Genomic DNA, 121,896 nt, shown 5'->3' with positions numbered 1-121,896 from the left:
TCCAGCAGTTCCGGAAAATTTGGACCAAAAAGATGCAACAGGAACAAATGGAAGGTCTCTCAAGGTTTTCTTACAGTTCTCCGGCAGCCGTGCTTGGCTGCCAGAAGCGTGGCTGTAAGACTACCCAGCTCACGGGTCACATGGCCACATGCATTGTTACAATGATCATTTCCAGCACACAGTTAAAATATACCTAAAATATATATTTTTAATAAAGTTAAAATAAATACACTTTTAAAAAATAAACTTAATTTTCACTTCAAGTAGCCTATATTTTTCTAAAATATATTTTAAAAAAATATACTAAAGTACAATTATTTTAAAGTGTGTTAAATGTTGTATTGTGAAAACAGGTAAAAGCATGATGCTAATTTGCTTTTAATATATTTAAAGATAGTAACATTTTTGTAAGTATTTTTGCAATGTACTATTGAAAAAAGGAATATATTTCAAATACAATAAAGCATACTTTTTTCTCTAGGGTAACATTAAAAATAATAAGAAATGTTTCTTTTCCAGAAAATTAGAATGATTTCTGAAAAAATCATGACTGCTGAAAATTCAGCTAACTTTGATTATAAAACCTTGTGCTATGTGCCAAAAACCAGGGTGCAAGATGGCTTTGAGACATACAAATGCAATGGCGATTTTTCAGTATGCACGTGCACGTAAGAGATTAAAGATTTGTTTTAATGTGTCATATGCTTTTATCCAAAGAGGTTTAAATTTTATTCAAGGTATCTAGACTACTTTTTTTTTTTTTTTTTAAATCAGTTTGTATTCCCTGGAATCGAACCATTGGTGCTGCTAGCGCCATGTTTGCTTGTTATTTGAGAAAATAATATGTGTATGTTCTGTCTAGGTCAGTCAGCATTGCATTTGTCTGTTGTGTTTGGCGCGTGCGCTCTCAAAGCCCAGCAGCTCTCAAACAGCCATGTTGAGTCTCTGAGACAGAAATTACTCAATATCCCAATGAAATAAGGATATTTATCCCCACGACGGGCTGGACATAAGCGCATCAGCACTGCGATCATCGAACAGGTAAATGCGTTTGTGTAATGCTATAGTGAAGAAGACTAGTAGTGCTGGGATGAGGGAGCCGGCAGTTACTCATGTAGGATTGTGCAGGGAAAACTCATCACACATTTATTACACTGTGCTTCAGATATGTGTTTGTTTCATTGCTATAACACATGATATGATCATTGAGTTTTTGATGCGTAATATCTCTTAACCACTGAATCATATGCCATTTCTCTTATTTAGAAATAGCTTAATAATATTATGGCAAGCCAGTTTAACATCTAATCATTTGCAGAATGTGAATTCAAGTAAATATATAAAAATAATAATAATAATAAAAAAAAATTCTCTAGTTAAAATGCTGCGTAATGTTTGCTCTAGTTAAAACTTAAATTGTAAGGCAACAAGCGCTAAACATAATTTTTAGCAAAACATACTATTCGTATTGAACAAAGTAGATCAAAACACAATTGTTCCTATTCAAACTTTGAAACACCACCACTCTTCAGCACCATGGCTCACCATAAATTTCAAAAACTTTACAGAAACTCTTCTAAATCTACAACATAACTGAACATTAATCACTAACGTGTCTTTCCCTTTACTGAAAAACACATAAAATAACAATTAATTCCCTTGTAAAGCATGATGGGAACTACAGATCCACTGCCCCCTTAGTTATTTTATGTCAACAACAAAAAAACTCATGTAGTTCCAACACAAATGGATTAAGTAAACTTCAGTTTTAAATAAATTAGGTGGATTGAACACGATAAAATTAAGTTGTGACAAGATGTTCCAAAATCATGTTACTTCAGCTCATTTTAATGTATTAAACTGAACAAGTCTGTTGTAGCTGATGAGGTCAGCTGGGTCTCCTTTTCTTTATTTAAAAAAAAAACGTTTCTTTGGCTTCCTTGCAAGTGCTGGTATTTCCTTCAGGAAATGTAAATCTAATTGCAAACTGATTGATTATGAAAAGGGGGATTTACATAGTTTTCTGACAAAGGATTTTTGATGATGCAAACCACATAAAGTTCTTTAGATCGTAGACTCTTCCATGAAAACAAGATGTTCAGCACTAAAGCAAATACTAGTTAAAGGAATAGTTCACCCAGAAATGAACATTTTGACCTTATTTAATCACCCTCATGTCAGTCAAACCTGTTTGACTTTCTTTCTTCTGCAGAACACAAAAAAAACCAGAAATTTTAAAGAATGTTGGTACCTAAACACTTTTAATGATTTTAATTTATGTTCCACAAAAAGAGAGTCATACAAGAGAACTGTTGCTTTGAGGGTTTTTTGTTGTTTTCAAGTTCTCAAACTAGTTCCAAAGTTCCAAATATCTCAAACTCTTCATGGTGATCATGATTTGTTATCATTTATACTGTATATTTACTGAATTAGCTTAAATAGTATCATCCTAGCAAAGTCACAGATTTCCCATTTTATTTACTTTTCTCCCACAGCCATCCAGAGGTGCTTCCATCTTCTGTGGCCTTCAGCAAGACTGCTTGTGTTTTCCCATCTGATTTGGCAGTGTCAAACTGTGTGTCATGTCAGGACCTGTGCCGAGTCGCGCCAGAGTCTACACTGAGGTGAACACACACCGGCCCAGAGAATACTGGGACTATGAATCTCATATTATTGAGTGGGGGTATGTATTACTTAAATAATATAGTTACTTATTATTAAATAATGGCCGGTGACTTAAGAAAATTTACCGGCCATGAACATTTTTAAACTGTTTTTGCAAAAACAGGCAGTTATGATACTAACATTTTAGATACCAGTAAAAATCGCAATTTTTAGGTACAGAAATTTAATAAAGCAATCAAATATAAAATAACACTGCACAGTCTTCACTGTGTAAATTAAACATGGATTAATCCTTATTAAAGTTGCAAAAGTTATTCAGTCAAGAGCGGTGAGTGATTTTTCTTTGTCTTTTGTTGTTTGATTAACATAAATGACAGACTGCAGCAGGTTTATATTAGGTTGCTGTCACTTTAAGACCTAATGCATGGATCCTGATACACAAGCACTTTCTTTCTCAATTGTTTATGTTCACTTAAGACATAACTGAGTATGTTTGAGAGGATACTCGCCAATACGGGCATTTTCAAGCGCAAGAAGACGTGAAAGAGTCCAATTCGGTTTTCGCATGCTTTTCTGAGATGCGGATTTCTGGGTGTGTGCTTCGGATGTTTGCGCACAGAAAACTTCCCACACAGTGAGAAACAAACAAATTCCATTTCGCATTTTCTTGCGCTTGAATATTTCAATTGGCAAGGCTTTAACTTTATTGACTGGCCAGAGCTTCGTTCACGTTTTTTCATGTTCATGTTCTCACAACATTGCATTGCTAGAATTCATAAAAATATTATAGGCCAAATGGCTATTGACACCATCTCATACACTCAACAATGCAGATTTTTACTCTCATTTGGTGCACACACTTGTATATATTTCATTTTTATATAATACCTTTTTTATACCTTAATTCCATTTAGACACACGCACAACATAATGTTCCTCCTTGTCCATATTGCATATAAACGTTTGCCTTTTTTAAATCGTTTTTTTATTATTTGTTTGAGGTACATAAATGCAAGATTGCAGTGATATCTTTAAAGTGGCAAACACAATCAGTTTGCATGGCTTCTTAAGGTCATGTTGTGTTTGAGTTGTTAAATTGTCCCCTAGATTCACCAGATTCACCGGAAACAGGGCCGTTATCAGGGGCTCTGCACACGTTTTGTTTTTCCTCTTCAGTTCATTGATTAAATGCTTCTGCCGCTCTCACTGTGGTTCAGACCTGCTCTACTGTTACCATTTCGCTCTTTTGGCTTTAGTTTTGAATCTCAGAAACTCTTTATTTTCATATATTAGTTATGTTAAAATGAATTTAATATTTCCCATGCAGCAATCAAGATGATTTTCAACTGGTCCGCAAGTTAGGCCGAGGAAAGTACAGTGAAGTGTTTGAGGCAATCAACATCACCAACAATGAGAAAGTAGTGGTGAAGATACTAAAGGTAAGAACAATTCCTCCTGATTCTGTGGTTAACGAAAATGGATGATGCAAGTATAAACATGAAGGCTTTTGAAGCCACGCGTTTCTCAGATATTAATGTGGCATATTGGTGTATGCACCTGTCCAGTTATTTGAGCATTGCTAATATAACATATTGTTGCTCCTCAATATAAAAAGCACACAGACTAAGGTGTCAAAAGGATACACGTATAAACCGACTTTTCTCTCTTTTTTAATGCTTTGATGTGATGACGACTCATACTTGATGTCAATTTTTATTTATTATTTTATCTCTTTTTTTTAGCCTGTGAAGAAGAAGAAGATAAAGCGTGAAATAACGATTCTTGAGAACCTTCGAGGAGGTCCAAATATCATCTCTCTCCTCGACATCGTCAAAGACCCTGTGGTCAGTGTTCAGAACGCTTGCTTGTGTGTGATATTCGTAATACAAAACCAACAATCAAATTATACTTTACCGACTTTTGCGTATTAATTTTGTTGTGATGTTACTTAAGCAAATAAAACCCGTTTACACATTGCAGTCCAGAACACCTGCCTTAGTTTTTGAACACGTGAACAACACAGACTTTAAGGTAAATCTCAATCTCAATATTTTATTACTAATCTACAACAGCACAACCCATATGTAATTAGTTCCTTTTTTGCTTGTTTTTATCAGCAACTGTATCAGACACTGACAGACTATGACATTCGCTTCTACATGTTTGAGATTCTAAAGGTGAGAGATACCACCACAAGTGTTTGCATCAACTACTATTTTGTTGTTGTATTGTCCGTCCTGTGTATAATTTTGATTCCTTAAATAGATTTGGAGGTTTTAATATGATGTCATGTTTTTATGTGTGTCTAGGCGTTGGATTTCTGTCACAGTATGGGTATTATGCACAGAGATGTCAAACCACACAACATCATGATTGATCATGAGCACAGAAAGGTAACCGACGTTGACTTTTAAAATAAACCATGTCAACACAGCATTGGTTTATAATATGCCTACTCAAATAAGATGCAACAACACCATTGATTTTCTGAGTTACATTAGAAACAATTAAAGTACGATATAACGCAATATAATACTAGAAAAGAAAGGTTGAATATACAGTGCTGGTCAGAATTATTTGCCCCCTTGGTAAATATGATCAAAGATGGCTGTAAAAAATAAATCTGCATTGTTAATCCTTTTGATATTTTATTTTAAAAAATTAGCAAAAATCGAACCTTTCATTGAAATAAAATAATTGAAAGTGGGGGAAAATCACATTATGAAATAAATGTTTTTCTCCAAAACACGTTGGGAACAATTATTTGCCCCCTTTTATTAAATACTTTTTGCAACCTCTTTTTTCTTAGATACTGTAACAGTTCATTCTGACATTTCTCGCAATTGCAAGATATTCTGTCTTTTTTCTTAGAATTGTGAGAAATAAACAATGTTTTATTTATTTTTTATTCCACCGCGGAAACAAGCTTCCATAGAAATCCATCTTTAGTCATATATACATCATCAGTAGATAGATAGACAGATAGATAGACAGACAGATAGATAGACAGACAGACAGATAGATAGATAGACAGACAGACAGACAGACAGACAGACAGATAGATAGATAGATAGATAGATAGATAGATAGATAGATAGATAGATAGATAGATAGATAGATAGATAGATAGATAGACAGATAGACAGTGTGTGTGTGCCACAGCCTGAGAGACAGCAGGTGAATGTGTGTGTAATGTGTGTGTCTTACCTCAGTGTGTTTCCCTACTGTCCACCAGAGTGACCTTCAGTGACGTATGTGTGTGTATATGTTAAAACACTGTGGTGTAAAATGTTCACAGATATTATAATTTGTTACACTGTTAATTTGTACAATTAATTTAAGTTGTGCATTTAGATTTAAGTTATATTATAATATTTTATTATTTTGTACTTTATAATTTTATACTTTATAATTATTCTATGTGTTCCAAGCTTTGGCAATATTGTAACATGTACAGTCATGCCAATAAAGCAATTTTGAATTGAATTGAATTGAATAGACAGACAGACAGACAGACAGACAGACAGATAGATAGATAGATAGATAGATAGATAGATAGATAGATAGATAGATAGATAGACAGACAGACAGACAGACAGACAGACAGACAGACAGACAGACAGATAGATAGATAGATAGATAGATAGTTAGAAGATAGATAGATAGATAGATAGACAGACAGACACAGACAGACAGACAGACAGATAGATAGATAGATAGATAGATAGATAGTTAGAAGATAGATAGATAGATAGATAGATAGATAGATAGATAGAAGATAGATAGATAGATAGACAGACAGACAGATAGATAGATAGTTAGAAGATAGATAGATAGATAGATAGATAGATAGATAGATAGTTAGAAGATAGATAGATAGATAGATAGATAGTTAGAAGATAGATAGATAGATAGATAGATAGATAGATAGATAGATAGATAGATAGATAGATAGTTAGAAGATAGATAGAAGATAGATTTCAAATGACCATTGAATGCTGTGGTGTTTCAGTTGCGTCTTATTGACTGGGGACTGGCTGAATTCTATCACCCAGGACAGGAGTACAACATCAGAGTCGCCTCTCGCTACTTCAAAGGCCCAGAACTACTGATAGATTACCAGGTCAGACTTATTACCATATGTGCGGATAACATTGTCCAACTGAGGAAAACGTGTTGTATTTTGTTGTTAGTTTCACCATTCTGTAATAATAATAATATATCTGGTACAGTTTGGAATTGTTTGTACTAAGGGCATCTATTGATTAGAAAGGTCTAGTGTTAATTAGTCACCGCCCTGCGAAGACTTTCAACCCTTTAAAACAGTTTATCTTCTGAGGATGGTTACCCAACCACTCTCCTTAGACTTTGATTGCTGAGCTTGGCCAAAAAAAGTTAAATAAAACTCTATAAAAATTGCACTTCTCTTCTGTCATTCCAGATGTATGACTACAGTCTTGATATGTGGAGTCTTGGCTGTATGCTGGCCAGTATGATCTTTAGAAAGGAGCCATTTTTCCATGGACATGATAACTATGACCAGGTGAATATCATCAGGGACTTGGTAGATGGGTAGTTCAAGTGACAGCTGAATTAAGGTCAATCACAGCACTGGTGGCGTGATGTTGATTTCCACAAAAAAATATGTTGACCCACAGAATATGTTGACCCAGGAATGCGTCTATCTCGCCAAAATCGGGACAGGCTATTAACCCTGGTTAAATTATGAGCATTGTGAACCATGAAGCAAGATAACCCAGGATTACTTGTTTACCTGGGGTTTAAAATGATCCATGTTCAAGTGTGAAAAGCCCTTTAGCGTATCATGCCCAGTTTTTATCTGTAACCATTTGCAAAGTCGGCAAGTGTATGATCCCTGGTGTTTGAAAATCTGTTCCGATTTCCACAAGTTGTGTTGTGAATTCCAGTTTTGAGTAATATTATACTCAGAAGAATAATCTCATACTGATACAGTGTCTTTGTTGTTATGCACATATTGTAACTGTTATTAATTAATATAACCAGAGCAATAACAATATGTAAGTGCAAGAACCTCTAAATACTCATGTAACATGAGCACTGTAACATAGACGAATACAGTGGTTGGTCTTTACTTTTGGAGTTCTTTTTGTAATTGACTGAATTAATTACAGTGTTCCTGTATGTTCCCATTTCTTCAAAGCTGGTGAGAATTGCCAAAGTTCTTGGAACAGAAGATCTTTATGATTGCATTGATAAATACAACATTGAGCTGGATCCTCGATTTAATGACATTCTGGGAAGGTGAGCTGTAGTTACGCCTCTTTCATTCATAACCTGCCATTGTTAGCATGGCCTTCTTTAAATAAACTGAATCTGATTTACATCTGCTTCACGTTAGACATTCCCGTAAGCGATGGGAGAGGTTCGTTCACAGTGAAAACCAACACTTGATCAGTCCTGAAGCTCTTGACTTTCTGGACAAGTTGTTGCGTTACGACCATCAGACCAGACTGACTGCGAGAGAGGCCATGGATCACGCTTACTTCTGTGAGAGCGTCTGAATTATTACAGTAGTGCATAAATTGAGCTATTGAATTACTATCAAGAGAACATTTAAATAGATTTTTTTAATTAATTCTAACATCTTGCCCCTTGCCTTAGTCCCTGTTGTGAAAGACCAGTGTCGCATGGCAGGATCCACGAATGTGCCGACGGCGAACACTGCAGTGAGCACTGCCACGATGATAACAGGTGAATTAACTCTACACATGATTTAAAATCATATTCCCTTCACATTTCAGAGGTCGTCACAGTTAGGGCAACTTCTATAGCGGTGAATGAGAGGATACATTAAATATATTTTTTGTGTTCCCATTTGCTCAAATAGCAAAAGAAAAACTCCACAATAGTGTTTTCACAATTTTCAAAAAGAGGTCTATAGACTGAAGACGTAATACACATGTGCATGACTTCACCGTTTTCACAAATTCACGTTTTTGTAGTTTACATGAAGACCATAACGCTATTGTTTTCAAAAACTTCCACTGTGAACGTTGCGTTTTCAGGGCCACAAAATGCTGTTGTCGTGTAAATGGATGGCCGCTTACAAAATATTCAGATTTTAGTTGAAAACAGTGTCACAGAAAAGCCCCCTAAAACTTTGTGCCAGCAAGTGGATCTGCCCGCAAATCTTCAGGTAGTTTGGGGTCAGTAAATTTATTTGTATTATATGTATGTGTCAGGGGCGTTTCCTCTGAGGAGGCAAGAGAGGCAGTGCCCCCTCAAAAAAATTGGATGAGAAATTTCGCATCAGATAGTTCTAGGAACTCAGTTTTGGGAACTAGCCAACAGGGTGATTCCCAGAGAACTAAATGTTCCCCTAGGAACATTTTCCTGGTTGCATTCGCACCGCCAGGAGGAACTCAGAAGTGACGTAAGCTGCGCTCTTTGTTGTTACTTTTATTTTGACAGCGCTGAGTTAGTTTTCGTATCTTTTTTTGATGTTTTTACTTAACCAGAAATATGTGACAACATTAAGTATAACTGGGGCATGAATTTACATATATACAGTATATATATATATATATATATTTCATTTATATATTTCATTATTAAACATTTAAAATAATATATATATATTTAAAAAATTTAAAAATACTTTTACTCAGGGAGGAGGCATCAAAATTGGTCAAAAGTTGCAGTAAAGACTCATATCACTATTAGTAAGGATAGTATGATCTTTGTATAATATCAGTCTTTAAATGTAAGATATTTAAAGTGTACCTAAAGTTTACTTGCAATAGTTCCACTTTAGCGCAGTCAAATATACTTCAGTATATATTTAGTTGGACCTCAGCACTATTTTTTGCTAACTAGTGCATTAAGTACAAAATTAGTTGTTCCAATTTAGCAGACTTTAAGTATATGAATTTAGCATACTAAAAGTACAATTGCAGGATATTTATATTAAGTACATAAATATAAATGTATATTATAGTATATTTAGTATAAAAGAAATGTATTTCAAATATATTTTAGTATATTTATTTTTCACTAGGTATGCCTAAAATTCCTCTTTTCTTCTCTGTTTGATCAGGAATCGCTGCTCTTCCGGCCTCCACAGCTCTCGGGCCCCTGACCGGCTCTCCCATCCTCATGGCCCCCAGCAGCCTCAACACTTCAGTGCCTGCAGCCACAGGAGCCGCTCAGTGACACACACACACACACACACACACACACCCTGACTGATTCTGGGACTGTTAGATAGAGCTCTTCATCACCCCCCACTCACAGCAGCATGAGTTCACCTGAAACTGAATGCACTTCATCATGAGACGTTCACCTTAAAGGGTTAGTTCACCCAAAAATGAAAATTACCCCATGATTTACTCACCCTCAAGTCATCCTAGGTGTATATGACATTCTTCTTTCAGGCGAATACAATCGGAGTTATATTAAAAAGTGTCCTGGCTCTTCCAAGCTTTATAATTGCAGTGAATGACCGTGAATTCTATTTTGAAGTCCATAAAAGTGCATCTATCCATCATAAAAGTGCATCCATCCATCATAAAAGTGCATCTATCCATCATAAAAGTGCATCTATCCATCATAAAAGTGCATCTATCCATCATAAAAGTGCATCCATCCATCATAAAAGTGCATCTATCCATCATAAAAGTGCATCTATCCATCATAAAAGTGCATCCATCCATCATAAAAGTGCATCCATCCATCATAAAAGTGCATCTATCCATCATAAAAGTGCATCTATCCATCATAAAAGTGCATCCATCCATCATAAAAGTGCATCCATCCATCATAAAAGTGCATCTATCCATCATAAAAGTGCATCCATCCATCATAAAAGTGCATCTATCCATCATAAAAGTGCATCTATCCATCATAAAAGTGCATCCATCCATCATAAAAGTGCATCCATCCATCATAAAAGTGCATCTATCCATCATAAAAGTACTCCATAGGCTCTGTGGGGGTTAATAAAGGCCTTCTGAAGCGAAGCGTCTGTGTAAGAAAAATATTCATATTTAAAACTTTATAAAGTAAAATATTAATATTTTTCTTACACAAACGCATCGCTCGCTTCAGAAGGCCTTTATTAACCCCCGCAGACCCTGTGGAGCACTTTTATGATGGATAGATGTCCTTTACAGAATTGCACTTACACCTAGAATGACTTGAGGGTGAGTAAATCATGGGCTAATTTTCATTTTTGGGTGAACTATCCCTTTAATGCATTTAGCTCAGGCAGAGGTGCGCAGGCTGTTTGAGAGCTTATCCTCAAAAAGAAAAACATCCCATGTGATATTACATACACTGAACAAAATTATAAACGCAACACTTCTGTTTTTGCCCCCATTTTTCATGAGCTGAACTCAAAGATCTAAGACTTTTTCTATGTACATAAAAGGTCTATTTTTCTCAAGTGTTGTTCACAAATCTGTCTAAATCTGTGTTAGTGAGTACTTCTCCTTTGCCGATATAATCCATCCACCTCACAGGTGTGGCATATCAAGATGCTGATTAGACTGCATTATTATTGCACAGGTGTGCCTTAGGCTGGCCACAATAAAAAAGGCCACTCTAAAATGGGGGGGGGGGGGGGGGTCTGGGGGGGGGTCTGGGGGGGGCGAAAACCAGTCAGAATCTGGTGTGACCACCATTTGCCTCACGCAGTGAAACACATCTCCTTCGCATAGAGTTGATCAGGTTGTTGATTGTGGCCTGTGGAATGTTGGTTCACTCCTCTTCAATGGCTGTGCGAAGTTGCTGGATATTGACAGGACCTGGAAGACGCTGTCGTACACGCCGATCCAGAGCATCCCAAACATGCTCAATGCGTGACATGTCCGGTGAGTATGCTGGCCGTGCAAGAACTGGGTATTTTCAGCTTCCAGGAATTGTGTACAGATCCTTGCAACATGGGGCCGTGCATTATCATGCTTCTACATGAGGTGATGGTCGTGGATGAATGGCACAACAATGGGCCTCAGGATCTCGTCACGGTATCTCTGTGCATTTAAAATCCCATCAATAAAATGCACCTGTGTTCATTATCCATAACATACGCCTGCGCATACCATAACCCCACTGCCACCATGGGCCACTCGATCCACAACGTTGACATCAGCAAACCGCTCACCTACACAACGCCATACATGCTGTCTGCCATCTGCCCTGTACAGTGAAAACCGGGATTCATCCGTGAAGAGAACACCTCTCCAAAGTGCCAGACGCCCACTCAAGTCGATCACGACGACGAACTGCAGCCAGGTCGAGACCCAGATGAGGATGACGAGCAATTTAGATGAGCTTCCCTGAGACGGTTTCTGACCATTTCTGCAGAAATTCGGTTATGCAAACCGATTGTTGCAGCAGCTGTCCGGGTGGCTGGTCTCAGACGATCTTGGAGGTGAAGATGCTGGATGTGGAGGTCCTGGGCTGGTGTGGTTACACGTGGTCTGCGTTTGTGAGGCCGGTTGGATGTACTGGCAAATTCTCTGAAACGCCTTTGGAGACGGCTTATGGTAGAGAAATGAACATTCAATTCACGGGCACCATCTCTGGTGGAGATTCCTGCTGTGAGCATGCCAATTGCACGCTGCCTCAAAACTTGTGACATCTGTGGCATTGTGCTGTGTGATAAAACTGCACATTTTAGAGTGGCCTTTTATTGTGGCCAGCCTAAGGCACACCTGTGCAATAATCATGCGGTCTAATCAGCATCTTGATATGCCACACCTGTGAGGTGGATGGATTATCTCGGCAAAGGAGAAGTGCTCACTAACACAGATTTAGACAGATTTGTGAACGATATTTGAGAGAAATAGGCCTTTTGTGTACATAGAAAAAGTCTTAGATCTTTGAATTCAGCTCATGAAAAATGGGGGCAAAAACAAAAGTGTTGCATTTATAATTTTGTTCAGTGTACATTGTCGTGACTCGTGCCATTAAAAAGCTTAGCTTTTACTTAAAAAATGGAGCATCCAGTGAAGCGCGCTGTAGCGCAGTATTTCTCTCAGCATTTATGAGCAGATCCTCAGATCTTCTCGAGTGTGAAATGATACTGGCGTTGTACAGCTGTGGTCGTAGTTTGGTGCTGTTTACTGTAGCTCACATCAGGTCACATCAGTCGCGTTTACTCAACACAACGTAGTGTCTTCAGCTCCTCTCACTGTGGAAAATGGCAATGCCATGGCATATTTTATTTTTGTATAAATACAGCAATGCATAACTTCCCTATGCCACAATCCAGTAATAAAGAATCACTGTTCACCCAGTCTTTGTACTCACTTCATTTGACTAAGCCAGAATTAATAATGTGGCAAGGACATACCAAACAATTCTGATGGATTTTTTTTCCCTCCATACTATGGAAGTCAATGGTGCCCCACAACATTCTTCAAAATATCTTCTTTTGTGTTCAGCAGAGCAAGAATGTCATAAGTGTTTGGAACAACTTTAGTGTGAGTAAATGACGAAAGAATTTTCATTTTTGGGTTAACTAACCATTTAAGTGCTTTCATACTACTAAAATGTTGTGTTGACATAAAAATGTTATATTTAATTAGAGAGGAAAGATTTATTTTTTGATAACTTTTTTACACTAAAAATTTCTGCTAGGACATTATCTGTTAAGTTTATGGGCATTTCCTTTAATCCTAAAACAATGCAATGCCTAATTCAAAATACAGGTAAAACACTTAAAATCAATATTTAAAATTCAATAGGGGAAATTCCATCATATTAACTCAGTACATTAGGCCCTATTGTACTGACTCTTCAAAGTGTGTATCACATTTGATTTTTATTTGAACTGCATATATAAAGTGAGTATCAATTTCAAAAAGTAGATTTATTGGCAAAACAAAAATATATAAAATATTTAAGTAGATGTCCCTCTGTAAAAGTTTTCTTTATCCTGTGTGCAGTTCATCATATCATTCCACATAATCAATGTTTAAATCTTAAATATTTCATTTTAATGTGTTCTTTAAACTTTCAGTCCTATCCTCTACAGCATAAATATTGACACAAACTATGAATGCATTAAAATAAGAGTCATGTAGGGGTAATCTATATTTATTTCATAAAGATTTAACACTAATTGCTAACATATAAACCAGAGTACAATAGTTACTACAAATGGTAAAGCTATTAATTATTATTAAAACGTGGCGCAATACATGTAATATCATCCAGTGAACAGAATTATCCATATTGACGTAATCAGAGGAATTTTATAACTTTCCATCCCAAGTCATGTTGATGTACTCGTCAAGTGAACTCTCTGATAACCTGGAGAGAAATGCCTTCTTTGGAAAATATTGCAGATTTCTTCTCTGTGAAAAAATCTAAAAGAAATAACATATTTTGAGTATTGCATTGATTGGATTTTATGAGATAATGCTGAATCGCATCACACACAAGACCAGAGTCCATCACTATTCCAGTTTTTCAAGACTATAATACTTTTTCGTATACCGTTTACTTTTTTTTGATACAGTTCTATCTAATAACATATAAGACAGAACTATTAAACAGAGAGGATAAGCACTATGTGCTCAGGCACTGGCGCTCTCAGCGCCGTCAAAATAAAAGTCCGGCGAGTCGTCAAAATAAAAGTCTCACTTCCGACACCTTGGCCAAACAGAAAAAACTTTAAAAATGCCAAATATTCGACCACTACACACAACAAGCACATATTCCAAACATTTTTCTTACCGTGTCTGAGAGAGCTCTCTATCAATTTTATGAAGAGATTTTCCTTTGGTCTCTGGTAGTACAAGGTACATGAATACAACTGCTGCCATTCCAATCACTCCATAAACATAGAATATTCCAGACAGACCTATCACATCTGAGGAAAACATGAAAATCATGGGAAAATTATTAAAATAATTTACATATGCATTTCATATTTCATATGTTTGGTCTTTGCTGTTGTGCGTACCTATTATACTCAAGAAAGAAAAGGTAACTATGAGGTTGGCCCCCACATTGAAGCAGTTGATGAATGAATAGGCTCTTCCTCTGACTTCCTTAGGAAATATTTCACTGAGCACAAGCCATGTCACTGTGAACCACATATGAAGTTTCATGCAATTAAAGCATTACTGAAAATGAAAATTACGATTTGCATCACAGAATTAAATTGTATTTTAAAGTATATTAAAATAGAAAACCATTATTTTAAATTGTAATAATATTTCACAATATTTTTTCTGTATTTTTGATCAAATAAATGCAGGCTTGATGAGCACATAATAATAATTTCCAAACTTTTGACCGGTACTAGTTTCTACATTATTTATTGTTCAGATATTCCTCTTTAAAAGAAAAAAGTATCAGCTGTATGCAAAGTGACCCACATTTGGTATACCTCTACAAAATAGTGAATTGCTCAGTAAATGTACATCTATGACTTTTAATATTTTGGCTTTCATCAATATTTATGTTTGTCTTTCTTCAGAAAAAAATATTAACAAAATCAAATATTTGAGCCGGGGAAGTTTCCAAAATTTGGTTGATCTGACATGGAATGACCCAACTACAGTAAATGTAAACTCAAAGGCAACTTACTTGGTCCAAAGCTCACTGAGAAAGCGCTCACAACTGCCATCATGCAGATGAAAATGATCCACTTATACATATCCTCTGAGTGCGATAAAATATTTGAATGTCCATAAGCATCGTGCGTTTCATTTCCAGTAGATGGAGTGCTTTGATCCACAGAGTTTTTGCCCACGTTTTCACGATTTTCCGCTAGTGAGGTCAGATTTTCATGTGGCTCCAATGAAGTGCATTGTTTTGTTGTGTTAATCACTGACTGTCCACACAAGAAACCAGTGAGTATCAATCCTACAGCCAGCACTGTGCATCCGCCAATCAGAAGTGATCTTCGGCCAACCTTGTCTGAACAAACCATTGCCAGTAGAGTAGCAATGACTTTAACCAAACCCAGACCCACCGACGCAAGAACTGCAGATGCATTGCTCTGAAACCCCACTGAGAAGAGGATGGTGGAAGCGTAGAAGAGCACGTTTGGCTGGCCTGTGAATTGTTGACCGAGCACCAGCCCGAGGCCGATGGCAGTCCTTCTGCGCATGTTGTCTTTGGTTTTGAAAAGGTCAAAGACACTATAGTTCACATGTTCTGCTTGGTGGCGATTTGGTGTTTCCCAATCATCTTCTGCTATGAGGTCTACAGTGGTTTGCTGAGGTAGAAACCTAATGGACACCAACTGCATAAGAGATGGTGCAATAGCAAATCCAAACATGTACCTCCATCCTGCATGGACACCAGATAAGATGTAGTTGATTGCATAAGCCAACAAGATCCCAACAGTAATTCCAACTTCATACAGGCTCACCATCAACCCTCTACGATTGGGAGCGACCATCTCAGAGACAAAGATGCAGCAGCTCATGGAAGAAATGCTCATTGCAAACCCAATGATGGCCCTTCCAACCACCAATGCTGAAAACGACATGCTTGCAGTTAGGATAATGGTGCCTCCCAGAATGAGGAGATTACTGAGTAAAATGGACGTTCTCCTGCCATGACGGTCAATCAGCCATCCACCAATCACAGACGCTAACAGTGATCCGATCAGAAGAGCGCTAACCACAGCTTCCAGCTGGACACATCCCAGAGAGAAGTGAGCTTGGAGCTGCGGAAGAGCGCCGGATATTATTCCCAGCTCATAGCCGAACACTAGGCCGCCAAGAGTGGATGCAATGATAGTGAGCGCCAAGACAGAACAACCTAGAGAAGAAAAAAATGCTACATAAGACAGAAATGATTAACATTGCAGCTGGGATGAACCAGTCAAAGAGGGAAATCCAGGACTTTTCTTGGTGATCTGAGAATCTGACCTACCTGCTCAAAATAAGTTGTGTTTAAAATAAAGAATTATCATTATTTAAATGGTAAAAGACTGTAAGAATACTACAGTAAAAATTGGTTAGTGCAAGTTCTTTTATATACACGGTAAAACACCGTCATAGATCATCTAATGCAAGATTTCATGTAATTTTACAGTAAAATACTGTTACATTTACAGTTTTTTGAAGTGAAAAAAAGTCATCTTTTAATTTACAATGAAACCCGTAAATTGACATTCCCAGAATTCCCCACATGACACTTCACATATGATGTTTTTTTCCCATTAAAATATTTTCTTTTTAGTTTTTTTCTTATCAGTTATGTGAATTAGTATGGAAGCTCGTTTCCACCACAGAATAAAAAATAAAAAGGTAACTGCAACTTTTTATCTCACAATTCTGACTTTTTTTCCCAGCATTTAATGTAATTTTACAGTAAAATACTGTTACATTTACAGTTTTTGGAAGTCATTAACTTGCAAGATATAAACTCGCAATTGCGAGATAAAAAGTCGCAATTACCTTTTAAATTGTTTTATTCCATTTTGCGCTGTTAAATTAATCTTTATTGCATTACTTTAGAGTCGTGTGTTATGATGATGGTGTTTTGTATTTGTGTGCATGACTATATATATTTCAGCATATGGAAAAGCTACTTGCGATGAGCTTTGATTCTACACGTGGTTTTCTTATTACTGTTTTTATGGTGGCTATTATTGTATTAAAAGTACAAAACAGATTTTAGTACTTCAGTACTAAGTTAATAAAATCTGTTTTTTCACTGTAAATTTAAGTTCAAGGCATAAAACTGGAAATGTTGCTACCGTATTTTTTTGCAGTAAAATTCTGGCAACCACAGCTGCCATTTTTTACTGTAAATTCACAAAAACCCACAATAAATGTGTTAAATGTACAGTAGGTAGCAATACCAGTCCAGATGCAGTCTAACTCCAAATATAGTGTGGGTAGATCATCCTGAGAGATCATCCCGTCAACTTAAAACCACACTTTATTTACAAATGGTTTAAAAGGGGAAAAAAAAGCCAGAAAGTCTCCTTTCATCTTAAATTAAAAGAAATAGAAAACATAAGGTCTTAAACAATGATTTGTCAAAATATATATATATATATTATAATATGTTTTGTGGAGTTAATGCATGTCACTCTTCATAACTATTTCCAGCAGGCTTCAAACACTTCAAAAGCACATAACTCATAATAGAAATCTGTCATATTTGTTTGCTATAGAGATACCCATAATCAATTATGCTACATTTTTATTTTACTTTTAAAATGACGTACTAAAACTAAGAACAAACATTGAACAGGTCTGACACTTACCCATTTCTCTCCGAATTTAAAGATGCTGGTTCATCAAAAACGCAACGAGTCTGTCTCGTTCGGGAACAGAACCTATTTCCAAAACAAAAACACAGACATATTAAATGAGAACTGTGAGAATCTCGGATCTGTTCTAATCAGGCTTTATTCAGAAAGCTGTCACCATGACAACTCTCATGATGGCGCTATTGATTTAATTAGATGAGAGATCTCTTAATGAGCTATAAATAGCCCAGCTGATGTTTCTGACAGGAATACTGTCCTCAAAGAACTTCGAAACTCATAGCCTGTAGAGTCCACGTATGGCTGTAAAGTTTTATGAAGCAAGCCGCTGTCAAATGGAGTTAGAAATGACATCTGCAAGACACTTTTTTTAATAACACAAGCATAAAAATAAAGATAAAGCTTCGACGTTTCCAACAGTTGTTAGACAAAACAAAAGCACTCCCGCTATTCCTCCTCTCACCTCTTCCCGGTAACATCCCTCAGGCGAGATGTTTTTCCCGTGATTTTACACGGTTCACATTGTCATTGTTGAACATGGAAACGCTACTGTGCATCTGCATCAGTTTTTCATCTGCTTTCTGCTCTTGGAAAGTTCCTTGAAAGCGTCTTTCTTTCCCTGAAGTCTGTGCATCCAAGGAAGTCGAGGCTACGTGGCAGGAGGAACTCTCCCTCAAACACTCAACGAGCCTCGCGACACAAACACGCTCTCATACCAACACACTCATCAATGTTGGCCAACACCTCATTATATATAATATAATATAATATAATAATTTATATAAGATACTGTAATTTAATATAGTATATAATATAATATAATATAATATAATATAATATAATATAATATAATATAATATAATATAATATATGATGTAATACAATGATTTATATAATATACTGTAATATAATATAGTATAATATAATAAATAATATAATAAATAATATAGTCTATAATGTCAAATGTAATGTAATATAATATAATAATTTATACAATATACTGCAATACATAATATAATATATAATTTAATAATATATAATGTAATATATAATATAATAAATAATATAGCCTATAATGTCAAATGTAATGTAATATAATATAATAATTTATACAATATACTGTAATATATAATATAATATATAATTTAATAATATATAATGTAATATATAATATAAAAAATAATATAGCCTATAATGTCAAATGTAATGTAATATAATATAGTATAATATATAATATAATATATAATGTAATATAATATAATAATTTATATAATATACTGTAGTATAATATAGTATGATATAATTAATAATATAATATACTGTAATATAATATAGTATAATATAATAAATAATATAGCCTATAATGTAAAATGTAGTGTAATGCAATATAATAATTTATACAATACACTGTAATATATAATATAATATATAATTGAATAATATATAATGTAATATATAATATAATAAATAATATAGCCTATAATGTAAAATGTAATATAATATAATTTAATATATAATGTATACTATAATATAATATAATTAATATAATATAATATAATATAATATAATATAATAAATAATATAATATAATATAATAAATAATATAGCCTATAATGCAAAATGTAATGTAATATAATATAGTCAATTATATTATATAATATATAATGTAATAAAATAATTTATTTAATATACTGTAATATAATATAATATAATATAATAAATAATATAGCCTATAATGTCAAATGTAATATAATATAGTATAATATTTAATATAATATGTAATGTAATATAATATAATAATTTATATAATATAGTGTGATATAGTATAGTATAGTATATTATAATAAATAATATAGTCAAATGTAATGTAATATAATATAGTATAATATAATTAATAATATAATATAATATACTGTAATATAATATAGTATAATATAATTAATAATATAGCCTATAATGTAAAATGTAATATAGTTATGTAAATATAGTTTAATATATAATGTATAATATAATATAGGCCTATCATATGATGCAACATAATATAATCAAATATATCCAAAGTGACGTTCCCAAAATGTTTGCAAAATATCACAACGGTAGGTGGCGCTGTGCGCATGTGTGCCCTGTAAAAGAAGAAGAAGAAGCAGAAGCAGCGTGTATTTCCGGAAGCAGAGAGCGAGAGCGCGCATGGGTTATTTTTAAACATGGATCAGTCAAACTCACTAAAAGCGAGTGTTCCGGCGTATTTAAAAGAGGCGCAGCTGATTAAACAAGGCGCAGAAGCCCGTGTCTATCGAGCTACGTTTTTGGGGCGGCCCGTGGTTATTAAAGAGAGATTCACAAAATTATATCGCCATCCTGAAGTCGATGAGAAACTGACGCGCCGCAGAACCACGCAGGAGGTGCGATCCATACTGCGCTGCAGGAGAGCAGGTTAGTGAACACTAGATAGGGCACCAGATCAGATCCTCGCAGGAGAGCAGGTCAGTGCACTAGATAGGGCACCAGATCAGATCCTCGCAGGAGAGCAGGTCAGTGCACTAGATAGGGCACCAGATCCAGGAGAGCAGGTCAGTGCACTAGATAGGGCACCAGATCCAGGAGAGCAGGTCAGTGCACTAGATAGGGCACCAGATCCAGGAGAGCAGGGCAGTTCACACTAACTAGCATTGTTAACTCTTATTGTGTGCTTAAATAACTATACATGCCAAATGAAAATGATGTGCACTAAGTGTACTTGTGCAACGTATTCAAAGGCAGTGAAGAAGTTCTGTATTTGACAGGCATAAAACAAATGACTCCATCTTTTTTATATAGTGTTTACAATTATTTTTTTCCAGCAACTATATAACTTGTAAAGCAGAATATTTGTGGAGTAAATGTGAATTTTGCATTTTTATATTATATATTTTTTTCATTTATAGATTATAGAAAATGGAAATAAATTAAAAGGTTATTTTCTAACATTTGAAGTATTTTTGCATTCTTTTTTTTTTTAATCGATGTATAAAATAAAATAAAGTCTTGGCTAAAGCATTATAAGCCATGAACCAAACCAAACCAGCTTCAAGCTGAATCTCAACAGTAACTTACTTTGATTTGAAGGCATTTAAAAATCAGACAGAAGTACAGCAGCACTGTGTACTTGAACGCTTTAATGAGGAAAGTAACTGTTATGAATATTACTTGATGCTATTAATAATGTGATTTGATTTTATTTTGAAAACACTCCAAAATAAAGTCATACAAATGTCTCAATTCATTAAAGGTGCAGTAAGCAATATCTGAGAAACACCAGCAATGTTTCAATCCACCTTTTTTTTTTTTCATCATTCGCATAAAAAACGCTGGAATAAAGTGCCAAAATGCAAATAAATTCTACAAATGTGTATAAAAAATGCACATTTAACCGGTTAAACACAATTAGATGCGATTGGACGAATTAAATCTACTCTGATCAGCTTGTTGGGTTGTTCTGTCCCAGGTATCAACGCGCCTGTCGTGTACTTTGTTGACTACACCACTCACTGCATTTTCCTGGAGGATATTGTCCACTCCGTGTCAGTAAGAGACCACATTGCTTCAGGACAAACCCCACAGCACCTCCAGGCTCTAGTGGACAAGATCGGTGAAGTCCTGGCTCAGATGCATGATGAAGACGTCATCCACGGGGATCTCACGACCTCCAACATGCTTCTGATCCCCGGAGCTGAACACCAACATATTCACCTGGTTATGATCGACTTCGGCTTGAGTTACATTTCTGCTCTGCCGGAAGATAAAGGAGTTGACCTGTATGTGTTGGAGAAAGCTTTTCTCAGCACTCACCCCAACACAGAGACTTTGTTTGAGAGACTTCTGAAAAGTTATTCGGCTTCATCCAAAAAGTCTTCTGCGGTCATCAAGAAGCTGGACGAGGTTCGGTTGAGAGGACGGAAGAGGTCTATGGTCGGATAAAATATATTTTGGTGCCACACAAGCTTTTTTTTTTTTTACAAGCTTAATAAGTAGTTTGCTGTAGGAAATGTAAAGTTCATATAAATATAAAGATGAATGTTCTTGATTCATAATAGACTGATTCATAAATAGACCCTTAAATGAAGAGACCTGTATTTACACATGGAAAGCCTTTTTTTTGGAAAATGTGTTTATAAGGAATGTTGGTCAAAGATTGGTCATGTTTTTCTTACAGTAGTGTTAAATATAATGCAAAAATTGCCAAAAAAAAAAATACATGTGATGCTAAACATGTAAATCAGCTTCTCAACAGGTTCAGCTTTCCTCAAAACGTGTGTAACTGTAACCAATAAAGAATTACATTTTTGAACTGTGTTGAAATCAATAATATGCATTTTCCGGTATAAAAACGTGACAAAAATGTTCATAATCTCCAAATATTTGTTGATAATGAGAAGCACACATTGTACATGATCACTAATTTTCAATTTAATTAATCTCTAAATCTAAAAATATATATTTAAAATAGATCATTGGAAATACACTGTTAAATATACTAATGTTAGTACATTAATACATTGTAGTAATAATACAAGAATTCTCCTGGCTGTACAAAAAAGCTTATTCATATACAAAACATATTTGCATCCTCAGAGAAAATTTAGCAGTTTCTGTACAAAACATGCAGTAAAAGATACAAAAATAAAAAGAGCAGTCCATTTAGCCTGACCAATAGAAATAAAAGATACTTAATGGTAAATAAAAAATACAAATTCGCTATAATAAAAAAAACTTTTTTTGAAAACGAAAGCAGTAAGCGGAGATGAAAAAATAAATGGGTAATTGCGACTTTTTATCTCAATTCTGATTTTTTCGCACGATTGCGAATTAACATCGCAGGCAGAAATACCATTTTATATCTCACAAACTCAGATTATTTTCTCCGAATTGTAAGATTTAAACTTGCAATTGCGAATTATAAAGTCAGAACTGCAAGATATAAAAAACACAATTCTGGCTTTTTTCCTTCGCAATTGCAATTTGAAATATTAACAAGTTATAAAGTCTGTATTGCGAGGTATAAACTCGAGGGGAAAAAAGTGATCTCACAACTCTGCCATTTTCTTAAAATTGTGAGTTTATATCTCACAATTCTGACTTTATCATTTGCAATTGTGAGAGAAAAGATGTCATCGCCAATTACCTATTTTATTTTTTATAGCGTACAGAAACAACCTTCCATAGCACAGAGAACATCCTAACCACACGATAAGGTTAAGAGGCAAAATGGTCCAAAAACAAATAAAACTAATAAATTAAAACATCCATAAATTAAACATATAAAAACAAATAAAAAAAGTTCTGTCATGATGAAACTCTAGATGGCGCAGGCTGATGGGTCTTTAACCCAATCTTCTTGCAATCACGTCATTCTCTATAGGGCACAGCTGATTGGTTCCTGCTGTATCAGCAGCCAATGAGATCGCTGCTCAACATTCAAATACTTGGTCAACATTTGCTGTAGAAGTTGCAGTGCGCTTTCAGAAACCCTCCACCTTCCCCAGCTCCACCTGTGTAGATCTGCTACGGGTCATTCATGTACACTATATCGTACAGCAGCAGCAGCGTGTCTTACTCGCTCACAGCAGTGCGTCGTGTGTAGTACAAGTCCCGAACTTGCTCTACAACAACAGCAGCAGATCTACTCCGCCAAGACCAAACATGTTAACATTGTGAGATGCATTACCATGCTAAACACTCAGAGAGTTGTCATGACAGAAATATTTTCATAATAGCATTAAGGTTGCAGGACATTGCTCTATGTGAAGTCTCTGTTGGTGAGAATCATAGGAGCAACCAGAGTCCAGGTGTATAACGTGAGACAGACCCAACTGGAGGAGATCTTCACCCACACTGCTGGCCACTTGCTCGTCATGGCACTGTATTCTGCATCAGGGCTGGGGTGACAATAAAATCAATTATCACTCGGTTAATAATGGTTTTACAAAATAGAACTATATGAAACGCCTGCTATGTGTGTGTTTAAGTAATGACTGGGAGATGTTGTTGCACTGCCGTCACACACACCTGTACCAGTTGGTGAGGGTCATCATGATGTAAAGAGACGCCAGGAACAGCATGAAGTGAAAGAAAGCGTAGCTGTACTGAACAGTGTCTCGTTCATTGTCCTCCACATGTAATGGTGTTGAAGCCTTTTCTATCTCAGGACTTCCTGAGCCGCTGTCATCCACGACGCTGGTGTCTTTAGCTGCTAACGTCAGTTTATTAACTTGACTGGTATTGGAAGAGCGTATACTGCCAAGAAAAAAACAAAACAATTTAGGCTCTTTATGACATCAGCATTACAACTCTAATATGGCCCATCTGGATGCTTATGTTGTGATATTAGAGAGTATTAAAGGATTAGTTCACTTCAGAATTAAAATTTCCTGATTATTTACTCACCCCAATGTCATCCAATATGTTCGTGTCTTTCTTTCTTCAGTCGAAAAGAAATTAGGAGAATTATGGAGAAAAATCCTGGAATGTTTTCCTCAAAAAACTTAATTTCTTTTCGACTGAAGAAAGACAGACACGAACATATTGGATGACGTGGGGGTGAGTAAATTATCAGGAAATAATTATTCTGAAGTGAACTAATCCTTTAAGGTATTCAAGCATGTTTATTAATCTGTTTATATAAACTACCAGTCAAAAGCTTGGACAAACGGCTTCTTGAACAAGAACAAATGTAGGGTGGGGCTTGATTTTGTTTGTGAGGAATTGATTGGATGGTTGTGGTTTGCTATTGGTGGATCTCATGTGAGTGACAGGTTGCTCCGCCCTCGTCATCAGAGAAGAGAAGAGATGCTGCAAAAGGGAGGGGAAGTTATTCTGATTCAAGATAACAAAGTAAAAAAAATAATGATGTGCACAGATGAATATGCTATAGGTTGTTTGCATATGACGTCACGTTACTGCGTTGCCATGGCGCGAAATGCAGATGGAGGGCAGTAAGTGATTTGCTACATTTAGGAAGCACTATAACAAACTCAAAATGCCTATGTTTTGCGTTGTTTATGGTTGCTCAAATTGATCAAACCGAGAAACCAAGAGGAGTTTTTATCGTGTACCAAAAGTTGTTGTTCATAAGGGGGTAAATGCAAGAAATTGACCGAAAAACGCCAGAAAAAATGGCTTGCAAACCTACGTCTGCGGTCGGGAGGAGCCAAATCGGAAAATGCCCGTGTGTGTGTAGTGAATGATCACTTCATCAAAGGTAAGTTAATACAACTTATGTGGCTATGTTTGTGTAACGTACCAGTTTCCGAACTTTGTAAAGTCAAAGTAATTGTTTCTTCTTTTCTCTGAGTTTGTAAGTTACCCCTGTAACTGAAGACAAACGCGTAACGTTAGCAAAGCTGCCTACAAAGTGTTTTGAGGGTGCAGCCTTCAGTGGTTTAGTGGTGTTTTGGCGGCCCTTTGAGAGTGGTTAACCTAATAACGTAAAGTAAACAGCCGTGAAAGTAACGTCGAGAAGCGCCGCAGCCTTGAATGGTTGTTAGGGTTAACGTTACGGATTAACGTTAATCCACAGGACAAAAAAGAATGACAGGCAAATCTTTCAATTCAGTTGAAAAATCACTCCTCTTCATAATGCAAGGATCACATTCAACATATGTTTAGATTTTTTGTCTATATCTTTCTCTTGTAATAGCGCCTAAAGTAGTACAGTACAGACTTTCCTCCATCTCGTCCATTCCGCTCTTCACTTCCTGCCCTCCATTTGAATTTCGCGCGTCATCACAATCACGTGACTGCAAACCACCTATAGTCCATAAAAAATAAGAATTGTGATTTCATGGTGACTTCTCTGCTGATGTGTTTAGTGGCGTGAGGGTGGGGCAATCTGTCACTCACATGAGATCCACCAATAGCAAACCACAACCATCCAATCAATTCCTCACAGACAAAATCAAGCCCCGCCCTACATTTGTTCTTATTCCAGAAGCCGTTTTACTTGGATATATGACACAACAGAGAAAAAAAGAAAAATCGCAATTTCTGTTTCAAGTTGCCTTTAACAGTGAAATAAATAAAAGGGGAGGAGATCAAATACTTTTTTTTTTTTTTTTCACTTAATTTTTTAGGGAAAATTGCTAATTATTAGGGAAAAAGTCCAAGGGTGGCAATATTTTTGTCAATGACTGTATAAATCCAACAAAAAAAAACAAAAAACAATGTACCTTGAATACAAAATGCAGAGAATAAAAATGGCCAGTCCGACGATGCTTTGAGCGTCCCACCAGCGCAGGTATGGGGCCGACGGCACGGTTTCCTCTGTGTCGATGATGATGACGGCAGTATGGTTCTCAATCTCCAGCGGGGCGACTGTGGACGACGTGATCTGCTGGAAGATGCTGAACAGATTCGGGTTGCATGTGCGGTCTGGAGGTAAGGGATGGACACAAATAAAAACTGTCAAGACCTTGACAATACCTAGCATTGAAAATCAACTGAAATACGTTTTTTCAAGCTTATCCGCTTGTTGGTCGTGACATCATGAATACTGTTTCCTGGTCCAATCCTCTACAAACTTAATAATCTTTTATGGACACTATTTATATATATATCACAGACATTTTAGATGCAAAACTCAAGGCGTGCACTATGGTCTCTAGGCTCATGGCGTCCTGGACACCAAATATTTTAACGATTCCTAAAAAATGTAATGTATAAAAACTCTTGTGAAGCTGCTAACCTGGTTCATTGGTCATGGCTGACCAGGTAAGGTACATGGTATACAAAGTCATAATGGATGACTGGAGAAGACCAGATCTGGGCTGGTAATCCTAGAATCACACACACACACACACACACAATTAAAATGCATAAATCATCAGGAAGAACTTGAAATATAGATGTAATTACAAGGGAAAACTGTATGGCATGAATACATTTATATTAGGGGTGGAACGGTACATGTATTCGTATTGAACCGAAACGGTATGGGCGTCACGGTTCGGTGCATAGATTTACACGGAGAATACACGGTATAAAAATAAATAAAACTCGAGTGCAAATTAATTAATGTAATGCGGAATTACTGTTAGATAAGCGGGTTCTTTAGGGGCACCTAATCTATAGCCCCGCCTTAGCTCTGAAGCAGGCTGCGATATAAAGATTGTAATGCTGGAATATGTGTGTGTGTGTGTGTGAGAGAGAGAGTGGCGCGGGCGCAATCGAAAAGTCGCAAAATTGTACTTATATTTGTGTGCGTCGTGTGTGTGAGGCGCGGGCGCGATCGAACAGTGGAAACATAAAAACATACTCTGCCATTTTGTTTATACAAGACATCATTCAAACTGCAAAGTGTTTAAGTTACTGTTAATTAAAATTTTAAGGAAAACAAATATATTAATCTGAAATGTAGCAAATTAATTTTCAATTTACAATTGAAGTTACAATTACCAAACATATCTCAAGGTCTTTTTGTCTTTTTATTAATTTAATTAATAAACGAATTATATAAAACTATTGTCAGTGCACTACAAATAAACTGGTTCTATGCCTTTATTAATAAAACTTATGTAAAAAATACAAGGCTTAAGACATTTATTTTCCTTTGGTGGTACAGCCTGAGACATGCACAAGCCTTCTGCATTTTTGATTTGCTTTTCCCTCCATTGTACCGAACTCGTACCGAACCGTGATGTCTGAACCGAGGTATGAACCGAACCGTGACTTCTGTGTACCGTTCCACCCCTAATTTATATAGCTGGTTCAGACTAGCAAAAAACATGGTTTTGTAAAAATGCAATTTTAACAGCAACTACCTGAATTCTGGGCAGTACAGACAGGGCTGAAGCTGTGACACATATCGACATGTTGAAGGTGATGAAGAACTTGTTAAGCACGCATCCCTCGGGCCGAGTGTAGATGTTATAGCAGAGAACGGCAGCCGTGAAGGACAGAATATAGTTCAGTCCTGTTACCGACAGCAAGGCTAGAAGCAAGGGTCATAAAATTACTCAAACTTACATTATATGACAATATATTCAGCCATGTAGAATAAAAATCTTTACATATGTAACAAATTTACCCACCTATATACCACCTCTTTGTGTTTTCTTTTTCCATTTTATCAACCCAGGACTCATTCCACGAGTGGGCAAAGTCAATAAGCAAAACCAGCTGAATCAGAATAAAGCAAAACGCTCCGCAGGTTCCCACAATAAACCACACTAACAAAAGAGACACCCAAAATGAGATGGGCATAAATATGAGTTATGAAGGCCTTCAGGTAAAAAGCATGTTCAGCATTTGGCCATTCAACTGAACTAAACAAAAAGAAAATCAGTACGTAAAAAGATACGATGCATTACATTGTTTTTACCACAGGGATGCTGTTAAGAATGACATTAAAATGTACGCAACAGCAATGTTAGGAAATATGCCAATACTCAATAATTAGTTACATTTATTAATAATAATAAACAGAAAAAAATCATCCACCAAATAATATTATTCATAGTTTTAATGGTTTGTCTTTTGACATAAGAGTGAGTAACTGATGACAGCATGTTCATTTTTGGCTGAATAGCAAATGATTTCCACAAACACTTATCCTTATTATTAACATGTAATCTCATCACTGGCAAAGCTTCAACTGAAATTATTATTGGCTTTGTTTGTTTTTTAAATAATATTATGCTTTATTTACAGAGTCTAGGACTCTCAGAAACATGGATGACTTCTACCTCAACCTATTGCAGTGATATCTGATATTATTTAATGTCAGATATCAACACAGACATTGCATTCAAGATATTCATTATATTTAATATAGCTGTGTATAAATTAGCCATTTTACAAATGGACTATTTTACAACCAATTCGATCCGATTTATAAAACGAGTTGCATTCTTACATCGGGTAAAAGGCTCGTCTGGAATATAAAAGGCACCAACAGTGACGGCAATCATGACTGCAATCTTGAAAAACCAGAACCTGATGAAATATAGAGAAGTGTTAAATTATATCTCAATAGCTTCAAAGCATGGCAAAATACTAGTAGTATTGAAGCTGCAAACTGGATTACATGTATTGGAAATTCTAGTTTATAATCAGGAAAATTACAGCAGTAATTTGGGTCCATATTTCAATGGACTAACCCATTGTGGATTGCAGCTCTGGGACCTCGGCTGTTCTTCACATTGATCATGAGCAGAGAGAAGGTGAGAAAGAAGAAACTCATGCCACAGCAAACCCGGTACACAGCCTTATAACCAACAAAAATCTCACATTGGACATTGGCCTCAGTTCCTGGTATACTGGTGCCTGTTCCTCCATAACAAAAACCAGGGATCTAAGAATGAAGACATGAAATGATGAAGTTAGTATTTTTGTCTTAAAGAGGCCATATTATGCCCCCTTTCAAAGTCCTGACTTATGTTTTTGGACTCTTCTAAAATAGGTTTTCATGCTTGATTTTTCATTATTTCACCATATTCTCCATTGTTGCAGCTCCTCTCTTCCCAGTCTGTCAGTAATGCTCTGGGGTGTGTTTCCCAAAAGCATCTTTAGCCAATGTTCCCAAGTTCTGTCATTATCAGCATAAGGGGCTTTCGCACCGGATAGCTCTAGGAACTCAGTTATAGGAACTAGCCACCAGGGTGGTTCCCCGAGAACTAATGGTTCCCCTAAGAAATGTTTTTGAGCAAATAGCGCTCGCATTCTCCGTGTTCATTAGTTTTCGATCTGTCTAAAGCTGCTTTCCGACCAAGTTGTTAAAGGGACTTAGTTATAGGAACTGTCCACTTCTAAACAGTTCTATGAACTACTCTCCCCCAAACTCGGTTTTGCTGTTTGCGTTCGCACTGGCCAAGTGGCCATAGGAACTGGTAGGAGGGGTAAGGGAGTGACGCAAGCACGACGACTTTTTTGACGGAGCGACGGACCTTTATTTTGGCGGCGCTGAGAACGCCAGAGCAAACAATGCTCGCATTCTCTGTGTTCATTAGTTAGCGATCTGTCTAACAGTACTGTTTAACATGTTATTAGATAGAATTGTTATAGAAAGTACACAGTATATGAAAAAAAAGTTATCAGCGTTTGCCGTGTGGTTGATGTCAAGTGTTGCTACTGAGCAGAAATACATAATCATGATTGTCTTGGTCCCCTCAAAGTTGCGTTGGATTTTCTCCTCAGCGTATAGGTTGAGAGATCCATCTATCACTGTTTTCCATGTTCGTAGAGTTAGTTTCTGGAGTAAATATATAAGCTATAATCTATGTGTTTACACAGCTTTTTTAAAAATGGCGGGTGCTGCTGGTGTTTCGCGTGGATTCAGCCTATCAGCAAACACTAACGTCACGGATAGTTCTTATAGTGCTGGTTTAGACCCGACTCTGAAGCAGGAGATAAATTAGTTCCTCCAAAAAGAGTTCCTAGAACTAAAATCATTCCTAGTTCCTGCGGTGCGAACACACCAAAGTCCGGGAACTTCCACCTATAGTTCTAGGAACTATGAAAAGGTTCCTCCGGTGCGAAAGCCCCTATAGTTCAAAGACTCTGTGTCTCCCGAAAACATATTTCTAACAAACAATCGCAAACAACATCGCAAAGAACGACAGCTCTCGACCTGCGGTTAGAAGCAGAGTTTCTTGTTTGCATGACATGTGGACTCAAAATAAGCAAGCTGACATTCAGGACAATTTATTTCTTTTATTTAGAATACATACAAATGTCATTTACGTCTTTTAGTTTGTCAAGAGATTTAAAGTGTCGTTTTTGAAGAGTGCGCATGTGCGAAAGTGCTCTAGTATGTAAAAACGAGCCTATGATTGAATCTACAAATAAAGCAAAATGAGAAATAGTCCTCAGATGCCATGTCCGAAATTTAAAGCAAAACATCTAGCGTTAATTCAATCTCAAACAGATTTATTAAAAGAAGTTATTACTCCACCACCTGCGTGACATCATTAACCAACGTGGTTTTTTTTTTTTTTTGGCGACAGTACGGTTTCGGAAAACAGCTAGTTGATTTCTTCAACTATGCAGCGTACTATGGTAGTAAAGTAGCGAGTTACGTAGTTGTTTGGGAAACGCACCCATGTTTAGTTCCTGTCTCTATGAAGCCCCTCCTTCTGAAAAGCACACTGTGCTCTGATTGGTCGGCTGGATCGGTGTGTTGTGATTGGTCGAGCACTTCGAGCGTGTTTGCGAAATGTCAATCTTTCATTGTCAAATCATCTACAAACATTATTTGTTTGTTTATCCTCTTTTATCGCAGCATATAAGAGACAGAAGTCATGTTGAGTGGTTAACAAATTCACTAATGTAATGAGCCCATGTCAGTTTCTTGGTGTACATTACTTGAGTTATTTGATTATTTCTAACCCTACTAATGCTTCATTCTTACTCTTTTAAGTTGTTGTTCAACACCAGGCGACAACATCACACAGGCAATGATGGTGCCGAGCAGAAGGATGAAGGCATACATGATTCGGGTCACAATAGAGTTCTTGATCTGTGGGCAACATCGACACCTTAGACATGCTGCACAGTTGCAAAGGCAAGAAACCTGCAAAAAAAGAAGAAAAAGCCATAGATAATTCAAGTCAGCCATACTGTGCATAAAGGCAACGTTAACCGTTAATGTATATGTTTAATTATTGTTTATGTCGACAGTCCAAAGAGACCATAAATGTGTGCTAGAAAGAACATATAAAAATTAATTTGAATACATATGAAAGTGCAATTCAACTGGCCGGCTGCCTGAGACAACAAACAACGGCAGACTATACTTAAATAATTATTTAATAAGCTAATAAATCCAATACTAATAGGATGACTTAGTGTTTGTAATCTATATTCCTATTTTCAGTGAGTGTCAGCGATCACCATCAAAACTTTATGAGAAGATTCTGATATGTCACAGAAAATTAGTCAGTTTCAAACAAATTTGTAGCCTGGGAAAACCCAGACAAACTTCCGTCAAATTTAGATTTGCTCTGCAAGTAGTCTGGCAAAGAGCTCATTCAAGCCCATTTCTAATCCGTCGAAATCGCGGCACCAATCAGAAACGTTGGGGCGGGCTTTACACGATGACGATCGCTCTGATTGGTTTTAGGTCTATCCAAGAGGCATTTGAGCGACGTCTGTTCAACTTTTAAATGCATTATTATATTCAAATTGCAAACACATGAGGACAGTCTCCATGAAAGACCCACTGGCAGATGAACGTGCTACTACATTTCTCTCCGAAACAGTAGGAAATTAATTAGATTTAATAGAGGATTTTAACTGTGACAAGATGATTGACAGGCCAGTTTACGTGACAGGATGCACGTGACAGATCTGTCCGAGATTTCTCGAACCGAATTAATCAGAACCGAATCAGAACACCCCCCCCCCCCCCCCATAAAGAGTACATACTTTTATGGCGTAGTGTAACTTAGGGACGCAGCATATGGCTTTACATGATGCCGATCGCTCTGATTGGTTTTAGGACTATCCAATTGCGCCCAGAGGCATTTGAGCGACGTCCGTTGGTGACGCCCCTTTGGAAATTAGTTATTAATGAAGCTTTGCCAGACCATAACTCAGTTACTACTGAGAATGGTCTGGTTTTAACCAGGCTAACAAATTTGCACTGGAACGATCAGACAAGTATTGATATACAGTATGAACAAATACGTACACAACACGTTTGTTCATACTGTATCAATACCTGTCATTAACTGATTACAAAGCAGCCTACTATGTAGATATAAAAAGAGATACTTGAACTTGATTTGCCTTGACAACACTTGCACAAAGGATACGGAATTGATGGACATTAATATTTATAATTTAATGTTAGCCTATTAAGACTTGAGCAGGAGGTTTAACACTGTTTATTAATTAGACACTACGATTTGAAACAGTCAGCTGATGAGATCTGATCTGATCTGAGCTCAGTCTGTTGTAAACAACTTAATACTACCGTCACCTTGAGAAGTCGTGTGCACAGCAGCTGCTACTGAGCAGCGCTATCTGTGTGTAAAACATAATGTGTGGTAAACATCTTTAATGATATTCTCAAGAATTGAGGTCTGTTTAATAATATTATGTATAATTCATCATGTCTTTAATATTATTCCAAAGAATTCACCAGTCTGTAATAATATTATTTAACTGCAATTCAGTAATAGTCTATAATAACGTGTGTAATGTCCAATGAGAATTATAACGTATCAGTAACAGAGCAATCTGAACGACCATCACAAAACAACCATCAACAGTTCATGTGCCAAGCGAACAGGGAACGTTCTCAGACATTTCAAACGTTCTGGCAATGTTCACAAAGTTATGAACAACGTTCTTCCAGTAACGTTAGCTACTACAGTGTTCGTTTAAAGCAATAATGTCCTCAAAACGTTAGCACAAAAAAATAAAATTATACATTAATTGTTCATTGAACATTTTTCTTGTAACAGTTTGGCTGGACGTTCGTTTAACGTTTTTTAAATGTTTCAGAATGTTATGAAAACAAGTTACATTGCCATATGTTTCGCAAAATTATACAATTGGATGTTCCTTTAACATTCGTATAACCAAGAAAAAAACGTTTTTAAAACATTTAATAAACTGGATATTTTGAATGTTCAGAGAAATAACGTTTTCATAACTTAATGTGAATGTAACGGCCGTGACGTAACCGAACTGACCCAGTGTCGCGCGCTGCAGTCAGAGGAAACAATAATATGACTAATCCAGTTAAGAGCGAGCGTAAGAAACGGATTTTCTTGACCTGTCCTGCTTTCATTACACATGAATGAAATTCCTTTGATTCGTGAACATTCATTATATTACCAACCGGGAAAAAAAGTGAATATGTCTATACATAAAAAGCAAATCAACTTACCCAACTCAGGGTCCCCAGCACAGCACCCATAGCTAAACAACAAAATCAAGAGTCTTCAAGAGACGCAATGCCACGGATCTCCTGTTAAAGTAATGTGCGAGTCATTTCAGAATAATAACTAAGCCAATAAAAACAGAATTTAACATTTCATGCTGGCAGAAATTCATGTAGACATCAGATGCTCCTGTGTTTGAGTTCTGGAATGACAGGTGGGAGATCCATCACGTGACCAAACATCATTAATATTAATTAGGCTTTGTGACGTCTACCTAATAGGGCCTTACTGATTTGCTGAAAGGGAGACGCACTCCAAAAAGCTAACCAATAGCTAATTTTTTTTAGCTAACCATTAGCTCATGAATATTAATTATTCTATGTGTCTGATAACGTTAATATTCATAAGCAAAGCCTTCGTCATTGTCGGATTCGCTACCTTGACTGTTTATTTACTTATTTATTGCTATGAATGAGACAGTGTTTCACAAGAGAATGTTTCTGTTTTACGTTACTAAAATTATTTCCTCCGCGGCTATATGAAATAAAGGAAAGCTAAATGATAAGAAACATTAACGGAGTCGTTTTAGCATATTAGGCATAGGTTTAAGAGTGAATGTGTGCATATTGTGAACTGATTTATAACTGGGTCACCAGGCTTTACTGAAATTTATCTTTCAGTAAATTTACATATACTAAAAAATGTAGCCTATAAATGATGCTGTTAAGATGAAGTTGTTGCACTTTATTAAAGATTGTTTATTTCAGAAAAACAAGCCAAGTTTTATTTTTAAAAAATTCTAAAAAAAAATATACAATAAAAAAATAAAGGCTAATGAACAACTTAATGCCCAAGAGGAATTGTATGGATTTTTGATCACTTACTGAGAATATGATATTGCACTTGTGAAAACCCGGATTTCCCCTTAATAAAATGTAAATATTGCATGTTTAAAAATTAATTATGTAACAGAACCTAATGAATTTGAAGACTAAATACCAAAAGCGACTGGGTGAAAAAATAGAGTTGGACAGAACAAGACAGAATTTCAATGATGTTCTCATGTTGAGATTTCCGTGCAGCTTTACTGATATCCAGAGGTGAAATTGTAGCCTGACTACGTCAGACTTCGTACTTCCGCTCAATTTCATTTCGCTTCTGTACTCAGTCTGAGACAGCTTCAGAGCTTTCTGTTTGCCACCGGTCTGGAAACAGCCGGGCCAATCAACGAACAGAGGGCGGGCTGAGAGCCGTGACGTACACGCTGATTGTACCGTGGATGCGTAGATTTAGATTTAGGGGGGGGTGAATTGCTGTTTCATGCATACTGAGTTTTTTACACTGTTAAAGAGTTGGATTCCCATGCTAAACATGGACAAAGTTTCAAAAGTTAAGTTGTACGTTTGAAGGAGTATTTTTGTTCCAAAAATACTCCTTCCGGTTTGTCACAAGTTTCGGAAAGTTTTTTTCGAGTATGGCTCTGTCTTACGTAAGATAGAGCGGAATTTCCTTATATGGGTCCTAAGGGCACTTCTCCGCGGCCGCGCGCGCACTCGCAGACCAGAGAGAGAAGAGAGCGAAAGCAGTACGTTACCTCAAAGCGCTTTGCTCGGCTTTTAGGGAAGTCAATGTCACCAAAGAAGTGGGTTTTTGGTTGGCAGGGCAAGACAACCCTGCACAGATTCCCAAAGAATCCAGCGTTAAGGGACCCGTGGATGGAGTTTGTTTTTTCGAAGCATCAACGGAGGTTGTGCACGACTCTTTGTTCCCTGCATTTCGACGATGATTGTTTTATAAACAAAGCCCAGATCGACTTATTTGCAGATCGTCTAATGCTTAAGGATCGAGCAGTCACGGTGAGTAAACTACTTCAAATGTCTCTCTGTGTAGTTGTTAGATCAGTTAGCACAGCTATAGCACACCGCCCACACGGCCCGCCCCCAGCCGCTCGGTTTTTTTCCGGAAAGACTCGGTACAGCCAATCTTTAACTTATAAATATAATAAAACTAAAGACGTTTTGGAGATATGAAGGATGCAATACTACTCTATAGGTACTCAAGATTAACAGGAGATTGAGTGAAAATGAGCATTTCACCCCCCCTTTAACTTAACCTGCAAAAGTCGTTCACAGCCATGTTCACTCCGGTATTTCGCTCGATGGTTTTGTTTTCGCATCATACATGTGTTTACAGTGGAAGTTAAATGCGGCCGAGCATGCGCATAACACACGCCATAACCAAACGTTATGTGATTGGCTTACGGGTAACCAATGATTTTAAACTTCAGACAAGCGCCCCCTAGCAAGAGAGAAAACACTTCTCTGTTATGCCATTCCAGACTCTGTCTACGAAGCAAAGTGAAGTAGCAGAGTCTGGTATTACCAGGCTAGTGAAATTGTGCAACTGACTCAAAACTGAATGGCTACATTACAACACGACTGTCTAAAATCAAAAAAGTACTGTGGCAGTGCCATGGTCAGGGTTGTCGTCCACTTTTTTATGCCCTTCCCTTGCTAACTTCCCTCCGTCTCGTTCACTCGGTGTACATCATTGCTTAAAAAAATGATATGAACATGAAAAAATATATAGTGAACAAGACACCAAAAATACAAGTTATTTAATTCCATCCGAAAGATGTGTTTCCAACGATTTTTACTTTAATGTAGACATGTATTTTAGATCACATATCCCATAGAGAGATCACGATTTTGTAAATGTTCACACATACTGTAATTAACACACCTAAAGACATGACATCAGAGTTTCAAGATCAAACATTTTAGAAAAGAACAATACATGAAGGCTGTTAGAACCAGTGTTTCCCAACCATGTTCCTGGAGCCCAAAAAAAAAGCATGATGGGAAATGCTTGCATAATACAGCCTTGTTGTAAAGCATTACCAATCACAAAATCATAATCCCATTTTGCTAGTATTATTTCTGTATTAGACATTCTTAGTATTCTTAACTAACAGAAAATACATAATTTATGTGCCAACCAAATTAGCACTAAAGCTGAACACAAGCCTAGTGTAATGAAGGCAAGAAAATCAATTATTCTTATAGAAATATTATAGCATAATGCTCTAAAATATATTTTCCTTCACATCTTTATCTTCAGTGATATGATCTTCAAGCTTCCGTTTTACTTGAGGAAACATCCCAGTGTTTTAGCAGGAGCCATCAACATATTAGCCTGATTTTTGTGTGTGATGTGAATCTACAGACAGACAGAAAATACTGATGTTATTTAGGAAGAATAGAAAACTAAATATAATACTATAAATATTGTTATGCAATTAAATGGCAGCAACATCCATACCATTAAACAACCGATGCATAATGAAACATTTCAATGAATGAGAAATGGCTGTAAACACACTAACATCTGTTGACTCTATAATAACCTTAATGCATGAACATGTGTTTTTATAGGTCTTCCGAAGAGCACACTTACCGTACATGCAGGCTGCATCCACGGCTCTCCATCAATCTGCATGGGCAGAGTTTTATACGTTCTACAGAAAAGATATTTTGTAAATAATATTTAAATAGCAAGCTTATTCAAATGGGTGGTCAAATGTACAGTATATGGTAAAACACATCTGATGAAATATGATGTGGTTTCCTCACCTGATCGTGACGTGAGCAGCCTGAACCAGACGATGCGCTTTACTCTTCAAGCCTGTGTAAATCTGACCCATTTCCACCACACTCTCCAGCCCAACAACCTCTAGGAGTTTATCATTCATGTCTACAAGCATAAACAGCATTTAGTATGGAAGACTATGTCAAAACTGATGATTTTGCCAAGAAGGGCATCATCGACAAACACAACCATGAATTATATTAGAAATCAAAATTGACTTTATTAATACACATTCTTAATCTTTATATGAACTCATTGGTTTATTTCTATGTCCAAGAAAATGTTATTCTTTCTTGAAAATGTATTAACTTGCTCTGTAACGCCTTTCCTTTTCAGCTGAAGTCACATTGGTCCAATTCCTTATGATTTTTCATTTGGGAATGTTATATATTGAAATGTTGAAATATGTTGTTTAAGTTCTGTGTCTTGTTTGACAGTTTTATAAAATATACTGAAAAATTAAGAAAAAAATTGTTAAGAAATAATATTCAGACCTGCAGTACTGTCAACATAAATAACCTAGATATTTTAACGAGTCGTCAGTATTTCCAGTCTCTCTTCCTGCTGAATCTGTGTAGGTTTGTAACAGATTTGCATAATGCCAGTCTACGTTCTTCATTGGCTGCCGTGAACAACGTCTACTTTGACCCTCAAACACTGTAGTTGTATGTGAGACTGGAAGAGTTTGGTTCATGTTGTTCATGTGGAGAGAAATCGCTTTATGTCACTATAAAGCCAAAACAATCTCTGTTACCTTAAATTATACGTTTATCTCTGTAAAGCTCCTTTGAAACAATCTACATTGTTAAAAGCGCTATATAAATGAAGATGACTTGACTTGACGACTTGGAGAAGACGCTGTTTTCTGCTGACAAAGCAAATCCACATTGATGAGATTGATACGGTAAAACCGACGCCATCGTTACTGTTCATATCACTGAGTATCAAGAGCTGAGGAAGATCCGGAGCTGAAATTCAGATATGATAATGAGCGTTTGTTTTCTGACACGGTCGACCAATCACAACAGACTGGGCCGTCTGACCAATCAGAGCAGAGCAGCTCTCAGAAAGGCGGGGTTTAGAGAGACTGAATCCTTGATCGAACCGTTTCAGACACTGAGAGAAAAGAGCTGATGCTGCAATGAATATTATGAGGAAATTAAGAGTTTTTGACCTTGGATGCATGTAAACCTGTTGTAGGAGACTCCAAAACAAAATTAGGAATCTTTAAAATAGCATAATAGGGCCACTTTAAGTAAGCATCTAACCTTAGAATTGACAGATTTTTTTTACTGTAATAAGCATTTGCTTACCCTGTGAGCACATCTCAAGAGCATCAGGATCAACAGTGACCTCTTGCCACTTCTTCAGTTTCTCAACACTCTTTGTTTCTCCCCACAGGTTTGAACCGCCGTGCATGCTGGGAATGTTCAGGACAGCAACACCCTCCAATGAGAGTCTGCTCAGATCGACAGGAACGCCACAACACTACAGCGACAGATTCAACAAACTCATTTTGAAACAGTGACAGCGAGATACATAAAATTAACACAAATAAAGCAAGAGGCAACTATACAAAGAAAAGAAAACTGTTTGTCACCGTTGTTTAAAGTTGCACCTTTTTACAATTCATAAATTACTATTCTTGTAGGCTAGAATAATTTGATGGTTTGAATATTTGTATGCTACTTTAACTTGTTGTTTCATGAATCATTCTGTTTTTCAGAATTGTTTTACTGTATTAGTTTAGCTTAAAATAAGCTCTAATATGTAATTTGATGGCAGGTTCCCACTGAAACAAAAAAATAAAACCATGTGAAAACAATTCCTGCACAAAAAGGGGTGTTAAATCAGCTTGTTTTTCATTGGCAATAATGGTGAAAGCATTGAATAGCTTTTTTTTTGTAGACTTTATGGTATATGTCTATAAAGTACCTTTCAAAAATAAAAAATAAACCTATCCTGAGAAATATTTACTAACCTAAAAAGTGCAACTAGCTCCAATATCAAAGTGTATGAACTGCTATTAACTGGTTGTGTTCTGGTCATTATGACCCAGAGAGGATTTTCCTTTTCCCGAAAATGCTAGTTAATGTTATTGCATTTGACTTTGCATTTAACAACTTCCCAAAATATTTTTGATAATTTATGTGCTTTTTTGGCTGTTTGTTTCTTTCTCAACCTTGTTAAAATGACCAGACATTAAAAAAAAAAAGCATTTAAATCTCTCATTATGCTATTTCGTTGCCAAATAATGGATTCAGTCTTTTTACCTACTTGTTTTCTTTCAGTTAGCAAGTTTTGTATTTCTTTTTCGAGCTTAATGATCATAGGCCTCATTGATCTGAGTTTTTGCATTTCAGTGTTTTTTTTGTTTGTTTTTTTTGATGAACAAACTTGAGTGACCTTTTTTCACTCAAACACTAAGGTGCATAAGCTCAGATCAACGAGGCCTACGATCAGTCAGTTCCAGAAAGAAATACAAAACCTGTACAAATTGAAAGAAAACAAGATGATAAAAAGATTGAATCCAGTATTTGGTGATAAAATGGCATAATGACAGATTTACAAGCAATTTAAAAGACGGGTCATTTTTGACCCGGAACACTAAATTAGCTAAAGGATTTTCAACAACATTTACCTCAATGCTGAGACATTCCTTGAGGTTCCTGCAGGAAGCTGAAACGGTCTCAGATGTTGCGAGTTGAAAATACCACAGCTTATTTCTGGCTCTTTCAGGGCATAACATAGAAAAATGTAGAACTGAACAAAGTAATGCACAAATTATCTAGTTAAAAACACAGCACAACATAGTGACTGAACACATTTCAGATCCTGACCTGCTGTTGAACTTCTGTGGATCCTTCTCTCTCATCACATGAAACTGGTGAGCTATAGATGCGTCCTGTTGAGGGAACATCACACTGGAAAATTACTGACACAAATACAATATAGCTGCCAATTACAGAAATACAGATGCATTATTCAAAGAGCTTCTTAGCTGCACCATTTGTCAAGAGGAAAATAAAACGTTCAGTCCAGACTAGGGGTGTGATGATACCCTCATGTCACGATTCAATATATATCGTGATACTGAACTCACGATACAATATTATTGCGATACTCCATGAGATATGATAAAAGGTTAACAAAAAATGTACTGTTGATTAAAAAGCTAAATTTGGTATTACATTGTGGGTGTAAATGAATAGTCTTAGACACTCTGTCACTGACTAGATATATTTAAAATAATGTAGGCCACTTTTTACAGGTAACATCAGGCATTTGGCATTATCAGGAAACACAAATATTCCCCCATTGCATTATTATACATATATATCATATAGTAGTTTAATGTAGTACTGACACTAAAATTGAAAACTTGATTTTTTTCTCACGCAGTAATTTTCATTTTGGGTGAACTGTACACTATACTGATTGTCACTATCCACGATACATATTGTTGCATTTTTGTATTACGATATACACTCACCTAAAGGATTATTAGGAACACCTGTTCAATTTCTCATTAATGCAATTATCTAATCAACCAATCACATGGCAGTTGCTTCAATGCATTTAGGGGTGTGGTCCTGGTCAAGACAATCTCCTGATCTCCAAACTGAATGTCAGAATGGGAAAGAAAGGTGATCTAAGCAATTTTGAGTGTGTCATGGTTGTTGGTGCCAGACGGGCCGGTCTGAGTATTTCACAATCTGCTCAGTTTTTCACACACAACCATTTCTAGGGTTTACAAAGAATGGTGTGAAAAGGGAAAAACATCCAGTATGTGGCAGTCCTGTGGGCGAAAATGCCTTGTTGATGCTAGAGGTCAGAGGAGAATGGGCCGACTGATTCAAGCTGATAGAAGAGCAACTTTGACTGAAATAACCACTCGTTACAACCGAGGTATGCAGCAAAGCATTTGTGAAGCCACAACACGCACAACCTTGAGGCGGATGGGCTACAACAGCAGAAGACCCCACCGGGTACCACTCATCTCCACTACAAATAGGAAAAAGAGGCTACAATTTGCACGAGCTCACCAAAATTGGACAGTTGAAGACTGGAAAAATGTTGCCTGGTCTGATGAGTCTCGATTTCTGTTGAGACATTCAGATGGTAGAGTCAGAATTTGGCGTAAACAGAATGAGAACATGGATCCATCATGCCTTGTTACCACTGTGCAGGCTGGTGGTGGTGGTGTAATGGTGTGGGGGATGTTTTCTTGGCACACTTTAGGCCCCTTAGTGCCAATTGGGCATCGTTTAAATGCCACGGCCTACCTGAGCATTGTTTCTGACCATGTCCATCCCTTTATGACCACCATGTACCCATCCTCTGATGGCTACTTCCAGCAGGATAATGCACCATGTCACAAAGCTCGAATAATTTCAAATTGGTTTCTTGAACATGACAATGAGTTCACTGTACTAAAATGGCCCCCACAGTCACCAGATCTCAACCCAATAGAGCATCTTTGGGATGTGGTGGAACGGGAGCTTCGTGCCCTGGATGTGCATCCCACAAATCTCCATCAACTGCAAGATGCTATCCTATCAATATGGGCCAACATTTCTAAAGAATGCTTTCAGCACCTTGTTGAATCAATGCCACGTAGAATTAAGGCAGTTCTGAAGGCGAAAGGGGGTCAAACACAGTATTAGTATGGTGTTCCTAATAATCATTTAGGTGAGTGTATTGTGACACGATATATTGTTACACCATTAGTCCAGATTCTTGACGCTCACCACACCGATAGAGAAATAGTTGTTGATGATGTCATTGGGCACTGGGTCGCCCTCGTCTGCCACATCAGCTTGAATGACTCGCAAACTCCAGCGATCCATCAGCACTAATGTGCTCTCCTCAATCTGCTTAAGGATTTCTGTCAGATCACTGCCTTCATATCCTGTTTAATCCAACACAGGAAAGAACAACAGATGCCTTGAATTATGAACACAGACTTCTACCTTCAGGCAGACGATTCAAAGCCGAACTGTTTCAAAAACTCGTTTGTGCCAACCTCAGTGACCGCTTGTATGAGCATTTTATCTTCACCCTTGCACTCAATCAGTCTTGTGGATTGAAAATGGCGATCTGTTTGGTCACTATCTCAGCTAACAGGGAATGTTCTCAGAACTTTGTCTAACGTTCTAGCAAGTTATGAACAAACGTTCTTCCAGTAACATTCATAGAGCGTTTGTTCAAAGTTATCTTGTCTTTAATAATGTTCTCAAAACATTAGCAAAAAAACATTTATATATTGTTCATGGATTTTTTTGTTGTTGGATGTTTATCTATTTATTTAAATGTTATACTTGTTCCCAGCTAACAAAAATATATTCCAAGAACATTCCGCAAATGTTCCCATTAAGTTATGAAAACATTATTTCTTTAAATGTTCAAAACGATCAGAACTAAGTTTTCTCATACTTATCTGAACGATAAGGGAATATTCAACTTTGTCATTCAGCAAAGTTTCTATTGAATGTTCTGAAACAAGTAGTAACAAAATGTTTGAGTTTTTTTGTTTCTCCTTGTTTGTATTTTATTTTAAGTGTTACATTTATGATCGTGTGTTATTCTTTTAAGTCTGCCTAAACAAGACGTTTTTATTCATCAATGAGCACCTTCCCTGTAAAATTTTTATGAGCTTTTCAGAAAAAAAAGTTCCATAAACAATGTATGAATAAGGTTCCCCCTCTCATTATTCAAGACCAGGAGCCAGTTGCAGAAACATTACACCATTACATAAAGACTGTCTTAAGAACTAGTCTGACCAACCAGCAGTTAGTTGGGGGCAATCAAATTAAATCTACATTTTTATGTAACTGACTTAAAAAAGTTATGAACCACATTTTTTTTTTGATGGTTAACTTGTAAGACTAGCCTTAGTTAGCAGTTTATACAACCGGCCTCATAAATTTAAACGAACATTCTATTAATGTTACTTTGAGAGAACCTTTCAACAAAGTTAGTCAAAGTTCTGAGAACATGGATTACTTTTAAATGTTCTCTGAACACTTTGAAATGTGTCCATAATGTTTGCAAAATTATAAAATGGAATGTTACCAAGAAAAGGTGTTTTTAAAACATTTTAATAAATAGGAGTTTTAAATAATCAGAGAACATTCAGAAACAACATTTTTATTACTTAATGGGAATGTTAAAACATTCGTAGAGCATGTGATTGTGAGATACTGTTGACTGAGGCTTTCTTTGTCTGTAGTTTGTATGGAGTGTTTCTTGTTATATTGTTTGATTTGACTGTTTTTTACATATATTTGTATGCACATCGCACTTGCTAAAACTAGCTATTAAATGTAAACATGTTATTATTAGTAGTAAAAATTCAAATGCTTGACAGGTTGCAGCACCTATGACTGAGCAACTCGCTCACAGTAACATTAAACTGCCTTCACCTCCTGTATGTAAGTGTAAATATCCCTGAATGACCCACCTCCTCCCCAGTGCAGACATCGAGCCAGATCATTCCCAGTTCCTAGAGGAAGGACTGCAACTGGAGGACGAATCACCATATCAGCTTTATCTGAGGAGGAAAAAAAAAAAAGGTCTATGAAGATAGTACTGAGAAATAACACTTGTTTTGTGTAGCATTTATGAGATTGTATTCTGTTAAAGTCATGATGAAAGACAGATCATTTCTTCTGCATTGTGACATACATCCGAGTGTATCAGATTATTAAAAAAGAAAAAGTGTAGGACGAGGACTTGGGTCTATGCGTCGGTTGTTGATTGGATGTTGAGATGTGGACGTGGCTCTCAAACGTGGAGGCAGATGATCGTGAGGGTCTGTCTTTTCACTGGACCGATCCAGTTATTACATAATGATTAAACATTATGAGGTCAAAAAAATTTCTTTGAAGAACCAGGGCTCCCACTGTCTTGAAAAACCTGGATATATGAGGTAGCCTATATACAACTGTGGCCATGGAAGTGATTGAACACCTGAATTCAATGATTTGGAGGGGTGTCCCAAAACTTTTGGCAATATAGTGTAACCCATGAACGTGTAAGCAGGAAAAAAGCACATGGATTCCGATATTCTCAGATCGGTTTCAGGCCTCGAATCGAATACGTGCATTTGCGTCTGCCATGACAGATCGGATATTCCCGTCAAAGCGAGTCGTACATCATTGAAAAAGCGACAGTGGTGAATGACGTCAACTCAGGTGGAATCCAACCGCGATCACATGACTCTCTTCAATGGCGTAATGGAGTTGAAGTCTCAACTCAATGTTTTGCGGAAAGCAAAAGCTTGTATTATCATTTTATATGATCATTTTATCATTTGCGTCCATTGCAATTCGCGCCATTTTTACTTACTTTTCGGCCTAGGCTTTTCCACGTCAGTACATCCACCTGGGTTGTTTCACCAGGTGTATAGTGTAAATGCAGATATCGAATATGGGGCACTTTTAAAAGAAGATGTAAGCTGGTCGTCAAAAAAATTGGATATAGTCAACAAATCAGAATTGGGCATCAAGATGTGCAGTGTAAATGAAGCCTTAGACAAAATATTTATTAAAAAAAATTAATTGTTATATACATATCATTTGTTTTTTGTTGAGTATCATATTTGATACATCAGGCTTTTTATGGCTCATATAATGTGATATAGTAAGAATACGGAGCTCATACTCGAGAGGAAAAAACATCTAAATTATATGTAAAGGCCTAAACTGAGCAAAAATATTCAATTTGGTGCAGATGCTGATATTTATATGGCAAAAAGTACGAAATTCTGATAGCTTGTAATGTGATCTTTATAACAGTACAGCAGACTACTTATATAAAATGCATATAAATATCAGTCGTCACTCTATATCTCCTATTATAAGTCTTACTAAGATGTTATTTAAATGCTTAGTTTTATGATCAAAGCTATGTAGTTTTAAAACATATAATGCAATGCAATAAAATGATGATTGAGAGATGAACAATAAACCTTCCTCAAAAGCCTGATGGATCATATTTGATGCTCGCATTTTAACATCTTATTTGCTTCAGTCCAGTAAGTGTTCATCTTTAAATATTACTAACAATAAAAAAGTTATTACGTTTACTTTATAAAAATCAGTATGTGAACCACAACCTGAAGGTGGACAGTTTTAACAATTATACTAAAAGGCTTTTTACTTGCTAAAAAAGGTTCAATTATATTGATCATTAGAAATTTGTGTATTAAATATGATAGAGTAAGATTTATAGGGTTAAAACTGTGCTTTCTAGACATGGAAAAAGACATATAACTCCATGGGCATTTTTATGCATTTTATGAAAATAAATGTTTCTAATTATGACTGCCCAGCTCTAAAATATTTTTTCAGATAATAATTGTGTCAAAATATTCTAAATACTTTTTCACATGTAATTTTATCAAACAAAATGAGAGGTTACTTAGAAGCAAAGTATCTAAAAATAAAAACATGTAAAAACCTTAAAGCCTAAAACAATAGATGAGTGTAATTTTGATTGCAATATGTCTTTACATGTTTTCTTAAATTCAATGGCTGGAGAGTGACATTATATTCTTAATAAATTACAATAAAAACAGCTGGGTAACAAAATACTATATGAATACATCAAATTGTGTGCATACTATGACAAATCTTTGGATTTGTGCATGAGTTCATGTTTCTCACCAATAGCATCTAAAATCCAGCCGACAGTGCCGTCTCCTCCACAGACCAGGACTCTGTATTTATGAAGATTTTGAAAGAGCTGGAGCCTGAAACGAATAGACACACACATGAGTTTGTTTCATGCTGCTTTGTAAAGGTGTGTTAGTCTGCTCGATTTATAAAACCGTACCCTGGATTTGGTCCTCCATTGTCAAGGCTGTAAACCTGTCGTGGGTTCAGGAGGTACTGAAACTTTCGCAACACCCTGCAACAAACCAGATAATGTCATTAAGCAAGTCATTTTAAATGTGCTTATTAGGTAAATGTAAAAAAAGTGTTTTGGTCTCAACCATTTTAGGAGACAAAAAAGCCAGCAGTTAGACTGGGTAAACCGATGTGATTTCGCCCTGCAGCTCAGGCTGGAAACCTGTACATTTTTTTATCCTGCTTCGGTTACAAATCTGCGGGGACCAATCACAAACCGGCTTATCCACCTGGCGCGCTATTGGCTCTCGCACGACCGTCAATCCAATTCCTTTTAACCTCTCGACGATGCTCAATGGCTTCTTTAGTTTAGCAAACAAATCGCTCGAGTGGGTGTAAATACCACTCACTTTCATTTTTTTTTTTTTTGCATAATCTGAAAAAATTGCTCAATGCTACAAACCAACACGTTTGTTGACACGTTGTTTTCGTGGCGCTCTGCAAAGTACCTCACTTCGGGGTCTCTCTAAACCCCGCCTTTCTGAGAGCTGCTCTGCTCTGATTGGTCAGATGACCCAGTCTGTTGTGATTGGTTGACCGTGTCAGAAACTAAACGCTAATTATCATATCTGAATTTCAGCTCTGGATCTTCCTCAGCTCTTGATGCTCTTGATCCTCCTCAGTGATACGAACAGTAACGATGGCGTCGGTTTTACCGTATCAATCTCATCAAAGTGGATTTGCTTTGTCAGCAGAAAACAGCGTCTTCTCCACATGAACAACACGAACCAAACTCTTCCAGTCTCAGATAAACTACAGTGTTTGAGGGTCAAAGTAGACGTTGTTCACGGCAGCCAATGAAGAACATAGACTGGCATTATGCAAATCTGAAAATCCGATAAAGCATGATAGAAGCATAATATTTTATATTAATAACAGAATATAACCTCTTTCCTTGTTTCCCGCCACTCTTTGGGTTTACAAACACCAAGAGAGGGTGTGTGTCCTTCACAGGAAATATCTTCATAAAGATATAAGTAGAGTTATAGAGAAAGCACATACATACATTTAATCAAACATTCTGTATCACAAAACATTTAATTACATTATTTGGAGTCAAGATTGGTTTAAATGTGGAACTGCTTGCCTGCAAAAAGTGTCCATCTGAGTTTATGTTTACCAGGTAATTTTCTCCCAGACTGCTCCCCGAAACAGAGTCAGCTTGATCCATCTATAATTGATAATGAAAGAAACAAAAGTTATACTTATTGTATATAAAATGCTATTATAAATCTAGCCAAAGTGTCTTATATAGAAACGACACTAAATAATGGTTTTATATAGTTCTAGCTCTTGCTTACAGCACACATGGCCCACGGTGGAAGGATGTGATGCTGTAATCGCTCACAGTCACAGTGAGTCGAGCCCAGAGGAACACAGTCACTGTGGCGCTACGTTCATCAGCAGCAGCAAAGACAGAAAACATTAGCATATACAGGAACAGATCTGTCTAAATAAAACAACCAGCTTATTATGCCCTTTTTCAAAGTCTTGATGTTGTTTTGTGCTCTACTAGAACAGGTTTTCATGCTTGAATGTTGACTATTTCCCAAGCGGCAACATTCTGATCTGAAAAATGAAGCCTACCCCGAAGTGCGGAGTGAATACATCGAAAATCCGCTAGGGGAAGGTCCCAAAAGGGAGCAAATGTCTATAGCCCCCATGTTAAAATGTCCGTTTTCACAGCATAAATTCATGTTTTTACAGGTTGGTCCCATGGACTTTTATTGTATTTTTCGATAGGTTCCGAGTGCCTGACAACCATAAGGGCTGTGAATTTTTTTCTAACTCGTTAGTTTAGATCGTATTTAGATATAAAATGTATGACAATAAGGGCGTGGTTAACTCTGATTAACAGCTTGATTGACAGCTGACAAGGCTGCGCCACGGAGAATGACAACATAAGAAGCGCCATTTTTTAATACAGTTGACATATAATACTACTGTTTCTGTATCATGAAATGTAGTTTTAAGAGTTTTTCAGGCGAGAATGTAGTTGTTTAAAGCTCAAATCTGTGGTTTATTCATAAAGATTTATGAAAATTGTATCCAGTTGTGAGATGACCGGGCGCTCGGCGTTCATGTACCCCGCCTGGAACAGCCTTTCCTCGGCTTGTCGTTATGAGGTTTGCCGCGGACTCTAGCGTCTCTGTAGTGGTTAAACATGAGATATAATTCGTCTTGTGTATCTAACGGGCGATTTTTGGTTTCGTGAATCTATAATTTGTTCCCGTTTTGGCTGAGGGGAAGTTTCATAACTTTATAAGCTATTTAACTTTACCGTTGTATGGTTAGACTAGAGCGCTGACTTTGTATGTTTGACTGAATTGTTTGCTTTATTTGTATAGCTTCTTGTAACTTTACCTTTTACTTTTATAATGGCTGATATTGATAAAACTGAAATTTAACAAAAAGAGACTGGGTTGAGTTTTGTCATTTTAAATTTTAATACAACGCAGATGATCTGTAATGTTGTTTACTGCAACATCTGTTGTTTAGTACAAATGCACATATTGCCTGGACCATATTAAAATGTTTAATATTTTTATATTATATTTAAAACGAAAAGAGGCAGGTTTGTGTTTTATATTTTGTTTTTGTTTTATAAATAGGCAAACGTTATGTGCAGTGAATATAATCAATACGCGTTGCCTGAACCACATTTGTGTGGCTATAATGTTTAAGATTTCTTTAAATGAAAACGAAAAGAGTTAGTATGGTGTTTTATAACATATTTCGTTGCCTAAAATATACACAGAGAGCTGAGTGACGCGCGCTGCGTCAGAAGGTGGGTGGGGTTAGGATTTCCCAAGATTTTCCAAGATGGCGCCGCCCATACCCCCCATAAACGGCTTCAAACCCGTTCTTCAGAAAGTCTATGGGTGACGTCACAGACGCTTTGTCCATATTTTTTACAGTCTATGCTATTTCCCCCATATTCTCCATTGTTGCAGCGCCTCTCTTCCCAGTCTGTCAGTAACGCTCTGTTAAGTTCCTGTCTCTATGAAGCCCCTCCTTCTGAAAAGCACACTGTGCTCTGATTGGTCGGCTGGAGCAGTGTGTTGTGATTGGTCGAGCGCTTCCAGTGTGTTTGGGAAATGTTCCACCCCTTAACATAACCGCCAGTTTAACACACTACTAACTAACTCAACCAGGCCACACCCCTTTATTCTGCATATCAATTATTTAAATGAGGAATATTGTGACGTTCGTATTATTGTATATATTATTATTAATAATAATAATAATTGTACTGTGCTAGACTAACTGGGACTTGTCACAGCACTTGCTGGTTTGATTGCTTGTATTGTAAGACGCTTTGGATAAAAGACCTGCTAAACGATTAAATGAAAATGTATGTGGATAAGGAAATCAGCGCTCACCATGCGGTGACACCATGCACAGCTCTTTCCTGTGAGTATCTTGATCTTTTTGTGGCAAATCTCACATTTGTTGGACTCACAGTCAGCACTGATCCAGTCATGAACTGAACACTGGCAAAGGGGGGAAAACAGTAATTCACAGGCCAAGCATTAACTTGTATTAATGCCTTTTGTGAATCAGTTTAACCCAGAATTAATAGCAAGTTAATGTTACTTAAAGCAGAACACAGTGCAATGGTAAATGAATCATCTCTCACCCCTATCTCTGTTTTGGACCTGACAAAGGTCCTGACGCATGGTGTGTGGTTTTTGTTGGCACAGCTGCTGTGGACAGTGTACTTGCAAACTAGAAATCAATAAAAGAAGAGGGGAAACACTGAAAATGTCATTATATTACAAAATAGTCACAGGCAAGGGCATTTACAAAGACGCTAGAAATCGGGGCGTACCTATTCTGAACATTTAAGGCTGTACATATTCAGTGTTATGAAAAAGAATTACACTTTAGGAGTCCTTATTAAATACATAATATACTTAAACATGAACTGAATGTAATAGACATTTAATTGCATGTTATTTGGAATTAAATAAAAACGTAGTTTAGTTTAAATTGTTGGCTTACATTTTAAATTAATTTAGTTGAACTTGAAAGTGTTTTTTGACCAACTTAAGTAGGACATAATTACATGTATTTTCGTAATGACTTCTATTGTCTTTGAGATATGGAAATTAAGAAATTAAAATGCACTACTGAATTTACTGACAGGCATTTGTGGTTAACTAAAATATACATGAATGTCATTATTGAACTTGAATGTCATCTATTTAAGTTTTTTTTATTTACACATTTTTAATGAAGTTACAATTTAGTACATTTAAAATATGTAAATTTAAAACGTAATACTGAATAACACTCTAGTGTTAAAAAAAATCGACAAAATATTAAAACATAATGATTTAAAATGTACTTTAAAATTTGACATTATTACAAAGCGCACTTTTTAAAGTGTACTTAATTGTGCTAAGATTAATAAACAGTCATAAAAGTTCAATTCTCTTTCAGTACACTTAAGTGGCCTTAAGTGTAAATATACTTTTTTAAATATACTACATAAATACTAATAAATCTGACATACACTACATTCAATACAGTTAAGCACACTTCTTTTTCACAAGGGTATTCAAGCATCTATCCACTGAATACTAAGGGTCGGATTTACTAACAGCTTGCATCAACACAAACCCTCTTTTGCCATTAAAAAACTACTGTCAGGACTTTTTAGCGCTGAAAATGCGTGAACAGGGTTATTGTTGTGGCTGACCTTATCGCATATGCATTTGTAGGAGTTTCGCTTTCAGATGCTAAATTTATGGGAGGAGAGTATTAGAATTAATTATGTAATGTGGTCTACTAAGGTTTGCGCTCGTCAATTTACTAGTATTTGCACCATTATTTACTGTCTAAAAAAGCATGTCTTAAACCAGATGCTAATGTGCGCTGCTCTTGGTAGATTGTATTGCTCGTTATGGAAACGATCTGGATGTGTGTGTGTTCTTTCATCTGTGCGTCGTCAGTTGATCGGAGTTTTTATGGGATTGCGTTCTCACGCAAATTACCCTGTTTAGTAAATCTGGCCCTAAATGTATGTTTAAAGAGACAAGAATAGGTATAAAGCTTGCCCATGAATTAAAAAAAGGTAATCATTGATAAACTCACAATTGCAAGACAAGCCCTGTTTTCGCAGACCCAACATCATCTTCTGACAGACAAAGCAATATGTGGGCCTGTTGAAGTTCTTCAGTCGCCAGACATGCTGGCCGTCCTTTTCAGCTACCTGTAGATAGTGTTAAAAACATCTCATGTAATCGATTCCACACCATATGACATTCCTGATCTCATTGAATGATTACATATACATTCTGACAAAGGCTGTTTACCTTTAATCCAAGCAGAACCAGGAGAGGAATGCTGTTCAAGCCCCCTTGTATCCACTCTCGAAGGGTTACAGTGCCACTGCCGTCCACGTCCATGGCTTTCAGCATGTCTTGAAGTACCTAGAGAAAGGAACAATGTACTTGTATTTTCATAAGCCTATAATATACTGCCGTGTATTAGTTCTAAGCTTGGAAAAAGCAAACTTACCCATCTATGGTTATAAGCCTGGCTAGGAAATGATGAGGCTTATATGTAGGGCTATACCTCACTCAACCTCACCTTTGACCTGAACGAGTACGGATTTTCATTTTGAAGAAGTACTACAAAACTCACTTTCTTTCATCCTCAATTTAATGTGTGCAAACAGCGGCTCAGAAGAGGAACTACAGACAAACCCTGATGTGCGTTTAGCGCCATCACCTGATCATTATAATAAGATGAATTAAAGATTTTATTCTGTCAATATATTTGACCTCTGCTGTTTTTCGTGACTTTTCCTGCTGTGAACATTAGGTATCAGCAACAGCCAGGTAGCAACGTTGATAGCTACTCATCAAGTCATCACTAAATTGGACAGTCCCGCTAAAAGTGTGTTGTGTTAGTAAGGGGATTTTAAGGCTTTGTGTCGGGGAAAACATAAATGAATTAAGTGTGTAACGACTGCCATCTTGTATTTTTTGTGTAAGTAAATGGAGTCGGGAGTCGGAGTCGACTGAATTGAACACCCCTACTTCAGTGTTCCTTTAAAAGCAGAAAATCTGTGCCTGTTGAAAAAAAATTTGCCAGGCCATTTCTGTCACTAACTTATGGAAGCTTGTTTCCGACTTTTAATCTCACAATTCCAACTTTTTTTCTTGCAATTGTGAGTTTATATCTCACAATTCTGAGAAAAAAAATCTGAACTGCGAGTAATAAACGTGGAATTGTGAGAGATAAAGTCAGAATTGCGAGTTCATATCTCTTTATATCTCTATATTTCTCAGATTTGTGAGATATTAACTCACAATTGCAAGAAAAAAGTCTGAATTGTGAGATAAAAAGTCACTATTACCTTTAATGTTTTTTTATCCTGTGGCTGCAACAAGCTTCTATACTAACTTGGAAAAAGCAAATGTAATTTCTCCAATTATACCTTCTGAAAGAGTTATTTGTACATATGAACTCACCGGCTTTAGTTCTGTCACATCCCATCCGAGGTATTCGGCAGCTTGCATCATCTGTGTAACAATTTTGTCAACTTCCTATTCAACAAAAACACACAGAAAACAAGAATTAAATAAACATTATAATTAATTTTAAGAGGACATCACTGGACATGTTAACAGGCTAATTTTAACCTAAGTAAGCTAAAACAGGAAATACATCACACACAATAAAAATAATATCAAAATCTCATGTACTCCCGTTGTTACCTTGCTATCAAGAAGTCCATTGTCATCTTTATCATACAATTTGAAGGTGTCTGCCAAATAAGTATCATATAACTGATAAGTACTTTGCATATACACTGCATTTAATTGCACTTAAAAACAAATGGCAAGTTTAAATCATAATTTAAAATATTATTAAACCCATTTCGCACTTTATATGGTATTAGTACATAGTATTAGTGATAGTATCTGCTAGAGATCACTATAAATTCGATGAATGTCTTACACTCTAGTTTGTCTCGTGGATTTCCATCCTCCAATATGGAAAAGTAACACAATACAGCTTTAAGAGAGACACCACCTGAAAGAGCAGAAGAAATAACACTGGATATCAATGTAAGAGCCAGTAATAGCCAGTGTGCATTTTAATACTTACAGTTAAAGTTAATACATTAGTGTGTGGTTAGTTACATTTTATTATACAGCCTTTAACAGTCCCACCGGGATTTTTCACAGGATTTCTGATTATTAACAGCTCAAAAATGACTATATTCCTGCAGCTTTTAAAAAACTGTTGATATTTGTGGCGTTTGTGTGTTGTTTTGCAGTGAAAACCCACAAAATGTCATTATGTACTTGTGCAATTTAATGTTAATGACAGTAACAGTACAATAACTGTAAATATTTTCGTCCATAAATACTGAAATTAATCGCAGTCCTGAACTTTAATGCAGAAGGCAATTCTGCTTCGCTGAAAATACAGAATTGTGTTTGTGACAGATGCTTGCACTGATTATATATTGTACATTTTAAATGGAAAATACTATTGTTTTTATCTAATGTTTAACAATTATAATATTTCCTATGTTGTAATATTGTTTTCGCACTTTTTACTATTTAAAATAGCACTGTCAGTGATTGCATTCACTCCAAATATTAAAAAGTGCATATGAAGTAAAATAATGTAGGCCTAAATCAGGCATTATGTGGAATGTCATTATACATTCTATTCTTTATTTTATATGGTAGTTTAGATTAATACTATCATTAAAAAACTTTCATTAAATCTAGTGCATTTATCACATAAATATAAACAATGTGTTTGATCTCTCACATGGTTTGTATGCGAACAGGTCGGAAAGACAACAGATAAGTGTGTTTTGAAACGTTTACTGAAGTTCTGTAAAATGAATCAGCAGCTCACCATCTTTGCTGTCAGGACCAGACCGCTCCGATCTTTGGAAATACCAGTAGAGGCGCTGGCAGAGATCAGCAGGAAAATCATCAACCTCAAGATAATTCTTGAGGAATAGAGAAAATCCTGTAGCATCTATGTGCTTCAGTGGGGAAAACGCAGAGAGAATGTGATAAAAAAGGCCGTTATCTGATTGGCTTGAGTAAACGGTGGGTGGAGTCCACTTATTTGTGGATTTTTCTGCATGTCGATGCTAGAAGTGTTTCAAAATCCACAGATGCGTGAGGGGATTTACAAATGCACAGAAAGCAGTTCACAAATAAATGCCAGACAGATTTGTGTTTGTGACATAAAACACATTTGTAAATATATATATATATTTCTTGCAAATCTCATTTTATTTATTTGTGAATTAGATTTTTTTTGTGAATCTCTTTATATTACATTTGTTTGTGAATCTCAATCTATTTATTTGGAATAATGCAACAATTCTAACCCCATACTTCTCCCCCCACTTCATTCCCTTTACACGTTCTTCTCTTCACTTAGAAACTAAGATTATATAAAAATGATAATGTTCTATGTCAATATAAGTGAATTAACAGTCATGTTTGGTATCATTGAAAATGTCTCAGTGCGACTGGTACAATGGTCTCATCTCCACAGAAGTAAACCAAATGGTAATAAGAGTTTAGAGATACTTTGCTTATTGGGTGTCCTTCCTCCAAACTACCTCCTGTTCCTCGACAAGGTGTGAACTCCCTGTGTCTAGAACTCTAGTCAATGCAAATTCCTATTTTAAGTTCATTCCTCACATTGGTGAATGTTTGGTCTTGGTCTGAGTATATAAAGAAATGTCTTCAGAGATCAGCCATAACGCTGAGCATTGTTCAGAAACTCGGCATTATGTATTTCCTGAGTCAGGTACATCTTTTATTCTTTATCTCTGAGCATTTGATGTTATTGTATTGATTATCTTTGAATTGATTATGTAATTGATACATTTACCTGACTAATAATAAATTGTTACATTTCGATTCATTCTGACTTTCTCTGAAATGATTGATTCTAGTAGAGAACGTTAAGTCCATAACACCATAAGTTTACGCTCAGGTTAGTAACGGTTAGTTATCAGAAACTGTCGTCGGACCGATTGAGCAGGCCTTACAACTATAAGTAACTTTACAATGTCAACTTATTCTACTAACCCATAAGCCATAACACTTTGATCATATACCTGTTCATCATATAAAGTGATTGTGTCTCTTCAGAAAATTTGGACTACACTGCTCAATTCATATGGATTAGTTTTACGATCTCTTTATGAACTTTTTGAAGTGTCTTAAGTGGTAGTTGCGTTGCTGTCAATAGAAGGACAGAAATCTCTCAGATTTTATCAAAAATATCTTAATTTGTGTTCTGAAGATGAACAAAAGTCTTACAGGTTTGGAACAACATGAGGGTGAGTAATTAATGACAGAATTTACATTTTTGGGTGAACTATCCCTTTAATGATGACAGTTTCATTTGTATTACATTTTTGTGATTATTTTTGGCTGAACTATCCCATGAACACAGTTTCTAAGTCATAAATTAGGGCTGCACAATATATCGCAAATGCATATATCGCAATATGCATATCGCAACAGCTTGCAATAACTTGGGTCATGAACAAAAGACAAAGAGAAAATCACTCACTGCTCTCGGCTGAATAACTTTTGTAGCTTTAATAAGAATCAGTATATATTTAATTCATACAGTGAAAACTAATCAGTGTTTTATTTTTATATTTGATTATTCAGTTTCTGTTGTTAAATAAACCTAATGTAGGATAACCTGCAACCTAAACCCCACCGATGTTAAAATAACACTTCTTATGCTACAGTAAAACATGCTGTTCAATTTCAGAAGTTGTAGGGATGTTTTCTTGTCACAAAAAGAATGTGAAACACAAATTTTTCTCCAATGTCGTGCAGCCCTATTATAAATGTAACTAAAACATCAAAAAGTCACCTTCACATTTCACATATCATTTCTGAACTACTGTAGGAGCCAGTAGAAAGAGTTCAGCTTACATCTCCAAACCTGTGATGGACCAGCTTTCCACCGGCATGAAAATCCTTCATCGCATCTTTCGCCTTTATCCTGCTATCTAGGAAATTTAAAACAAAAAGATTTGTAAATTGTAAAAATGAAAACCTTTTCTCGAACATTTAACTTATAATATTCTGTTCCATGATTTATCTTCCCTAGTGAAAAATAAATACACCAAACCTAATTTGAAAAACATTTATTTTATGCTAAGTATACTACAAATAGATTTATATATACAGTGGTGGTCAAAATTGATGGCACCCCTGATAAATATGATCAAAAATGGCTGTAAAAAATAAATCTGCATTGTTTATCCTTTTGATCTTTCCTTCAAAAAATTCACAAAAATCTAACCTTTCATTGAAGTAAAAGAATTGAAAGTGGGGGTAAATCACATTATAAAATAAATGTTTTTCTCCAAAACATGCTGGCCATAATTGTTGGCACCCTGTTATTAAATACTTTTTCTAATCTCCTTTTGCCAAGATAACAGCTCTAAGTCTTCTCCTATAATGCCTGATGAGTTTGGAGAACACCTGACAAGAGATCAGACCATTCCTCCATACTGAATCTCTCCAGATCCTTCAGATTCCCAGATCCATGTTGGCGCTTCTTCTCTTCAGTTCACTCCACTCATCAGGTCAGGGGACTGGGACGGTCATGGCAGAAGCTTCATTTTGTGCTCAGTGACCCATTTTTGTGTTGATTTTGATGTTTGTTTTGGACCGTTGTCCTGATGGAAGATCCAACCACGGCCCATTATAAGATTTCTAGCAGAAGGCGTCAGGTTTGGATTTTTTATCTGTTGGTACTTGCTAGATTCCATAATACCATGTATCTGAACAAGATGTCCAGGACCTCCAGCAAATAAATAGGCCCACAACATATAAGATCCAGCAGTATATTTAACCGTAGGCATGGGGTACTCTTCATCCCTGTTTGCACCAAACACATCTGGTGGGTTTGCTGCCAAAAAATCCCTTTTTTGTTTCATCTGACCACAGAATCTGGTCCCTTTTGAAGATCCAGTCGTGTCTGACCACTGAATATGCTGGAGTTTGTTTTTGGAGGAGCGAGGAGGATTTTTCTTGAAACCCTCCCAAACAACATGTGGTGATGTAAGGGTTGTTTGATCATTTTTTTTTAGGCTTTCTGACCCCCAAGACTCAACTAATCTCTGCAATCTCCATCTGTGATCCTTGGAGAGTCTTTGGCCACTCAAACTTTCCTCCTCACCGTCCATTAATACAATATAGACACCTTATATAGTATATTATATATTATATATTATATTACTATAATTATATTATATTATATATATTTATAATATAGTCCTCTTCCTGGCAGATTCGTAACATCTTTAGTTGATTGGAACTTCTTAATTATTGCCCTGATGGTCAAAATGGGGATTTTCAATTCTTCAGCTATTTTCTTACAGCCACTTTCTATTTTGTGAAGCTCAACAATCTTTTGCTGCAAATCAAAACTATATTCTTTGGTTTTACTCATTGTGATGGATGATTAAGGCAAGGCAAGTTTATTTATATAGCACATTTCATACACAATGGCAATTCAAAGTGCTTTACATAGAAGAAATTAAAATAATAAAAAGAAATGAGAATAATTAAAACAGTTTAGAAAAATAAAAAATAAAATACAGTACAGTACAGTCGGACGAACATTGGCACAGTGCTCATTCAGTAAATGCACAGCTAAACAGAAGTGTTTTGAGTCTGGATTTGAATGTGACTACTGTAGGAGCGCATCTGATCTCTTCTGGAAGCTGGTTCCAGCTGCGGCTGGCATAATAGCTAAAAGCGGACTCGCCATGTTTAGAGTGAACCCTTGGTATTTCAAGCTGATATGATCCTAATGATCTGAGTGATCTGTTGGGTTTATATTTAGTGAGCATATCTGCAATGTATTGAGGTCCTAGGCCATTGAATGATTTATATACCAGTAATAATACTTTAAAATCAATCCTAAATCTAACTGGGAGCCAGTGTAAAGTCCTGAGGACTGGTGTGATATGTTCATATGTTCTGGTTCTGCTCAGCGTTCTGTATGAGCTGCAACTGTCTTATGGTCTTTTTGGGAAGGCCAGTGAGGAGTCCATTACAATAATCCACCCTGCTGGTGATGAAAGCATGCACAAGTTTCTCTAAATCTTTTCTGGAAACAAAGCATCTAATTCTTGCAATATTTTTCAGATGATAGTATGCTGATTTAGTTATTGCTTTGACATGACTACCGAAACTAAGGTCTGACTCTAGTGTCACACCAAGATTCCTGACTTGATTTTTAGTTGTTTGACCCCTAGAGTGAAGGTATGCGTTCACCTTGAGAACTTCATCTTTGTTTCCAAACGCAATGACTTCAGTTTTGTCTTTGTTTAACTGAAGAAAGTTTTGGCACATCCAACTGTTGACTTCATCAATGCATTGGCACAGGGAGTCAATGGGGCTGTAATCGTTAGGCGATAGGGCTAAGTAGAGCTGTGTGTCGTCTGCATAGCTGTGGTAAGCAATTTGGTTCTTTCTCATTATTTGTCTCATTGGGAGCATGTACAGGTTGAACAGGAGTGGCGCAAGAATTGAGCCTTGAGGGACTCCGCATGTCATGGATGTCCACTCAGACATATGGTCACCTATACTCACATAATAACCTCTCCCATCTAAGTATGACCTGAACCATTTTAGGACTATCCCAGAAAGCCCGACCCAGTTTTCCAGCCTGTCAAGAAGTATGTTATGATCGACAGTGTCAAATGCAGCACTGAGGTCGAGTAGAACCAGCACTGATAATTTGCCTGAATCAGTATTTAAGCGAATATCGTTTATTATCTTTATGAGCTGTGATGCAGTCGGAAACCAGATTGAAAATTGTCAAAGTATCCATTCGAGCATAAGAATTTGTTCAGCTGATTGAAGACAACTTTTTCAATGATCTTGCCTATGAAAGGAAGATTTGAAATCGGCCTATAGTTGCTTAATATTGTCTTATCCAGATTGCTCTTTCAGGAGGGGCTTGATACAGTTTTAAGGGAGTTTGGAAAACTCCCAGAGAGAAGTGAGGCATTTACCACTTCTAGGAGATCTGCTTCTAAACTGTTTAACACTCTTTTGAAAAAAGATGTGGGAAGTGTGTCAAGAGCGCAGGTTGATGTTTTAAGGTGCTGTACGGTTTCTTCCAAAATTTTGCCATCAATTTCTTTGAAATCAGACATAGTAACTACTTTCTCAGGTGGTCTGATCTGTCTGACCCCAGCGTAACTCAAGGATGTGCTGATCACCTTTCTGATATTATTGATTTTCTCAGAGAAGAAAGAAGCAGATTAAGGGAATTTGGCCTTTGTGTTTCCTCATCTATAAACTCCTGTGAAACAAGAAGTCATAGCTGGACAATTTCATGTTCCTAGTCACCCTGGTGTGCTAAAAAATGTAAATATTAATGGGAATATACTTCAGAGATATTTTATTCCTAAAAAATTCTAGGGGTGCCAATAATTATGGCCAGTGTGTTTTGGAGAAAAACATTTATTTCATAATGTGATTCCCCCCCAATTTCAATTATTTTACTTCAATGAAAGGTTAGATTTTTGCGAATTTTTTGAAGGAAAGATCAAAAGGATAAACGATGCAGATTTATTTTTTACAGCCATTTTTGATCATATTTATCAGGGGTGCCATCAATTTTGACCACCACTGTATATGTTCTTAATATAAATATCCTGCAATTGTTCTTTTAGTTGACTAAATTGATATACTTAAAAGTCTGCTAAATTGGAACAATTAATTTGGTACTAAATGCACTTTAGTTATCTGGAAATAGTCCAACTAAAATATACTTAAATATAAGTATATTTGATTGTGCTTTTTATATTTGAAGTATACTTTAGGTACACTTTAAATATCTTGCATTTAAAGATATTATACTATCTTTACTAATAGTGATATTAAAGCACATTTTAGACTTAATATTAAGAAATGTGCATTGTGCAATAAAGTACTCAAAATAAATTTTAATTGTCAAAGTCAAATTTTAAGGGTCAAGCGATTTGTAAGTAAATATCAATATATTAATGGATTTGTAGTATACTTTTTTCCACTAGGGTTGTTATTATTCAGTCATTTGTGAATCAATAAAGGAAATGAAGATTGAGTCCCATAATGTTTATGAAAGACACTTACATTCTAAGCACTCCAGCAGCTGAATGAAGTCAACAGGGTTAATCTCATTTACTAAATCAGATTCTGTGGCCATTTTGTTTGTCCTACGTCACTCTTAACCTGAGAAATGAGGACAGAGAAAGAGGTCAAAATGCATGATGAATGGATGTACATACCTATAAAGATACTGTAGAAATAATTTGATAAATGTGCCCCTAATTAGAAACCAGGTGCATGTTTTTTGTTTTTGTTTTATCAAAAAGGTGTTCAAACTATCATTATTTCCACAAGTGAGTGATTATAAGCTATAGTATTTATAACAGACTGAAAGTTACTGTTCAGCCACGGTAGATGACCAAAACAAACAAATAAACATGAATTTATTAGCATGTACACATTTTGTTATGTGAAAATTGAGTGCTGAACAAATGCTAATCTAATCTCAAACTCAGCCCACTTACAAACTAAGAATTCGTTTAATAAACTAATTTAAAGAAGACTTATCTTAAAATTAAAATTATTAAAATTATCTTTCAAATAAATAAATAAACAAATAAACGCCGAGGCCTCCGTTACTGACAGTTCTAATTAGAAATCTAATTCACAATCTGAATTGTCCAACAATTTAAAGGGTCTCTTTATTGTGTGACAGTGTGGGAATTCATATAGCAACTATTTTAAAAGGCATCCAACACATTTATTTGAATGAATCTTACCTTTAAAAAGTCGAAAATTCTCTCGGATAAGAAATGTATGGGATTATCACACCCTTCAACGCGTCAAATTCAAAATAATTATCTATATTACGTGGATTAACACGCATGCGCATTACATATAGTTTACAAGAAGGACAAGCCAGCTGTGTCCCGGATTACGCTGAATATTTCCACATAATTTTGACCCATTTTCATTTAACTATTCCAGATAATTCAACTTTCATGTTCTGTTCTGTGCAGGTCGGATAAATACGTGCGGATAACTACGTCATAACGTACGGAAAGCATTGCGTCATGACGTTTAAAAAAAAATAAAAAAAATACCACTGTAAACGGTAGTTGACTGTCCAGAGAAACTGTGATGATTGACAGCTGTCAGAACATTCAGCGTCTCAATTCATATTACGAGCCTATTCCGGAGTCTACTCCGGATTGTTCACACAAAGCGTTGCAGATGACGAGAAACAGTAGGCTACCTTTAAAAGAGTCCGTGCAACAGTAGCTCAATGCTAACCAGTAAGTGTTTTCATTAGTTTCCTGGTGTGTTTAATATTGTTGATCAGCTGTCAGGGTCGCACGTGCATGCTTCATCACAGTTAGTTTGCCAAAAAGTTGTTTGCATGCATGCATCTTTAATTATAATTGTCTTGCATGTGATATGAAACACTGAGTGTAAAATGCATCAGATGTGGACTGGCATGTTGTGTGCATCAGGTTTTGCAGGATTTGCGCAGAAGCAGACTGATCATGAGCACAGAGACTCATGTGAAGGACATTAAACCTGGACTCAAGAATCTCAATGTCATCTTCATCGTGCTGGAAACAGGTGTCCAAACAACACATCACATGCTGCAGTGAAACAACATAACACATAATCATTTAACTCTGAGTTAACCTTTCACATTTCAGGAAAACCACAAACAATTGATCATATTGGAGACAACAATACTCGTTTTAGTGCTGTGTTATTATCATATTCAAAATACGGTCATATAAAAGTTTTGACACACTTGACTGACTGTTTCCAAAATCCAAATATGTGTTTTTTAAGTAAGTTAACTGACACCAAAGTAATGGACAACAGCTGAGTGTCCATGATACTGTATGTTATGCAATACAGATTATAGCTTTACTGTAATAAACAGAAAAAACAATGTTATTCAGATGGTAAATATTTAAAACGTTTTTCTTTTTTCTGAAATGCTTGAAACTTTACAAAAATAATATTGTTGATGCTTCACTATGACTAGGAGCTGTTAAGAAGAAAATAAAGGTTGTGGTGATTTTTGAAATGGGCCATTATTATGGCAGCACTAACTTTGTGATAACATTTTAAAATATGTATTGTATACATTTATATAAAATAGGGCTTATTAAAATAAGGTAATTTACCTTATATATTAAAATACCTTATAAAATGATGAGGTTGCATTATCATTAACTGAAGGCAAAAACACTTCTCTTTATTGGACCTTTGATATTGTATGCTCATGAATTTCCACACACAACAACATGAAACAGACAGGGTCGTGGAGTGTGTTCTGTTACTTAAACCCCTACGGTTGTTTATTACGATACACCGTTCAGGCCTTCTATAACACATATTTATCAGCTATAATAATAGTCTAAAGTATCTGAACTCTGAATCCTCTCTTCTTCAAGGACGAGTGACGAAGACCAAAGACGGTCATGAGGTGCGCACGTGTAAAGTGGCCGACAAGACGGGCAGCATCAGCATCTCGGTTTGGGATGAAGTCGGTGGACTCATTCAGGCTGGGGACATCATCAGACTTACCAAAGGGTGAGACTGCGATTAATATCAGTGACGCATATAGAAAGTCGTCTTTTTAACAGACATTTTAACATGCTGACTACGCTCAAAAGACAGTCGTTCAAATGAACAGTCAATTATAGTGCAAAATAATTGATTCTCTTCATATACCAGCATAAATGTTTTACAGTCTGTCTTTATTTGTATTTTGCTGCAGTTACGCCTCAGTTTTTAAAGGCTGTTTGACACTGTACACTGGAAGAGGAGGTGAACTACAGAAGATTGGAGAGTAAGTTTTAATCATCAACCATTTCATTTTATTGAATCATTCATATTTTTAAGGGGTGTAACGATACGATACATACCACGATACTGAACTCATGATATTATATTATTGCGATACTCCAAGACATGGTAAAAGGTTAACAGAAAATGTACTGTTGATTAAAATGCTAAATTTGGTATTACATTGGGTGTGTAAACGAATAGGTTTGGACTTGGTGCTGAAACCCAATGCACAGGACAATAGAGACCAGAATAAAAATATTCATGATTCTGAAGATGAAAATACAGAATTATTCTAGACGAATATGCTTGCACTCTGTCACTGACTAGATATACAGTGAGGAAAATAAGTATTTGAGCACCCTGCTATTTTGCAAGTTCTCCCACTTAGAAATCATGGAGGGGTCTGAAATTGTCATCGTAGGTGCATGTCCACTGTGAGAGACATCATCTAAAAAAAAAAATCCAGAAATCACAATGTTTAACTATTTATTTGTATGATACAGCTGCAAATAAGTATTTGCACACCTGAGAAAATCAATGTTAATATTTGGTACAGTAGCCTTTGTTTGCAATTACAGAGGTCAAACGTTTCCTGTAGTTTTTCACCAGGTTTGCACACACTGCAGGAGGGATTTTGGCCCACTCCTCCTCACAGATCTTCTCTAGATCAGTCAGGTTTCTGGGCTGTCGCTGAGAAACACGGAGTTTGAGCTCCCTCCAAAGATTCTCTATTGGGTTTAGGTCTGGAGACTGGCTAGGCCACGCCAGAACCTTGATATGCTTCTTACAGAGCCACTCCTTGGTTATCCTGGCTGTGTGCTTCGGGTCATTGTCATGTTGGAAGACCCAGCCTCGACCCATCTTCAATGCTCTAACTGAGGGAAGGAGGTTGTTCCCCAAAATCTCGCAATACATGGCCCCGGTCATCCTCTCCTTAATACAGTGCAGTCGCCCTGTCCCATGTGCAGAAAACACCCCCAAAGCATGATGCTACCACCCCCATGCTTCACAGTAGGGATGGTGTTCTTGGGATGGTACTCATCATTCTTCTTCCTCCAAACACGTTTAGTGGAATTATGACCAAAAAGTTCTATTTTGGTCTCATCTGACCACATGACTTTCTCCCATGACTCCTCTGGATCATCCAAATGGTCATTGGCAAACTTAAGATGGGCCTTGACATGTGCTGGTTTAAGCAGGGAAACCTTCCGTGCCATGCATGATTTCAAACCATGACGTCTTAGTGTATTACCAACAGTAACCTTGGAAACGGTGGTCCCAGCTCTTTTCAGGTCATTGACCAGCTCCTCCCGTGTAGTTCTGGGCTGATTTCTCACCTTTCTTAGGATCATTGAGACCCCACGAGGTGAGATCTTGCATGGAGCCCCAGTCCGAGGGAGATTGACAGTCATGTTTAGCTTCTTCCATTTTCTAATGATTGCTCCAACAGTGGACCTTTTTTCACCAAGCTGCTTGGCAATTTCCCCGTAGCCCTTTCCAGCCTTGTGGAGGTGTACAATTTTGTCTCTAGTGTCTTTGGACAGCTCTTTGGTCTTGGCCATATTAGTAGTTGGATTCTTACTGATTGTATGGGGTGGACAGGTGTCTTTATGCAGCTAACGATCTCAAACAGGTGCATCTAATTTAGGATAATAAATGGAGTGGAGGTGGACATTTTAAAGGCAGACTAACAGGTCTTTGAGGGTCAGAATTCTAGCTGATAGACAGGTGTTCAAATACTTATTTGCAGCTGTATCATACAAATAAATAGTTCAAAAATCATATATTGTGATTTCTGGATTTTTTTTTTTTTTAGATTATGTCTCTCACAGTGGACATGCACCTACGATGACAATTTCAGACCACTCCATGATTTCCAAGTGGGAGAACTTGCAAAATAGCAGGGTGTTCAAATACTTATTTTCCTCACTGTATTTAAAATAATGTAGGCCACTTTTTACTGGTAACATCAGGCATTTGGCATTATCAGGAACCACAAATATTCCCCCATTGCATTATTATACATTATATATAGTAGTTTAATGTAGTACTGACACTAACACTAACTATACACAAAACATATTGTAACTATCTACGATACATATTATTGCATTTTTGTTGTGTGTGTGGGAGGGGGGTATACCCCAAATATATCATTGTGAATAAATTCATGTGTTTGTATCCAATTTGTAAGATTCTGCATGGTGTATTCTGAGGTGCCAAACTTTAGTGAGCCAAATCCAGAATATCTGTCCCAGATGAATAAAACGGTACGTCTTCTAGATTTATTTCTGTGGATTTGCCATATGATGCTGTTTTAAAATATATTAATTTGTTTATTGGGTGTACTAGAATGTACTTTAATGTTAAAAAACAAACAACACATTATTTTTCACATACTGTACATTTTTGCAGCAATTCTGTCCCCAGTCTGTCTGAAATTCACTGATTGTGTGATCCGAAAAGTGCTCTGATTGGCCAGCTGACCCAGTGCATTGTGATTGGTCATCTGAAGCGAGTGTCGGAAATGTAATGCCCCTGACCATTCAATTCAATTCAATTCACATTTATTTGTATAGCGCTTTTCACAATACATATAGCTTCAAAGTAGCTTTACAGAAAATGCATGAGTCCACATTACAATTTAGAGTGATCTGTCATCAGAGGTGACTCTGTCCAAGTTATGTATTTCAGAAATATACATATACAAATCACAGTTATCTAGCAGTTATAAAATGTAGCATTGGTGCAATACCATAATCGCGAGCTTCAGCTTCTAAAGCAATTATGAACACAGTTAAAAAAATGGTGTCGGTTTTACCATATCAGTTCGAGTCGGATTCTGAAAATGCGGATGATCAAGACGATCAATCAGAACTTGCAAGCACGACAAGAGTACGACTTCGAGGTTCAGAAAGCTGTCCGCTGTAAAATGCACTGTGCACAAGCAAACTTTTGGGTTGTATTGCTCTGGAACTTTGAGTAAATCTAAACCTCTGATTAACTTCTGAAAGAGAAAGCGCTTTTGCTTTCGCATCCAAACACTTGAATTCACTGAAACCTCGCCTTCTTTCTTTGCGTATGCCTTTGGGCGGGCATTATGCTAATATTTCACACTGTGACAGACATTTGCAGAAGTAATATCTGGACTTCGATCGAGGCGTTTTAGGCCTCAGTGTTCTCTGTTCTCTGTTAGATTGAATTAAAGTGATGTTAGTTCACCCAAAAATTCTGTCATCATTTATTCACCCTCAAGTTGTTCCAAACCTGTATAAATTTCTTTGTTCTGCACAAAAGAACATATTTTGAAGAACGTTTGTAACCAAACATTTGTGGGGCACCATTGAAAAAAGAAAATACTATGAAAGTCAATGGTGCCCCACATCTTACAAGGAAAAGGAAAACGTTAAAAAGCATCATATGGCCTATTCACCATTAAAAACAAAAACAATTAACCACTGGTCATGGTAATTGACTTTCTTCTTGTTACCTGTTAGGGACTGAATGACCAGAGCAACCTGAACAGCAGCACTGGAGCCAATGCAGGTATAATTATATAGTGTGGCAAGTGCTTTTTGCAGTGAACCACTACCTTGATTTTTTTCCTTTGTAAGAATTAAAGCACATTTCGGGATCCTAGTTGGGTCCAATTCTCAGTATTAACTACTAACTACGACTTTTGCCTCAATACACTCCTAATTACTGCTTAACAGTTAGTAAGGTAGTTGTAAAGTTTAGGTATTGGGTGGATTAAGGGATGTAGAATATGGTCATGTAGAATAAGGCATTAATATGTGCTTTATAAGTACTAATAAACAGCCAATGTCCTAGTAATAAGCAACTAGTTAAAAGTGAGAATTGGACCCTAAACTAAAATGTTACCAAATATTCATGTAATGCATTCATATATTCATTCAATATACTTGACTTTTTTTATTCTTTGAAGGTAATGACACTCCCAATGGAAATGGGGTGAATTCTCAAAGCTCTGGAAACTCCACTAATCCACAGCCGGCTGGACGAGCGGGTGGTGGAAATGGGAACCGGTCGACACCAAGTCCTGGTGTGGGGGGAACTTCAGTAAGCAACGGCAAGGAGACGCGGCGAACACTCAAAAGATGATTTAGTTTAGTAATGGAGCAACATAATCATTTCAAAATGGTTTTGGCGAGCAGCTATTTGTCATGTCTCATCTGAAGACATGTATTGATAAACTTTGAACTTCATGATTTCATGTATGTTGGTTTAACTCTAGAGATTGTCCAGTCTTGTAAAGTCACATATTTTATGATGTATTTCTCAATTAGTTAATAAGTTTCTCAACTTGTTTCACCGTCTCAGAATGGACACACTAAACTATTATAGTTTTTATCCCAACTTCTGATTGTTAGTCAACTTTTTATTATCAGTTTCAACATTCATCTTATTCAGTAATTTTTTAAATGGCAATTTTGTTAGCTAAAATATGTCTGATAAACAGAGCCAAAAACAAGCACCAATAAGCAGGTTCCAAGCGGATGGAAAATGTGGATAAAGTGAGGACAATTGTCAAGATTTGTAAGTTATTGTGCCCTCTAAGACTAGAACTTCATCAAATTTAATGTTTTCCAGGTTTCTCAGAAATTTTAAAAAATTGCACGTCTATAAATTAAAATTATAAATTCTCTACTGTTATTGTTGCTTCCTCTCTGCCATTCTTCTCTCAATCTCTCTTGTCCTGATGAGATTATTTCAATATATAAATGACATGATATCTAATGCCTTGGAGAAACTTGCCCCATTAAAAACAAGAACTGTCCCCTCAAATCATTCCTCCCCATGATTCACCCCTGAACTTAGAGCAATGAAAGCTAAGGGTAGGCGTATTGAACGTCTTGCTATTGCTTATACACACGCTCTAACTACCTTTCAGTGTTATTAATGAAGCAAAGTGTAAACCCAGGACTCTTTTCTCTGAGATTAACAAACTTGTCAAACCATCATCTTTTACAATTATTGGCTCTATTGAGCCTTGTGAAACTTTTTTCCTACATCATATTGACAATATCTACCCAGCTTTTCCCCCATCTGTTCCTACAGATTTTTCTCCTTCTCAGTCGGTCCACCCGCTCTCAATCTTAACTACTAATACATTTGATTACTAAATCTAACTCCTCTTCCTGTCAACATGACCCAATTCCAACTCATTTACTCAAAAACTTCTTAGCTTAAGTACTTAAAAGTTTGTTGTCACACAATTGCAGTCTCACTTGGATAAACATAACCTGCATGAACCGTATCAGTCTGGTCCAGAGACTGCTCTTTTAAGAGAGGTAAATGACCTTCTCATGGCATGTGACACTGAACATCAGCCTCTTGGTTCTCCAGGATCTGCCATTCAGCACTCCTTTTTCATTCAGTGGTTAAATTCATATCTCTCGGATAGACAATTCATTTGCATTAAACACAAATCTCGTTCCTTCACGATCTCCCGTGGTGTACCTCAAGGTTCAGTACTTGGTCCACTACTATTTTTAATTTATATGCTTCCTCTTGGCCAGATCATTAAATTGTCATTTAGTGGCCTTCCAGCTAAAGCCCTTAATCGCCTGCAAATGCTACAAAACTCTGCTGCTCGTGCCCTTACATCTGCTCACATCACTCCAATCCTTCACCAACTACACTGAACTACTGCATTCAGTTCAAACCACTTGTCTTAATTTATAAGGCCTGTCATGGTTTAGCACCTTCATATCTACCCTCACCTTCAAGACTTTATTCAGCCTTACGCTCCTGCCCATACTCTTATATCTAGTTCGGACAACCTGCTTGTTTTACCAAAGTTTTCAGAATCTCATCCGTCTCATCACTACAGACCTTAAAAACTAATTTATTCACATAGTTTTGCAACTGATTGGTTCCCCTTTCTGATATTTCAATACTTGTTAAGTCATTATCTGTCATGCTGTATGTTTACATGTTTGACTGCTGTACAATACTTTGCTTGTACTTCTGTATTTTCTTGTAAGTGTCCTTGGATACTTGAAAGGCGCTATATAAATAAAACGTATTATTATTATTAAAAAAATATTGGACAAGCCTGAAAATTTTCGTGAAGATTAGATGAGCGTCCTAGGATGAGTTAGAAAAGTAGGTGTTCCTAAACACATGACATTTTTTTCCAGCCAGAAATGGAAAACTATGTGATCATGATTTGATTTGGGAGCTGCTTGGATTCCCAAATCAGAAGTTTCACTCCATGAGACCCATTTAAACTTCATGTGCACTATATATTGTGCTTACCATTGTAATCAATGTCAGTCGCACAGGGTTTTGAACCAGAAAAGCCAAATAAAAAGAAGCTGTAAAAACTCCTAAACCATTATGAACATGCAACCATTAAAACTTTTTCAACACTGATAGAGAGCCTATTTTGAGCCCATTTCATTAAAGTAATGTGAAAGTAATGTGAGAGGCAATGCCTCTATAGTGGCTAATGTGATAATGATAATCCATCATATTCACAATCGCTCAGCAAATCAGCCTGAATGGGTCAAAGTGGAGAAATGGATGGACTAATGGTGCATTTATTTGGCTAATTATTTATTTATTTAATAAATAGTACCGGCCAAAAGTGATGTCCGGAGGGGATATTTGTTTTTTATGACCCTACTAATTAAACTTATTAATTTTTATTTTTTAAATATTTTAAATGAAAAGTTTCTCGCAAAAGATTTGCAAGCAAACACTGTTTTTCCTCGCATCTTCATCTTCATTTTTTCATCACCATGTCCCCTTTGGGGCTCCTTATGTCACTGTATTATTGTACATGAAATATTTTTGTGACAGTTTTATTACAAACATACAAAAAATTGTTCTGGTTTACTCATTAATGCTCTCAATTTTAAGACAGTGTAATAGGCACGTTCACATTCACCTTTGCTCTGCGAAATCTTGTGGCTAAAATCACTGGGAATCTGCTCAGTAAGGAATTTCACCAATGTCTTTGACCTGGAAACTTTTACATTTATAAAAATGTTATTAAAAAAAATCATCATAATTTCTGCCACATGCCCCTGGTTTGAACCTCAAACCGTATGATGACTAGATAAGAACTTCAACCTCTATGCAATATAAGAAACAAGGTCAATATAGTCAAAAGTGCGTCATTGACCATGTTTTTATTCATAATACAGCACAGAATTGAGAGCCTTTTTGCTTATATGAAATGGTTACATCAGCTGGGCTGCTCAGTGATATAGTGAACATGTGTTTTGCATCAATACCTATTAATATATTGTGATTTTTTTTTCATGGCTACAACGCAGTTTTGACCAATCCAGTAACCAGGGGCCTGTATCAATAAGGAGGTTCAACCAACTCTGAGTTAAAACTTGAACTCTGAGTTGATTTACCCTGAGATGGAAAACTCTGAGTTTTCGGTTTCAGAACAGCTGAATTGAGTTAGTTTAATCACTCGGAGTTAAGCACGTGCACCATGACTATGAAAAGCCATGATCAATGGAGCTCCGAAACTACGATTCGAAAAAACGAAGAAACTCGACAAAATACAGTCAATACACAAGTATAATTCTTAATCACTGTTATATTATGAGGTGAAAACTGACAGAAAGGTAAGTTATTGAACTAATACTCATTTTCATGGTATCCCACAGGCAAAAAAATAATAATAATTGACAGCAACTAAAAATGAACAATAAATTCATAATTCAATCAATTAAATCTTGAAGCATAAAAGGCTCATGGCTGTAGGCTACATGACTTTACAAACATTTGACATATTAAATAAATATAATTCAGTTTCCACATAGTATAATGCTCTTTTCACATAATTAAATGTTCTCTAATCCAACCTGTTACAATTTTTTTTTTAATTAGGCTAATGAAATTAACATTTGACTTCTACTGGGCCAACAGCAAGAAGAGGAGGACCTGCACTACCACTGATAGATGAAGAGGAGATACACAATACTGGAAGAATATTAAAATCCAACAGGAAAAAGAATAACTGTTGCTTTTGTATTTGTAGGAAATAAAGATGACCAAATAAATTGTGAATAATTAGTGTTTATTTAACAGCTGTGGTGGTTACAGCACTATCCTTCCATCTGGCATCCTTCTATACAGTAATCTGTTTTATTTTCGGAAGGTGTGATGATGGGATTATGTGTGTCATCGACACATCCAACCACAATGGAAACCCTAAAGGAAATTCTAATTATGAGGTTACTTTCAGCAAGATGTTATCAAATGAATGTCATTCATCAGATTAGCCTCATTTAAACCTTTTTAAAACTTCTCTTTGATGGATCTCATGGGTTTGTGTCCAGGAAACAACACAAAAACTCTCAGGAAGAGCGTGAGAACGAGGCACACTTTCCTTCCCGCTCTGATACAGCAGCCTTATTAATGTGCCCTCTCCGATGTTATATAGAAAAATGTGCAATGAATGAATGTACTGCACTGCAAAAAATACTTTTCATACTTAGCATTTTTGTCTTCTTGTTTCCAGTCAAAATGTCTAAAGATTCTTAAGTCAAGATGCATTTACTAAAAGAAAAACTCTGTTAACCTAACCTGGTCGGGAGCAGGTTTTCTTATGTAAACCCAGAGTAAGTTACCATGGTAAATGACTGAGTATAAGTTACCTCTCTTTCAGAAACGGGCTTGACTTATTCTGCTTTCTTGGGTTTGACATACCTCCCATTTTGAAATGGAAAACCCAGAGTTTCCCTCATTTCAGGGTTAACATACTCAGAGTTTTCACTTAACCTCCTTTCTGATACAGGCCCCAGGACTGGAACGATCTGTTCTGTAAGACCCCTACGGTTATTGGTTACATAATGCAAATCCCATCATGATTAACATACAACTGTTAATTGCTTAATTGTAATGCATTTCCAGTTTATATTTAGTATTAAAATGAGTTTATTTACTTTTTAATTTACTTTTGTTCAGTTGTTTGTGACAAATCTACTGAACTTCACTAAGATGAGCTGTTAAATTAAAAGCGGCAAATCAGATCATTCCTACTGTCATAAAATAGCAGAGTAGATAAGAAAAAGTTGAGGAAAAAAGATATGCTGACATTTAAAAAAAAAAAAAAAAAAAGTAATTTCTTATGACATGCAAACAATAAAATACTGCAAATAATTATTTTTCGATCAGAATTCAGATCAGACACTTCTGTATATCAGAATACTTTATTTTTTCTTTAGTTTTAATTTAAAACATATTGTGCTAATCTACTGTAGTTAACAGTATCAAATGATACAGTCAACTAAAGCTGTTTACTAACAATAAATGATTGAAATAAATAAACAAATAAAAGCACAGTGCAACCTTGACAAAATAATTGTTGTGTTACAGCTAAAACATGAGTGGCAATAGTGATACTATGTGTGTAATTTAAGTTTGTAATGTTTAGGTAATTGAAGTGCTAAAGGTGTTATGAATTACAGTATTTATGCCTGTAAAATAGGATGACAACAAGTATACATAATCTGTGAGTGAGAGACTTTTATTTTGACGTGATGGTGTTTTGTGGGTTATGTCAGGAGTAGGTAGGGTGGCTAACTATTGTTATTTCTAATTCATTTTTCACACGTTGCCTCTTCAGAAATGCATAAAAAGTGTCCAAAGAAAGCTGGGAAATCTTAGTAATAGGCTAAGATAAAAGTGACGGCACTGTAAAAAATTTCATGCAACCACAAATGAATACATTTATGCCCTTGTATACTATATGATGCTAAAACAGTAGCAGATACTGTACTCTAATAATAGAAGTGACTTTCTATGGCTGGTTATTAAGGAGGAATTCAGCAATTAATGGAATGGTGGCATTTGTTAAAGATTTATTGCACTACAAATGAATATGTTAGTGTATATACTGCATGATGCTAGAACAGTAGCGTTGTATAGTGTTGTATAATAGACAGTACATTCCAATACCTTCTGTCTGGATAGGAAGGAGCCGTGCAGTTTGTTAAAGGTATATAGTTTGGTGTTCACTCAGTCCTACGGCTCCTCTGTAATCAGTTGTATGTTGGACAAGGGCTGATGGGATACAGCAGTGCCACAGTGCTTCATCAGACTGACGCCACAGCTGGTGCCAGCAGAAAAAGGCTTCATGGTGGAAATGATGAGAGCCAAGCAGTCCGCCACATCTTTATTTGGAGCGCATGCCAACGCTGGAGTATGACCTAAAAACAGGGCACAATTAATGTGTGCAAATACTTCTGAAAACATTTCAAACAAGGATCGTGTAAGGATAAGTTATCCTAGCATGTCAATTATTGACAAAAATTATTTTATGTAAGAATCATAAAGTGTTTTTTGCTAACGTTATAAAACATATTTCAAAATGGCCATTATTTTACTTTTGCCATCAACTGTTTGGTAACCCATATTCTTCAGAATATCTTCTTTAGTGTTTACTTTTAAAGGAACATTCCTATTTTATTATTTTGAAAACATTATGGGACTGTTACTTTTGAATGTTCTCTGAACGTTCCGAAACAAGTAGTAACATTTATCAATTTTGGACAAAGCCCAACTAAAGCATTTCATAAAAAGCATTCCATGAATGAGGTAGAGATGTTTTGGTCACACTTTAGTTTATGGTAAACTCATTAAACTACTAATTACTGCTTATTGACAGTTAGTAAGGTAGTTGTCAAGTTTAGGTATTGGGTGGATTAAGGGATGTAGAATATGGTCATGCAGAATAAAGCATTAATATGTGCTTTATAAGTACTAAAAAAGGGCAATATCCTAATAATATGCATGCTAATTAGCAACTAGTTAATAGTGAGAATTGACCTATGGCTAAGCCACGCCCCCTCCACTCACTCGGACAAACAGTTAACATTCGGTGACAGGCGCTATGGCAGCTGTCACATAGGAGACATTTCACAGGAGGCAATTGATGATTTTTGGAGACAGAAAGATTATATATCATCTCGAAGTCACCAAAAGGGCCTTAACTATGCATTGAAGGGTTATATATTAATAATTTTATTGTTGAGAAGGTCGATGAAAAGCTTCAGCTCCAGGCAAAAATGTACAGGTCACAGTGTAAACGTGATAAACCGCATCTCATTGCCATCACCATCTCAGACAACAAGATAGAGGATCAGCATTGTTCATGCACTGCAGGGTAAGAAGTGTGATTTACTTTCAATTTATTAATCTAACTTGATGTGACTTGTAAAATATGCTATGATAATTGCTACTAGCTTATTTTTTATCTAAACCTAGCTTAAAGCTCCGTATTAGCTATTAGCATAGCTAGATTTTTCTTCTGCTAAAGCAGCGTTTTGTAATATACTAGGCTAACTTTTTAGGCTTTTCTACCGCATAACTTAATCCAGAGCAGACACTTATCTCGGTTGAGATGTGGCTTGGGAAAGGGTAAAAAATACACACCGTCGCCCAGCCTCTCGGGATACCTAGTGTCGGAGTTGCATGTACCCCATGCACACCGTTTGACCATTTTAAACTTAAAATGACAAGAAAAAACATATAAAAACGATTGAAAACTGACTAACTGCAATGCATTTCAATGGACGTGGAAGCAGAGAATGTCCGAGTGTATTGGGTTAGCTATGCGCACTGTGATTGGCTCATCGTGTTTGGGGGCGTGGCTTAGCCATAGGTCAATTGGACCCTAAATTAAAGTGTTACCAATGTTTTTGTGCAAAGGCTTTTAAAACATTATTAAAGACCTGATCACTTTGAATGAACATTCTATTATTGTTAGAGAAGGAACATTTGTTCACATCTTTGCAAGAAGAATGTTCCCTTTTAGCTGGAAATGTACAATACAGCTTTTTTCACAATATATTGGCTTTTGTTATTGGAAACCAGTTTTAAAAACAGCTATGTTATGGCTGAAATTTTTTAATTAAGCTAGTATGGTTGCTACTTTGAATTAGTTTCTCCACAACACATACTGAATATAAAGAAGACAAAAAAAATGCAAATTTTTCTAGTGAAAAATGAGTTATGTCCTAACCAAACAACGTGATGAGTTTAAGCATCAAGAAAACTTTTCTGTCAAAAAAAAAAAAAATCAGCTGTGTTGAAAAAATCAGCAGTGTTGAGCAGGATTTGGGGATTTAAATGAGATTCCACTGTTGGACGGGCAACCCGACTTCAAATGGAAATACAAACCAAGTTTGACAGAGCGACAGAATGACAAGTCGTTCGTCATGATCGAGACAAAAACTAAGATTAACATGCAAGAAAATTTAGTACTTGTCACTATATAACGGCACACCATGTAAAGAAATGGTGAACCAGAAAAGATAATTAAACTAGTGATTTGTGAGCAACTAGTCTCTTCAAACACAAAATCTATCGGTCAATACTAATGACTATTGGTGAAGTTAACTCTGTTGGCTCTAGCTTAGCAATGGAGAAACTCACCATCTTCATCTAGGGCCAGAAGCGCTGCACCTCGAGTAAGCAGGACCTCAACCACGGTGGCAAGACCATTTCTCGCTGCAATATGCAGAGGCCTAGTGGTGTGTAAACTTCAGATGTGAAAATAACCAAACAATCAACACACACATACACTCATAATATGGGAATGCTCACGTTTGAAGTGCACTATTTGTGGCATTGATGAGCGAGGGGTCGTCAATCTCAGCCAGAATGAGAAGAGCACACATTTCATGACCCTGTTGAGTTAAACACGTGATGATCACTGGCTATGTTTACATGCACAACTTTTGTTTTGCAATGTGATTGATGAATCTGAATGTAGTGTTTACATGAACGCTAAACATGTGATCGGGTTAATGTGCGCGTTTATATGTCACAATCTTCAAATCTGAATAATTTTTTGACGTGCGCACACTGCGACATCATTGCACATGCGCAGTCCTTTCAGTTTCAGTTTTCAATCCGATCAAGTGTTTACATGTTCTCTCGATCGGATTAGAAAAGGAATAAACCACCCCTTTCAATCTGATCGCAATTTCATTTGGATCGAGCTCAATCCGATCGATTAAGGCGTTTACATGAAGGCTTTTCAGTCCGATTGAGTCATCAATCCGATTACTAACGGATTATTTGGTTGCATGTAAACGTGTGGTGTAATATAGGACACTATGAGAGCGAGGGTACATTACTCTTCTACAAGCCAGGTGAAGTGCCGAGTTCCTGTTGATGTCCAGCAGTGAGAGGTTCGCTCTGGACTGATGAAGCAAGATGTCTAGAACCAAATAAGTTGAGCATATCAATAAGACTACTAAAGAAAACATCTTTTAAAAATCAATGGAACACACAACCACTCTACACACGTTAATAGAAAGCACTAGACAATAAAAACAATACAAACCGACAGCAGACGTGTGCCCATTTTCAGCAGCAACCATTAATGCAGAGCGTCCGGTGTTATCGACTGAGTTTACATCTGAACCGCAGGTCAACGCCAGATGCAGTGCTGCCATATTTCCTGCATGTGCAGATGCATGTAGTGGAGTCCTGTAGACAAAACACACTGAGAATATTAAAGTGCCCCTATTATAAAAAAATAAAATAAAAAAAACTCTCATGATATCCATTGCAGCATCAGCTCTTTTCTCTCAGTGTCTGAAACGGTTCGATCAAGGATTCAGTCTCTCTAAACCCCGCCTTTCTGAGAGCTGCTCTGCTCTGATTGGTCAGATGACCCAGGCTGTTGTGATTGGTTGACCGTGTCAGAAACTAAACGCTCATTATCATATCTGAATTTCAGCTCTGGATCTTCCTCAGCTCTTGATACTCAGTGATATGAACAGTAACGATGGCGTGGGTTTTACCGTATCAATCTCATCAAAGTGGATTTGCTCTGTCAGCAGAAAACAGCGTCTTCTCCACATGAACAACACGAACCAAACTCTTCCCGTCTCAGATAAACTACAGTGTTTGAGGGTCAAAGTAGACGTTGTTCACGGCAGCCAATGAAGAACATAGACTGGCATTATGCAAATCTGTTACAAACCTACGCAGATTCAGCAGGAAGTGAGACTGGAAATACTGACGACTCGTTTCAGTTCAGATTCACTTCTTTCTTTCGGGAGACAAAAACTTTATTTGTTCTGTGCAGAACTTTGCAGACCGTACAGTCACAAACAGCTATATTACACACTACATGAAAGGTCATATCCAAAAAAATTAAAACAGTGGCTTTTTGACATTAGCTTTTAAAAAGAGACCCTCTTGTTCATCCGAAGTGGTTGGTAAACCATTCAAGTTTCTCTGTTTCGCTCTCTAACTAAATTAACTAAACTTAAAAGTGGGGAACAGACACACACACCTTCCTTTGGCATCTCTGAGGTTCATGATCTTTGTTCCTATAGTTTCAACAAGCAGTTGAGCGGCACCATCGTGACCAGTGATTCTGTGGAGGAAGAAAAAGGAAAGGTTCTCGTCATGAAAAATGTGTGTTTTGTACAGAAACATTTTAAAGATGGAGACAGGAGAGGTTCACTCACAGTGCACAGTGCAGTGGTGTAAAGGCATTTCCTTCCTGGAAGCTTGATGGTCTATATTCAAGTAAAACTTCAAGACAATCATTGTGCCCTGTGTGTAAAAAAAACAAACTTTTACATAACTTGTAAATACAGTATGTTTCTTTAAACTCACTGTGAAATCGAATTAGACAATTCTTGTTTTTTTATGTAATATTGCAGTAATTATTATTATTAATGATTTATCCGTGCACATAATTATTGTTATTTTTAAATTCATGTGCCTTCATAATCTTTGATTAAAATAACTTCCCCTCCCTCTTGCAGCATCTCTTCTCTGATGATGAGGGCGGGGCAACCTGTCACTCACATGAGATCCACCAATAGCAAACCACAACCATCCAATCAATTCCTCACAGACAAAATCAAGCCCCGCCCTACATTTGTTCTTGTTACAGAAGCGTTTCACTTGCGTATACGTCACAATAGGAAAGAAAAGACAATAGCACATTCCGTTTTATGCCAATTTTAATTTTAGGTAGAAAATGAAAGATTTGTCATTCATTGATATAAATCTCAACTGAAGTTTCTCCATTTCTCTAGCATTTATTAAATGTTATAGAATGGGATTTTACCATAGTAAGCAGCGCAATGAGTGGGTGTGTAGGCACTGTAGTCTAGCAGAGAGTCAAGGGGGTCTGAAAGTGACGCTGCGTCCAGTAAGGGCCGCAATAGTCCTGCATGACCACAAGAGGAAGCCAAATGCAAAGGGCTTCTGCCATGAACGTCCCGGCACAGAGCGAAGGCTCCATGCACCAGCAATGCTGACACACACTCTTCATTCCCAACTACTGCCTGAAACACACAGAGCACACTGAAATTCAGTTTGCTTTACTCACATTGCATAATCATCATGTTTCATCAATCATGTTTCATTTTGTTCTACACTACAAAAAAATGTTCAAAACTAAAAAAAGTTCAAAATAAAATAAAGACAATTGGAGTATGTTTTACAAGAAAACAGCATTTAATTGTTAAATAATTGTAACATTTCTGAGTGAAATTCGTTTCTACCATTATTTTTTTTTAGTGTAGCACTAAAAGAAACTCCAAATTGTGCCCATAATGAATGCAAAAGTTATCTGAGCTGCCATCTAAATTGAGCATTTCACTCATTATGAACATTTGGTCAACAAAATGCTGATGCAATTTGATGACAAAAAAATTACATTTACACACACACACACACATACACTTAGAGAAGATAAAATATGTCCCAAGACATGAATTGGTTTTTTTTTTTCACCCCTAAGTGTGGACCAAAATGTAACACAACACTCAGTGACAGCTGTCTGCTCAGTAACCACGCACATGCATTATGGGTTAGAGTGCCATCCAATCAATTCCTCATGGACAAAATCAAGTCCCACCCAACAAAATCCTGTCCAAAAAGCAAAAAGTTAAAATAACTGCTTCTGCTGTGAATTCAAGCAACAAGGCAAAACATTTTAGAGGAACAAAGTGATTGTGATTTTTTTTTAACTCCTATATTTATGAATTTCAAAAGTTGCTCTGTGTGGAAAGAGAAATGTGAGAAACAAGATTCCAAGTGAAATAATTTGACTGATAATCAGATATTGTGGATTGAAGCATGTGTGTAAATTGCAGAAGCACAGTGCCTGTTCTCCTTCACATTGTTGTGAGAGCAGAATAAAACCTCATTTCATTCACAGCTGAATCTGTATGACGAAAAGGCACTGCAAATATGTCTTCATTAAATCATCCCAGAACACCTGTGAATGGGCTTTAAGTGATCTGTTCGCAGTTCACAGTCACTTACTGTGTGAATCTCAAGTGAGATTCGATCGTAAATCCAATCACAGAAAACACAGGTGTAAAGGGAGCCTTTGCACAGCCAATGACTCCTATAATTAGGCCACATGTGTTGAGCCGTCCTCACTATAGAGCTTAGATCTGCTGGCATCTTCACCACATTTAAGCCCAAGTGTCTTGCTAAGCTAATTTCGGAGATGATTTCAACCCGTAATGTATGTTTGCCAAATGTGAAACAGAAGGTCTGAAATGGAAAGGGTATCTCGAGACTCGTAGGATTAGTTAGTTGCAATGATTGGTTTGCAGGGCTGTGTAAAGACCAAGAAATATGATTCCCTTTTGCAGAATCAGGTGCTCTGCCAACACTCCTTAAAAGGACCTATTATCCTTTTGTACAATGTAATGTTGCTCCAAAGTCCCTCCAGCGGGAGTTATTCTCTATATCAGTGTCACTGTTTCTGAACTTCATTGTAGTCTTGAGTTTTCTCCCGGGAACAAACACGTCACAATATACATTCCTCATTTAAATAATGAATATGCAGAATAAAGGGGCATATTTTCCAAACACACTCGAAGCGCTTGACCAATCACAACACACTGCTCCAGCCGACCAATCAGAGCACAGTGTGCTTTTCAGAAGGAGGGGCTTCATAGAGATACGAACTAAACAGGGGTGCGTTTCCCAAAAGAATCGTTTGCCAACTATGGTCGCAAGTACTGTCGTTATCAGCATACTGTAGTTCAACGAGTCAGTGTTTCCTGAAACCATAGTTCTAACGGACAATTTAATTGACGTCTTTTAGTTTGTCAAGAGATTTAAAGCGTCGTTTTTAAAGAGTGCGCATGTGTGAACGTGCTCTAGTGCGTAAGAACAAGCCTATAATTGAATCTGGAAATAAAGCAAAATAACTAAAACAAGCAAGAACATTTTAAATTATTCCTCAGATGTCCATAATTTATAGCATAAATCTAGCATTAATTCGATCTCAAACAGATTCATTAAACGAAGTTATTACTCCACCATATGTGTGACATCATTAACCAGCGTGGTTGAACGACAAATTTGCGACAATACGGTTTCAGGAAACAGTCGTGACTAGCTAGTTGATTTCTTCAACGATGTACTGTGATAGTTAATCAGCGAGTTACGTCGTTAAACGGGAAAGGCACGCCAGAGAGTTAGTGACACACTGGGAAGAGAGCAGAGGCAGACAGAGTACACAGCTTCATTACTTGAGTAAAAGTACAGATACCCCTTGCTAAATTTTACTCAAGTACAAGTAAAAGTACTACAGTCAGATGTCTACTTAAGTAAAAGTACTAAAGTACTTGTTTTTAAAAGTACTTGAGTATCAAGAGTACAAGAGTACATTTTCTAAATATTGCATTACTACTGCCACAGTGCTTACATTGGTAAACACAGCAAACACTTGAAGCGAAAACTATCATTAACTTGTTCAGAAAATTGAAATTGTCTGGTGAGGTGGGGCCACGGCTTGGCACGTTCCCGGGATGCGGGTTTTTTTTTCAGGATGGTAGGGGAAGACTCATGAATATTCATTAGGGAAGTCATCCCTGATTGGTCTGATGACCTACCCCTAACCCCACCCCTAAACCTACCCGTCACTGGGGGGTCTTATGACCTCCATAACCCCGCCCCTAAACCTACCCGTCACTGGGGTTAAGACCAATCAGGGATGACTTCCCTAATGAATATTCATGAGTCTTCCCCTACCATCCTGGGAAAAAAAATATTGCTCCCGGGATGGACCTGCTGCTTCTTCATCCATTGTTTCGTCAATGGTTTCGTTTCTTATCTAAATCTGACCATGGAGTTGACTTTGGTGGAAAGCTGAAGGTGATTGCTGATAGGCTGTCCCAATCAGTGGTGCCTGCACAATCCAATCACATTTGAGAGGGTTTCCGAGATGTTTCTTTTTTCCTTTTTTTAAATTTTTTTTTTAGAAGAAGTAATGGGTACTCACAGTTATGGATAGAAATGTAATGGAGTAAAGAGTACAATATTTGCCTCTCAAATGTACTTAAGTACAATTTTGAAGGATCTGTACTTTACTCGAGTATCATTTTTGGGGAGTACTCATGACTTTACTCAAGTACTGTACTCAAGTAAATGTACTCAGTTACTGTCCGGCTCTGGAAGAGAGGAGCTGCCTGCAACAATGTCAAATTTGTGAATTTTTTATTTATTTTTTTACATTCAAGCATGAAAACTTGTTCTAGAAGAGCCCAAATACAACATCAAGACTATGATATTGCCAAATTCCAGCCCAATAATGTGTAAATATTCAGATACACAAACCAAACACATGCATGCATACATACACACAGTGCATAAACTTACTGCGCGATGTAAAGCAGTGCGGCTTCTTCTGTCTCCAGTGTCTGGTTTACTTCCTCTCTCAAGCAGCATGTGGACACAGTCAACGTGACCGCCCAGTGTAGCCAACATCAGTGGAGTCCTACAGATACCACCAAACTATGCTTACAACAGCAATACTTTAAACAATGCAAAAAAGGAAACAGAGAGAGAAAGAGAAAGATGGGGGAAAACAATATAACACATTAATGCTTCTAAAGTCCCACCACATTCTGATCAGGCATATTAGCGAACTTTGTCATCATAGAGAAGAATGAGCTTGAATGTGCAATGCAGTATTTACAGCACTGTAATTGTAATGTGGGTCACTTCATTTGGGTACTTAACAGTATGACACAATTTACTTATTTTGTACATACATACTGGTGCACTGTAATTACATGTAACCCTATATGTTATGCATTTTATTACATGAAATAGCTTTAAACAAATCAAAAAAGTTTTTTTGTGGAGGGGGGGGGGGGGGTACTTAGGGGTACTTCTTTTCATTTTAAATGCATGTTTCTTTTAGAAATTGATAGATTTTTAAACTTGTAACTCATGCAAACCTAAAATAAATAGATCCCTATCATTTGCCTAACTCGTCCTTACTCTCATCACATAACTCTGCACTCTTCCTATTGCCCTTTCTGTAAAATATTGCTGTATTTATTTTCTGAAAAGAAGAAATCATTTTGTTATTTATACATAAATACAACTATACTACAATAAACACTAAACAAATAAATAACTGAAATCATATTGTTGATGCTACTATCTATAAAAATTCCCAATGGGGAAATACATTACTGCAATTCCACAGTGGTACAGCATTGCCATATGGAAACATGGATATTTCCTTAATTTACAGTAAAACTATGTTGGACAAAGTTGATTTGTGAATAAAAATATCTACTTATTTATTTTATATTTACTTCTCAAAGATGCTGCAAAAATCCCCCATAAGAAGAGATGTTTAGAAATGAGGTTAATAGAGACATTTCTGGAGCACTTCAACAGGTGTCTTCTGTGAGAGAGTGACAGTGGGAAAGAGAGTTTTGGAGGGACATTCAAATGTCATGTGACTTAAAAACAGCACATCATTGGCTACCTTAAGGCCTGCCCTTTTAATTCCATAGTGCAAAATATTGTATTTTTTAAGGTAATGAGTAGAAATGAATTGTTGCCATATGGCAACTCCGTACCATAAAGGGTTAAAGTACTTGCATTTAAAGGCACAATATGTAATTTTTTTGCTTTAAAAATAGCAAAAATCACTATATCTATGTTATATATTTTTTTAAGTTGTGTACTTACATTATCCCGACTGTTTCCAACAACTTTCAAACCAGGAGAAATTTGTAATTTAATTCGAAGACACGTCCCGTTTCTTTATTTCCGTTTTGTCGCCGTCAATGGCGTCATATCCGCGTTGTCCCTGGTTTCCGCTCGTGCTGCCATAGCAACCAGAGCCCTCTGATAGTAACCAAAGCGACTGACGCGGACAACTTTGTAGTTCGCAATGTCTATCTGCACGCTGTTGTTGTTTCGTTCAAACATTATGGACCATGGCAAGCAGACTTTGGATAAAAAAGGAGAACTAAAACGAGAATCAATATCAGCGCGGTGTTTTCGAGATGCCGAGAGAGCTCCCATAGACAGTATATAAACGAGAGCTCCACGTCCGAGACTTCGACCGCTCCTACATGTACTTTATTAAACAGGTGAGCACATTTACATAAAACTAATCAATGTTATATAGTTCAACAATGATAAAATGTCAGAATATGATCTGTATGTTATTCTAATGTTGATCTAGCTTACTGCTAGTCTCATACAGACAAACTAACACATAAAATTAAACACATTCAAATGCAGTTTAGTGTGATAGTGTAATGTTAGACCAAGTGAAACAGCGCTGCGTTACCTCACAAGTTTAATTTGTCTAATAAACTGACCTGTGAGTTGTAATTCTGCACTTGCGTGTAGTTCGGTAGAATGAAATGTCCTTATTCCTTTTATATCCGCGGGACTCGCGTCGCGTGTGGAGCTGATAGCTGTCTCTTAGCAATCCCGAACTGCTTCATATCACAGTCATGATAAAAACATCTATGTATTCAGTCATCCATAAACATTATTAGATCGGTCGGCTTGACGTTGACGACAAGATCCATAATTCTTAGCAAATGTTGCGTCATCAATCTACGCTTTGTTATTGTAAATAGGTTAGCGACCCCTAGTGGCGAAAAATCCCATACTGTCCGTTTAATTAACATTTGTAGTTTCACTGTTAAAGGGTTAGTTCACCGAAAAATGAAAATTCTGTAAGTAATTACTCACCCTCATGTTGTTCCAACCCCGTAAGTCTTTCGTTCATCTTCGGAACACAAATTAAGATATTTTTGATGAAATCTTAGAGCTGTCTCACTTCTCCATAGGCTTCTAAGGGATCGAAATTCACATATAGTGTAACAGCGCAAATTAATAGTTGAATAAAGTCGTTATTTTTGTTGTTTTTTTGCGCACAAAAAGTATTATAGTCGCTTGATAAACTTGTGGTTGAGCCACTGTAGTCACTTGGACTATTTTAACAATGTCTTTAATAACTTAATAGCAAGTTTTGATGCTTAGAAGCCTATGGAGGAGTGAGAGACAGCTCTCAGATTTAATCAAAAATATCTTAATTTGTGTTCCGAAGATGAACGAAAGTCTTACGGGGTTGGAACAACCTGAGGGTGAGTAATTACTGACAGAATTTTCATTTTTAGGTGAACTAACCCTTTAACTGTACCAGTAACTGTAACCCAACCCTTACCCCAAAGCCTAACTCTAACCCATTCATATTGAGAGGAACACGCCAGAGTTTGACACTGTGGGTGACAAGTTCCCCAAGACAGACCAGCAAAAGCCTTTCAAGCGCATCACCAGAAAGACTGAGTCTATGAAAATAACTCTGAACTGTGGTCTTGAAGAGGAAGAGGAGCAATGGCTGAGGAAGATGAATCAACCCACTAACACTCTGAGCAGTTTCAGCAGAAATATGTGGCAAATGAACTGCTGAGGTAAAAATGTTGACCTTCTGGTGGTGCCACAGTCCAAGTTGGATGTTGTGGTATTTCTCAGGCTTCGCATGGAAACACAGCGTGAATTTAGTGACTGCTGTGCTTTTTGTTTTCCACGAAACATGGCTGCATTAAATGGGGTATAGTGAGAAAGAGGCCACTGATATACAGAACTATTTAGGCAATTTTCTACTGAACCTGTGACAGACTCTCTGCTGAATTCTAAAACATGTACACTCACCTAAAGGATTATTAGGAACACCTGTTCAATTTCTCATTAATGCAATTATCTAATCAACCAATCACATGGCAGTTGCTTCAATGCATTTAGGGGTGTGGTCCTGGTCAAGACAATCTCCTGAACTCCAAACTGAATGTCAGAATGGGAAAGAAAGGTGATTTAAGCAATTTTGAGCGTGGCATGGTTGTTGGTGTCAGACGGGCCGGTCTGAGTATTTCACAATCTGCTCAATTACTGGGATTTTCACGCACAACCATTTCTAGGGTTTACAAATGGTGTGAAAAGGGAAAAACATCCAGTATGCGGCAGTCCTGTGGGCGAAAATGCCTTGTTGATGCTAGAGGTCAGAGGAGAATGGGCCGACTGATTCAAGCTGATAGAAGAGCAACTTTGACTGAAATAACCACTCGTTACAACCGAGGTATGCAGCAAAGCATTTGTGAAGCCACAACATGCACAACCTTGAGGCGGATGGGCTACAACAGCAGAAGACCCCACCGGGTACCACTCATCTCCACTACAAATAGGAAAAAGAGGCTACAATTTGCACGAGCTCACCAAAATTGGACAGTTGAAGACTGGAAAAATGTTGCCTGGTCTGATGAGTCTCGATTTCTGTTGAGACATTCAGACGGTAGAGTCAGAATTTGGCGTAAACAGAATGAGAACATGGATCCATCATGCCTTGTTACCACTGTGCAGGCTGGTGGTGGTGGTGTAATGGTGTGGGGAATGTTTTCTTGGCACACTTTAGGCCCCTTAGTGCCAATTGGGCATCGTTTAAATGCCACGGCCTACCTGAGCATTGTTTCTGACCATGTCCATCCCTTTATGACCACCATGTGCCCATCCTCTGATGGCTACTTCCAGCAGGATAATGCACCATGTCACAAAGCTCGAATCATTTCAAATTGGTTTCTTGAACATGACAATGAGTTCACGGTACTAAAATGGCCCCCACAGTCACCAGATCTCAACCCAATAGAGCATCTTTGGGATGTGGTGGAACGGGAGCTTCGTGCCCTGGATGTGCATCCCACAAATCTCCATCAACTGCAAGATGCTATCCTATCAATATGGGCCAACATTTCTAAAGAATGCTTTCAGCACCTTGTTGAATCAATGCCACGTAGAATTAAGGCAGTTCTGAAGGCGAAAGGGGGTCAAACACAGTATTAGTATGGTGTTCCTAATAATCCTTTAGGTGAGTGTAAATGCATTGTATAATAATGTTATATCATTGACATGAATGTTGAAATGGCACTTACTGTCCATGTATGTCCATGACGTCAATTATGTCTGTTTTTTCAGCTCTTTTCAACAGCATGAGCAGGCAGGCAGTTTGGCCATTGGCAGCTATGAAAAATCAATAGATTAAATCTTGTTATACTAGAGGGCTGTTGAATGCTTGAAACTGATTGGTTGACGAACGCTCTAAGGTGTGCAAATATGTTAAAGTCGGCATGAAACGGAAGTTGAGATTGTCATTTTTTCCTTGTTGTGACGTATATCCGAGTGAAACTGCTTCTGAAATTAGAAAAAAATGTAGGGCGGGGCTTGATTTCGTCCATCGGGAATTGATTGGATCATTGGAGGTTGGGCGTTGCAAACAAAATGGAGGCAGATTTGAATGCCAGTTTACATTCAGTTGTGGAGGTTTCTCTGAGAGGCGGTGCAGAAACGAGACAGACACCGATAGCCGCACCCTCATCGGCTCTGGCCGCACCCTATCGCCATGGCACGTGACCGAAAGAGAAGAGAGGTCGTTTCGAGGGGGGATGGTAGGGTAATGTATTAGATTAAAGATTATAAGGGTACATGAATTTTTTAAAAATAATTAAGTGCACAGGTATATCATTTATAACAAACTCTACAATATTACATATAAAAAGAAGATTTGTCAAATTTGATTTCATGCCGACTTTAAGGGAAACGCACGTTAGTAGTTCCAGGCAGGTCTGGACCGCATTAAAGTTTCATATCACTTCGCCAAATGATTTCAGTTATTTCAAAGGTCTTTACAGCCTACAGAGCCAAAACACACAACGACACTGACCGGGCAAATAAGTATTGTAAACAATAGGATAAACACGACAAATTATTTCCACGTTTTTTGCCACAAATTGACGTTGTATTATGTATTATGCATTTATTAGTTATAATGGAAAAGCACATATCTACTCTCTCTCACACTCAAACGCACACATACAGTACGGACACACACTCACGTGTTTCCAGCGCTGCTATGACGATTTTATCAGTAAAATAGTTTAGCAACTTAAAAGCTACATGACGCTGGTGCCGAACACAGTTGAGAGACACACAGACTCAGGTAATTCACACACGCTTCTCCCTCTCTCTCTTTCTCTCTGATAACTGCATTAATAACTACATTAGTCTGCTATCAGTGGCTCAAGCCTCCGTTACTAGCTCTAAAATTATGTTTTGGAATTAGCAACGAACGCTTGGGATGAGATGCGTAAGAAATTAGTCCCACACACAAGATCATTTTAAGGACAACAACCTGACAAATGTCTTGAAATGCATCATCTGAACAATGTCTTGAGGTGTGGTAACCAAAGTATAAGCGGAATAATTGACTCCAGGCTGTTGAATTATTAGAAAAATAATGCACACCCGAGGTGTAACTCCGTTTCTCCGTCGTTGCCGCATTACCACCTCAGGTGTGCATTATTTTTCTAATAATTTAACGGCCCGTCATCAATTATTCCTTACTTAATGTTTTTTTGTACAAATTTAGAGTTTGAACCATCCCACCACAGCAATTATTTAGGCCTAAATCAACTTAAACCAAGCATTGAACGAATTCTTCACGTTAATATGCGTACACACCTGAAGCATGTAGGGGTGTCCACCTGTGGATGTTCTCCCTGATGGCGTATGAGGCGCCCTGAAGCAGCAGCAGCTCCACACAGGGGTCGTGACCTCTCAGAGCCGCCAAATACACAGCCGTATGACCCCTCGAATCTTGCAAGTCCACATTCACCAGTGTTTCAGAGAGTACCTGAAGAGCTTCAGTGTGACCGTTATACGCCTGACAGAAACAATTGACCGGGGCAACATTCATAACTTAACAGGCAATGGGGATCATTTTTTCAAACAATGGCAACTTTCAAACGAGGTTTTGCCAAACTTGCCAAACTTACCTTTTCTAGTTAAACAAATACACTTGTAGCAGTTATATGAATTTCACATTCAAATTGTAATACTGAGAGAGAAGGAAAGAGAGAGAGACTACAGACTGAATACTCACCGCTAAGTGTAAAGGGCTCACAGGAATGCAACTCTCCAGATCTTCCACACATTTGAAAGACATTTCTATTAGCTAATAAAAAAAATATACAAAGCTAGTTCACTTAAAGTGCCATACGAGATAAAAGTAAAGAATGGGCTATTCGGTAACACTTTATTTTACAGTGTCCTATTTTACAGTACAAATGTTACATGTACTTTATGCAATAATAACAGTAAATTATGCATAATTACATGCAACTAACCCTCAAACAAACCCAAATCCTATATGTTAATTAATATTACTCAGTACTTAAATAACACTTTAACAAATAACACTGTAACAAAGACACCTTAAAATAAAGTTTAACTTAACGCTATTCTACATACAGTATAAGGTACCACAACATTTCCTCAAAAAAGTATTTTGGGTGCTTAATTGACTATTTGTGTTAATGCATTATATAACAAAATATTAAATAAAGTGACATCAGCAAACAAATAATGCTAGAGATTTTCTCAGAACGAACTTTAAAATGCCAAACAAGTCAAGCCAGTCAGTTCTCCTCAAGTTTGACAACAATGTATCTCAATATTTTTTGTATTTATAGAAATAATACTTGTTTACTTTCAACATTTTAACACCATATCTATTTTTATCATTTCAAACCAAGCAAATATCTTTTTGTGAATTGGTTAGCCTGAAAATGTGTTTGCGCCATACTTATTTAAAATAAATGCCGCTGAAAATTTATATCTATTATCTAAATGCATGTTTAGTTTATTTGTTATATAATGCAATGCCATTCAATGGCTTATGTGTACAAATATAAACAACTGAATTATATTACTATGAATATAACTCAGTTGTTTATATTCAGTTGTTAGTATATATATTTTGATATGAGTAATATAATTCAGTTGTTTTCCACTAGACAGAATTAGCAGGAGTAAAAACATCAAACTTAATCCAACTGAAATACAGATTCTAATCACATGTCCCATAATATATGACATGATATGAGTGTTGGCAAATCTTTTGGTTTTCTTAACATTTGTGATTTACCAATTTTAGGTTGTGTTTGTCGCCTCGGGCCGCTGCGTAGTGGACTGGACTGAAGCCTTTACTGTCACGCAGCGTTGGATCAGCACCGCTATGCAAAAGAAACTCCAAACACCTGTACGAACACACAACACATAAAGGGTCAGGTAGTATTACGCTTATTTACAGCCAGTCATTTTAGTTTCAAATCCAAATGGGGCTGCTTTACCACAGAGCCTCCTCATCACTATCACTGCTGGGTTCTTTGTCAGGACAGTTCTGCTCAAATCTACTGGGAGAAAACAAAGGTAAGTCATATCTGAAATTAGTCGAATAAATATCAATTGCTATTGGTATATATAACTCACACACGTTCATTTACACGACAACGGCGGTTTGGGAGGCTGAAAACGCAAACTTTTGAAAATGGGTTTCAAAGTTTTTGAAAACAGTCTCCGTGTAAACAACAAAAATGCAAATCTCTGAAAATGATGACATCGTGCACAAGTGTATTACTTGTTCAATCTATAGTGTTTCATCACCATCTAATGGCCTGGCAGCAGAATACGGCGTTTTTAGTCCTTTTCGCGGATCCGTGTGAATGGGGATCGTTTTAACAATGATGTCGTCTACGCGGAAACCTCAAAGGAAAAACTTCAGTTTTAAGCATATCGTTGTCATGTAAACATACCCTTAAATAGGACCTCGAACAAGGTAATTAATGATACACAGCTGATATAAAAGAACTCATAATGACAGAAACCATGACAACCAAAGAGAGGCGGGAAAATGAACAAAGGGAGATAGAAACTGGTGAATGCAAAATGCAACCTAGGCTCTTTTTGTTAATCTACCCGGGGCAAACTTTCGTTTAAAAGCATAATTAGAATGGAAACGCCACTTTTAAGTTTGACCGTATTTTCGTTTTAGGTTTTCGTTAGGGAGTGCTTGGGGCACTTCTATGATAGCATCAAAAATCACTATTTTTAAAACACTAAGAAGGCTCGACACAACATGAAACTCTGCTGGAAGTATCACCAGGGGCTCTACACATGAACTCCAGCATTGAGAACATTGTTTGTGTACACAGAGTTTACTAAAAAGAAAGATTTTGAACAACTCACAGTTGCTGTGTCCGCCGGTGTTCAGTCAAAAATAGTCGATCTCTGAATGCAACGTAACAGGGAGGAGAGTAAAGATGGAAAGCTCCAAAAGCTTATTAGTTCAATATAAATTCATGGAAAATTTGTTGTTTTCTCGTTAGTGAAAATCAATATTGACCTTGTATTTGAAAAAGGATCCTCATATAAGAAACAATACTAAAATTCAGAGTCAGTTCATTTGCATTCGGAGATCGACTATTTTTGACTGTCAAAATGCCAGCGGACACAGCTAGTGTGAGTTGTTCAAAATCTTTCTTTTCAGTAAACTCTGTGTTCATGTGTAGAGCCCCTGGTGATACTTTGAGCAAAGTTTCATGTTGTGTCGAGCCTTCTTAGTGTTTTAAAAATAGCCATTTTTGATGCTATCATAGAAGTGCCCCAAGCACTCCCATTCAAAAGGCATTTTAACCTAAAACGAAAATACGGTCAAACTTAGAAGTGGCATTTCCATTCTAATTATGCTTTTAAACGAAAGTTTGCCTCTGGTAGATTAACAAAAAGAGCCTAGGTTGCATTTTGGCGAGAGTTACCCTTTAAAGTCCATGATAACCAAACATAATGGTGACAGCATGGAGTGTAGATTAATGTGACAAAAATGTAAGCATTTTAGCATAAGACTGCAAGGCAACATAACAAAAAGTGAAAAAATGCAAGGGTCTGGCAGTGTTATAAGTGTTGAACCTGTGTGAGGTTTGGGCAGCAGCTGCGTAGTGCATAGGACTGCATCCATTCACATCCAGCTCATTAACATCAGCTCCAGCTTTCACCAGAGCCACTGTGCACAGATACGAGCCATTCACTGATGTGTAGTGCAATGGAGACCTGCAAAGAATTAAATGAGAAATTTTGCAAATTTATCTAATTTAGGACATTGACCATTTTAAAAAGATAATATTCCCTGGTTTGTATTAAAGTACATAAGTACATAAGTATGTAAGTCTTCGTCGTCGGTTAGGAACCTGGGTGTGCTCTTTGATACCAATCTTTCATTTGAAAGTCACGTGTCTAATATCTGTAAAACCGCATTTTTCCATCTTAAAAATATATCTAAATTACGCCATATGCTCTCATTGACAAATGCGGAACAATTGGTTCATGCGTTCATGACCTCAAGGCTAGATTATTGTAATGCTCTACTGGGTGGTTGCCCTGCATGCTTAATAAACAAACTACAGCTGGTTCAAAACGCAGCAGCTCGAGTTCTTACCAGAACCAGGAAGTATGACCATATTAGCCCGGTTCTGTCAAAACTGCACTGGCTCCCTATTAAACATCGCATCAATTTTAAAATATTGCTGATCACTTACAAAGCACTAAATGGTTTAGCTCCGCAGTACTTGAGCGAGCTCTTAACGCATTATAGTCCGTCACGTCTATTGCGATCTCAAAATTCCGGCCAGTTGATAATACCTAGAATATCAAAATCGACTGCTGGCGGTAGATCCTTTTCCTATTTAGCACCAAAACTCTGGAACAATCTTCCTACCATTGTCCGGGAAGCAGACACACTCTGTCAGTTCAAAGCTAGATTAAAGACACATCTCTTTGACCTAGCATTCACATAATACATTATAGACTTCTATAATTCAGTGTTAGGCTGCATAGATTAGGTCAGCTGGAACCGGGAACACTTCCCATAAATCCTGATGTACTCGTTACATCATAAGAAGAATGTCATCTACGCTAATTTTAGTGTCTGTGTTTATCCAGAGGTTTTCCCACAGCCTGCCGGATCCAGGCCGTATCCAGATCGAATGAAGGACCTTCGCCTGGACCCGATCCAACGCAGTGCTGAAGTGCCAACTAGTCTCTCCCTATGGAGGATCCCTTTACCACTCTACAGATAAAGCGTCGTCGGGAAACTCAATTCGCGTACCTACCCCGAATTGATAAAATAAAATAAAATTCTGTATCAAAAATTATAAAGAAACGCAAGTACTTTGTTTAGGCTTGGTTTGTAGGGAATTCCAAACCTGCGTACATATATTCAAACGCACATAACTATAGAACCAATTCTTAATGCGCATGTGACCGCCATCAGCGTTTCTCACAGGTTCGCGTTTAAAGTCTGTGTAGAGGGAATGGTGTCGTCTTATCGGCCCCTAATTTAATAACAAATGATCATTGCGACGGAAGCGAATCAATCAAAACTAACTTTAGCTGGAAAATAACTTTATTAAAGAACCGCTATAAAGCCAAAACAATCTCTGTTACCATAAATTATACGTTTATGTCTGTAAAGCTGCTTTGAAACAATCTACATTGTTAAAAGCACTATATAAATGAAGATGACTTGACTTGACATAATCACTCTGAAATATCCTTAAACCATGCTGGGATAATGCCAATCATCAGGTTTTGAACATGCCAATTTGAGTGCATGTAGCAATTACAAAAATATAATTTGTAATGGTATAATTAACAGAAGCATTTTCACTAGTGGTCTCATACTTGTTAATATGTACACAAGATTCACAATGTGAATGTATAACAGAATTATTATTATTGACAAATAAAGATTTTACCTTCCAAAGTTGTCCTTTTTACTCAAATCAGCACCACTGTTCAACAGCAATTTAAGACATTCAACATTTCTGTCAGTGAACAAATTGAAAAAGGGGTGAATACCAAAACATTAAAAATTACAACATACACACTGAAAAACACATAAATGGTAACCGTATAGCGTACCCGCCTGAAGCAGCAATATGCAAACATGTCCTTCCCAGGGTGTCCAGTGTGTTTACGTCAAACCCTGCTGACAGTAAATGTTTGTTAGACAAACATTCAATACTAGACAGGTGACATACATCTGGTTTAATCTCAAAGCAATGGGATAATGATTATGCATTTACATAACTTTGGATTCAAGCATCTGCAAAATTAATCATGTAAATGTCCTCTACTAGACACTGTGCATGTGTATGACCTTTACCTGAGGAGAGTAACTTTCGACAACAGTCTGAAAATCCGTAAAACACCGCCAAGTGCAATGGAGTCATCCCATCAATGCCTCGCCTGTACAGTTATTGTAAATGTTATTAGATTAGCATTTAAATACTTTTTAAACATATTCTCAAGATAACCTGAAGATAAGACATGATTCCAACCATCACATTTGTGCTCTGGCTTAGTTAGGGACACTTAATATTCAACAATATTATTGATTTGACTGCACTGACACTATTGGATGAGAACTGAACTGAGCTGGACGATGATATCACTGTTGTCTGCAGTGCTGCTTTATAGCCGAATTTAAAGGGCTGGTATAATGCCCTTTTCACAAGATGTAAAATAAGTCTTTGATGTCCCCAGAGTGTGTATGTGAAGTTTTAGCTCAAAATACAGCACAGATATTTTTATATACAGTAGCATGTTAAAGGGGTCATGACATGAGAAACCAAATTTGCCTTGATCTTTTGGTATATAAGAGGTCTTTGTACCATTAAAACTTTGTGCAAGTTACATAGCTTAAGACGTCCTCCCCATTATAAACAAAGCATTTATTTAATCAAGCTCTAATTCCATGGTAAGAAGTGACGTCACGGTACGAAGTGATGTACCAGTTGTTTGCATATGACCACCTCCAGCGCAAGACAACTACGCCTCATTTCGCATCATTGGGTCTGTTTACAAGAAGATTGCGATGCCACGCAGATGTGCTGTTCCTGGCTGTGGACAAACAAAATGTTTGAATACGCTGCCGAACAATCCAGACGTCAGGGAAAAATGGATGCAGTTTATTTTATTATTTCATCTTAAAACTAATTTTAGCCAATGGCGTTAGCCAATCATAACAGTGGGCGTTAACACTGAACTCTTAAAGGGGAAACACCCCCAAAACAGACTGTTTGAATCAGAGGATGAGAAACAGGGTGGGAAAAGGTCATAAATCACTAAAATGTAAAAGTTTTTTGTCCAAAAACTATAGTAATACTATAATTGCAGCTAAGGGAACATAATAATAAAAATAAAAAAACATGTCATGACCCTTTTAAAGTTGTCACTTTTTGAGGGTGAGCAAAAAAGCACCGTTTTGTGTCTGTTCCATTTAAATGCAAATGAGCTGCTGCTCCTGGCACAGGGGGCGGAGCTTCAACAGCTTGCACTCACACAGACATGCACTGAAAATTTCTAAAACGTTTAGCCTTTTATGTTCCGGAGTCAGACAATGATGGAGAGACTCAAGAAGAAGTGACAACATGTAGAATGCAACAGGACATTTCTGAATGGTTAGTTGGTGAATTTATGTATCTCATGTGCAGTTATCTTCTAGTCATTGATTAGCATATTCTGTCATGATAATCTATAAATCGTGTTCAGGGGGCGGGGTTTATGTAAATTTTAGGGTTGGTGATGTCACTAACCCGGGAGGACTGTCGTGTAGTCCCAACCAGCCGTTTGTTGTAGTCCTTAAAAAACGATTTCTTTAAAAGCAAATATCTCCCTTTGCTTTGAACTTTGAGCGTTGTAACTTTGCAGATGTTGTTTATGATCAAACAGCAACATTACACAATAACTAAAGTTAAAAAAGTGAAATCATAATCAACCACCCCTTTAAAGGGATAGTTCACTTTGAAATTAAATTTTGGTATGTTTTAGCTTACCTCAAGGGCATCCAAGATGTAGGTGTCTTTTTTTCCGCAGTAGTTTCAATTGTGATATTTTTAGGTCAAACCGTTCTTGTCTGTCAGTCAAATAATGCAGGTCTGTGGTCACCACCTCAAAGAGCATGCACAGAGAAGTCCAAATTAAAACAATTCCCAGTCGTCCAAATTAAACAATTCCCCATCGTAAGTACACATTGATGGCCTAAGACACGAAACGAGCGGTTTGTGTGAGAAAACGAACAGTATTTATATCGTTGTTACCTCTTGAACACAGCGACGTCCAAATGATCTGAGGGCGCGGGCGGGTATAGATATATACACTAGATGTCGCCTTGGCTACGGTTTCGTTCCAATGAACTGCAGTAGCCAAGGCAACATCTAGTGTATATATCTATACCCGCCCGCGCCCTCAGATCATTTGGACGTCGCTGTGTTCAAGAGGTAACAACGATATAAATACTGTTCGTTTTCTCACACAAACCGCTCGTTTCGTGTCTTAGGCCATCAGTGTGTACTTACGATGGGGAATTGTTTAATTTGGACGATGGGGAATTGTTTTAATTTGGACTCTGTGCATGCTCTTTGAGGTGGTGACCACAGACCTGCATTATTTGACTGACAGACAAGAACGGTTTGACCTAAAAATATCAAAATTGAAACTACTGCGGAAACAAAGACACCTACATCGTGGATGCCCTTGAGGTAAGCTAAAACATACCAAAATTTAATTTCAAAGTGAACTATCCCTTTAACTAATTTAATCATTTATGATCTTCACAAAGGAACTGAATCAACACTGACGTGAACAATGACTGCTTTACTCTGTTTGCCTCATTGTTGATCACGGTGAAGCTGCTTTAAAACAATCTGTACTGTGCAAAGCGCTATAGAAATAAAGGTGACTTGACTTTACAGTAGCCAATAATTACTTTAAATTCATTCCAAGTCATTCTATAGAAACGTTTACATTTTACAATACTTAAAATACTGACCTAACCATTAACTTTTTGAATCCACAACACATACATGCCAGCTAAATGGAATTCACGTTGATTTTACATTGATTTAAAGAAATCGTGGGACATATTTTAGTCACTGGTGTTGGCGTATACTGTTGTTGGCAATTAGGCATTAGAAATATCATCAATTTTAATATATTGACTTGTACCGTAGTCCCTCCACTCTCTTTATGAAAAAGAATCGGATAATGAATGTTGGAAAATGGTACGTTTTAAATCTACTCCAGCCGTGATGTATCTCATTTTGGTCTGTCTTTGAGTTGTGAACTGCACCAGCTGCGTTTGGTTATTCCCAGACGGGGAGATACGAACTCTAAAGTGTCTGTTCTACTCGAGTAGTCTGTGTGTTTATATGGTGTGTGAAGACACACCTGGCCACATCTGCACCGTTATTCAAGAGTAAACCGACGAGCAACTCGTGACCATGTTTAGCAGCAGCGTGAAGAGGAGTATTACCACATTTATCAACACACTCCACCTCAGCACCTACAACAGAAAAACAAGAATTATATTACAAGATTGATCATTCTACATCCTACAAAGACCATTGTTAAGTTTGTCACAAATAAACTACAGGCCAGAAAGTATGATGGTCATTTTTCTGTTGCTTTTCAGCAGTGCAAACTTTGGCAGGCAGGTGGTATAAGTGGGACATTCCCATTTTGGACACATTTTTTAATATTCCCCTGAGAGCAAGACACATGTTCAACATTTCTGGTCTTTGTTTCAAGAAGAGAATGACTGTGAATTTTAAATGCATCTCTGCTGATCTGTACTAGCATATAAATGGTCTAAAAGCAAACAAACATGGACCAAACAGATACCATTGAAAACCTTGTTGAAAGCCAGCGTATGCTTTGTTTTTTGGTGCTATTAGTTCCTCAGCATTTGCTTTGTTTTGAGTTTCCAGATAGAAAAAAATATTTACAAAAAGCCAACGCTGTATCAGAACGGTTTAAAAAGTAACAATATGTACCTTAAAATTCACCAATCAAAATTCCTATTTTTTATGGAATATTGCAGTATTTATTCTAAATGATTTATTTTATGAACATCATTATTTTTTATTAATGTGCCTCGTAATCTTCAATCAGAATTAACTTCCCCTCCCTCTTGCAGCATCTCTTCTCTGATGACGAGGGCGGGGCAACCTGTCACTCACATGAGATCAGCCCATAGCAAACCACAACCATCCAATCAATTCCTCACAGACAAAATCAAGCCCCGCCCTACATTTGATCTTCTTACAGAAGCGTTTCACTTGAATATACATTAGGGAAGAAAAGACTGATTCGCAACTTCATGCTGACTTTACAGTCTTAAAGTTTATGGTTTGAGCTTGGCTTTACCATTCTGAATGAGTATCTGGGAACGAGTGAAGTGTCCCTGAGCGGCGGCCATATGCAAAGGACTCTTCCCTTCTTTATCCTGAAATCAAAACAAGAAAGGTCAGGAAAAAAAAAAACTGTAATATCCATCTGGCGTTTTTGGGTTCATGTGTCCTGACCGTGATGTTCACGTCCGCCCCGTTATTGACCAGCAGCTCCAGACACAGGGCTCCGTCGCTGGAGACGGCAGACAGATGAAGCGCTGTGCAGCCTCGGGTGTTCGAGTGGTTAACATTGGCACCACAGTTAACCAGCTGACTTGCTATAACCTCTTCCCCAGCATAACAAACCATGTGGAGAGCACTGTTGCCAGAACCATCTGCTTCATCAATCTAACACACCAAATGAGAAGAGAAAACTAAAATCAAATTTGATTCTATTTAGTTTATCTAGCGCACAATCCATAAGTGCACATTATGTTGTCAGAATTAAGAACCATTTTTGCAGTTTACTGTGAAAAAGAATAATAATAATGAAATCACTTACTCACACATACTCATGTAATTACAAACCTGTATGGATTTCTTTCTTCTGTGAAACTAATTATTGGAACCCACCTACTTTAGTAATTTTTTGTTTTTTAATCCTTTAAAATATCTTCATTTGCAGTTTAGTGGGAAAAAAGACTTACGGGTTTGGAACAAGATGAGAGCAATTAAATAATGACACAATATTTCTTTTTATTTGGTTAACTATTCCTGTAATTAAATTTTGCTTTCTCATGATATGACACCTTGAATATTATTTAATCCCAACAGAATAACCTTCTCTGCCTCTGAAACAACTTCCTTTTCCAGTGATGCAATTAAAGTGCCTCCATTATGCTACTTTAAAGATTCCTGATTTTGTTTTGGAGTCTCCTACAACAGGTTTACATGCATCCAAGATCAAAAACTCTTTAATTTTATCATAATATACACTGCAGCATCAGCTCTATTCTCTCAGTGTCTGAAACGATTCGATCAAGGATTCAGTCTCTCTAAACCCCGCCTTTCTGAGAGCTGCTCTGCTCTGATTGGTCAGACGGCCCAGTCTGTTGTGATTGGTCGACCATGTCAGAAAACAAACACTTATTAGCATATCTGAATTTCAGCTCTGGATCTTCCTGAGCTCTTGATGCTCTTGATCCTCAGTGATATGAACAGTAATGATGGCGTCGGCTTTACCGTATCAATCTCATCAAAGTGGATTTGCTTTGTCAGCAGAAAACAGCGTCTTCTCCACATGAACAACACGAACCAAACTCTTCCAGTCTCACATACAACTACAGTGTTTGAGGGTCAAAGCAGACGTTGTTCACGGCAGCCAATGAAGAACATAGACTGGCATTATGCAAATCTGTTACAAACCTACGCAGATTCAGCAGGTTCAAGTGAGACTGGAAATACTGGAAATACTGACGACTTCACTTCTTTCTTTTAGGAGATAAAAACTCAATATATCTGCACTTTAATATTTGAAACTTTGCAGGCCATAAACAGCTACAGTATATTAAACACCTCATGAAAGGTAACATCACAAAAAGCATAATAGGGGCCCTTTAAAACTACATGGGCAGAAAACATTATTAACCAATAATATCATAACCTAACATGTTCTACCCCCAATCAATCAATCAATCAATCAAAAAAATCAATCTGAAATACCACACGGTATGGAAGTTAAAAGCACTGAAAATATTAATGTAATTTTAAAGAGAAAATATAATTAAAAAATATATATTTTATTATGAAGCAATTGTTCTAAAGTGGTTTTTACTATGCCTTCAGACAAAACTAGTAGGTGTCACATGTAGAAATGCCCACTAATGTCTAGATATGATTCCTCACCTGTGCTCCATGTTTCAGGAGGTGTTTGACCACTTCAGTGTGTCCACTAAGAGCCGCTGCATGTAGAGGTGTAAATCCCTGCTTATCCCTGCAGGACACATCAGCACTGCGCGCTACTAAGAGCTCCACCACATCCAGATGCCCTGATCGGCAGATACAATCAGTCTCTGTAAGATAACACACTATTCTGAGCACTATATTAATACACATTCTTCTTCAGCGGACCAGATACCTTGATGAGCAGCCAGATGGATGGGCTGCCTGTCCTTTATGTCTCTGGCACTCAGGTTGGCCCCTTTGTTTAGAAGCATGGCCACTGTCTAAGGACATTATTGATTAGTTTTTTAAGAAAAGTGTTACATAACATCCAAACCTCATCAGTAATGTATAAAGTCCCCCTGTAGTCAATAATTGTATCCCTTAAAACTTATCTATGATCACAAAAATTTCATATTTAAATGTTTTTTCCTTGAAAAAATTCTTCATGCCTTAAAATATCTTGAATGTAACTCTACACCCTTGCCTCATTTAGTATACACGGTTCTATGAATATGCAAATGAGCCCCGCCTCCCTCCACTCACTCGCAGCAGCTCAGAGAGCCACTCGTTGACGATCACACATTGATCTGATTGGTTACGAGGTAGTTTGTGACGTCAGAAACACCAGCGATTTCAAAACGTGTTTTTGAGACTGTCTTTGGTTCACTGCAGTTTTAAAAGTACACTGTGTAGGAATTTCTCCCATCTAGCAGTGAAGTTGTATTTTGCATTCAACCGAATAGTGCTCTCTAGCGCCTTGCTTTTTCAAATGCGTGTTGCAACTACGGTAGCCGTTATGTACCAAGAAGCTATGACAACATGTCTTCCAATAGCACTTCATCAAATTTTCTTTCGGGTGATGAGGTTTAGCCGGTCACGTTTCGCTTTTTTGGCGACGAGGATTCCTTCTCCTGTGGCTCGGCATAAGTATGAAGTACCGTGCAGTGCAGCCTTTCAGATTTGCCGGGGCAATGACAAGTGCCTCTCACTGATCTCCTTGTCCGTTTCAGCTGGTTTCAGTCACATGACGCTGGCTCTGAATGAAAACGCGTTGTGGAAATGCGTTGTGAATGAAAACGCGTTGTGGAAATCATGTAACAAGGTCACATGAGACACAGCCATCTTCTAACCGTATACATACTGGGAACTATATTCTCAGAAGGTGAAGCACTGCTACTTCTGCGGAGTGATTTGCAGCACCTGAGCAGCCCCGTGGTGAGGAGCAGAGAGTTCGCTCAGAGTTGGAGTAAATCACTCCGCAGAATATCAGTGCTTCACCTTCTGAGAATATAGTTCCCAGTATATATACGGTTAGAAGATGGCTGTGTCTCATGTGACATTGTTATTTGTACATGCTGTGACTATACAAATCACAACATGTAAATATGAAAATGTTGGCGTTATTTTGTCACTTATTGGGAGCAGTATGCTAGCTGGAGCCGTTTACCTCCAGTCTTTGTGCTAAGCTAGGCTAGCGGTGGGTGCGTCAGACAGAGTTACGGCACGCACAGAGATGAAAAGGGTATGTATGGACTTATCTAACTCTGGGGGATACGGTGAATAAGATAAAGTCCCAAAAAGTCGGCGTGTTCCTTTAAAGCATATTAAAAACGCCACACAGACATATAAACAACATTAAAAGCTTGATTTTCACCACAGGGGGACTTTAAAGGAGAACTCCGGTCAATTTTAACATTGAGCTCATTTTTTTGTACATTTGGAGTGCTGTCAATACAGAGAACAACGACAAAAATCGGTGTTGCCTACACCGAGTTATTCTATTTTTAAAATTTGCACCCTGTTGACTTCAATGGGGCAAGTACTAAACCTGCTTTTAGCCTCTTAACATCCTTGATGTGTCATTACAAGTGCACAGAAAATGTGAGTGATTCCTTCTGAGTGAACACGAGTGAATCTGACTGCAGTAGATGTGAAAGAAATGTATAAAAATGATGTTATTTAAGCCAGCGCAAATACCTTTGTTTACATCCTGTTTTTCGGTTGAAGTCCACAGTAGTCGATTGCAGAGTTCACACGCATAGGTTTAATACCTATGATCACGCGCGTGAACTCGGCAATCGACTACTTTGGACTTCAACCGAAAAACAGGATGTAAACAGGTATTTGCGCTGGCTTAAATAACATCATTTTTATACATATCTTTTACATCTACTGCAGTCAGATCCACTCGTGTTCACTCAGAAGGAATCACTCACATTTTCTGTGCACTTGTAATGACACATCAAGGATGTTAAGAGGCTAAAAGCAGGTTTAGTACTTGCCCCATTGAAGTCAACAGGGTGCAAATTTTAAAAATAGAATAACTCGGTGTAGGCAACACCGATTTTTGTCGTTGTTCTCTGTATTGACAGCACTCCAAATGTACAAAAAAATGAGCTCAATGTTAAAATTGACCGGAGTTCTCCTTTAAGAGATATAGAAGGCTACATCTGCATGAATCTGGATATATGTGAAACACGCCTTCTGTCCACAGTGAGACATTGTTTTTGTGCTGATCTTTTATGAAGACGCTCTCTAATGTGGATTCGCATTGTAGTGTGGATGGAGGTATTCGAAAACGATAATGCAAATTGTGCTATCTATTACTATATTGGCATTGTTGAGCCTGCTTATTTACTTTCAGTGTTGCTAAATGTTACTTTCTACAATCTTTATGATACATTCCTGCAAAGATTACAGAAATGTTTCTCACAATTGCCATCCTGTGTCAAAACATGAGGGCAATTGTGTTTTTTACAGTACAGTGGTGGCCGAAAGTAATGTCTGGCCTAGGAAAATGTATATCTTCACCCTTTATTCAAATATTATAAAAAATTTGCTAAAGATTTTGTAAGCATATTGCGTAGTTGTGCTTCTGTCAATTGTTTTATTTGTGATAATAATGCAATGAAACGTCAAATAATTTTTGGCCAGGCTGTCATACAAAGAAACTATGAATAATGCAAAAAACAAAAGATAACCAACAAAATAGTAATAACTGATTATGACAATTATAGTCAATGTACTGTATGTTTTTTCTTGTGAACTTTGTTTTTTTCTATGCAGTTTTTGCCAAACAATTTTGTCAGATAAATACTTCAACCAAGTTTAGTGTTATGTTCTTCCCTCAAATTCTAAATATGTAACAAATATACCTAATAGATGCATTACTTCGTCTGCTAATAAGAAATTATATAATATTCTATCCTTTGCTGCCAGGAAAAATATTTTACTTAATTGGATCAGTGATAAATCTCCATCCCTTAAAGGATGGCACAAAATCATTTTTGAGTTGATTCCCCTGGAGCGCCTTACCTATGTATTACATGGAAAAACAGGCCAGTTTTACAAAGTCTGGACCCCATATCTGGACGCTTTGGAACCTTGTCTTCGCCCTATTATATTACAAGGAACAATGTAACTGTAACTTTCTGGATATTTAACCTTATTTTTTGTCATCCTCTTCATCTTTTTGAAATGTTATTTTATACATGTTATACATTATATAATGTTGTTGCTATTTTTCTTTTCACAAATCTGCCTTATTATAGTATGGTCCTGTTTTATATAAAAATCTGAGGGGTTTTTTTTGGGGGGGGGGGGGGTGATGTCTTATTATATTTGTATATTAAGAAAAATTCAATAAACATAATTATATAAAAAAAAAAAATTGTAACAAATATAAAATATTTTCCTCATATTTTGATGTTTTAATCAAACTCGTAGGGTCATTAAACACAAATGTCCTCTCTGGACATCAGTTTTGGCCACCAGTAGGTGGTGAGATATTTAGCTGATAAAGTGATCATACCAAAAGAATAAAGAACTTTAGTGAGAACTTTATTATGTCTGGTCTCTCGGTCTCATCCGATTACTTTTACACATGCGTAGTAAGATTTAAGTGTTTTTCTATGTTTAAAGTCGGTATGAAACGGAAGTTGCGATAGTCTTTTCTTCCCTATTGTATATCCAAGGCTTCTGTAACAAGATCAAATGTAGGGCGGGGCTTGATTTTGTCCGTGTGGAATTGATTGGATGGTTGTGGTTTACTATTGGTGGATCTCATATGAGTGACAGGTTGCCCCGCCCTCGTCATCAGAGAAGAGATGCTGCAAGAGGAAGGGGAAGTTATTCTGATTCAAGATTATGAGGCGCATGAATAAAAAAATAAAAAAAGATGTGCACAGATAAATCATTTAGAATAAATATTGCAATAGTGTATTTTAAAAAAAGAATTGATTTCATGGTGACTTTCAGTGTGAATGAGAAACTTTTGGAAAATGCTAGTGTGGACGGAGAGCATTTTGAAACGAAAATACCATTTTTAAACGTATCCTGATTAATGTAGACGTAGCCATAGAGTTTCATATAAATCCTCAGTGAATCGTCCTCGAGATTCAGTGTCAGCTCTTGCCATACCTCTGCATGTCCACTGTGGACGGCGTGATGTAAAGCCGTTCTCCCAAACCGATCGGCTACATTCATACAGCTCATGAGGGGAAGCAGAACATCCACACACTTCGCGGCTCTGTTGGCTGCAGCTACATGTAGTGGCGTCTGACAGAACCTGTCCTGTGTGTTCACTTCTGCTCCCTTCCTCAGCAGAAGCACAACAGAGCCCTGCATCACAACAGCACAACATGAGAAAAGAAAACACAATAAACAGCAAAATGATGTTTTAAAGTCCTCTCATACTTCGTTCTGTGAGGCAGCGGCCCGATGCAGAGGAGTCAACCACTCCTGGTCTTTAGCATTAACATTAGCACCTAAAACACAAGATCACAGGCCATCAAAGACAAAAAACAGAAAGACAACATGTTCTATTTAGTTTAAGATTAACTTCAACTACAATGCATACACCACCAGTCAAAAAGTCTCTTATCCTCACCAAGCCTTTAAATTACAGTGATATTTTTGAATATTATTACAATCTTAAAGTCTCCCTGTGGTGGAAATCAAGCTTTTAATGTTGTTTATATGTCTATGTGGTGTTTTTAATATGCTTTAAGACAAACCATGTGTAAATTCATAAGTCAACAGCATTGCTGAGTATTTTCTCCTTAAAACTGCAGTGAACTAGCCTGGGAAAACCCAGACAAACTTCTGGCAAATTTAGATTTGCTCCGCAAGTAGTCTGGCAAATAGAGGTGGGCAGATCGATCTGAAGTATCGATACTATCGATACTGACGTGGTATCGAAAAGGATCGATCCGAACATAAAAATATCGATCCAAATGTGTGTTTTTTACCAGTCATTTTTATTAATTTATCACGCAATTCAGTGCGTAAAATAAGCTTCTAAGTGAAAAAAATAAGCGAATGTTAGCAGATAATTGTGTAGGAGAACTTTTTCTCCTAGTCATTTGGATACAAGACGAAACCAATCAATCACAGAAAGCGTTCGATGCTGGTGCTTCGCTGAGCTCACAGGACCAGTGTGTTTGGGAAACGAAGCCTTGCTTAGATGACAGATAAACAATCGGGAGTTATTTCGCAATAAACAAACCAAAAGTGTACATAACGTTTCAAAATGTTGACGTCAGTAAGATTTTTTAATGAAATTAATATTTTTATTCAACAAGGATCGATGCATTAAATTGATCAAAAGTGACAGTCAAGGGTTTTTCACTGTTAAAAAAATCTACTTCATATAAATGCTGTTCTTTCAACTTTGTTCATCAAATAATGTTGCATAAAATGTATCATGGTTTCCACAAAAATATGAAACTGTTTTCAACATTAATAATAATAAGAAATGTTTCCTGACCAGCAAATCAGCATATTAAAATGAAATATCATCATGACTGGAGTAATGATGCCGAAAATTCAGCTTTGATCACATGAATAAATTAGTTTACTATGGCATAGAAAACAGATTGCCTATGTTAAATTGTAATATTACAGTTTTTACTGTATTTTTGATAAAATAAATGCAGAAGAGAATTAAAAATCTTACAGACCCCAAACTTTTGAACAGTAGGCTAGTGAACAAAAGTGCATTTACTATAATTAGGGTAGTTTTGTAAAAGTCACTGACTAATTACAGGCGAGTTGAGAGCACAAATCACAAAATATTTAGTAGTCATGAAAACATATTCAGATTTAGCATATTAATGATGCATTCACCTCATAAATCATGACACACTGCTCTAGCACAGGAAAGTGCATACAAGTTCAAGTGCATGCTTTTAAAATGAAAAAGTATTGGTATCGGTATCGATATCGGCGATACTGGCCCTGTATTTACTTGGTATCGGATCGATACCGAAATTTGCAGTATCGCCCACCTCTACTGGCAAAGAGCCCATTCAAGCCCATTTCTAATCCGTCCAAATCGCGGCACCAATCAGAAACGTTGAGGCGGGCTTTACACGATGACGATCGCTCTGATTGGTTTTAGGTCTATCCAATTGCGCCCAGAGGCATTTGAGCGACGTCCGTTGGTGAAGCGCACCAACTTTTAAATGCATTATTATATTCAAATTGCAAACACATGAGGACAGTTTCCATGAAAGACCCACTGGCAGATGAACGTGCTACTACATTTCTCTCCGAAACGGTAGGAAATTAAATTAGATTTAATAGAGGATTTTAACTGTGACAGGATGATTGACAGGGCAGTTTACGTGACGGGACACACGCGACAGATCCGTCCGATAAAGATGACGAAGTAGTATGTCCCAAAGCTTGCCTACTTTTTTGCTACACATTCAAAAGTAAATACCTTTTCTTCACAAAAAGAGTACATACTTTTATGGCGTAGTGTAACTGCGTGAATTGGGACGCAGCATATGGCTTTACATGATGACGATCGCTCTGATTGGTTTTAGGACTATCCAATTGCGCCCAGAGGCATTTGAGCGACGTCCGTTGGTGACGCCCCTTTGGAAATGAGTTATTAATGAAGCTTTGCCAGACCATAACTCAGTTACTACTGAGAATGGTCTGGTTTTAACCAGGCTAGCAGTGAACCAAAGACAGTCTCAAAAACACGGTTTGAAATCGCTGGTGTTTCTGACGTCACAAACTACCTTGTAACCAATCAGATCAACGTGTGATCGTCAACGAGTGGATCTCTGAGCTGCTGTGAGTGAGTGGAGGCGGGGCTCATTTGAATATTCATAGAACCGCGTATACTAAATGAGGCAGGGGTGTAGTTTTTTTTTTTTTTTAAGAAAAAACATTTAAATATGTCATTTTGGTGATCAAAGATTAAGGGATAACATTATTGACAACAGGGGGACTTTAAAAGAACAGTTTTCTATGTGAATATATTGTAATGTTTAATTTATTCCTGTGATCAAAGCTGAATTTTTTAGCATTATCACTCCAGTCTTCAGTGCCACGTGATCCTTCAGAAATCATTTTAATATGCAGATTTGCAGACCGATGGCACCTGAACTGATGAGGATCTCCATGATGTGAACTCCACCCACATACGCTGCCGCATGAAGGGCGGTGCGGCACTCTTGGTCCTGAAACAACAAATAGTTTTACTACCAAGAAAAATGTGTGCTCACTCACTCTATAATTTTAATATGCAATATTTCAGCGTTCTAGTCATCGGATATGTGCAATTATGCATTCTTACAAACATGTAAAAGGAGTAACATAATTTGTCAGAATCAGGATGTTTCTTCAAATATCATAAGACAAAACCATATACCAATTCATCCACTTCTTCCATTTGTTCCAACAAAAATTCCACCATTTCAGCATTCTGGCTGAAAACTGCCTGAACCAGGAGCGACTAGAGAGAGAGAGAGACGGATTAGAAGGATCAGTGAAGTTTGGAGAGGAAATTATTATGAATAACGTTACAGGGTTTGTGAAAAATGTCCAAATGGTTTAGAGTCATCTTTTTCATATTCAAAGTCAGGTTTAAATTATGTCATTTTTAAAGGCACCATGAAATTGACAATTCCTATCATTTATGAAATACTGGAGTATTTATATAAATGATTTATCTGTGCACATCATTATTGGTTTTAAGAAAATTGTGGATTATAAAAAAAAAAGGTATGAATATGAACTATGAATAACTATGAATACAGAGAAGAGGCTTCATACTGTTGACGACATGTGGGTTTTCACTCGACAGCGTAAAAGACCACTATTAAGAGAACAGATTGATATAACTAGTTTTACAGAGACAGTCAGTTTTTATCTAGCTGTCTATATCACCAGTGTAAGTATATTAAAAAGTCCAACTGAAACAATGCCACAGAACAAACTAAACTAAACTTGTCCTGACCATGCTTCTGAAGACAACTAAAGCGAAAAACACTTACCTGCTCTTCTATGTTTAATATTCCCATCTCCTCAGATTAGTCAGGTCGGAGTTTATTCATTAGGAATCTGATAATACGTGTATAAATGAAATAAAGTTTGTTTTGAACGGCGACCAGTGAGCGGATCCACTCGTCTAGTTAAACAACTGCGCTGTAACATGAAGCTGCTGGTTTACAGCGTCATCTACGGTAGAACAGGGGTATTACACGCCAGGAGGCTGTGGGTTCGCTTGATGTCACATTTTCAAGATAAAAGATATAAAATCTAATGAATTTCTGAACAAAGAAAGCCTATTCTTATTTTGTCAACATTACCGTGGATGGATAACTGTGCATTATGATTCGCATAGCTCTGGCTGTATGCTTTTATATTATTGTAGAACTTACTGCAGGCTACTTTGACCATTTCTGTTTAGTTGAAGTTCAGTTTAAAAAAAGATACATGGCTAAACTAAATGGCAATTATTTTTATTTTTTCTGTAAAGAACCTCAATTCATGCCAATTTAAAGACAAATCTTTACTCGCCGTTTAAAGGCTTGGATTTTGAACGGTCAGAAATGTGAAAAAAAAAAAAAAAAAAAAAAAAATATATATATATATATATATATATATATTACTTTACTGCAGAAATGTAAAAATATTACTATTAAAAATAAATAAATTAAAAAAAAAAAAAAAATATATATATATATATATATATATATATATATATATTCATGTACAATGCCCCCTGCCAGAAGGTCTTTCCCATCTTTTCTTTTTTTACTTTTTGTCTGTAAAGTTTTTTCTGTATTTATGTTTGTAAATGTTAATGTTTTATGGTCCTTTTAACATCTGGATAAAGAACTACAGTTGGAAATAAGGCTATTTGCCGATATCGGCACATTTACAGAAATGATAATCAATGTGCACTGTCCTTAAAAAATAAATGCACAATTTTTCCTGCAATGATTTGATTTATTGATATTAGTATTTTGACACTCACCAATAAATGACTATAAAAGATACTGTAAAACACATTTTTAATTTTTCACCCTCCTGAGGTAGGACCACATTTAGTAGCAAGTACAGTTGTATATTTCTTTGTCGTTCTTGTGTCGTACATCTTAATGCTGGAAGTTTCACCCCTAAAAACGTAGGAAAATTCAGCTCAAGTTCCAGGGTTGCAAAACATATTGTGATTAAAAGCTTTAGGAAAATATGTTTAGGACAATTAAGACCGCTTTGTTCTGCTAAATATTAAAACACCATGGCTCCATACTAGTGTAACAATAAATTGTGAGCTTAAAAAAACAAGATTGTTCTAATTATTAACGTGTGTGTGACCATATGGATTTCTGAATTATTAAAAAAAAAACAATATAACATGGTGGTATCCATATAGCAGAATGGATACTGGATACAAACACAACAAATGTTGATAAATACAGAAGAATCTACCAATCAAATTATATTTGGGTAGAAAACAAATAAAAACACAAAAGATGGTAAACTGCATATATTTCTCCATATAAAGTGATGGCAGCCTAATAGTTTAAGACTTAATAACTAGTAATCTGCTCAGATTCGTGACCTGAAGAAAGAAACACCACTCCAGCAGCCCTCAATCTGTGCTTATAATAAATATACTGCAAATTATCTTCTAAACTAAAAACTAAGTGCATCCAAATAGTGTTAAATATAAAAGTATACCATTGGAGAGACTCATAAAGAGATCTCATTTTAGCTGTAGAAAGTCAGATTTAATAAATGACAATGAACAGTTTTGATGGTAACGCCATTAATACAGTTGAACAGGTCAACAGTTAACCCATAGGGTCAAGTACATCACATAATGTAGATCTCAGCATGTTCAGTGTCCTCAACAAGTAAGAGAATCAGTCTGTTTACTGAAGGTTATCGGGTGAACACATTGGTAAAGCTGCCCGGCTCATAACTCGTCATGTGGTATCTTCAGAGCGTGGTCACAAAGATCTGTGGGAAGAGTTACAAAAAATGATCACATAAGTGCAATATGCAAAATGTATTGATGATACGGGATGATCAAGATGTCCTTTTCAATATGTTACACAATATTGTATTAAAGGGATCATTTAACTAAACATGGAAATTCTGTCATTATTTACTAACCCTCGTTTCACTCCAAACCCATTCGTCTCTGGAACCCAAATAAAGATTTTTTGAATGAAATCTGCACCTCCATTGAAAGTCTATTCACCCAAAACTCAACGTTCATAAAGAAATCATATAATAAATCGAGCAGTTTTAATTCAAGTCTTCTGAAGAGACACAATCGCTTATATATGATGAACAGATTTAATTTAGGCTCTTATTCACATATAAACATTGATCAGCGAACATGAACAGGAGCTCAAACGTGCTGAGAATGAACCTCATGCATCAAGCAAGTGCGGTTGAGCTTCTGTTGATGTTCGCTGATCAATCTCTGTGTCCTCCGGAGGTCACATTTGTCGGCAGCGTATGTCATCAAGGATATCTAATTTCAGGTTTCAGGTTCAGGTATTAAAAAACGGGTTTCAAAGTCCAAGTTTTTGAAACTATTGTCTCTGTAGGCGCGTTTCCATTAAAGATTTGCGCAAAACTTTTGCGATTTTTTCTAAATATCGATAAAAAACGATTGCAAAATGACGGCGTTTCCATTAACCGATGTTATGCGACTAAAACGTTTTTTTTTCCTCTCGCGAGAAGTCAATCCAAAAATCATGGCAACGGACGTTGGTAAGTTTATATATATCTATAGCCACGTACCGCACTAGACATTATTATTAATAATGGAAGGAAACATAGGCGTGTTATCCCAGCATTAATGGCAAGGAAAGACCCTTATACTGTGAGCGGCACATATGAGGTGTTTCTCACTCATTTCTGCTCCGAGGTCTTGATTGTGGCATTTCTTTGAGGTTTAGAATCCAGTATTTATGTAATTCTTTTGTCTTTTATGAATTTAATAAAGAACTCTGTCTCGTATTCTGTCCAAACACACCGCGCCTTCTAAGTCAGGTGACTGTAAATGCGCAAAAACTATTTCCATTGCAGTTTTGCGAAATATTCCTTTTTCGAACTGCCTGAAAAACCACCTCATGCGAGCGTAAAAACGTTTTTGCGATAAATGGGAGTTTTTGCGAAATTGACGTGTTTCCATTGGGCGTCCAATTCGCAATTTCAATTTGCGCAATTTGAAGGGCAATGGAAACGCGGCTTGTGTAAACTACAAAGACGCGTAGTTTCAAAGTCACATCGCCAACTACTGGCCTGGCAGCAGAATACAGCGTTTTTAGTGGTTTTCGCAAATCCGTGAGTACGGGAATCGTTTTGACAACATTGTCGTCTGTACGCTAAACTTTTCAAAAACACAAAAGGAAAAACTTTTCCATTTATAGTACATCGTTATCATGTAAATGTACCACAAATCTGTTCTTCATATAAAGTGATCGAGTCTCTTCAGAAGACTTGGATTAAACCACTTGATTCATATGGATTTATTTTATGATCTCTTTATGAACGTTTTGAAACGTTATAGTTTTAGGTGAATGGACAGAAATCGCTTAAATTTCATTAAAAAGATGACCAATAGTCTTGTGGGTTTGGAACGACATGAGGGTAAACTGTATTTTTGGGTGAACTGTCCCTTTAAATTTGCTTGAGAATAGATGTAACAGGTAAAAGAGATGCATATGTGGGGGGGATAAGTTATGTGACCATGTTGTAATAAAATAGCTTAAGACAGATATGTGAATTTTATATAATGGTTTGAAATAAAAGTATACTGAATCATGTCTGCATATTTACAGCCTTACCTGTCCTCTTACTGCAGAGCTTGTCTTTAACATTGTCTGTCTCGTGAGCAAAGAATTCAATAAGTTCATCCTCATGCTGCTCAACGATCGTTTCACACTGTGAAGACACATGAGAGATGTTTCTAAAACTGATAAGGAAATGCATCAATCAACAGAAAAGTGCATCCTATTTGCACTAAATATCAAAATAATGTGTTTTCAACTGTAGTTTAAAGGGATAGGTCACCCAAGAATGAGAATTATCCCATAATTTACTCAACCTCAAGCCACCCCAGATGTACAGTAAATGAGTTTCTTCTTTCAGCCAAACACAATCAGAGTTTTATTAAAAAACATCCTGGCTCTTTCAAGCTTTATAATAAGAGCACCTTAGATTTTGAAGCCCAAAAAAGCGCATTCATCCATCATAAAAGTAATCCATACGGCTCCAGGGGTTATTAAAGGCCTTCTGAAATGAAGCAATGCGTTTTTGTAATAAAAATATCCATATTTATAACTTAATAAACTATAATCACTGGCTTTCGGTAACGTACGCAAGTCTAGTTCCGGCGGAAGAGTGACCTCTGACCCGACTCGTGTACGGCCATTGCTGGAAGCCAGTGATTATAGTTGATAAAGTTATAAATATGGATATTTTTCTTACACAAACGCATCACTTCGCTTCAGAAGGCCTTTAATAACCGTATGGATTACTTTTATGATGGATGGATGCACTTTTTTGGGCTTCAAAATCTAAGGTACCAATCACTGCCATTATAAAGCTTGGAAGAGCCAAGGTATTGTGTTTGGCTAAAAGAAGAAAGTCAAAAACACCTAGGATGGCTTTAGGGTGAGTTCATTATGGGATCATTTAAATTTTTGGGTGAACTATCCCTTTAAGGTTTGTCTTGTCTTAACCTAAAAATGAATGCGTGAATGAATGAAAGAATGGAGCTTACAGCAAACTTTAAACTGGAGGTGACTCTGGAGTCAAAGGCCACATCTGAAAGGTCCATGGCAGTGCCGTCACGGGACGCGTGTCTCACGTATGTCTTTCGATTGGTGACAGGGTCAACATGTTCGCCGTAATCATTCATCTTCTCACAAACCTCTTCCATCAGTTCAAGAAGATGACCCTCAGAGCGAGAAAAGGGAACCTGAGGACATTAAAACAAATACATGAAGATGAAAATCTCAAAAAAAAAAAAAAAAAAAATTCAGAGCCAGGGTCATTATGAAACAAAAATATGTCACCTCTCTTACTGACTGACTGCCATCAGGATTAATCCTAAATGATCCAGTCTGGATCATTTTCTTGGGATCTACTTGTGATATAGCCCAGTCCATTTCATCAACTAATGCCCTGCATGCTGGGGGGGAAATAATAAGCATGATGCGTTTCAGAAATAATCCTTAAAACATTTCAAAGATGCAATTATGAAGGTATGTAACAGAGCAAGTTTTATTGCAATCAACCCACAATGGCTGTCCATATGTATAAGAAGATGAAGAGTTCAGATGCAAAAGCCTCTGAGATCTGAAATTTTCTTCTAGAATGATCATTTTTATCAAGCTCGTATATTTAAGTTCAATAATTTCACTTAAATGGCAATGCAAATGACCTATTAATTGACATTTAAGTGAAATCACTTAACCTAAATATACAAGCTTTATAAAAATGATCATTCTAGAAGAAAATTTCAGATGGCACTTAGAGGCTTTTGCATCTGAACTCTTCAAATATGCATGTGCTCAAGCAAAGGTTGAAAAATACCTCCACATTTGATGTCTTGTCTGGCTCCTTGGACCAACATTAGGTGCAAAGAGATCAATGCACAGAAAATAACCACGTGAAAACGACTTTCCATCCCCACCTAAGAAAACAAATAAATAAAAATGTCAAATAAATACAGGTTATTTCATACAATTATATTTCACTGCAAACGTGGATAGTTGGGATAAATCTCCGAATGCCAGGTACACAAGAATTACTTTTCACAAAACACAAGCGAACAATAAAATCCAACATTGTGTATACAAAAACCGCACAGCATCACACATATATCTGAAAGCGTTTCGAGAACATTCATACCGTTTTCTTTAAACACACCGCACACACACACGCGTACATGAAGAACTGATGACGTGCACACAGGGATAAGTGTGGCTCAGCGGCTGACCTGAGATCTGCCACAGTTTGGTTTTTCTTCTTGAGTGGTATTGGCTGTTGACAGTCGCTGTTTGGTGGATTACCGCCATCAACCGAACTGGAGCGAAATACAAACTTGTTTTTGCCATTTGCTTTTCTTTCGAAGCCTTACCATTACATTAAAACGAAAAACAATCATTATTTTGCTTTTCAAATACACACTGGTGGTCAAAATTTGGAATATATATAAAAAACATTAAATGAATAGAAAGGAGAAGGAAACTTCAGTCATTATTTACTCACCCGTCCCTCAAGTTGTTTCAAACCTGTATGAATTAATGCTGAACACAAAAGAAATGTTTTGAAGAATGTCAGTAACCAAATAGTTGATGGGGTCCTACCGACATCCTCCAACATATCTTTTGTGTTCAGCAGAAGAAAGAAATTCATACAGGTTTGGAACAACTTGAGGGTAACAATTTATATTTTTAAGTAAACTATTCCTTTAATGGTTTTTTTATATATATAAAGAAGTCTCAACATGATGCATTTAATCGATCAAAAATACAGTAAATTATGATATATTATATACATTTAAAAGAACTGTTTGAATATAGCCTTTTAACTGATCAAAGTTGAACTTTCAGCACCATTACCCAAGTCTTCTTCAGAATTCATTCTAATATGCTGATTTGCTGCTCTAAAGATCAGTTATGAACAATGGTTATATTATTATCAATGCTGACATTTTTTTTTGCTGCTTAATATTGTTGTGGAAACCATGGTTAATTTTTTGGATGATGAATTGAAAGTTTGAAAGAACAGAATATATTTAAAATAGAAATATGTTGTAACATTATAAATGTCTTTACAGTCACTTTAATCAATTTAATACAAATATTGATTCCCTTTCTTTCTTTTTTAAATCTTACTCCCCCAAACGTATATCACAGTTTTATGGAAGCTTGTTTCCGCCACAAAATAAAACATTTTAAAAGATAATTGCGACTTTTATCTCACAATTGCGAGTTTACATCTCGTAATTCTGACTTTATTTCTCGCAATTGCGATTTTATATCACGCAATTCTGACTTTATAACACATAATTGCGAGTTTATATCTCGCAATTCTGACATCTTTTCTCAGAATTGTGAGATATAAACTAACAACTGAGATATAAAGTAGCTACAATTCTAAAGGGAAAAAAGACGGGCTTTTTTTTTTTTTTTTACCTCAGAATAGTTTATATCTCACAATTCTGACTTTATAACACGCAATTACGACTTTATATCATGCAATTCTGACTTTATATCTCGCAATTGCGACTTTCTCAGAATTGCTACTTTATTCTCACAATTCTGACTTCATATCTCGCAATTCTGAGAAAAAAAGTCACAATTCTGACTTGATATATCGCACTTGTGAGAAAAAAAGTCAGAATTGTGAGATAAAAAGTCGCAATTATTATTATTTATTATTATTCAGTGGCGGAATCAAGCTTCCATAGCTTCTAGCCTACTAGCCAACATTTTTACATACAGTTTAGTGAAGGCATTGCATGTTCCGGGGAAATTGTGTCAATTTCGGTCACTGCGCCTTTTGACTGCTGTTTTTGTTCCGGCAATTATTCATTTACAAATAAATTAAGAACCCTGTGTTGGCTATTGTATTTTTTTGTAGACACAAAATATTAATAGGCATTATTACAAGTAATCTAATCTACATTCCTCTCATGGACTTCTTGTGGTGACCATAAACACAGGTCATTCTCTCATTTAAAATTTTAAATCAAAACAATAATCCTTTGAAGCGCTGCTGTGTGACGTCATCGGAATGCATTCTATTCGACACGTCACAGACTTCAAAGGCTAAACTCGTCCTACTTGACTCGTTGCTTTAATATAGCGATTCAGTGTCGATTTACGATTTTTGCATCAGTCTACAGCTTTTGATCAGTGTGCAGTTTTGAATCAGCTAAGTATACGATTCTATTGATTTATTCAGTGTAATCTGTTTCCAGATCTGTTTACAAGTACAATTGAATTGCACATTAGAGCTTTCTGATCTGTGTACGGTTTTAGATCATAAGATTTTACTAGTAGGATTTTGGATCAACGTTCTATTTTAGATCAGAGAATGAATAGCAATACATTTCCCAAGCTCAGGCCCCAGACATGTGTCAGTCTTTCTCAGGCTGCACAACGTTTTCGTGATGCAGACATGGCCAGACAGAGACCACAAATAACGCCTCAAAGACGCCAAGAAGTGATTGCGGCGATGAGGGTAGGAAAGCTATCATAGTATTGAATGTGTTTTTTCAACCATCATCATCATCGGTCATCGAGATAGATCTGGAGTTATTTTGAAGACAAAACGGGTGCATTTCTTGAAATTGAACATTATCCCTGTTTTAATACCTAAAGTATCTACAAGTAAAGATAAATCTTTAATCTCCCCCCCAGGAAAGTCTAGAAGAACAGCAGGTAGCGGAAAGGAAAGAGATGGAGGAAAAGAAAAGTGAAATACTACAGTTGTATAAGGAAATGGAAGAGTTAGAGCAAACCATCTCAAAGCAAGAGTCAGTCATATGGCGCTTGTGTGCTGAAAAAGAAAAATTGGTAAATACACACACATTTACATACACAAAAAGACACACTGATGTCACTGTGTCTTCTGTACAGTTCTGTCTCATAAGATTACAGACTAATCGTGTGTTCTACAGGAAAAGGAAGCAAGTGTAGATACACGAGAGAAGCTCCTCTACTACAATTTGAAGACTTGGATCAAAACAATGTTCGACAGGGTCACAGCTGGTCCTTATCAAGAGAGATTCTCCAAGTTTAAGGACCCCATGAAGCAGATGGAAGTGGTAATAATGCACAAATACTTCTGGCAATCTTGAAATAAGCTGTATTTGTTGTTGAAATGTTTTTTTTTAAATGAAAATGAGCTACAGTAAAGATTTCAAGTCGGCAATGTGTGATGTTTTTTTCACAACTGCTTTGATCAATAACTTTTTTTGTTTGTTGTTGTTGTAATTTTCCCTCCAGATTCAGGACTTTTTTCGACTTGTGAGACACGAAAATACTGACAAAGCCGAGACGAACCCACAAGAAGATTAAGATAATATGATATATAATATGAAAATATACATTACGCTTTTGAATGGATGGTGTTCTATGAAGGTAAAAGAGTAGCAAAACTCAAGAGCAAGCTGTGAATTTGAGAACTTACAATAAATATTCGTACTTGTACGTGAACATTTACACTCACATCTCCAATGTGAAAACATGTTAAATAAAAATCTGAAGTTGACTGTTGAAATTTGCACTCGCAGGCAATAGTCACAAACCTGTATTCTGAATTTGAAGCTGCAGACGAGTAGTCACAAATGTGTAAAATGCCATTCACAGAAATACAATGACAGACACAAACTTGTAATATATATTTGCATTTAATGTTACATTCACTTTCGCAGTACAACATCAATTAGGCACTTGCAACTTCTCAAATCTGTCACTGCAATTTCAAATTTCACGCCTTGACTTTTGCTACTCTTTTCGCGATATATTATGGTGAAAAATTGGCTGGGTGGCGGCGCCAACCAATAAAACGTCTCCTTTGAACACCCCCCCTTTCTCTCTCGCCGCCACTGAGTTGCAAGTGCACAAGTTAGTTTTGCACCTAATATATCGCTCGTTTACCTTCATAGTGTTCTGGGGTGGGAGGGACAGCAGGGATATATTTATAAGAATGAAAAGGTGAAGGATGTCCTGTCCCAGCATGAAAACACAGAGATGGCACGCCTGCATATCAAGCTCCTAACGTCCCATTTTCAGGAACATGAAGATGGACTGGTGTTGCATGCAGATGTGAGTATTTAGCTTTCTTCTTTCTTCTTTACTAAGTGATATTATGTATTCTGACTTGTGTATTGTGTGTCCTCTACAGGTTGCTGCATCTACAGCTGATGTTGAGTAGAAACTTAATCTACCTGCAAGTCCTCGTCTCATTTTGCTAGGTTAGTGTCTTATAAGGATGTTAAGAAGAAACATTGACAAATGGGGGAGATACAATAAAAAAATAAACATTTCTATTGTATACAGCTGTTAAAGAAAAGTTCTCCCAAAAATGAAAATTTTGTCATCGTTTACTCACCCTCATGTTGTTCCAAACATTTCTTTGCTCTGCTGAATGCTTTTTAAATAGAAAAATAGAAATAGAATTCAAAATAGAAAAAATGCCATTTTTTTCCTACTATCGAATTACTATGGTATACTAAGCTAATACTATGGTGCCCCACAACTGTTGGGTTACAAACATTCTTCCAAATATATTCCTTTGTGTTCAGCAGTAAATTATGACAGAATTTCATTTTTGGGTGAACTATCCCTTTACAATGAAGTCTTCTCAAAGGCAAATCTTGAAATGAGTTGTGCCAATATTTTCGTTATTCTTGTTATATTTTTGGCTTATTTTATTTTTTTGCTGTTTTTATTTTAGGTATGGCAGAGCAGACAAATGGTGTACAAGAATAGAGGGCCGTGTTATTTGTGAGTGTCCAGTCTTCATTTTTGACTGCACTTGCAACACTGTTTGCTGTGTACTTGTCACGATACAGAAGGAAGCAGACAGGTAATTAGTTCAAACAAGGTCTTTATTGAATAGAGGCACGGAGTGGAACAGCAGAGAATCTGAATAGGATGATAAACTTAGCGGAGCGTTAATCTTGGTTTCTTGATTGCAGGAGATTGAAGTGGGTATGGGAGACTGAAGGTGAAGACAGATGACAGAAGACGGATGATCGGAGACGAGGTTCAGATAAGGAATCCTTGAGGTAGGTCGTCAACGGTAAGTTTCAATAGTAAGTATCAGGGTATGTATGTGTCTGTATGTGTACGTAAGGACGAGACCAGAGAAGGAAGTGAAGGAGAAGTGCCTCTTTATCCACCTTATTCCTGACGACCTTACTGTGTTTTGAATTATGGGAGGCACTTCCGGTTTGGGGAACTTCCATTAAAAAAGGCTGAAACGAATAATTTAAAATTTAAAAAAAAGGTTGCCCTACAAATAAAGCTGATCCGTCAGTTTGACTGGATGAGCTGTCAATTTTCCTTCATGATTTAATTTCAGACATCATGAGAATAACGTTATACTCTGTATTTTAACGTGACATATGTTATAACAAGAATATCTGTGGCAAGAGCTCTTTTCAGTCGCTGCTTTATTTTCCTCGTGATTAATTTTTCCCTTTGCAATACGCTGTAAAAGTATGAAAAAGGATAACATATACTGCACATTTGTGGTCTGTTCTCCCGAATTTAATTTACGATATATTCCATTAATAATTCACTGGAATGCACGAAGAATCTCTCATTATTCTCCTCAAATCCTCACGTCTCTTTCCAGGTTTGTTTTCACTGGTAAATGCAATTTATAATCTGTCAAAATGACGGAAATCACTTTGAAATAGTATCACGTAATGCTGAAGTTAACCCTTTATAGGGCACTCATTGAAATACTTGGAAATTCTAAATTTCAACCATAGAGTGTTATTGGAGGATATTATAAGACTTCTAAACATTTGTGAGTTTTTAAAAAAATATATTTTTTTAGGTTGGAAATCAAGGGCAATGAAGTTACCATATATGGTTCCTCGCCAGTCTAGGGTAATGTTTTTCCCTTAAAAAGTGTATATATAAAAATATAATAAAAACACATAAACTTGTTACAAACATAAAAATATTTATTTAGTAACATTTAAAATTATTATTAGGAACATTTAAAATTAAATTATTATTAGGAACATTCATTAAATTAATGAATAGGGTATTCATTTATGGTTTGTGCTCCTAAGAACATCTAATATGATTCATATTTTATAAATGCACATTTGTGCATTTATAAATGTTATAAATAAATGTATACATTTATAAAAGATCTGTACTACTGATCTTTGTTATGGTCAAGTACTGGTGGTACCACTTATTTTAGCAGTAATAAGTCTCACAGTAAAAAAAAAAAACACCAATACATGGCATTTAACTATGATAAAAACAGTTTCAAGGGCATAAAACTTACACATAAAGGGTAAATATATAATAAGAAGTGCAAAATATCATTATAAGTATTAGAAACTGTTATAAAGGTCATAAAACTGACCAAAACCACACATATTTCAATATCTATGGCAATATAAAACGTCTATAAATGTGTTACGTTTCCCACTGGATCACTTTATAATGTTATTCAAACCTGTGATAACATCCAATGCACTAGTAAATACTATTGTCCTACGTTATAATCATAGACTGTGGTTATAATGCATTATTTGTAGAAAAAATACCCTAGTACGGCTTTTCTATACGCATAGGGCGTATGTCTAAATATGGACATTCTCTAATCTTACCTGAACAGGGCGTATGATCAAATATGGTCTCACCATTTTTCATGCCACAAATGTCAATACTTTCAAGAAATCTATGCAAACAACACCTATCTCAACATGTTGCACAACTATTCAACCATAGAATGTGTGAGTTTCATTAACTCACAATTTTTTGTTTTGAAGTTATTAGCGCTGATGTGGGAGTAGGTAGTAGCGCATAACCTCACTTTCCAATATCCGGAACGACACTGAAGTTTGAAATGCTCCGCGCAACTTCTGATTGGTCAGATGCCATCATGTGACTATCAGTGACGTAGCCTGATCTTCGCTGATTGGCTAGGAGAAATCTATGCGCTCATATGACAACGCAAACAGGCAGGGGAGACTCAGTTTGAATGCGCGATTAAGTTACCAAATATGGTTCCTCGCCCGATAAAGGGTTTTAATTAACATTTTTGATTAACGCAACATAAGTTACATTACATAATACATATTACTACAGTGATATTTAACCTGTCCGTTATTGCTGTGGAAAGACGACCCCTCAGGAGGCCAGGGCGGAGACGACCCCTCAGGAGGCCAGGGAGGAGACGAGCCCTCAGGATGCCAGGGCGGAGACGACCCCTCAGGAGGCCAGGGAGGAGACGAGCCCTCAGGAGGCCAGGGAGAAGACGACCCGTCAGGCGGCCAGGGAGGAGACGACCCCTCAGGAGGCCAGGGAGGAGACGAGCCCTCAGGAGGCCAGGGAGGAGATGACCCGTCAGGCGGCCAGGGAGGAGACGACCCCTCAGGAGGCCAGGGAGGAGACGAGCCCTCAGGAGGCCAGGGAGGAGATGACCCGTCAGGCGGCCAGGGAGGAGACGACCCCTCAGGAGGCCAGGGAGGAGACGAGCCCTCAGGAGGCCAGGGAGGAGACGAGCCCTCAGGAGGCCAGGGCGGAGACGAGCCCTCAGGAGGCCAGGGAGGAGACGAGCCCTCAGGAGGCCAGGGAGTAGACGAGCCCTCAGGAGGCCAGGGAGTAGACGAGCCCTCAGGAGGCCAGGGAGGAGACGAGCCCTCAGGAGGCCAGGGAGGAGACGAGCCCTCAGGAGGCCAGGGAGGAGACGAGCCCACAGGAGGCCAGGGCGGAGACGAGCCCTCAGGAGGCCAGGGAGGAGACGAGCCCTCAGGAGGCCAGGGAGTAGACGAGCCCTCAGGAGGCCAGGGAGTAGACGAGCCCTCAGGAGGCCAGGGCGGAGACGAGCCCTCAGGAGGCCAGGGAGTAGACGAGCCCTCAGGAGGCCAGGGCGGAGACGAGCCCTCAGGAGGCCAGGGAGGAGACGAGCCCTCAGGAGGCCAGGGAGGAGACGAGCCCTCAGGAGGCCAGGGCGGAGACGAGCCCTCAGGAGGCCAGGGAGGAGACGAGCCCTCAGGAGGCCAGGGAGGAGACGAGCCCTCAGGAGGCCAGGGAGGAGACGAGCCCTCAGGAGGCCAGGGAGGAGACGAGCCCTCAGGAGGAGACGAGCCCTCAGGAGGCCAGGGAGGAGACGAGCCCTCAGGAGGACAGGGTGGAGACGACCCCTCAGGAGGCCAGGGCGGAGACGAGCCCTCAGGAGGCCAGGGAGGAGACGACCCTTCAGGCAGCCAGGGAGGAGCAGACGGTTCAGGGGGACCAGGCGGACCTGGCGGTTCAGGGTTACAGGGTGGACCAGACAGTTCAGGAGACCATGGCCGCGTGGCCTCCATGGTCCTATCAGGGGATCTCCTGCCCTGTGAAC

At 37.1% G+C, this 121,896-nt stretch overlaps 9 protein-coding genes and 1 long non-coding RNA gene across 16 annotated transcripts; 5 read left to right on the top strand and 5 right to left on the bottom strand.

The window, feature by feature from the left end:
• Nucleotides 1-921: 921 nt before the first annotated feature.
• csnk2a4 (casein kinase 2, alpha 4 polypeptide) lies at nt 922-9,995 on the top strand. Its single transcript, XM_079857732.1, has 13 exons — nt 922-1,041; nt 2,496-2,683; nt 3,953-4,064; nt 4,368-4,469; nt 4,606-4,656; nt 4,743-4,802; nt 4,935-5,018; nt 6,638-6,748; nt 7,067-7,168; nt 7,808-7,908; nt 8,006-8,154; nt 8,269-8,358; nt 9,704-9,995. The coding sequence occupies exons 2-13, from the start codon at nt 2,583-2,585 to the stop codon at nt 9,817-9,819; spliced, it is 1,179 nt and encodes a 392-aa protein (XP_079713858.1). The 5' UTR covers nt 922-1,041; nt 2,496-2,582; the 3' UTR covers nt 9,820-9,995.
• A 3,697-nt stretch (nt 9,996-13,692) lies between these two features.
• slc2a10 (solute carrier family 2 member 10) lies at nt 13,693-18,580 on the bottom strand. The gene is made up of 6 exons (XM_079858327.1): nt 18,318-18,580; nt 17,852-17,923; nt 15,208-16,392; nt 14,579-14,701; nt 14,350-14,485; nt 13,693-13,979 (listed from the first exon to the last, which is right to left on the bottom strand). The coding sequence occupies exons 2-6, from the start codon at nt 17,853-17,855 to the stop codon at nt 13,886-13,888; spliced, it is 1,542 nt and encodes a 513-aa protein (XP_079714453.1). The 5' UTR covers nt 17,856-17,923; nt 18,318-18,580; the 3' UTR covers nt 13,693-13,885.
• Nucleotides 18,581-20,000: 1,420 nt separating this feature from the next.
• Nucleotides 20,001-23,099, top strand: tp53rk (TP53 regulating kinase). Its single transcript, XM_079857770.1, has 2 exons — nt 20,001-20,287; nt 21,339-23,099. Exons 1-2 carry the CDS (start codon nt 20,059-20,061, stop codon nt 21,809-21,811), a joined length of 702 nt encoding a protein of 233 aa, XP_079713896.1. The 5' UTR covers nt 20,001-20,058; the 3' UTR covers nt 21,812-23,099.
• On the bottom strand, nt 21,850-33,921 carry serinc3 (serine incorporator 3). 2 transcript variants are annotated; one of them, XM_079857766.1, is made up of 10 exons: nt 33,723-33,921; nt 31,236-31,397; nt 28,987-29,180; nt 28,743-28,822; nt 27,919-28,056; nt 27,649-27,818; nt 26,574-26,664; nt 26,059-26,260; nt 23,900-24,127; nt 21,992-23,769 (listed from the first exon to the last, which is right to left on the bottom strand). In XM_079857766.1, exons 1-10 carry the CDS (start codon nt 33,750-33,752, stop codon nt 23,631-23,633), a joined length of 1,434 nt encoding a protein of 477 aa, XP_079713892.1. In that variant the 5' UTR covers nt 33,753-33,921; the 3' UTR covers nt 21,992-23,630. The 2 variants fall into 2 exon arrangements, with proteins under 2 accessions (XP_079713893.1, XP_079713892.1); XM_079857767.1 differs by lacking the exon at nt 27,919-28,056 and having other exon boundaries at nt 21,850-23,769.
• Nucleotides 33,922-34,770: 849 nt separating this feature from the next.
• Nucleotides 34,771-61,397, bottom strand: dgkab (diacylglycerol kinase, alpha b). The gene is made up of 25 exons (XM_079857764.1): nt 61,141-61,397; nt 60,446-60,544; nt 56,237-56,313; nt 54,171-54,303; nt 53,253-53,327; nt 53,009-53,058; nt 52,763-52,837; nt 51,599-51,715; nt 51,378-51,495; nt 49,918-50,006; nt 49,661-49,771; nt 47,579-47,668; nt 47,365-47,448; nt 47,165-47,238; nt 46,204-46,278; nt 46,035-46,120; nt 43,829-43,918; nt 42,117-42,277; nt 40,206-40,270; nt 40,007-40,097; nt 38,679-38,853; nt 37,350-37,470; nt 37,174-37,234; nt 36,119-36,936; nt 34,771-34,830 (listed from the first exon to the last, which is right to left on the bottom strand). The coding sequence occupies exons 2-24, from the start codon at nt 60,516-60,518 to the stop codon at nt 36,862-36,864; spliced, it is 2,166 nt and encodes a 721-aa protein (XP_079713890.1). The 5' UTR covers nt 60,519-60,544; nt 61,141-61,397; the 3' UTR covers nt 34,771-34,830; nt 36,119-36,861.
• nabp2 (nucleic acid binding protein 2) lies at nt 61,387-69,597 on the top strand. 2 transcript variants are annotated; one of them, XM_079857771.1, is made up of 7 exons: nt 61,387-61,656; nt 61,855-61,966; nt 62,803-62,941; nt 63,129-63,200; nt 65,394-65,469; nt 66,697-66,745; nt 67,146-69,597. In XM_079857771.1, exons 2-7 carry the CDS (start codon nt 61,888-61,890, stop codon nt 67,319-67,321), a joined length of 591 nt encoding a protein of 196 aa, XP_079713897.1. In that variant the 5' UTR covers nt 61,387-61,656; nt 61,855-61,887; the 3' UTR covers nt 67,322-69,597. The 2 variants fall into 2 exon arrangements, with proteins under 2 accessions (XP_079713897.1, XP_079713898.1); XM_079857772.1 differs by having other exon boundaries at nt 61,559-61,607; nt 67,146-69,259.
• Nucleotides 69,598-72,387: 2,790 nt separating this feature from the next.
• Nucleotides 72,388-107,964, bottom strand: ankrd52b (ankyrin repeat domain 52b). Of its 5 annotated transcripts, none has more exons than XM_079856770.1 (28): nt 107,805-107,964; nt 107,180-107,263; nt 106,910-106,988; nt 104,209-104,279; nt 103,933-104,133; nt 99,707-99,794; nt 99,475-99,617; nt 97,765-97,977; nt 97,607-97,685; nt 96,629-96,743; nt 93,564-93,646; nt 93,320-93,383; nt 93,154-93,222; nt 91,310-91,450; nt 89,695-89,754; nt 89,490-89,601; nt 88,446-88,517; nt 88,025-88,226; nt 86,440-86,527; nt 81,854-81,971; nt 78,294-78,513; nt 77,683-77,770; nt 77,505-77,588; nt 76,545-76,690; nt 76,336-76,418; nt 75,800-75,882; nt 75,629-75,720; nt 72,388-73,401 (listed from the first exon to the last, which is right to left on the bottom strand). In XM_079856770.1, exons 1-28 carry the CDS (start codon nt 107,829-107,831, stop codon nt 73,217-73,219), a joined length of 3,090 nt encoding a protein of 1,029 aa, XP_079712896.1. In that variant the 5' UTR covers nt 107,832-107,964; the 3' UTR covers nt 72,388-73,216. The 5 variants fall into 5 exon arrangements, with proteins under 5 accessions (XP_079712896.1, XP_079712897.1, XP_079712893.1 ...); XM_079856771.1 differs by having other exon boundaries at nt 76,331-76,418; nt 89,695-89,757; nt 93,320-93,386; nt 107,805-107,962; XM_079856767.1 differs by having other exon boundaries at nt 89,695-89,757; nt 93,320-93,386; nt 107,805-107,962.
• A 782-nt stretch (nt 107,965-108,746) lies between these two features.
• Nucleotides 108,747-113,843, bottom strand: cnpy2 (canopy FGF signaling regulator 2). The gene is made up of 6 exons (XM_079858015.1): nt 113,695-113,843; nt 113,377-113,476; nt 112,857-112,972; nt 112,562-112,759; nt 111,624-111,720; nt 108,747-109,779 (listed from the first exon to the last, which is right to left on the bottom strand). Exons 1-6 carry the CDS (start codon nt 113,731-113,733, stop codon nt 109,736-109,738), a joined length of 594 nt encoding a protein of 197 aa, XP_079714141.1. The 5' UTR covers nt 113,734-113,843; the 3' UTR covers nt 108,747-109,735.
• A 1,882-nt stretch (nt 113,844-115,725) lies between these two features.
• Nucleotides 115,726-116,873, top strand: LOC307150131 (uncharacterized protein; the record flags this gene model as incomplete). Its single annotated transcript, XM_079856977.1, has 4 exons — nt 115,726-116,034; nt 116,214-116,369; nt 116,474-116,620; nt 116,802-116,873. Exons 1-4 carry the CDS (start codon nt 115,888-115,890, stop codon nt 116,871-116,873), a joined length of 522 nt encoding a protein of 173 aa, XP_079713103.1. The 5' UTR covers nt 115,726-115,887.
• A 654-nt stretch (nt 116,874-117,527) lies between these two features.
• Nucleotides 117,528-118,607, top strand: LOC307150559. Its single transcript, XR_013819751.1, has 3 exons — nt 117,528-117,623; nt 117,703-117,772; nt 118,255-118,607. It is a non-coding gene; the product is annotated as an uncharacterized lncRNA (long non-coding RNA).
• The last annotated feature ends 3,289 nt before the right edge of the window (nt 118,608-121,896 follow it).

Source organism: Squalius cephalus, assembly GCF_949319135.1.
Source record: "Squalius cephalus genome assembly, chromosome: 22".
NCBI lineage: Eukaryota > Metazoa > Chordata > Actinopteri > Cypriniformes > Leuciscidae > Squalius > Squalius cephalus.
This window is presented reverse-complemented; position numbering and strand designations above follow the sequence as displayed.

Coding starts and splice junctions, on each gene's coding strand:
- csnk2a4 (XM_079857732.1), top strand. CDS start 2,583: ATGTCAGGACCTGTGCCGAGTCGCGCCAGAGTCTACACTGAGGTGAAC. Junction 4,657..4,742: donor TGAACAACACAGACTTTAAG/GTAAATCTCAAT, acceptor TGTTTTTATCAG/CAACTGTATCAGACACTGAC. Junction 6,749..7,066: donor AACTACTGATAGATTACCAG/GTCAGACTTATT, acceptor CTGTCATTCCAG/ATGTATGACTACAGTCTTGA.
- slc2a10 (XM_079858327.1), bottom strand. Junction 14,702..15,207: donor CTCAGTGAGCTTTGGACCAA/GTAAGTTGCCTT, acceptor TGTGGTTCACAG/TGACATGGCTTGTGCTCAGT. Junction 13,980..14,349: donor AGAGAGCTCTCTCAGACACG/GTAAGAAAAATG, acceptor TATTTCTTTTAG/ATTTTTTCACAGAGAAGAAA.
- tp53rk (XM_079857770.1), top strand. CDS start 20,059: ATGGATCAGTCAAACTCACTAAAAGCGAGTGTTCCGGCGTATTTAAAA. Junction 20,288..21,338: donor ACTGCGCTGCAGGAGAGCAG/GTTAGTGAACAC, acceptor GTTCTGTCCCAG/GTATCAACGCGCCTGTCGTG.
- serinc3 (XM_079857766.1), bottom strand. CDS start 33,752: ATGGGTGCTGTGCTGGGGACCCTGAGTTGG. Junction 29,181..31,235: donor TTGAACAACAACTTAAAAGA/GTAAGAATGAAG, acceptor CTTCATTCTTAG/ATCCCTGGTTTTTGTTATGG. Junction 23,770..23,899: donor ACCCTCACCAACTGGTACAG/GTGTGTGTGACG, acceptor TTGTCACCCCAG/CCCTGATGCAGAATACAGTG.
- dgkab (XM_079857764.1), bottom strand. CDS start 60,518: ATGGCCACAGAATCTGATTTAGTAAATGAGATTAACCCTGTTGACTTC. Junction 51,496..51,598: donor TGGTTCTGCTTGGATTAAAG/GTAAACAGCCTT, acceptor CACTATCTACAG/GTAGCTGAAAAGGACGGCCA. Junction 47,669..49,660: donor GTGCATGGTGTCACCGCATG/GTGAGCGCTGAT, acceptor TGATGAACGTAG/CGCCACAGTGACTGTGTTCC.
- nabp2 (XM_079857771.1), top strand. CDS start 61,888: ATGAGCACAGAGACTCATGTGAAGGACATTAAACCTGGACTCAAGAAT. Junction 63,201..65,393: donor GAACTACAGAAGATTGGAGA/GTAAGTTTTAAT, acceptor CCAATTTGTAAG/ATTCTGCATGGTGTATTCTG. Junction 65,470..66,696: donor TGTCCCAGATGAATAAAACG/GTACGTCTTCTA, acceptor GTTACCTGTTAG/GGACTGAATGACCAGAGCAA.
- ankrd52b (XM_079856767.1), bottom strand. CDS start 107,831: ATGGGAATATTAAACATAGAAGAGCAG. Junction 97,978..99,474: donor TCCTGAAACATGGAGCACAG/GTGAGGAATCAT, acceptor TTGGTGTGTTAG/ATTGATGAAGCAGATGGTTC. Junction 86,528..88,024: donor GACACCCCTACATGCTTCAG/GTGTGTACGCAT, acceptor GATTTTTCATAG/CTGCCAATGGCCAAACTGCC.
- cnpy2 (XM_079858015.1), bottom strand. CDS start 113,733: ATGTACGCGTGTGTGTGTGCGGTGTGTTTAAAGAAAACG. Junction 111,721..112,561: donor CCTCCAGTTTAAAGTTTGCT/GTAAGCTCCATT, acceptor GTGTCTTCACAG/TGTGAAACGATCGTTGAGCA. Junction 109,780..111,623: donor GCTCTGCAGTAAGAGGACAG/GTAAGGCTGTAA, acceptor CTCTTCCCACAG/ATCTTTGTGACCACGCTCTG.